This window comes from Uloborus diversus, chromosome 3, assembly GCF_026930045.1.
Source record: "Uloborus diversus isolate 005 chromosome 3, Udiv.v.3.1, whole genome shotgun sequence".
Taxonomy (NCBI): Eukaryota; Metazoa; Arthropoda; class Arachnida; order Araneae; family Uloboridae; genus Uloborus; species Uloborus diversus.
In genome coordinates this window covers 17,720,568-17,842,463 of record NC_072733.1, presented here as the reverse complement: position 1 = coordinate 17,842,463, position 121,896 = coordinate 17,720,568, and the positions used below count along the sequence as shown (strand labels likewise).

General features: G+C 33.2%; 1 protein-coding gene across 1 annotated transcript; it reads left to right on the top strand.

Moving 5' to 3' along the window:
• The first annotated feature begins 475 nt into the window (after positions 1–475).
• LOC129219456 (uncharacterized) lies at positions 476–100,727 on the top strand. Its single transcript, XM_054853852.1, has 2 exons — positions 476–610; positions 97,824–100,727. The coding sequence occupies exons 1-2, from the start codon at positions 584–586 to the stop codon at positions 98,472–98,474; spliced, it is 678 nt and encodes a 225-aa protein (XP_054709827.1). The 5' UTR covers positions 476–583; the 3' UTR covers positions 98,475–100,727.
• Positions 100,728–121,896: the final 21,169 nt, after the last annotated feature.

The window sequence follows — 121,896 nt, the reverse complement described above, 5'->3', positions numbered from 1 at the left end:
GCAATTTAATTCTACAATTTTCTGATGATACTAAAGGAAAAACATTTTCTGTTTAATCAAACACTTTTCTGACACCGAAATTTGACCACCGCCATTTTAATTAATCCCAAGCTTCCACACCACAAATTACAAACTTTAATCACCCATTACGTGTAATGCTGTAGGTTTAACAAATCCACCTTATCTCCTCCCAACGTACTGTACTGGTCAGAACAACTTTCCCCACAACCGCGCTTAGCCCTTGAAAAAAAAAAGAAACATTTGTTTTAATTCTTCCGAAACCGCGTCGCGAAACCGTGCGAGTAAAGAGAGAGTAGTATTTTTTCTATGAAACTGCACAGCCGGAGGCTCGACGTGGAAGAAGGAATTCCGCTGATTCCCCCTCTTCCCGATTGGCAGCGAAAATCCACCACTTGTTGGCAACCCTGTGAGTTTTTCCACATGTGAATCACTTCACTTGCTTGCTGTCAGTGTCGAAGAAAGTCATAACGTGGGAAGTTGTGTGTTGTGTTCCTTGAAGTGAAGTTTTATTGGTGATTTTTCGGTTCTATGTTTTGTTTCGATGTACATGTGACGTGCTTGTATGGAAATTGGATTTTTTGAATTTGACGTAAGTACATTTTGTTTTGTCGTTTTCTTTGTTTTTTTTTCGTAAACTTATCCTAATTGGTTACCTCAAAATTTCTTCAATTTTTGGTAATTTAAATTTGTTTGATCAGGCTAACACCGGGATTGAGCCCTCCTTGTATCTTTTGGTGTTCCTAAGCTTTGCTGATTTGGGAAGTAAGAGGGGCAATGCTGTATAAATTTATTAAGTACTAACATTTCTCACACTTCTACAAGAAATTTTATTCACTCCAAATACCGGCACCCCGAGCTTAAACTTTTTTGGGAGGGCGGAAATTTTCAATTTGTCGAAATTTTGCAGAATGGTAAAATACGGATATGCACACACAAGTACATTTGATGAAAAGGAACATTCAGGCAAATAAAAATTACAGTATTGTCTCCAAATTTGCCAAAAACTGTCAGACAAAATTTTTCGAATGAGGTACTTTTTGGGAGATCACAGTGGCCTTCCATCGGAGCGGTTCGAAAATTTTCGAAAAAAGTACACTACTATCTTTAAATTCACTGAATCAACAAACAGAATTTTCTGAATAAGAAATTTTTGGGCAGGCCACAGTGACCTACTGTGATCGCCCATTGGGGAGGGTGGTGGGAACCCCTGAAGCATGCTCATTTTATTTTGAGGAGGGCAGGAGATAAAAAGCGCCTCGGACTAAAATCCTTGTTATCTTTGAGAATGAATACTCAATCATGATAAGGATCCATGTAGAAAAATTCAAAAAACGAATGTTGTCGAAAAGTAAATAATTTTGCAATGTAGTGAAATGCAGTGTAGTCCTTTGAATTGCTTAATTCTCTAATTTCAATTTAATGTAAGCAATAGGTGTTCAATAAAATTTTCTGTACCTCACTTATATTTTCCGAATTAAAAGGTAAGCTGATTGAGTCCTCTTTCACTGTGCCTGGATAAACTGTGGTATGTTATTAAAAATTATTCTCATAATTTTGTTACATAGTAAAAATTCCATTGTGATTACTATGCAAATAATGCACCACGTGCACGTGCATTCAAGCGGTATTGAAACCAGGTGATGATTATTGTTATCATTTTTTTTTTCTAATGTATCTATTCGATCGTCAGTGGAGAATGTTTAGGTGAAATGAGAACTTTCATGAAGAAAAAATATCAACAGATACAGGTGCTTACTCTAAAGTACTCGAGTGTGAAAAATATAATGACGATTAATGAACATTTTCCACACTGAAGTTCAGTTCCATACTAAAATTATCCGATTCGGGCCCTGCTGGGCCGAAATTCGAAAAAGTTTTGCCCTGGCTGTTATGCAAATACTGCACGTGTATTCACAGAGTATTGAAAATATCGATTGATGATTTCGTTATTTTGTAAGAAATGTATCTTTTCAACTATCATTGAAAACGTTTAAGCGCAACGGAACACCGTTATGGAACAAAACTATAAACATATGCTTATTTAAAAGTACCAAAGCATTAATAAATACAATTACGGTTAGTTTTAAATATCATATCTATTCACCATTTTTCACGTTATTTTCACATTAGTGCATCCGATTAGTACTAAGGTTAGTCTGTCTTAGTTATTTTGTTGCTCAATAAATGAGTCATTTATGTGTTATTTCGGAGTTTTATTGGCGTCTTTCTGTTCATTAATCAGAATATATGATGAGGCAAGACTAGACATTGCCAAAGTTTTGGTTAAGAAGTTGTTTCTAGATTCAAACATATTTATAAACAAGTGTCCTTTCAACGATGTAAATATAGTCCCGATTATCAGAGTCTCCGCTCTTTTCAGCCAGTTTCGGCTTATTTTTTTTTTTATCAAATATTTGAAATTTTTTTTAAGTTTATTATTTTATTTTTAAATCTACTGCAGAAAAAAAATTCTGAATTTTATTTAGCAAACACTCATGAATACGAAATCCAACCTCATTACTCCCTTATCTTTTTCATTGCATATAACCGCACCTCTCTATTCCTCCTCCTCTTTTGCTCCAAAGCAAAATAAAACGAAAATTGATTCAAGACCTTTTTTTAAGTAAAAAACTCTTTAATTCTCACCAAATATGCTCTTTAAGTGTTTTTAAGTTAGCTTTTAAATTATTATATGAATTTATGTGGTGTACGTGTAAAGATTTTGTTTTTGTTAAATATATTATATTTATATCTACTCTTTTTCTTTTATTTTTTATACTCTTTGCTTTAGCCGAGTTTTTCATTTATCCGAGTAATCGAGACGCTACTGTACATGCACATTAAAAAAAAAACAGATGTTCAGTTTTAAAGATGTACGTATATTATAGGTGTGTTTGTGTATTTTAAATATGAAATATTGTTCCCAACAAGGAAGATAATATCAGAGTCTATGACAAGGACGATTCAGCTTCTTTTCCCACCCGCTGGAAAAGGATTCTTTCATGTTACTGCACAATTCTGCCTCTGTTTATTATGCAAGTGAAATTCAATCACTGAAATTTTTTTGTTACAGTTCGTGAAAAATATTTCCGAAGGCAAATAGTAGAACGTTCAATATCTGAAATGTCCAAAATCCTAACGCACTCCCACGAAGTTTTGATAAATTTTCCTTTTTTTTTTCAGTAAATAATATGGGTTAATATTAATTATTTTTCAGTAAAATTTAACTAGTTACATATTGTGGCGTTTACGGACGATATGTTTATTTTGTTCATGCATATTGTATAACCACTATTTATTTGATTAAATGGCCTACTACAGGGGTGCCCACCCCCTAACAACAAGGGCGCACCCCCTAAATGTCGCGAAGATCCCCCCCAAAAGCAAGAGTCCCCCAAAATGAGAAAAATCAAAAATACCCCTCACCCCCCCCCCTAAATTTCAATGGCGCAGTCTGCACTATGACCCCCTCCCTCCCCTAGGTGGCACCCCTGCGTAGTACGTTCCGAAACGATATTTTCTTGGTCATTTTCGAAAATCCGAACGACATATGACCGCAATTATTTCGGATTTTTGACTCTCTACTGCAATAACGAATTAACGAATAAATACCTTTGTGCTGAAAATTCAAAAAATCAGTAATCCAACGTCAGAAAGCACAAATATTGCAAGATATTGCAGACACATGTTTCGGTGTTACAAGGAACACCTTTTTCAATGGAAAGAAATGTGAGCTTCTGGATGAAAAGTCATCCGAGAAAAGCAACACGGTGGAACAGGAGATAGTATAAATATCAAAAACTAGAAATTAAACAAAACAAAAAAGATAAAATGACACCATGGAGGCAAAATTTATTATATAATTCCATCAGGAAAAAACCGTTAAGTAATAAATTTTCCAAGAAAACCCATAAACAATGCAATAAGTCCAAAAATGAAACCACTCTGAATAAATTAGCAATAAATTTACCAGCGGGAAAAACTATGTATGAAAGCAATGTATCAAATGGAGAAATGCATTTAAGAACAAAGTGAAGGATAAACATATTGGAATTAGTTAATTACCAAACGAAATAAGTAAGCAAAAAATGAAAAAAATAAAAGTAAGAAATGTACGACGTTTACATAAAAAATAATATAAAAATTAAACCAATTTTAACAAAGGAGTCCACACAGAAGAAAAATAGGGAATTGCAGTAAGATCATCGACTAAATTAGAACGGTTCCTCAGGATGTGGAAAGATTCCCAAAAATCAAGATCCAACGAATTGGGGCATTTTTGGATAATTTGATAAGAGTTAAAATCAAAAGAATGATTTGATTCCCAACAGTGTTGGGCAATACTGGATTTATTCAGCTGTTGTTTCCTCACATAGTTTTGATGTTCTTTTAACCGAAATTTCAAAGAACGGCGGGTCTGTCCGATGTATCCGAGTCCGCAATTGCAAACAATTTTATAGATCCCACAACAATTAAGAGGATGAATAGGATCTTTAAGAGAAGAGAAAGAAAGTTTATTAATAGGAGAAAATACCACTTGGAATTGGAATCGCTTCAGAATCTTAGCAACCTGAAAACTAATATCAGGGAAGAAAGGCAGAACAACTAAATTCTTAGTGTTAAAAGTTCTATTAAGAGCAATATTTTGAGATTTTTTGCAAAGTTTTTTATAAATGGAATCAACTAAGGTGAGCGGATAGTCTCGATCAACAGCCACAGCTCTTAAATAGTTGAGTTCCGCACAGGCCCGCGCCAAGCCTGATCGGCGCCGTCGTGCAAATGTATTTTGAGCGCCTTTAAGCAGTGGCGTTTGGCGAAAATATAGTCAACACCTGGAATCAGGTTATGTAGACAAATATGACGTAGAAAAATTACGTTTGGCATTTAATTAAAAAAAAATGTAAAAATGTGTATTTAATTTTGGATTACAGTGTACGATTTCACTTCATATCTTGAAGTTATTTGGAGTTCAGTAGGTCCTCTGATATGCTAATGCGCTTTGGAAAAAGAAAATATTTTAAATATCAAAGTTATAATGGGTCGCTCCAAAAAATCTCTCTAATATGTATTTGATGAAAAATTAATCAAACTTTTATGCCAGTTAAAATATGACAACAGGGTACTGTTTCTAAATTGAAGTACAAAGGATATCTCAGCTTAAAAATCTGAAACTGAAATTAATTCCGGTAAAACCAATAATTTTTTAATACGGAATTCATTGAATATGATATCTAAAACAAATACATTGCCCAAAGCTTTTTTTTTTTGACACACAAATAGTGTTACAGAAAATGAGGGGGAAAGGGAGGGGAATCGAGTAATTATGTCAAGTCGTTACTTTTTGGAACTAAAAAGTTAGCCAAAATTGTTGTCTACAATATAGAAATATTACGCACAAGTAAAAAATATGCAAAAGGGCTTACAATATTTTTATGCGTGATAACATGACATAGTCGATATTCCACGAATAATGGGGTAAATTTCTTTATTTCTTCCTTTTTTTGAAAACTTTCACATGAAAAATGTGCAGATTTTTTTCTAAGTGGGGCACCGAATTTTGCAAGGGCCCGGGTATCACTTTGGCTTTATCGGACAAATGGATATAATGATAAATTCATTCTTTTTTTTATTATTAAAGAGATTCCCCCAATTTGGAGCATTTTTGATTGTTAGAGCCCGGCGCCTTTTTGAGTCTGGCGCCGTCGTGCGCCGCACAACCTCACACATAGGGACGGCGCGGCCCTGGTTCCGCATTAAGAAGCTCAGGTGAAGAACAAATATTCATTGCACGATAAACAAATGTGTTGAAAGCTGAATATTTTTGATTAGGAGGGTGAGACGATAATCTATGTGGGGGTAATGAAACAGCAAAAGGTTTGCGATAAACTGTAGTTTCAAAACCGGACTCAGTTCGAGAAACGAGAACATCCAGAAATGGAAGGCAATTATTCTGTTCTTTTTCACAAGAGAATTGAATATGAGGATCAATGGAATTTAAAATAGATAAAGCATCATCAATGCTTAGTTGATCGTGATTCATAAGAACAAAACAGTCATCAACATAGCGAACATAGAATTGAAACTGTAGTTTCTGAAACAACTTGAGCTCAAAGTAATGCATGTAAATATCACATAGGATGGGGCTAAGTGGGTTTCCCATTGTCAAACCATCCGACATTGTATAAAATTTAGCATTAAAAACAAAGGAACATTGCTTTAGACAAGTACGAGTAAGGAAAACTAAATCCTCAATTTCCTTAGAAGTAAAATGAAATTCAGACAGTCTACTCTGAAGGCATAACAATGAACCCTCGACTAGAACGTTCGTGAATAATGAGTTCACATCAAAAGAAGCCATAAAAGAATTATTTGGAACGCAATTCTGAATTTTTTTGACAAAATCGATAGAGTTTTTCACAGTGAATACATTATGACTCATAAGAGGAGAAAACACAGAGACTAAATATTTTGCAAGTTTACAAGAAGCCGTACCAATATTGGAAACAATCGGCCTGAAAGGAATGCCAGCTTTATGTACCTTAGGTAAAGCATAAAATCTAGCGCAATTAGCAATAGAAGGAATAACAGAGCGTTTAACATTTAATGGAATAGACTGAACAGACTTGACAGCAGAAGAAATAGCCTTTAACTCATTTTTACTCGGATCTTTAGAAATCTCTAAGTATGGACCAGAAGAAATCAAATCATTAGTTTTGTCAACATAAGATGATTTGTCAAGAACAACAATTTGACCACCCTTGTCAGCTTTGGTAACAACAATATCTGAATTAGAAATTAAATTCTTTACAGTACGACTAACAGTATTAGTAAAGACTGGATTGGAAATTCTAGAATTAAAGTCCACATTAGAAGCAATAAGATGCCTAACGCAATCTTTTTGATTGGATGATAAGGCACTAAATTTAAAAGCTTTCTCAATAGGAGCAATAAGCTTAGAAAAAGAAGGTTTGCTGGCCAGAGCAAAGTTATCATTGCATTTCAGAGCATTAATTTGAGAACTGTTTAAAGGAACACTTGAAATATTAACGACAACATTTTTATTTATCACTGGTAAATTTTTATTTACCACTCTACTGCAATGTTTAATCACCACTCACCACAACTGATGAGGTCTGACTTTTTGTCGGAAAGTTTTAAAATACGCTGTCACGGTTTTCCCCCACTTGAGATTTGCACTACTTTTCTAGCGTTTACAATTAGATAATGAAACTATCGTTTTTCTTTGAAAAAAAGCTGGAAAGCTTTGCAGATGTTTCCAAAACCGAATGAATGCTTTAGAACTCTTACGTTCAGTAAGGAATTTACCATTTTGTTTACATATTCCTTGAGAAAATTTTACATGCTCTACTTTTACGGTGCATAGCATGTAGTTATTCTATCCGATTGGGAGTGGGTAATTTCGCCTGTAAATTAAAAAGTTTCTTTCTTTATGATTACCGTTACGGTTTTTTTCCTCTTCTGTTTCACTTCCTTTAGTGAACATGAACCCGAACCTTTCCGAATCCGAATTATTCTCTTTCTGCTGATTTTCTATCAAGGGGTAAGTTTCGTAAAAACGAATTCATCGCATAAATGAAAACAATTCGAGCCTATATACTATTGAAATTCTAAAACTCAGTAGAATTGAAAAAAAAAAAAAAGAATCCTATACAAAATTTGAGTAAATAATTAAGAGTACCAACAAAAAAGTAGTGAAGAAAAAAATGGAATAACTCTGCAAAGGAAAAATTTATTTGTTTTGAGTCCAAAACTGTTTTTCGAACTTTTTCAGTTTAATAATTACTGTTTCAAGCTTTAATTTTTTTTTTTTCAAATTCAAGTTTCACTTGCTGCTTGCTAATTATCTACAAGGAAAACAAGATTGTTTTATTCCCTTATTATTTTTTATTAGCAGCATTTAATAAAAAGAAATTGCTTTAAAAACGGTAAATTATTCACCATAATGATTTTCCCAGTTGCAGTAGGATATATCTCGTATTCTTGGACTCGTATTCAATCTTCACGGTACAGTGTATGTATCTCTACCTCAGAGCCAGAAGGACGTAAGTCATATTATGGTAATTTTACAGGAGAGAGAAAAAACTTCTTCTGGCATGCAAAGGATAGGATGCTCGCTCTTTTAACCCTGATAAAAAAAAAAAAAAAAATAGAAAAGGATTTTTTAAAATAAGAATTACGTTCGCATGTCTCGATTCGGAATAGGCTTCTACATACTATGCACTAATAAACGGAAAATCGCAAGTCATACTTTTTGGACTTCCGTCAGTTTGGTTCTGAGGTACGGGTATTATATGTAATAATTTCTATGCAAACTTCTGTCATGCACCACTATGCTAGCCCCAAGCCTGGAAGAAAGGTAAAACAACCTAAGTAACATTAACCCTTTTTTTACAGCCTTTTATTATACCTCATTTTTAAACATTTTAACTGTCACCAGTGCTGTGCCTGGTATAGTCTCAGGTACAGTCCTTGCGTTCCAAAACGTCACGGAAATTTTGTTTTTGAGTGCATCGCATTGTTATACTGGAATATGTATCGGGAGAAGTTTCTTTCGGCTTCGTCTCTTTGTCAAACCCAAATCTATCTTGGGAAAAGTTAATTTGCGCTCAATTCAAAACATGACTACTTTACTGATCTATCCTCGGAAAAGTTAATTTGCACTCAATTCAAAACATGACAGAACTTTACTGAAGGTTTCAAAAAATAGCATAGCATTTTTCTTTTTATTTATTCTTCTAGAAAATAGTTTTATCATTATTTTTTTTGACTTTTAGAAAAGAATACTCCACTAGTAGCGAAGTTTACCACAGCCCCGCTAAGTTGCAGCTGCCTTAAGCGAAAATAAGTGCTACAAAACCTTGAATTTTTATGTAATTTAATTTGAAATATTAAATTTTAACTACTAAGTATGTTTTATTTTGTACTAAACCTTTGATTTTTACAAAAAAAAAAAAAAAGTATGTACCCAATCAGCTAAATAACTTGACAGTTATACGTTTAAGTTGTTCAATCATTTTGATTTTTCGTTCGCCGGATCTGTCTCAGTCCCGAATGGTTCGGATAATCGACGTCGGACTACATTAGAAACACGACAGAATGAATCTGAGGGGGAGTACAGATTAGGAAATATCCACTTGAAAATCTAAAGCCAACTACAGTAGAACCGCTTTAATCCGAACAAATTGCGACCGTGGGGAATTTGGACTATCAAATCGTTCAGATTACGGAACACATTATGCTATTAGAGCTCAATGATACTAGAATAGTGCCTAGAAAGAGGAGTGTGTTGCCCGCGATTCTTAAAGACAGCTATGGAAATCCGTTAGAGGGCAGTGCGGTTAGGAAGAACGCTATTTTTGTCAGAGTTTACATTAGTTGATGCGGGATTTGGTTACAATTCGGTTGTTTTGCCGCAGAACATTGATGCAAGAGCTTTAAAAGATTTTAAATGGGCACATCAAAGTCGAACAGTAAGGTAAAAGAAGCTACATCTTGTTTAATGCCAGGGTGCAAAAGTAGTTATGGATCCCAGGCGAAGAAAACGTTTCGCTTTTCAAAGTTCCCGAAGATAGGAAAAAAGTTAAGAAATGGAATTCTCTGGTTCCCTCTAAAAATTTCAATGGTGTGGTCAGCGCTATGACACCCCCCCCCCCCTTCGGCACCCCTGCGCAGATATTAGACAAAATTGCTGGAATCGCTAGCTTATCGAGCTGACCGACAGCTTTTTTTCTTGCAGATCTTAAAATGCAGATTTAGCTATGGGTGTGTGCTCCCAAGAGCACCAGAGCTCTTCCCTCTCCCCTAATTTTACGAAGCCCTACCGTACCCCCAAAAAATCCCCAATGAGACTAAAGCAGTTTTAAACACCTCCAAAAATTTTGATGGATTAATCTGCACGCTGACGTATCTAAAATGGATTAAAAGTGTTACAGAAAAGAGAGAAATGCTTTGCAATGTAAAATATTGTTTGATGAATAAATAGTAAACATAGAATATAAGTGTTACAGTAGAAAATTAGTTTTAAAAAATAATTTTACTTCCAGTGCATATATCTCATCTCTGCGGCATTCGAATTGGTGGACGTTCAGATTAAAGAGGGTCTACTGAAAAAATAAAATAAAAGGGGTTATGGGTTTCGACAAATCGATGGCTTTGTAAAAACATCTGAAAAGGAGTCATGACTGCGTAAATTTTAAATTCTAGAAAATGATTTATATTTAAAAAAATACCTTTTTTACTATACATTAACTAATGTAAAAAGTTACTTGTAACTTGTTATGACTTACATCGCTGTCATTCTCACCTGAGCAGCAATGTCTGTTAGTGGACAATTTCCGTGAGCTCTTATTGGCTATATTATTATTATTATTATTATTCGCAATTGGTACACTTAATAGAGGAACTAAAGTACAAACCCACAAATGCATGCTTGACTTGAGTTGTAAGAAGTTGAACATAACAACGGTATCATTATAATATACGTCCAAATTATGATGTGTTTAATTGAAAATAAACTTGAAATTTGTGTTCTTAGATTTCTGTCAAAAGGGGATTAAGATTAAGAACTTAGATTTCTGTTCAAGAGCAAAGATAGTATAAGCTCTCAGCGTTTTAATCCTCTCGATCACATTTTGGTTCATACTATAACTTTTGGGCAATTCCTTTTTATGTAATCAAATGTTGCACAAAACACCTAATAAAAACTCTAAGTATGTTAGAACTTTGTTTCATTGCACGAAGAAAATGCGTTCCATTAATGTACAATGAATGCCATTTGAAACAATATTTAAACATTATTTTTGGCTTAGGAACGGACGTATTTTATGAAATACGTCCGTTACTGAACCAAAAAAAAAAAAAAAAAAAAAAAATCGTTTCTGAAAAATTTAATAAGAGTAGAGTACATGCATGCAATGAAGGAAGCTGACATATTTGGAGTTTTTATTAGTTCTTTTGTGCAACAATTGATACAATGATGAGATGCGGCCAGAAAATGATTATACAAATGGCATTAAATCCTTTACGCCAAGGTACGTTAATGGTAAAATTTAGTTGACCGAAAAGCAACTAAATATAAAGGATCCCCCCCCTCTCAAAATGTTAAATATTAAATTATTTTCCTTAATTTTACTTATTTATGGCTGTTAGATTAACGCCTCAACACGAACTAAGTCATTAATTTTTGGCATTTCGTATTAACCGAGTTCAACTGTATCTTTGAAAATAATAACATTTCATAGAACGTTCAGCAAAAAACTTGTTTATGTAAGCAGTGATGCAAATAAAGACAGAGAATGACTGAATTTAAAGTAATAAAGAGAGAGAGAGAGAAAGTCGAAAATACGGAGAGATAAAATAACTCGCTACAGTTGATTCTAATTTGTCGCCAAATTCATTGCAACATTTTGAAAGAAAATGACGGTTGTCGCTCTTTTATTTTATTTTATTTTCTGCAATGCACGAGGAATTAGTTAGGTTATTATTTTTATTGTTTAATTTCCTTGCTAAGCATAGATTTCTAAGTCGAGAGACTTGCTCGCGCTGAAATATCGAGACTCGGACTGGAAATATAATAAAATTAATAAGAATAAATCTCGTAGACTGAAGTTTAACCAGTAATACTTTAAGAAAGTACACTTACTTTCGGGTGCGGCATTTTTACGTATATAAAGTGAAATTCCTTTACAACGAAAACCAATACAACGAAATATCCGTTTCAACGAAATAAACTTTCAGTCCCGATTTAATTTTACATTGCTTGAGCTCCATTACAACGAAATTCCCGTTGCAACGAACAAAATTTGCAGTCTTCCACTTATTCCCTAAAATTTAAACTTTAGCTTTTAACTACTATATTGTCGCATCAAAGCAACAGTAAGATATATAATCCCAGGAATAACACTAAGATATCCAACTGTTGCTGTGAGGTGGCGATATATTTGAACATAAGGAAACATTACGTATCATAAATAATATGAAGCACTTTCTAAGAAAATTATTGAACTTGTCAAATTAATGATTTGGAAGTGTTGTAGATGTGACCACACGATCACACCCGCAACACGTACAAATTTTAATACAAGGTTGTTCTTTCTTTTTTAAATACACAAAAAACCTGGTTCCTTATTCCTCACTTGGTTCCTGATTATTACACGGTGCTTAATGTTCGAATTTATTAAAATTAAATGTTAAAGTTTAAATTCCGGAAACAAAGTGCAAAATTTTGCTTAAGAAAGTTTTATTTGTGCAAAGGGATTCAGCAAAGATAAGTAATTTATTGCAAAATATACTTTAGCTATCACAAATATTTTTGTAAGGAATCTTTTTCAACTTATGCAAATATTCAAGAATAAGTTTCTTCTCATAAGTCGGCGTTTATTTTAAAAGTACATCCTTAATATTTTATTGCTATTGAATACCTCGGTGCGCGAAAATTGGTGCCTCGTCGCGGGAGAGCTCCAATCCGTTACAATTACTTATATGTACATATATAACATACAGAGCTGGATATAAGAATTTAAATCTAGGGTCCATGTCTGTGCCTAGAATAAGTTTCTAGGCATCAAAAGGAATAATATAGGTGCCTTTTTTGATGAATCAAGTATATGTATTCAATTTTTTTATTATTATTATTAAACATACTGCCAGTGTACACTGCTGTATGATACACACTGCCGATAGCATATTTGTAAAATATGCCAAAGAAAATGATTCTTTTAAAGACAAAATTGATTGAGTTCGAAAATTATTTTCACAAATTTATCCTTCTTGTCAGTCATAAGTCTTAATCACAATGTGATCCAAAACGTCGGACGTCGAATTCGCTTCTAGGGCTGGAAATTTAGGAGTCGAATCAAAAATTTTGGTCGCAGAAGCTTATTTCTAACATTGGTAATATACTACTTTGTTAAAAACGTCGTTGGTTTCATGAAGACAAATTCGAATATATTGAAAAAAAACTTTCAAATTAATTAAAAAATATTTTCCCCTCTTTGATTCCTTAAAGTTTTTAAAAAAGGAACTGGCCTCTTCTTACATCGAGTTCTTTTTTTAACTGCATATGTTGAGTTTGCTCAAATGTAAAATTTATTTGATTTCTTGGCGTAAGAAACTTGAAACAATTATAGCGGGCTGACATAAGCAAACAAACAAAAAAAAAAAAAAAAAAAAAAGTCAAATTATTGCTGTAACGGAGTGTAATTATTGCAGTAACGCACATATCCTTAGTTGAATTCGTAGCCAACATGCTTTTTTTCTTCCCGTTTTCAGCACTTGGTGATTCGATTGGGTAAAAATTACAGTTACATTTTAATCGAAAACTTTTTAACGTAAAATTAAATGCAATGTTGATTGAAAAGATTGGAAGTTTTATTGCTCGAAAAATAAATGAAAAAATATTTGGTTACAAAGCAGGTCAAACTTAGTAAGTTTCTCTTATGCGACGTCTTAAAAACAATCCTATTTAAAGTAAGTCGAAAGCAAACGATCAATCTAAAAGAGGATGAAAATGACGTAAGTTTTGTATCAGTTATATGTTGAAATACATTGTTTATTATAATCATTATTTAAAATAAAAAAAAATGGCAGGATTGTATTAGTACTTGCAATGCCTCGCACATTTTCGTTTTATCAAGTGTGACGGGTTACCAGTTGACATCCATCAATTTTGAAAAAAAGGAAGAAAACTCTGATTAAAACAAAAATGAAAGGTTTGATTCACCGAAATAAAGTAGTAGATGTGGAAGAAAATGCCTTCCTGTAATATGAAAAAAAATTGGGACGACAATATTAATTCACGCAGAAAAAGCAGGCGTTTCAAGTAGCGTAAATAATATACAAATGCGAAACTAACTGCACTTTAACCACAAATATTCTAAGATTTTATAAACAGCGGTTAGTTGATTTAATATGTTTGTATGCTTTTAAAGGATTTTTTATCCATGCTCCATTGCTTCTGCTGTTTAGATTTTTTATAGTTCGTACTTTATTTTTCAACGCATTTTCTGTAAAATATTTATTCATCCCCAGACCTGTCATCCATTAAAAAGAATGTTTTGATTTTCCCTCAATAGAATTTGTAGCTAGTAAAAGAACTAGGAATTGTGTCATTGTAGATGATTCAGAAAACACATTTTAACGTCTGAAATCTCGGAGTGACATTTTATTTATTTACGGCATGGTTCAGTGCTTGAGAATCTCGAATTTAAAGCTCCTGTGTTTTCTTTTTTTATTCTTGTCATTATTTCATCGCCTCGGAGAAACAGTAGGATATCTTACTGGATTCTGAGGCCTAGATATCTTACTGTTGCTCTAAAGCGAGAATTTTTCAATGTTTCTTTAAGATATTTATTGCACTTTGACCTCTTGTCCTGTGAAATCAAAGAAAAAATAAACTAAAAACCATAATATTTGTTGTGTGAATAAACGTTTTCTTCAAAATACCAATTAAAATGGATGTTGGGTGTATACTTATGGATAGTTTTTTTTAGAATGAGTCTGTGAATTCTTAAGATATACTTTTAAAGTTAAATGTTCTGATTACTATATAATTTTCTTTCTTTTCTTTTTTTTTTTCCTTCTCACGAATGTTTCTAGAGTATAATTTGAAGGGGAAGGGTATTATCTGCAGAAAAGAGATATTTGAAGAAACGCTTTTTGGATTCCATATTACCTGGAGTCAAACGTTAAAATTTTTTTCATACTTTATTATCAGCAGAAATCAAATAAGCGAGCTTGTACAATAAAACGATAAAGTATTAGGATGACCGGAAAAGTAATGTAGTTTTTTTTTCTTCAATTAAATAAATTTGTAAAAGTTTTTATTTTTGGTCAATGTTTGTAACTATCCTCGTTGTCAACAGCTTTTTGCCATTTAGAATGCGAATTTTTAATTCCGGTTACATAAAAATCAATTGATTTTTAGAGCAAAATATCTGGAAATGGCATCTTAGATACAAGCCAAATTTTCCAAGTTTTCGTTTCATAGAAAGTGTTATAGTAATTAGAAGAAAAGGAAATCAGATGCTGCAATTTGTGACGAGAATATTTCCACTATTATCAGCAGAAAAGGAGTGATCCTGAAACATGATAATGAATGACCACATTGCTCAAAGCCGAAACCTCAAAAAATTAACGAGCTATGGTGGGTTGTTTCACCCACCACTGTACTCACCTGACATTGTACTTTGTAAATCCCTTTTGTTCCTATCTGTATGTGTCAATAAAAAAACTTGGCATTTTGGATTTATCCGACAAATTTTCATCTCCAGACATTTTCCCCCAAAACCGATTTATCTCTGCTTATCCGGGATTAAAAATTTAAAAGGCTATTGATAAGAGGGTAATTGCATTATTGATTCAAAATAAAAGCTTTTAAAAAATTTATTTGTTCGGGGGAAAACGGCATTTCTTTTTGGTTTCCCCTATACAATAGATTACAAAAATGCAAAAAAATTAAAAATGAAAAAAATTTGCATATGCACCCCTATAACTACCCACGGCATTATTAAGTATTAGACATATTCAGGGCCGGACAAATCCCGGGAGTCAGTTCGCCCGGGCTACTAAAAAATTACTTCGGTGACTAGTTTTTTTTTTTCAGAATGATAATAATAAATAAATAAAATAAATAAACTGAGATATAATTTGGCTAATTTTTTATCCGGGTGCCTAAAATCTTAGTTTTTATCGGACTCTGGACACATTATTCAGTGTTTTATTTCTGACGATGATTGACAATTTAGAAGCGTTAGCGCTCCGTAACTGATGAGTTTAGATGTCTTGCACCCCAGAAGAATTGCATTCAAACGTTTTGTAATGTTAATATAGAAGTCTTGAGGGCCGTAACCAGACTTTTGTGTCGGGGAGGGTTTTACAACAGACATTTCTCGTGAAATCTGTATGATTAATAAAACTTTATTTAATTTGTATATTCTATTGATTTTTGTTGCAATAGGTTTTTAAATGAGTGGGTGCTGCATTAAAGGTATTAATATGAGCAAATGTAAGAGATGACGTGAAAATTAAAGGAAGGACAAGGTCTGGTGCGTACACTACATACATTCCCTCTTGGTAAATATTTGATGCCTTCTAAACAACTCAAAAGAATAGATGCGTGTACTCGTATAATCGCATTTGAAGTAACGCTTCTTAAATTCATGTTTTTTGACACGTAAAGATGTTAAATATGGAAATAGGCACTTTCAATTTTAAAGAACTTTGAAGTTTTCGTTAGCGTCTAGTGATGAAAATTTGAAGGAAAACGCCGTATTATTTTATAAGAAATTATTTTCGCAATAACTATAATAAAAATACTACAACTCTTTAATGATAATAATTTCACTTTTCGTATGACATAACGCAGAGGGATTCCGCTCCACGTTCCTGCAAATGTTAATATCTCCGATTCTCTAAAACTCCGCAAAACATCTACGGGAATATGGCGCAGGATTCACCTGTGTCACGACTTGGATGGAGTTCTGACGATTTTTATAAGTCTTAAATTTTCAAAGTAATTATATAGCAAACATTCAGCCACAACTAACATACGCCCTTGATCGAATTAAGGGAATCAAGCCATTTTTTTTACAAAATCACCTTTATTTACATTATTTAATTATAAAATCAAAATAACCACTTAGTATGCCCCCCCCCCCCCCTTTTTTTGTCTAGCATCATTTTTACTCTACTGGGCATAGAGTCAACTAGAGTTTTGCACTTTTCTTTGAATTCTTGATCTCTAAAACATGTTTTTAGCAAAGCACGAATCGTTCTCATTTGTTGTGCAATAAGATTCTCACTCAATGTCACAATGGCCTGCCTCTTCCGTGGGGAAATATCTATGGCTAATAAAAAGATAAAAAGTGACCGTATTGAGAAAAACAGCAAAAATATGTATAAATTTATAACTTTTAAACAAAATACATTATTTTTGACAAAAAAACGTGAGGTTATATCTCCTAATCAACTGGTAGGCTAAACAGTAGGACTCGACCGATGCATCGGCCTGGCCGATGCATCGGCGCCGATGGTTCAACAATTTAGCCATCGGCATCGGCATCGGCGGCCGATGCTAAATTGCAAGAAACATCGGCCCATCGGCCTTAAAAACTTCGAAAAGCCGATGGAATTGGCCGATGGTTTTGAAAAAAAAAAAAAAAGACCTTTGATGTTTTACCTTTTAATACAAAGTAAATATTGTTTTCATATAAAATTGTTTACTAAATTTCAGTATGAATTTTTATTTGAGTCGCCCCTGAAAGAGTTTTTAATACTGCATTCAGGTACCAAACAAGTTAATTATTGCGTTGTTTCTTGCTGTTGGATGTACGTAGTATCTCTCATAAGTCATAACTCCAAAATGGTAAACTGTAGAAGGATAAGTTTTCGCGTGTGGGGTGTGCGTACGTTCCAGTTGTGCACTTCCCTTTTTGTTTTCGATCGTGTGTTCTGAAAAGCCTGTTTACTCATTTTTTGTGGCTATTAATTACTTATTTCAATGCAAAACTAAGATAGCGTCTCAGACTGACGGTCATTTGGTGATATATTGCCGAATTGGAGACTATGGAAACAAATATGAGATGGCAAAACCCCGCTATTCATTTTAAAACACTCTGTATTTTAAATCCGCCACTGCAAGTCAATACAAACTCGGGTGCAAGTTTCGGAAGGGTTTTTTTGCTCAATGTTTATGATTATTTTGAACTCTATTTTTTACGACTATTTTGAATTTCCGAGAACACTTGTGTGCCCCTCCTCCCACTCCCTCAATTTCTGAAATTAAACTCTAGTTATACTCCTGAGTTGTTTAAAACTAACACCATTCATAAAATTAGAGATTTTTTTTTTCAAACTTTATCTATTGTTTAGAAAGAATTTAGAGCATTAATTTAAGAAATTGATTAAAGAAAGACGTTTTGAATGGTGACACAATTCGGAAATCGAAGGGACTTTTGAATTTTTTCTTCGGAAGTGCTGAAATTGATTCAGAAACTCTTCCGAGGTGTTGGTTTTAGCGGTTCTGTACTATAAATATTAGGCCGAGGTTGGGGCCGAAGTGTGAGTTACTGCAAAATCAGAGGGTGACACCCCCCCCCCCTCCATTTCGTAATGCGCCATCTTTTTTGTATCATTAATAGCGATCGATTTTTTTTTCTATTGTAAGTAACTATTTTTATGTATTTATATAAAATCAATGAATAAGTTATTTTCGTTTTTTATAGAAAAGTTTCAAGGATTTTCTATTATGCAATTTTTTAAATTTCAGAAAATTACTGTTAAATTGAACAATTTAATTTGAACTTGTTTGTAAAGCTTCATAAAAGATTAAACAATCAAATTGTTCAGTATTATGTATGCAAACATCAGATCAAGTAGTCATATGTATTCAGTTATTAACTTTGTGTAAATATTGATTTTGTTTATAGCTGCGTTTTAAGAACCTCGCTCTTTTCATGGCAATTTTTTTTCCAGCAAAATTTATGTCACTGTTTTAGTTTTTTGAAAAATGCAAAATTTTCTATTCATAAATTTTAAATAAGAAAAAATATTTCTTTTATGATTTAGTATTGTAATTTATCTGTTATCTTTTTTTTTTAATTTGATGACTAAAAAATGTCTACGTGCAATCTTTCCAATTTAATTGTGTAATTTGTTGACGGTTTCATAGTTTTATTCTTAATTTTTTTTGAATGATTTAACAACATAATTTAATGTTTTTTAACTATGTTTAGTGAACTTAAATCCATACATCATTACAATATTACTGAAATCTTAGTTATATGTTGAATTTAAAAAAAAATCAATTGTTTATTAAACAGTCTTTTTGTTTTTCTTCCTTTTTTCTTTCTTTCTTTCTTTCTTTTTTTTTTTTTTTTTTTTGGCTGTTGTTCTTTATCTTTCATTGTACAGCAGTCAAAAAAGGAGAAGCATAACTACACCCTATATAGATTGTACGTAGTACGATCCAAAAGTTCGGGACAAGCTGTATAAAACCTTACCCAGAATAGTTCACATTACAGAAGCACATCCACCTTCAAAAGTTTACCTTGAAGGACTATGTACTTCTTCCAGTGTTCATATAACCTTTTGGAAACACTTCTGAAAGCCATTTTTCGCTACCTTCTATGATGCAGCTTTATCTTCTCCTGACGGAGGAAAGCATCGTCCATGCAAATGTTTTTTTGCTGGGAACAGGTAAAAGTCACACGGAGCTAAGTTCGACGAAACGTTATGTTATTTGTTTGTCATATCAGAGTATTGACCAATCGAACCGTGCATCCTCAACATGAAAGTCGCCTTCTTCCCTACGATGAAGTTAAAGCAGCAGCGCAAGAGGCCTTACAGAAGGTTGCAAAAATGTCTTCCAGGAGCGCTTCTAAAAGCTATACGAACATTGGCAGAAGTGCATAGTCGTTCAAGGTGACTATTTTGTAGATAGGTTTGCTTCGGTAATGTGAACTATTCAGGGTAAGGTTTTATACAACTTGTCCTCTAACCTTTAGATCATACTACGTACTTATGAGTTTTCAACTTACTATTTCATAACGTTTTTGAGTGACGTAAGTTTACGTGCATGAAGACATCACAAGAGAATTTGCGATAATTAACTGAGGAAGCGTTCAAAATTGATATTTCGGTCATCTACATGTTCTTAGGTACATATGCATGTACAGATGTGCCGAAAAAAACTTGTGAAGTTTAAATTGGGTGATCGTAAAATAAAAAATTAGGTGAAAATCTGATTTTTTTTTATTTTTTGTGATTGCAATTCCTTATTCGTAGAAAGGAAGTAAAGTGAAATGAATCAATCATCCTTTAAATCTCTGACAATTTTATCAATTTATTTCAGTTTGATTTTTTTTTCCATCGGCCAACAGCATCGGCCATCGGCCATCGGCAATCGGCCATTTGGAGGAAAACAATCGGCCATCGGCCATCTTTGAACAATCGGCCAACAATCGGTATCGGCCCATCGGCCAAAAAATGCCATCGGTCGAGCCCTACTAAACAGCTGTTATAAACAAAGATTGAACAACCTAAAAAAAAAAAATCTAAAATTAAAAACTCCCGACTTGATTCCAGTAATTCGCACAGGATTGTAATGTTGAAAATAAAAGGGGGAACACCCACTTTGGACCCTTCTGCCGTTAATTTAACCTTAAGTAATCAAAAAGTGGATCATGACTGCAAATGTTTCTTTTTTGATTAATATTTTTTTTCTAGTTGCGAACCACAGAAGAAAGTATCACCCTTAATTAATTAAAAAAAAAAAAAAAAAACTACGACTCTTTGGGTCTGGCATCATTTTTAACCGAAGTGACGATATAAACATCACTTATATCTTTCTTGTAAATAAGAAAGAAAAAAATGATCCACGCCCTCTTTCTCATTTCCCCCCAAGGTCACAACCTTTTTGTGATCCTTTTGAAGGAATTCTTTGTTCTTCCGGGGAAAAGCGAAATCGGTTTATATTCTCCACTTGTGAGGTAATTGGCCATTTTCTCATGAAAGCTCCTTCCCGCAATAAATTTTTCCGCTCAGATGCGTTCTAGCTACTGTCCAATGAAAGTATTCTTCAGCGACTGAAACACTGAACTTGCTGAAAATAGAGACTTTTCATTCTTTGTGGATCTTTCTCATGAGAATTTCAACGTTTTTTTAAGTCAGTTGTAAGTTTTTAGGGTTTTTCATGGAATGAACAAATGTTCATCTTTGAACGCTACGTTTTTACATTTAGCAATGTACCTTTAAGAAAGAAAAAAGCCCGATTCAGGCTTTTAAAATACTGTGAGAACAGAATTGAAGCTACATCAAACCGCCTGTGCAAGCAGTTTAAGGGCAGTTCATAAGTGATATCAGGCAAATATATTTGACTCCTACCCCTGACCCCCCCCCCCCTTTGTCGCAGAGTGTCACACTTTACTATACCCCTTCCCCCCTCTTGTCTTTCGTGACTCTATATATTTTTAAAAATTATTGTGAGAAAAGTTTTTTATTTTATTTCAATCAAAATGTGATTTCACACTTCATGTCACGCCCTTCATCCACCTTGTCCCAAGCTGTTGCAATTTCATGTACGCGGTCCCCTCTCAAAGCGTGACATCATTTATAGAAAACCCCTTATCAGATAGGACAGATTTACGTCTCTCCAAAGTATAACGTTCTACAAAAGATGTTCGAAAACTGAGAAATCAAAAGAAGCGCTCCAAATGAATGTAAGTGCACACGTTTGGAAACTGTCAGGAAACGAATTGACAATTTTATATTGCAGAAGCCTTACGTAAATGAGACAAGTTATCAAGGTAAAAATGGTTAATATATATATATTTTTTTTTTTTGGGGGGGGGGGGTTGTACTAAAAAAATGCAAGTCGGGATAAATTTTGATAAGGTTTCTTTATATCACTATACTTCACGCGTTTGTGCATGAAGTATATAAAACAGAATAGAAAATGAAAGACATTCAAGATAGTTTGTATACAAAAGGAAAACCCCTGAAAGTTTAGTAGTGATAGGTATAAAAGTAAAAGAGGAGAGAAAGAGTTTTAACTCAAAAGTTTGACAAATTACTGCAATCGCAAAAAATAATTGGTTTTCTTGAAGAATCGTATCAGTTAAAAACCAACAAAGTGTTTTTTGTGCGAAACTGCAATATCTGTACTATTAAAAAAAAAAAGCAAAAAACGTGTAGTAAAAGGGAAAAACAGATACATAAGTAGCACAGCTGTTATTCTTCTTGTTTGCGCTGATACAACACCGCAAGCTGATAGTTAATACAGACATTAAATCTCTTCCATCACGCTTCTTATAATTGTTTCATTTCATAAAGTGGTTTTTGGATGCTGCGCAAGTTAAATAAAGTTACTATTTTTAAAATTTGGGTCCACAATATCATTCTACATAAAATACATAGTACACTAAATAATTATAAGCAATTATAATGCAATGAATTAAACCTAAGAGTTGGTTCTGATGATTTTGCGTTGTGATTGTGCGGCGTTTGAACCATCAATTGTTAGCAAATTGGCATCGATGGTTCTGTTCTAACGCAGCTTCTGTCGCACATTGGAGCTGCGTTGAAATCTAAACCTCGTCAGCATCAGAGCTTTAGTCATAAAAGGCAGCGTAAGGTATAATATACATAAATTAAAAGATAAAACTGTATATGCTGAAACAAGACGAAGTGTGATTTTGAAGAAAACGTAGATAACAGATAATAAAATTTTCATTTTTTTTTTGAAAATACATCCCGTACAGGAAAGCAAGATGCATATTCATCTGTAAACTATGATGAGTTTCTATTTTTTTAAAAAAACCTTGAAATAAAATATGAAATATCGAATTCATTAAACAGCAGAGGACATACGCTATTTTTTGTAAGATAAACTAGAAGATATGCTCGGTACATCGACGTATGCCCTCCAATACATTACTAGTCAGCGTGTGAAATGGCTTAAAGTTTGAATTATATGATAAAGGCATGACACAAAAAAATTGTTCATATGTTAAGTAGCATACACATGATGGACATTAGTTTTTCTTAAATGCAATTTGTATACAATTGGGAAACTAATTACGTTGTAAATAAAATGCTTCTAAAATTCTTTGTTATTCCAAAAGTAAGAGATTTTCCTGTTAGCTTCTCAGTGTCGACTACGTGAGAAGCAACTAAAGTGATGAGTCATAGTAGATGATGAATCACAGTAGTTATTGATAGACTGGCGCAACTTAAGGGCTGCTCTGCACATTTTTATTTCCCTACTTTCGCGTTTCCGTACTCTCAAAAATCTCTTATCAGGATAATCAACTTCATTTTGAAACAATGTTAACAAGTTAACGCCCGATACCGACATCATTTTTTCCTGTTGATATCATCTTGTGTTGAGCATTCAAAAATTCGCTTGCAGGTAGTGATTGCTTTCTGCGTTATTTCCCACATGAATATGTATGTTTAAGTTTTTATTATGTTAATTTTTTGAGAGTTATTCTATTAAGGGAGAGACTGGAACTTCGAAATCTTTTTATTCTAGACGACTTAAATTAATGCAAAGAGCAATATCATTGTTAAAGAATCCTGAGATATTCTTAACACCTCAACAAGCAACTGAAAATCTGCAATGCGCCTCAAAATATGGCCCAATTCACGTTTTCTATTTTTAATAGAAATTTAGCATCGTGGAAAAAAATAATAAAAAAACGCTTAAAATGTTTTATTTGATTTGTTTGGTATTTTTTAAATACAGAATGTGAACCATTCAAAATGTTAAAAATCGGAACATGTCTTCTTTCCGCCGAGTCTTTTATTTAACCTTTAAGAATTTTTATGATATCGATCACTATTTCGGTCTTCACTATTTACGTTTATTTCATTCCTGCTAAATGAATTTCATTTCGATAAAAAAAAAGTGTGAAAGATTATTTTGACTCCTCGAAAAAAAACTCCTAGCATATTTCTGCTTGCAGCACTTTGTTAAACTTTAAACCTTAAAAGATGGGAAACAAATCGTCATCTCAGAGCAGCAGTAAAGGATCTAACCAGGAAACCGTACGATAGTGTAATAATGGAAGAAATCTAATCGTGCCAATCAAAGAGCATAGTAAAACATGTTTTTGGACGCAATAATTTTTTGCCCTTATGTCCCCACAATCGAAATATGAGGCATTAAAGTCTGCCGAACTTTTAAGAAAAGTCGCCAAATTTAGAGAGTTTTTTGAGTAAGTAATGAAAGATATCTTTCACGCACTTTGCAGAAGGATGTCCTTCCACACGCAGATGGTGATATCGCGTGGTAGCTTCAATTTATCTCCAAGTCTTTCAATTTAGAGCTTTTCATAAAATTTCGTCAGACTTTAAAACCATATCTCGAAAACGGGGGAAGAGGGCACATAATTTTTGCGTCAAAAAATGTCTCAATTTCTTTTGATTGCTGCCTATTTAAATTTTCCAGGTAATTACACTATTCTTGTGGTTCACTGGTAAGTCTCGGAAAAATAGTACAAGATATTGTACTGTTGCTCTGAGGCTGCGGAATTGTGTCTCAAAGCCTCAAAATTCATTTTATAAATTATCGGATGCAAATAATTTATGTGTTGTATTTCTTTCGACGTTACTAAAACATCGGAATGTTAATATTAGCAAATTAAAAAAAAAAAAGTTTATTTACAAAATATACTGTAATTTTGATTTTGGAAACATCGCCTATGAAATAAGTCTACATTCCCTGTTCTACATTTACTCCAGATTACTTTGAGGATTGAATGTTCGTTGTGTCGTTAATTATCCAAATATTTCTGAGTTGAATAATACATTCATCAAATTTTGGAAAAATAGTCATAGCTTTGCCTCTTGACATGGTTATGGACAATCTAGATTCGTACATCCATCCATTTACAGAAAATCTACTGTACCAATTTTCACAAAACTTGACATACATGCTATTTGCGTCACCAATCCGTGGTGGCTTTATCGGTTAGCTGTCGGACCCGTAACCGAAGAGTTCCAGGTTCGATGCCACCCGTAAAAAAAATCCGTAAAATTTACAGAAAAAAACTGTCAGCCAGGACGCCAGTTTTCTTCCGTTTATTTTACAGAAATCTTCCGTATTTTTATTATTTATTCAAACTGATTTATTATTTTATGAAGATTAAAAAATGAAACTATACTTTCATAAATCCATTTCAATATTTACTATACTACTACGAAATACATGTATACATAGGTAAATTTCCGAATATGCCTCTGTAACAGATGACAAAAAAAACATAACAATAAAATATTGATTAGGATGCAATGAAATGGAAGTTGCAAAGGATTTAAGACTTACTCGCGTTAAATAAATATAAGATCAAAAACTCGAGCACGAGAACCAAAATCCAAACACGCGGGCGAAATTTCGAAGATTCGAAGAAAAACAAAGTATAACCGGTTACAGATTCAAAAAAACAGAGAAATCCTGTATTTTATTACGAACAGTTTTTTTCTGTAAAAAATACGGATAACTTCTTCAAAATTTACAGTTTTTTTTACTGGTGACTGGGACACGTTAAATATGCCGTTTTCACTAAGTCTTCCAAATAAATCAATTCATTTGGGTTTGCTGGACCAAGGATTGATCTGTATCTGGTCTGGAAAAAAAAAAAAAAAAAAAAAAAACACACACACCCAACAGAGCTGTCTTCAGAGCCCCATTTAACCGATTAAACCACAAATATTGGTAGGTGCGGGGGACTGGAGTGCGTTATGGCATGATATTTGCGTCACCAGATAATTGTTTCATATATTTAAAAAACAATTCCTCTACCCCAAAGCTTATGGTCTTTAAAGGGTGAAATGCGCGATTTTAAAAATTGACCCAGCTAATCGTTTCTTAGAATATCATTTTATGGAATTGCTCGAACTTAACGTACAATGTATAACTATAACAGTGGCGTACCTAGCATGGATGGCACCCGGGGCGGTAATTTGTGGTATCACCGTCCCCCCCCCCTCCTATAAACGCAAGAAGAAGAAAAAAACTATAGAAACATAAAAACATGTTATTTATGCAATTTTCAGAAACAACTACATTTGTGTAATAACGAAATTTTAAGTAGGCTAAATTTTATTTGTACAAAAAACAAATAAAAGTGGGCGTCCGGGGGTTTTCCCCCGTAAAATTTTCAAATTTGTAGTCTTAAAAATGTATTTTAGGTTCATATTTTTCAAAAACTTGCAATTCCACTTGTGATGTCCCCCCCCCCCCCCACCGCCATCCCGTGGTGACGCGACTGATTACTATTCTTCAGCTGTTATCGCATGCAAAATACCTCACTTCTGAACACGAATAGAAAAATCGTTTGTGTTTAGAGAAGAAAAAACTAATAAGATTATATTACAGTGGGATTGTTTGCAATAACCATCTCAAGCCTCTTTGAAGTACAAGATTTCTTCGTAATTCTCTCATCGCCGAGTTTTCGTCACTGTAGTAACGATTTAGAGGAAACAAAGGCGGCTCTGTATATGAAGAAGAAACTTGCTGAAATATTTTTTTGTAGAACATCGTCACATCTTGATCACTAAGACCGATGCTCTTTATCTTATCATGCATCGTTTTTTACTCTGTCGGTATTTTAAAGTCCTTAAAGGCTATCATGTTTTAGGCTTTAAGGTCGAGGCTCTTTGAGATTCGTTTTCAATAAAAACAAATAAATTTTATATAAATGAGATGTAATATTTAGGGCCCTCTTGAAGTTTTTAGATTGTGTTTGGAGATATCCAGCTACTGCACACACATTTCATTTGAGGGTTTTTTTTTTTTTGGTGCTGATGAAGGAAATTGTATTGGAAGAAACTTTACCAAAAGCAATTTCCTTAATCAGCATCCAAAAAAAAAAAAAAAAAAATCCAGGTTTTTAGTTTTCCAACGATAATGGATACTTATTTTGTTTTTGGGATTATTTTTTAAAAATTTGGTTGTCAGCGTATTGTATGTCTGATGCCAGCCGATCGAAGATCCTCCGTGTTGGTTAATGGTGAATGGGGCACGTTGAGTATGTCTTGGTCACAAAGTTAATCAATATCGCTGAGGGTGTTGGACCAGGGATTGCTCGGCTTCTGTTCTGGATCAAAAAATAGAGCTCTCTTCTGGGCGCCCATCCAACCGCTTAAACCACAAATAGTGGTAGATACAGGGGACCCTGGAGTGTGATAAGTGTCTTATATCCTTAACTAACACTGGAGGAAAATGTTTTCATATTCAAAGACTTAGAATTTAGCTATTTCAAGTTGAATTAACACATCAACTGATGTTACTCCTTTCCTCGAGGGATGGGGGGGGGGGGGGTACAGTCAGTGGCGGATCTAGAACTTGGACAAGGGGGGGGGGGGCTAACTTAGGTCTGTTAAAAAAAAAATCCAGTATAATATCGTTCAGCATCCTTTTCACGAGAATGTTACGACATTTGTTATTTAAAATAAGCATATGTTTATTTTTAACTTGTAAAACATGAAATACACTAAAAAATTGTCAAAAGAGTCTATTTTTTAAAATGATTATGAAACAATTTTTCAAAAACACAGTCGGCACATTAGTTGTAAGAAAATAAAATGATTTAATTTGTTACTCTAGTTAAAAAAAAAAAAAATACTTTAAACATTATTTGACATGTTCCCAGTTTTCCAAGCACATTCTCCTCTTCTTACTTTTGCAGAAGAGTTCAATTATTTTGTCGACAGATACATCTCTACACTCTTAATTCAAAAGAGCGAAAATATAACTCTTAAAAAGAGTGAAATCTATTGCGGGTGCATTCATTCTTTCTGAGTGCTAGCTTTATCGAAAAAAGACGCTTTACGAAAAAACCAAGACTAAAACTTTTCTTTATTCGCGTGAAATTCGAAAACACTCCGTTGATGAGCGAAATATAAAAACATTCTTTAAAAGAAGGACTGAAAAACATTTTCATTGGTTCGATTCTGTCACGTGATTTTGTTTAGGGAGAATCTTCTATCCCTTCACGTTAGGCTTACCCAACGTTGGTCGCGAGTAACAAGTGGATGTCGCATTCTAAATGTCTTCGTTTAATGAATTTAAACAATATTTGTTGCCGAATGAGGTTTCTGAAGGAAGTGCACAAAAACTGCATGGTAAGTGCGAAGAATTTTCTTTTTTATTAAAACTTGTAACTGTTAATATTTCTTGAACTGCTCGTATATCATTACAAATCATCCACGTGCAATGTTACGGCGAACTTTTTGTAACTTTTTCTTCGAAATGAATGAAACTTTCATCAACAATTTTATTTCGATCATCGAATCAAAAATATGACATTTGAAACAGTCGTTACCATCTTTGGTGAGTGTGTACTGTATATATATTTTAGGCAGGTGTTACAGACCCGACCATGCGCAAATCTATAGGTCGGATACCGAATCCGCTCCCGATGGTCGGAGCTCCAACCACTGCGTATATTTTAAATTAATCAAACATTGTTTTTGTGTATATTAAACTTTAAAGAGTATCATAAACTTTGTATAATACACTCATTCATATGTGTAACGGGCCATTCATTAATTCAGGGTCCTGAGGGGGAGGGGGTGGAAAATTCTCTACATACCCTTGCTTGGAGAGGGGGAGGAGTGGGGGTAGATCCATTCTTACGTAATATTTTCCAAGCCGACATTTTATATTAGAATTCCGCGGTCAAGTGGTTTGGCAAATATTATATTTCATTTGCTTCAGGAAGGTAAAAGTATGTATTATAGGATGAGCTGTTTTTTACTTTTGTTTCCAAGAATGAAACGTGTAAAATATAATAAAAGAATCGCACTGTGTTTTGCATGTCTTATTTTTAATTATTATCGCATCATATACAAAAATTATTTGTCAAAAAACATTCGGTCTAGATTCCTTAAAAAAAATTTAAAAAAAAAAGATAGTTAATTTAAGAACGATCCCAGTGATGTAATATTTGTTATTTTATTATTGTGAAGAAAAAAAGAATCTTACCTAAGATGGGGGGGGGGGAGTCTTACATACCCTTACATAGGGGGAAGGGAAGGTCAAAAATTGACAAAATTGTCCTTACGTAATTAATGAATGGCCTCGAAGAAACAAAATTGAATTCAAACGTATCTTGTCACAATTTATGAGTGACTTTTTAAATTAATTTGAACTGATGTAACTTTTAAAACATTATTAATGTTAAAAGGCACATTGAGAATATCAATATAGAGTTTCAAAATTTTAAATCTATTTATTTGGAACTGGGTGGGTTTTTTAGTTTTATTTCAATCTTTAGATTCGGAAATGTACGTAATATTGTACGTGGGTGATTTGTAACGATGTACCAGTAGTTCAAGAAATATTACCAGTTAAAGTTTTAATAAAAAAGAAAATTCTTCGTATTTGCCATACAGTTCTTGTGCATCCTCTTCGGAAACACTAAAAACATTTTTTTTTTCATTTTTAATTTAAAAAACTAATTTTTTTTTTTCAAATGAAATAAGTTTTAAAAAGTTTTAAATTCAAATACACAGCATAGGCACATGAAAACACGTTTAAAAAACAATTTCACCAAAGGAGAGTGAAATGATTTTACCTATTTTATTCTAAAAAAGAGTGAAATAGCGGCTTTCCAAGACAGAAAGCAACCACTCATTTAGGATATTAATTTAGTCTTAAAAAGAGTGAAAAACACTTATCAAAAGGGAGTGAAATAAGCTTATCCAAAAGGAGTGAAAATAACCGCTCCGCAAAAAGAATGAAATTCACTCCTATAAGGAAAGTGCGTTTTCGACACTGGAAAGGAGTGAAAATTTACTCAGTCTGAGTTAAAATCGCTGGAATTTTTTAAGAGAGTATCTCTTGCCACATTTGCTAGAGCAAGTCCATTTAACCGTACTTCTCCCATTGTGCTTCTTAAATAGGTTTTTATCCTTTTTAAGGTAGAAAAACTACGTTCAGCTGTTGAAGTCGTTACTAGGATTTTTGCGAAAATTTGGAGAAGAACAGCAATAGATGGGAAAAACGAAGGGTCTAGCTCTTTCAGTGCCCCGATAGCTGTTGTAGGAGGACCGCATATCGGCAGCCATTTATTCCTCCACATCTTGATTTCTGCTAATAGCAAGCTCAAACTTCCTAGTTCATCTGTAAAATTCCTGTATATGTCTGCAGCAGTTATAATATTTTTGTCAGTATACCTCGACAAGTTCGATGGAATTAGACCTTCGAGGGGAAGCACTCCAAGAAAATCTCTGCTAAATCTGTAATCAATCTCGGAAATGAAGTGATCTATCAGAGGAAGAAAGACTGTTCGTCTGAAATAAACTTCTGGATTTTCTTTAGGTGTACAGTCTCGAGCACTTTTACGCTTTCCTGATCTGGGTATTTCTAACTCCAGATCCAATTCTTCAGCAATTTCAAGGCAGTTTTTGTAAATAGTTTGAAATTCGAGTTCTGCGTTTTGTCTTACACTCCGAAAAGTGTCCAAAACTTGAGACACATTAGCTAATGCAGAAGACAAATCCTGCTTCGGGCTTTGCAACTGCTGACTTAGCCTCAGTGTCAAACTGAGACAGTACACGGATATTTCGACGCCAACAATAAATTCACTCCTTTTTATTGAAGCATTTAACATATATGCTTTTGTTGACGCTTCGGAAGAGGCAGTTGTATGTAAACTTTCCAGCACAGTCACAACAGGAACAAGTAGTTCCTTAAATGTTATTAGGCTGTCATGCCTTTCTACCCACCGTGTAGGGCAAAGTGCTTTCAATCTCTTTTTTTTAGTTTCCGAAAAGTCTTGCTTTTCTACAACATCGATTAATGCATTTGTTCTGTGCGCAGAAGCCGAGAGAAACACAAAGACAGTCTCAACTGCTCCCATTACGTTTCTTATAACAGGAATTTGGCAGCTTTTTGTGATGCACAAATTCAGGGAATGGCTGAAACAATGAGTATAAATGGCGAGGGGTTGCTGCTCGGAAATTAGAGATTGAACGCCCTTAAATGGCCCAGACATGTTGCTTGCTCCATCGTAGCCTTGTCCACAGAGGTATTTGTAAGACAAATTCAGTTTTGTCAGTTCTTCGTCTATTGCGGATTTAATCGATAAACCAGTTGTCGCTTTGAGTTCCACGAATCCAAGGAAATCTTCCCTGGTTGTGAAACTGTCTATGTCGACATATCGCACACAAAACGTAAGCTGCTCCTTCTTACTTTCATCTGTGGTTTCATCACATATTATTGAGAAGTATTTGGCTTTTTGTATACTACTCGTAATCTCCGACCGAATATAATCGCCAATGCATTCGATTATGTCGTTTTGGATTGTTTTACTGATATGTGTACTGTTTTTTCTGCAAGTGGTAAGGTGCGTTTTCAAATCTTCATCACCAGCATCAATTCTAAAAGCCAATAGACTTTTGAAAACACCCTGGTTTTCTCTTAATGCATTTTCTTGCTCTTCCCTGCTGTTCAAATTGCCATCATCCCTATGACCTCTCAAAGGCAGATTGTTATGGGCACAAAACAGTACGGTTTTTACTATAGGCTTCAAGCGTTTTAAATTTTGCTCTATTATAGAGGCTTTTCTAGCGTCTATCAGGAGGCCAACATGACTTACTGAACTTCCAGGAATAGGCTCCATGGATTGTTTAAAATGCAGGGCTTTTTCCACAGAAAATTGATGGTATTGGGTAGTTTGGTGATATTTTAGTTCTTCTGTAGCTTTCTTAAACTTAATCAACGGCTCCTTAACGAATGTTTTAAGCACCTGAAAATAAATAAACATCTTATTAAACTGCAATGTAAAAAAAAGTTTGACGCTCAATTAATATCCCAATTTAGGTGTTAAGAACCGGGTGGAACATTAGAAGCAAAAGTCTTTCGAAATTATTCAAACTAATTTATGTTGATATTCGTGGTTTTATCTTTTAACAGTATGCATGAGTTGCTTATTCCTTTGTATTACTTGATTTCGAATTGAGGTAATTTCAATAATTCATTAAAATTACCATTCTTCCTATTTTTATGGACTTTGCTTAGACAATTAAAAAAATTTGTTATAAATAAATACAGCTTATGAATTTACTTGTCTAATATGATAACTTTTAGTTTACAAGCCTTAAACATATGTAAAAAATATGATGTATCGATGCCATCGACGTTAAAACTGTTAACATAGATATTTTGTCATTGATGTTTCAAAAATAATTAAAAATTAATTTAAATGAACTGTTTTAATAATAATTTTTCTATCTACGAGGTTGTTTTGGTCTATTTCTTCCTTTGGCTTGTGAATGATAGAAGCTTGATCGATATTGACATCGTGAAATGTATTCAGTGGGTCATGAGATTTGCGTAAAACCTAAAGCTGAGTTCGCACTAAGGCGCGGGGTTGCGCGATTCCCGTTTTTTAAAAGATCGCGGTCTTTCTTATCTTGAATTTTTCTATTTTTCAAATGTATTTAATAACGACAGTCAGTATAAATGAAATAGCCGAAAAGAACTTTTGACCACCACTTTATGGAAGAATCTAAGAAATAAAGCAAAAAAAAAAAACAGAAAAAAAAATATCGAGAAGAGCGCTTAAACTATTATTTTGCCTATAAAGAATATTGACACTATTAAAAAAAAAAAAAAAAAATCCAATTCTGAAAAATGCCACTTATGAACTGATGGAATTTCTCACCTGATTTCCAATTCCAGCTCCAGTTGGTGCAAACAGAACGCACATTTTACAAAATCCACCAGACGAAAGCTCACTGTAAGCAAGCCAATTGTACTGCTCCAACCATTCTCGTCTAAATTTACGGTTCTGCTTTCCTTCAGCTCTTGTTGGAAAGCTATAACTCACCGGAGGCTTCTATGTTTCATTTAAATATTTCAGCTTTTTATCGTCATCTAAAATCTTTCCAACAGCTAATCCAATATCATATAATTGATAATTTGTTAAAGATGTTATATCAGTAGGATTCTAAAAAAAAAATACATTTATAAGTTAAGTAATTTAATATATTCCCTACAAATTATAATACATATTCCTATCTTAAAAATACATTCAAATAGAAATAATTTACCTGATACAAAAAATCTTGAATGTGCAAAACGGTTTAAATGCATTTAAAATGCAGTTGACACTCAATTTTACGAAACTCTATTTACGAACACTCACGATTTAAAGAATTATTCTCTAGAAAAAAAATTTAAAAATCTTAAATTTAAGCACTATAATTTTTCATTATTTTTTATGGTTAAACCAATTTTCTGAAAACGAAACTATCTTTCTCATGCAAAAAGATAGTTATTTAATAATATATGAACAAAAAAGATTCCTTTTCAAAGTTTTAGTAAATTTCAAAAAATTTGTCTAATTCATTAGCAAACATTCTAAATTCACACCTTTATTTTTTCAACTTATGAGAGTACCAATGTAGAAGAGAGAAAAAACTATAGTAGTATTGCAAAAAAAAAAAAAAAACCCTCAGTATAAAATGTTGAAACTTAATATGTGAAAAATGAATTAATAATTGAACAAAGGCACCTGATTTTTATCAGATTGCTTTGAAATCACCTCATCTTTTGCCCATGTTTTGGGGTAAAAAAAAAAAAAAAAAAAAAAAAAAGATTTTTCAATGCAAAGAAAAAAAAAAGTGCAAGCTTATGGATGCAGAAATTCATTAAACGTCTTAGACTCCATAATCTCACACCTTTTTTTACATTGAAAAAGGGGGTTCCTGCTAACATGACCCTCCCCCATGTACCAGCAATCATGATTACTATTTTACTTATTTATGCTTTAAACGATAATTTTAATTTTATTTTTGTATATCAATATACAGTTGGTATGTTATAACATATTTAAAATATAGCTGAATTTTAAAGAAAATATATTTACTTGTTCTTTAGAAGTCTCACATCCAGCTGTACAGTTGTTCACATTCTCAACGTTAGATGTAGTCGGCATGCGTTGTAGTAGTCCATTATTAGAATACGGCTGTTTGGAATCTGATGGTATTTTATCGATACTAACTCCATCGTGTCCTTGGAAATCATCAGTTATATGCGTACTAGCTGCGTGCCCGGCGTTGCACGGGCTACCTAAAAAATAAAGAGATGTCCAGTTGATTTTTTTGTATTACTACATCAGTTTCCAAAGCGTTAAGGAATAAATAAATCCGCGTAATGCAAGATTTGTAAAACACCAGTAGAGCATATTTTTGGCAAAAATCTCATTAACGTTAATCATAGTTATCAATGATACAAGTTATGAGTATTTTCAATTTGCACAAACGATGAAAATATATGCATTATGCAACTATAATCAATGCAACAATAATCTGTGCTAAACTGAATTACACCTGATAGACTATATCTGAAATATTTATGTACAGTTACAATGAGCTTTTTACATAGAATGATACATACTGTTTCGTTGAATACGTGAAACTAAAGCACCAAGACTTAATAAATACCAATAAGCATTAATTTAATACCAAAAAAGTCATCAGATTCCAATTAAGCTTTAGTTAAAATCCTTAAAAACAACTTTTTTTGTTCAACTCTGTTTCACTTAAAAAATCCAAACAATCTTGATTTAACGTGTTCTTTTAACGGTACAAAGTATATTTCAAAAGTAAAAACAGGAAGGAAAAAGAGAGTTATTACAATTCGAAAACTCACCCATGTGACAGAAAAAAGTTCAGCAAAATAAACATAATTAGTCGCACATCCTAAATTTACCAAAATATGAGGCCGGTCAATGATAAACTTACACTACAATAGATAAACATAGTTACAGAAACAACTTTCATATGCTGAAAAGAGTTAAGAACGTTGGCTGTAAAAAATAGAAGGACAGACGATAAAATAAAAGCTACGTCTGAATAGGAGCAACCAATTTTAAACTAATTTGAAATAAAATTCTAAATGGAGACGTTGTTTTAAGATTTGGACAGCAGCCAAAAAAATCTCTTTTAAAACAATTATTAGAATTTTATTTGCTCACCCAGATTCAAAATGGCAACAGGAAAGAAATAAATATTCCTGAATAACGTAATGTTAATTAACGTTTTAATTAATATCTCCGCTAATTAAAGTCGTACAATTACGAGATTGGTCCTATTGTTTTCTTTGGAAAATTTTGAATTGATCGGTATCTCGTTCGACTCTAGATTCGCAGCGGTTCTCGAGAAGATAGATCTTCAGACAGACAGACAGACAGACGCGAACAGATTTTAATATTATAGTGGATGGATTGCTTTTACTAAAATAATCTGTAAGTCGACGCTTCATATTCACTCGACAATACTTATATTTAAAATATCAAAACAATTGCGAAATAAATCAAGTCAAACTCCAATTTAGCGCCCGCCCTTTAAAGCGCCAGTCCAACAAAATCGCCACATTTGTTTCTTAACAAAACTTCCAAGTGTGAAAAAACCAAGAATCCAAGTATGAATTTTAATACAAGCAATTCGTTAAAACAACAGTTCAATACTGCGACAACCGATGCCGCGTCCCAGAAAAACTTTTCCACAATTTTCCACCTTTTATTATTTTAACTAAATTTTCGCTCTTGGTGTTTCCTTATCAGTAACCTTAGCATATTATGAGCATTACTACTTCGTTGTGCTATTGCTGGTTGTTCAAAAGAGGAGTACTCAATGTTGTCTCTGGGCAAAAACAGCCTATTAAGAGTTCATTTACAACAAACATAAGTCCTAACGAGACACATGGTCAGCAATTCAACATTACAGAAAGGAACTATTGCTTTTTTTCTAGTCCGACTGCATATTCCTAATTCAGTGGGAGGGACTCTATTATCGGTTTCCGCGGAAATAGGGATGCACCATACCTGCTCCTGATGATACCTGTCAGTAGCCATTATGTATCGTCCTCTCCGGCTTGCTTAGTACACTTGCCTAATTTACTGCCTAAACGTTTTGAAAAGGATTAGTGAACGACAGGTTTTCATTCTGGATGTCGCGGGCTTCAAAGAAAGAACAGTGGTGTCCGTTGACAGGAAGAGAATTTAGTAAACATAATCCTAGCTTAAGTTTACAAAAGTGGTGCAGTAATGAAAATCGCTGAAATTTCATTTTCTATGAATGTAATTTTTAACCAAATGGTAAGGGTTGCTATAGTATCCTTAGCACCTCCCCCTCCTCCCCACTGCTCTACAGATCCACCATTGAAGCTGTATAAATTTTATGAAATATTACAAACTTAGTAAAAATATTGCAGTATTAAAAATATCTAAAACTGAAATTTTATCGAGTGTAAGTTCTGACCTCAAGGGGATACTATAGACCCCCTTAGCCCCCCCCCCCGCATAGATCCGCCAGTGAAATGTATAAATTTAATTTAATATAATACAAACATAAAATATCCATAAGTAGTGCAGTATTAAAAAATATAAAATTTCAGTTTTATCTAGTATAAGTTTTGACCTCATGGAGGTAGGGGGGGGGCATTACTCCCTTGCCCCCCCCCTCATAGATTCGCCACTGACGGCGTTAATTGGAAAGTAATAACTTCAGATTAAAAACCTCGATAGCAGAAAAAAGTTATTGTCTCGAAGACTTTCCATGAAATTACAAATCGCATTGTAATCTGTTGTAAGTTTTAGCCAAATGGGAGAAGGGGTCACAGTCCCCTTACTACCCCCCCTCCCACCCCAAACTCGCCATTAATAAACCACCGTATATAGTGTACATATTTAATAAAATATAATGCATGTTTGTAATTCGCAGAAGTATTGACGTATTTAAAATCTTCGAAATTTCGGTTTTATCTAGTGTAAATTTTGACCTTATGGGAGAGGAGGGGGGGGGGGGCTATAGCTCCCTTAGCCTTGGAATGATGTGAAATATATTACGGCTAACTTTCAGATTAAAAAATACCTCGATCGCAGAATGAAATTATTCCCTCTGAGCCGTTCCGTGCCATTGCAGATCACAATTTAATCTGTCGTAAGTTTTGACGAAATGAGAGAAGCTACAGTCCCTTATGCCCTCTCCCCTCCCCCATGTATACGCCGTTCTATATAGTGCTTCTATATTTATTTAAATATAATACAAACTTAAACATGTAACAATATTGCAGTATTAAAAATCTCTGAAATTTCGATTTTATCTAGTGTAAGTTCAGACCTCATGGGGGGGGGGCTATAGCCCCCTTAGCCCCCCCCCCCCCGTGGATCCGCCACTGGGTACAGTATATTACATACTGTACGGTGTACGGAATTGTAGACTAATAAATTTTCAACATTTGTCCAATAAAAAAAATCGCAATGATTTTTTAACAATACGTGTAGCAATATCAAATTTAATTTTGTTGAAATAAAGTGAAAGGTTTTGTTAATAGACACCTATTGGAAGATCTCAAACTGTGTTTTTTAAGGGGGGATCTTAATGGCGCATTCCAGTTCCAGGGACCGTGTGCTAGTATATCGCTACCAACAGACATCAGTCGTTCATTTTCGCAGATTGCTCAGACAAAACAATGAACAATTCGGGGAAAAGAAGGATTCGTATTGATTGGTCTATTGGTAAAGATACCAGCAACGGCCATACAGGTGCTGTTGCTGGCTAAGTGCTTTAAACGGAAAAGCAAGCACACTTGGCTCGCGGACTAGAAATTATTTCTGAATAAGTTCTGTCATAGGTTCATACATCTTATGAGCAGTGGAAAAACTTGCGGCGCTGCTTAAAATTTTAGTACCAGGGGATGAACCTTATTTTCTAATTTCACTTTTTTCCAGATCTGCCAAGAAAAGGAAAAAAATGCAGTTTCAACCTCACATTTTCCATTGCAAATCTAAAGAATTTGAAAGCAGTTTTTATAACCTAACTATTCTAGATCGGAGTAATACAGAAAGAGAAAGAATGTTATTCAGCTGTAAAGGCGGACGCGAGTGGTAACCTTGACCCCAAATTTATTATAGATCCCGCGTTAAGCGTAAACGTTTAAACAATAAATCCATCAAAAAGTTCGTTTAGTAAAACGTATTTTCAGTAAATTACCGCCAAACGTATCTGTCGAAAAATGGAAATGTTATCCAATAAATTAGCAGTTTTGCGTGGGAAAAAAAACAGCAAAGGAATATTTGAAAACCAGACATAAAAAATAATGTAACGGATCTTTTTATTGCAAAAGTGTCGATTAAAAATCTGGAGATAGCAATTTTTAGCTCAATAGACTTCCGCTCAATCGGCATTGAAGATTTATTCACCCAATTTTTTCGCAAAATGTTTGTGATATTGTGTTTACACGTTGATTTTTGTGAAAAATTAATAGTGTATATTAGTTCAAGTTTGAAATATTTTCTTCGAATTTGTAAAATTTTGACAATGTGCCACCATTGATTATATCGTTTATACGCCTCCATCGGTTACATGAACTAAATTTGTGTTCACATTTTGGCAAGTAAGAGGATTTTAAATCAATAATTAGGTATTGGACCATTCCACGGAAAACGATTTTTATCCCGCACGGTGACGTCTTATAAATTTCATTAAAAATAATACTTTAAAATACTTATGAACAAATTTTTTCTACTTAACAAATTACAAACCTCTGTGTGATTTCTTAAGCAAAAAATTTCATCATTACCCTTGAAAATGATAAATTTTTAATGCAATATATGAACCGTCACGTGCGACGCAAATAATTGAAATTTTCGTGGAATGCCCCTATTATGCTTTTTGAAATTTTCGAAATTAGCCACTATTTTCATCGGTAATAAGCGATATATAGGGTAATGTGGGGCAAATTGAAATAGCGGGTTAAAGTGAAACGGTAAAATATTTGTTCCGTTTTCAGCATTACTTTCTGTAGTATTTTGATATGAAGTAACATATGCAGTCTAATTCCAGTCAGAAAAGTTACCTATGAAGATCAAAACAATGTAAGCAGTTTTCAAAATTTGATACTCCTATTGTAATATTTTCTTGCTATTCAAAAATTACTTTTGTTCTTATGATAAATTTCTTGTTTCTAACATTTTATTTATTAAATGAGACCTACTAACATGTGATGCCGTATTTATTTAATATTAAGCTTATTTTATTTCAAATGTTTTGTAAAATTAATCAAGTGCATGTGGGACAAAGTAAAATAGTTCATTTCGTTTACTTATTCGATAATTTATTAAATCACTTGCGAAGCTATTCATTTATAGCCCTTTATCAAAAAAAAAAAAAAAAACCTTATTTATATTCAATCATTCACGTATTGTTTTATTCATTCACGATTTTATTCATTCATTTTCTTCGTATACTAGTTAATTAATTTATTGTTTCACATTATCAATTCTTTTATTTACTTATTCATTTAATCAAAAATATTTTGAATAAGCAAAAAGAGAATATTTCATAAAAAGAGTAGGGTCAGACGGGGGAAATATGGGTCAAAAAACCATAACATCTAAATACTTTCTTAAGTATAAAAGATAAAATGTTTTAATTTGGCATGGAGTAAGCTTAAATAATTTAGAAATTATTCAAATAATCCCTTTACCTAAAATTGCATTATTATTTATTTTGTTTAAATTAAATGAGTGATCAAGAATTACCCCGGATAGGGGCAATTATGGGTCACATATGGGGTAAATATGGGTCACCTCCTTTTTCTTAAAGTGTCAAAAGTAATTAACCATTCTAAATTATTGTTTCTTAGCCCATAAAGAGATTTTTTAAAGATAAAAAATTCTATATTAAAGAAATAACACATTTGAATTGAAATAATTTGATGTTACTCTTACTAGCCGACTACAATTAGTTATTGCTCTTTTCTCTAAGCCCACAATTCCGTGAAAAAATTTCTTTAATATTTGTATGTTACCTTCAACAATCATGTTTCCGTCAACTGCAAGGTTTTTTCTTTACAATCTCAATTAACTAGACTGAAAAAATGCACTTATTTCAAATTACTTCTACAAATGTCTCGCTTGGACAAATAAAATTTCCGAGACTTTGTTCCAAAAAATTCATTTCTACTTTTTCCTTGTCCAAATTTTAAGTTAGTTTCCCATTGTAGAATATGTAGCTATCATCATTCGTTACAAAGTCTATCTGATGTACTAGTACAGATTGAATTCGGTTGTTGCACCATCTTTTAACATTTTAAAAGAAAGAATGAATATTTTTGCAATTGAGTTGTTGCAGATTCTTCCCGCTTTTTCTCGTTGTCATAAACACTTCCAAAATAAACTCATTTGTCATTTAGGGCTTGTTAAGGTATTATAATTTTTTTTTTTTTTTGCAAGCAGAGTTTTTCTTGATGACTACATCTGTGCTTTGCATTTGATTTCTCTTCTGCTTCTTTTTCTCTTGCAGTTCCAAGATTTGTTATAACTATTGAATTTATCCCCTTTTTTGGTACTCTAGGGATTCATATTAATTTGTTTCTTATTTTGGCACTTGATGTGTGCGATTACTGCATGCTGAAATAGTTTATTTTCAAAACTGGAATTGATTTGCTAGCCAAAAGGGCATATCCAGCAGCAATTGAATATGATATATCATCCAATGTTGCACTTGGAGCATTAAAATTTCTTTTTGAGAGAAAGTTTGGCAAAGAAAAGGATAAGTTGAAGTTAGCACTGATATTATGCACATAGAAATAAATAAGGAAAACATTTAAAATATCAGAAAATACACTGACCAAGAATTACCCCAGTGACCCAAAATTACCCCACTAAACTGGGGTATAAATCGGTATACTTTTAATACTCATTATTTTTAAAAAGAAGAAAAAATGTATGTTGGTATGAAAAGCTTAGACTATTCGCTATTATAAAACAGCACCAACAAAATTGTTTCTTCGAAAGTGTTTCACCTAGACACGAATCTTGAAAAAAATCACGGTTTTCCGAGACAATCTTTTTTGAAGATGTTTTTATAGAAGTGTAAAAGCTATTTTTTTTTCTGCTATTTACTTCATTGTTGCATTGTTTTTGACTTTGATATAGGAAAATTGAATGCACAAGGATAACTTAGCATAATTTAGTTTTTTTGTAAGAACATTTTTTAACAGTAAAAAATTGGTGACCATTATTGACCCCGGAAAGAGAGTGACCCATATTTCCCCCGGGTGACCCTATTTCACAAGAATAATATTTCATTTTTCACATTTCCCCATGAAAAAAAAGAGTGAAAAAAAAAATTTAGAAGGTACAAACTGACGACCAGAAATAAAAAATAATGATGTTTCAATTCAAGTTTTATTTTAAAATGTTCTTTCTTTATGTACTGCAATTTTTCAAACGAAATTCCAATTTGTTCATTTTGAAAAAAGTAAGTAATCTTAACTATTTCACTTTGCCCCACATATCTCTACATGTTGTAAAAGTTTGGAAGTGTTATTTTCTTTTTTAAATGCATTGCACTTTCCATCAAAAGTGTCCTTATCTCATTGAAATCATTAAATGCATTTAAGGAAATATTCTGTTTCTAACCGAGCTCCAACGTCATGTTGATTTTCCGGCTCGGCGTTAGGTCATTAAAAGCTGTTATGACAGCTTTTCATTTTAGCATGGAGGATGTTACAAGCTCCTGCTTAATTATATACTTCCTTGCTTAGTATTTCTTCTTCATTCCAACATTTGATCATAATTTAATCTATATTACGAGTAGTAATAAAATATTTTATGTTTTAACTTCTCTGTTGAGAATCAAAAATAGCAAATGCTTTCATTAATAACTAAATTGTTCTATGCATAGTGTTGCCTTTAAATAGTTTTTACTTCCACGTACAGTTTGAAAAACAGTTACAGTAAACCTGTGAAGTTGACCGCCTGTCTAAGTTAACCGCTTTTTTTCAAGCACAGAATTAACCTTTTATTATATAAATCAACCTCTGTAAGTTGACCACCTGTTTAAGTTGACCACTAAAGTAGTGCACCGCGAGTGGTCAACTTACACAGGTTTCACTGTACTTGTATTTAAATAATTTAGATGATTAGCTAATTTCAAATAATGCTTTTAGAAAATGAGATACTACTGCATGTTCAGCAACAATAGCGATTCAAAGTTTTATTTACCTGGGTTTTCTCAGATCATCTACTTTCACATCCAGGGCCGACATGAGGCCATGTCAGCCTTGTCGGAAATTAAGGCCCGTTTTGAAATCCGATTAGTATAAATTTTATAACCTTTATGGGTGGAGGGGGGGAGGGGGGTTGGCGAGCAAACTGACAAGGGGCTCTCCTTGGCTCTCGGTGGCCCTGTTCACATCTTTTCTTTCGAATTCACCAATCGTTTAAATCCTTTTATTGTGGGATCAATTATATTTCAGTCTTCAGGTTCAAAAAACAGGATATGGGTACAATCTTGAACAATAATGCAATTTAACCCTTAAACGCCACCTGCATGTTTTCATTTGGTAACGTGCACAACTTAGTCTTCGAAAATACTATGAGAGTAATTGAAACTCTGATGTTGCTAATAATCAAAAAGATACTAAGAACTAAGAGCTTTGCAGGTATTTGAACACGATTTTACATAAAACTATAAAATGGCGAAGTAAATAACAGGTATATTAAGTTTTGTAAAAATTGATTCAGTAAATACTGTGCAAATGGACCTAAGCATATGGTCAGTTAGAGATCGAAAAATATACGTTTTCCAAAATTTGAATATTTTATTATTTATTCAACTCGGAAATATTTTGATAATTAAAAACGCTACTTACATTTAAACTTCTAATTAAAAAGCAACCTTGAATAAGCGTAAGAATATGAATGCAATGTTTTCAATCGATGTACACAAATACGATCCATTTTCGAGTTTTCAAAATAAGATTATAGTATATTTTTAAATGAATTAACTTTTGTTAATCTCTTGAACAAGGAAAATATAATTTATAGATTACTTGTATCTGATAATGTATAAAACTTTAAACCTCACGTACACATATATGTCCCATGATCTTCAGAGTGTAAAAACTAAATGTTGCAAAATAATTTTTAGCCTTAAACCATACTTAAAATATGATTTTAAAGACTTTTCCCATGTATTAAATAACCATTTGGCAACATTTGGTGAAATGTTTTCAAACATAAAAACCAAAGAACATTTCAATAAACGTTAAAACCGATCATTTAATGGTTAATATTTTGTCTTCTATAGGGATGTGTCGTTCATGAACAAACAAGTCTAAAAGACCGGCTTCTCAAAATGAATGGTACCGGTCGATCACCTAAAAATTGAACAGCCGTTCTTTTGAACGGTGAGCGTTTTGGAATTTGGAACATTTTACTGATGCTTCATAAATCTATCGAAATTAAATATTTTTTGGTTATTTATATTGGCATATTTTCTTACTTTTAGGTAATTTTTGTTGCTTTTCTTTAAAAGTACAGTCGATCTCGATTATAACGAGCCCTGATTTAACGAAAACCCGAATTTAACGAGAAAATCAAAAATACTTGATTGGTACAATGTTAAGTCTTTGGGAGCATAACTCGTTTTTAACGAGCAAACCCCGCTTAAAGCGAGCATATTTTTGTTATTCATAAAATTTCTATTGACTTCTAGCTCAGCTTAGTACCCTTCTCTGATAACATTCCAAAGTCAACCACAATTAGCGACAAATCCTAAATCCTGAGAAAAAAGAGATGACAGCATTTTTTTTTTAATTATGAAGTACAGAAACATTTAAAAATTATACATGTGTTATGCGAATATGTGTATTCTCAAAAACAATAACACAAGAGTCATTCATTGTTGACTTGAGTAACTCACGCAGAGTTATCACCTGTAACTTTTTAAATGAACGAAGTCGTTCAAATGAATGAGTTCAATACGCGCGAGAAAATGAATGATTCTCTGATGAAAGACTCATTAAAAAGAACGACATTGCTCATGCCTAGTCTTCATTAGTTTCCATAATTTTCACTTCTAGCTTTTTTCATCATCAATTCCCTAACTATAAGTTACCTACGTTTTACGCAATATAATCTTTTACTTTTTTTTTTAATGCATTAAAAAAAAAGGTTAACATTTTCATTTGTGAGAATACCCTTATGGTTCCAGGGGCAGACTGGGTCCCGCAAGAGGATGCCAAACTTGGTCTTCAAAGGGCGCAGAAAAAAGTGCAATAAGGGAAAAAAAAAGTTGTAAAAAAAGAAAAGAAAAAAAGCGAAGAAAAGTCGCACAAATTTGTGAATGCAAAAAAAAAAGAAAAGGAAAAAAAAAGGGGAAAAAATAAAAAATAAGGACGTTGCACCAAAAAATTTAAAAAATATATAAATTTAAAAAAATTAATAAAAATGGTGTTTAGGCTTGAGGGCTCAATGGCGCATAGGCGGGAGGGAGCATAGGCGGTGGGCAGGCGGGCCAGTCCACCCCTATATGGTTCCTGCGGCACTTCTGCTGCTTGAGCCGCTTGTTCATCCAAGGTTTCGGAAAGTTCTTAGATGACTCCTGAAAAATCTGCAACTATGTTATCGCACAGGATATGATGTCAACTGTTCGGAAATATCTGGCCTAATTTAGATTCGCTTGCTACATTTCTTGATGAAAAATTGAGAACACATCAATTGTTCTCCGTAAATATCCCAGTGTGGTTAAAAATGCACAAATGCTATCACGAGAAAAATACTTATAACTTTCACTGTCACCTTCTTCCCTGTGTAGTATCGGATGATACTTCTGGGAAGGAAAAAAAATTCATGCTTCACAATGCCAAAATAATAGAAAAAAAAATTGAGTTTTAATTGCTGAGTTACTTTTATTTGTTGAGTAATATTTTATTGTTGGAGTAAGTGAGTAATTTGTTGAGTAATTATTTATTTTTTAGTTGTTTATTGCATGTGAATATTATGTTTTATTTATTATAACTAAATATAAAATTTTATTTGTAATCAGAAATGTAACTAAATAATAATAAAAAATAGTAAGAAAGAAAGAGCCCAACCTCATCGTGGTATCTCCTTCCTAAGTAATGCTAATAGGCTCCAATAACTTCTAAAACAAGCTATTTTAAATCAACAATGAAATTATACCAATAAAACTTGTCTAACGTGTCTTGGGGTTTAGAAGGAACAAAAACATACAATCGCAGTTGTTGCGTGCATGCTTTTGAGGAGGATACTCTGGGCGCGATTGATGTATTAGGGACGAAGCTCTGAGCTCAATTGAGTAGTACCTCCCCTTCTCGAGCGCAATTCAATAGCCCCCGCAATGTAATAGAAATTTTTACCACCATATGGCCTTCATGTCAATTGATTGGAAGGATAAAGGAAGATTTTTGAGGAGTTTTTGGAATTTCTTACTCGTTATTCTCTATTTTTATTTTTTATTCTACTACTTTATTTTTTCCAACACTTTAAAATTTATTTTAGGAGAGTCCCCCCCCCCTAAGTTTTCAACTCATTTTCGATATTAGGTAGCTTCGTCTATGAGTTTTGCTACTGAATGCAAATAGTTATTTGGGGTAACTTTGAACCATGTGAGTTAACACTTGAACAGCGGAACTTTTGATATACCTAAAACTTTTGACCCTAGATTGTTAACGAATAATAAAATAGCATGCATAAGCGCTTTATTTTGTTCACTGAAACATTTTTGAAAAATAAAAATATTTTTCAGCATTCACGTTTAAGAGGTCACAGTACCTTACGAACAGTTTTTTTTTTTTTTTTAAATTTAAGTATATTTCATATTTCTTTGAAACCATAACATGCATACTTATTTCTTAATCAATAATTTATTTTCAAAATTTAAAAATAATGCCTACTTTTTTAAAAATTTAAAAAATTGAAGAAAAATTCAATTTTTTGAAATCAATAAGATTTTTTTATTTTTGCACTAATTAAAATTTTTTTTTTTACTAAACGATCACTATAATCATCTCTAAAAATCTGTGCATTCATTTGCTTATGAGTTTATTAGAAAATTTTCTGTGATTAATTATGTAATAAATCAAAGTTTTTTTTTTTTTTAAATTGGTTTTTAAAGGTTTAACCTGCTCTAAACATTTGAGTAATTTATAAAATGCTTATCCAATGCACTGTTTTTGCAATTGGGATAACATATTTGACAAAAGTATTACTTTAAAGCTGTATCTTTAATAGAAAAAAATCCTTAGGGATTCTAATGACATGAAAACGCAAAAATACCATCATCGAGAAAAAGCAGTTTAAAGTTTTTCTTTTGCATAAGAACACATAGCGAGCATGGCATAAAACCACTCATAACTTTTTAAATATTTGAACTAAAGCAATGAAACTTTTTGCCTGTGTTCAGAATAGTTTTTAGTTTTGAAATAAGCAATAAAATGTTTTTTGATCATTCATCATTTTTGAGGTACTGTAACCTCTTAATAATTTGAATAAAACGAAAAACTCAACTTAATCCTCGTTCAATATGTTTAGACATATTTTGAAGAAAAAAAAAGTTAGTTACTAATTTTAAAAATTATATAATTAAATTTACTGTACTTAAATCTCTGTAGTACTAAGTTACGTACATTTTGCACAAACGATTGCTTTATATTTATTGTTTTCACGTTTCGAACTGTGGTAACGGACTCATTTACGTTCAATTTGTAATTGTCCGTCGTCTTCGTTTGTTGCATCTTACTCTTTGGCAACTTTTTTTTTGTCTCGAGCGAACACACTTTTCGCACAATAGGGAAGTTGCAACCTATTAAATGTTCATATTTTGGCTATTGGATATTGTTAATTGACCCTCAAAACTAAAAAATTCACCATCGCCGAATTTTAAAACACCGTGGTTGATTTTTAATGAATTTTTAAAAATCCACGCGCAAAAGTGCGCTCTTCTGAAACGTCACGAGCCTACGTCACAGGGCGCGAATGGGCAGCCTTCCGCCGAAGATCCCTTGTTTTCGCTAGGGACATTGTGAGCGCGCTGATATTTATATTTTGTGGAAATTCAATAATCCTTTTGAACACACTATGGAGACCGGATTCGTTAAAGCACAATCTAAATAATCTTCTTCATGTATCACCAATGATGATATTCGAATATTTCCGAGAGGATGAGAGGTTTAATGTTCCAGAAACGCGAGGAGATAAGCCTTTTACGTTTCGTCTTCGAAGTCGAATGCGTGACCTTCGGCTTCTCCCCTATCGGAAGAGCGCATGACGTCACTTCCTATGCCATTTGACGTCACAAGCGCTTGAACTTAATAAATTAATTTAAAAAAAAAACTACTTATCGTATCGCAAAAATTTTTTCACCTATGATGTTCATACATGTTACTCTATCATATAAAAATAAAATTGAAAAATCGAAAACTTCCCTATTCTTCAACCAAGTGCCGCCTACAAACAGATTTTCTAGTAGCAGTTTTACATAAAACTCAAGCACTGATTATCCACAAAGTCCAAACTACTAAATAAAACCAACGTCGATTTCACACCAAAGCGTAAAAATCTCATTATTTCACGAACTTCGCCTTTCTGTATTGTATTTTGGAAAAGCGATGGTCCCCATCAGTCCTTGACTATACAAGCTATGCGGTTTAAATAATTACATGCACATGAAACTGATATAAAAGCAAAGCGACTGTCAAAGCATTATCATTAATGTTTACTTTCAACTGCTCAAAATCCAAACACTTTCATCATTATCATCTCCTTCTGAATCGTTTTCAAATAATTGGTTTGAATATTCAAGAGCTTCTTGGAAAGTAAATTACGGGGTCGTAAAGACTTTCTTTTCATACACAGAATAAAATAGTCTTCAAACTATTTGATGTTGGTTTTTACTGCATTCAATTGTAGTTTTGCATTCCAAACCAATCATTATGTCCTTGACCGAAAACGTTGACTTCTTTTCTCTTCTGAGGCAGCTTATTTCAGGAATTCGAGAGTGAAAAAGAAGTATTCCATAATTACTTCTGAGAAAATGCATGATTTTCGCCTAGTGGTTTGAAACTTTCTTACATGTCAAATTGACCCGCACCGCGGTTTTAAGTGCTAATAGTTGGAAAATTATTATATTACGAGATTTTAAATCTGTTTAATGGTTCAAAAAATTCAGTAATCCAACGTTATAAAGCACAAAAATTGCAAAATATTGGCAATACTTTGCAATTTTTGTGCTTTATAACGTTGGATTACTGAATTTTTTGAATTTTCAGCACAAAGGTATTTATTCGTTATTTATTCGTTATTGTACTGTTTAATGGTTGTTCACCTTAGATAATTTAAAGTGATAAAAGGAACTTTTTCTTCTATCCATACCTTTCGCGTGTGGATAAATTCGTTTTGGGGCAAATACACCCGGTCCGCGGTTTTAGTGTTAACTTTGCACCACTTGATATATTTTTGTACATTTCACTTCAAAAGCAATTTTAGAAGGCGCAATGCTGCTTTCTGACAGTAAGAATAATATTTATGCGTTTTTACTTCCTTTTACAAAAAAGGTAGTATTGTATTCGCTAAAAAAATTTCACTCAAAAATCGACCTTAATTTCTATTTTACTCACCCCTGAATGAATACTGATTTTTTTTTCCGACTCGACCGCACGTGGATACATGCCTAAGAACGTATAGACACGCGAAATATCCATAATGACGATTCCCGAGTTAATTACAACGAATTTTCTCGTAACGTCTGTATGCACGTATGTATGTATGTGCGGATATGCGTATGTATGTCGCATAACTCAAGAACGGTAAGTCCTAGAAAGTTGAAATTCGGTACGTAGACTCCTAGTGAGGTCTAGTTGTGCATCTCCCGTTTTGGTTGCATTCGAGTGTTTCTAAAGGGATCTTTTGCCACTTTTTGGGGGGAAATCATTGTTAATTTCGATGTAAACTCAAGTGGTGTTATGATTTGGCCGACACTTGGCGATATATCGCCAGTCTTTTGGTCGCCAAGTTTTGTCGCCAAACTGCAGACTTGGATAAAATGAAAAGCTTTCTGCGAACACAAATCCTAACTGGAAAAATTTCTGCAAATAATTATTTTGCCTAACTCACCCTTGAATAAAAAATTAAATTTATATTCAAATATAAAAGAGACAAAAAAAAGTGCTTTAAATCATTTATTTTTTTTTTACAATAACATATAATTTGCTTATTTTTTACCAACTGAAGAAAACTGCCAAAACCATTATTTTTTTACACGTGTTTTAAAAGGCTTTTGGAGAAAGGCTTTAACAGAAATAAACTCTGGGATTTTCTTAAATTCCCTTAATTTTTTTTTTTTTTTTTAATCATTGTTAGCAGTTTAAAAAAAATTCTGCAGAGCCTAAAATTTTCTGCAAACGCCGTTCGCGCGTTCGTCTATATTATGCAAGACTGCCAAACTGGCGAGAAATTTGACGTTTTTTTTAAAAATCCTCTTTCAATTTGGCCACTGTTGGTGATATTTAGAGAGTAAACTATTGAATCCCATTAAAATTGCCAGTAATGGGGAAATGACATTAAATTGGAGTAAAAGGAAGTCATGTGATGCACACATCAGCTCGTTTACTTAATAAAATATGTGCGCAATCCAATAGTGTCAAGTACATTAACTCTGAAGTTATTTTTTGGAAGCTATTCTTGAATGCTGATTTTAAAGTTCATCCCTCTTTTCTACATTCTAATATATAGTCTGTGCAATAAGAATAGAAAGTTTTTGAAAATTTAGAAATTTTATTTCTTGGCTGGGTAGCTTTGGTGGGCTTTGAACCAAGCTAATAGTTCATTTTAAATGATTGTAATAATTATTTCTTATTTCGGATAACAATTAATACTTTAGTATTTCTTCGGTTTCACGCAGGGGGTCTAACCAGAATGTTTTTCGCTCCGGCTTTTGTCCTGGTTCAAATAAAAACAATGATATCGGACTGTTCCGGTTTTAGTTCCGCCAAAAATAACTGTTTTCGGTTTAGTTTCCAATGAGTAATTTCATTTTATGTATGTTCTTATTTGTACTAAAAATGCAATTTTATCATAAATGTAGCAATGCATATGTAATGATGATATTTATTAATTGAAGCTAAATTAGCAAAGTAACAAAATGACTTAATATCTATCGAACTGAAATAAATCGACATTTCTTTCGGTTCAGTTCCTGTTTTCATTTAGACCAAAATAATGTGTGTGTGGGGGGGGGGGTTCTGGTTTTCGGTTTAGTTCCAGTTCGAAGCCCTGGTTTTACGCCAGTACATACAATAATACAATAACACCTTTAAAAATATGAGACTGGTAGTTAAAAAGTAGAGAAACTGTGGACTATAATTACCTTGAAATGGCTTTAGTGCTCCTGTTTTCTTAAGGTTTGTAAATATTCTATAGTTACGGATTTTTTTTGGGGGGGATATTTTCAATGTTTTTCGAAGGGTTTCTACAATTGTCTCAAATTTTACCCTTTATGCATTTTTACTTTTTATGTAAGTCATATCCTTGAAGGCCAGGTAAGTGCAGTCGGGGAATGTGAGGCAAAGTGAAATAGCGAGGCGAAGTGAAAAGGTGAAATATTTACTGTTTTTAGTGCTACCTACCTGTAATATTTTAACTACGTAATAACATATGTGTCTATTCTAGTTGGCGAAAAGTTATCTCCGCGGAGATTAAAACATATGATAAATACAAAATTTTTCAAAAATTGGTACTCATTGAAAAATTTAAGTTGAAACTTATTTTTATTATTACGAAACGATAAATTTCTTATTAACATTTCAAGTATTAACTAAGACCTACTAATATTCAGTGCAGTATGTATTTATTGAATTTTAAGCTTATATTTAATTTTTATGTTTTATACAATTTGTTAAGTGCATGCAGGGCATAGTGAAATACTGCAATTTGCTTGCTTACTCAATAATTTATTAAATCACTTACGTATTCATTTATTAATTCATTTACATTCGTTCGTTTAAAAATTTATTCATTCATTCCCTTTTTTTCTTATTCATTCACTATTATGTTCGCTTTTTTTTTTCATTAGTTCGTTGCTTCATTTTTTTCCCATTATTTTTTTCTTTAATTTGCCTATTCTTTTGATTTAAAATCTTTTTAATAAACAAATCGAATATTTCAAAAATACTTTTCTTTTCACTTTTCTCCATGAATTTTTTTTTTTTTTTTTTTTGAAGGTACAAATTTACTGCTAAAAATAAAAAAATTTTCAATGATATTTTCGTCATAAAATATATGTTTCTTTGTGTTCATTAATTTTCAAAAGAAATTTCCTATTTGTTCATTTTGAAACAAGTAAGTTATCTTAACTATTTCACTTTGCCCCACATTCCCTTACACTTTAATTTTCATTCTGTGTTCAGAACGACTTCTAAATTGATTATTATCTCCCCCCCCCCCTTTTGGACTAAACACAAAGTTAGGAGCCTATTTTTAGTCTTATTTATTGTGATTGAAGCAGTATGTATATATTTTTTAACATCACATTTTCTGCTTAATATTTCTTTGTGTTTTGAGGCACTTTTTTTAAAAAGTTGTTTTAGTTCATATTTCAGTCATAACGCTGCATGTCCTATCCTTCAAGTAAGTACATTAGTAGTAATCAAGTAGCACGAGTGAGTGCGTAAAAAAATGAAAAAATAAATAAATAAATAAAAAATACTAAAATAACGAAAAAACTCAAATTTTACGACGGAGACCTTCCAAATCTTAGGAGTCAGGATAGCATTTTAGACGCCAGATAAATTATCTGTCAGAGTTTATTGGAAAATTCAGTGTAACACACCTTCTGAAAAATTCTTGTTCTGAAAGAACTAGTCGCCAAGGTGCTTTTTCAGGCGTCCAGGTGACACGACGTTGCACCGATATTTGTAAGACTTTGGTCTTGAGAAAATATACTGCCACTTTGAGATAAATTGGTGAACACAGTAATCTTAAATGCATTACTATTTAAGTTAGATAAGAAAAAAACGAGCTGATGTGTGCATCACATGACTTCCTTTTACTCCAATTTAATGTCATTTTCTCATTATTGGCAGTTTTAATGTGATTCAATAGTTTACTCTCTAAATATCACCAACAGTGGCCAAATTGAAACCAGATTAATTTATTTTTTTTTTAAATCGCCACATTTGTCGCCAAGTTGGCGACAAAACTTGGCGACCATAAGACTGGCGATATATCGCCAAGTGTCCGCCAAATTATAATACCACTTCAGCATCCATCGAAATTAACAACGATTTCCCCCCACAAAGAGGCAAAAGACCCCTTTAGAAACACCTGAATGCAACTAAAAGGGGAGGTGCACAACAAGACCCCACTAGGAGTCGTAAGTATCAAATTTCAAGTTTCTAAGACATTCCGTTCTTAAGTTATGAGACATACATACGCACCATACATAGAGACGTCACGAGAAAACTCGTTGTAATTAACTCGGGGATCGTTAAAATGGATATTTCGGGTGCCTGTACGTTCCTAGGCATATATTCACGTGTGGTCGGATTGAAAAATAAACTCAACATTCATTGGGGATGGTGAGCAAAATGGAAATTAAGGCCAAATTTTGAGTGAAAATTTTTTCGCGAATACAATACTTAAAGGAAGTAAAAGGAAGTAAAAATCGCAATATGCAAGCTTTTGCTAAGGCACTTTTTGGCCAGTTTTAAATCTATGCCATATCAATTTTTGGTCCTTCTTTGGCGGAGTTAACAATAAGCCTTTCTTTTCTCACCTTTGTTTTTCCTTGAGGGTTACATTCAAATAATTTAACATAAAATATATTCCTCTTAAGTTTACAGATGGAAAACAAATTTGTTTCAAGTAAGACTTGTTTATAAAACGTTGGAAAATTTCCTAGAAAGAACTTATAATCATGGGCTCAGTCAGAAAAAATGTTTCACAGTAGAAAATGACAGTTGTTGAAATGCGTTTAATATCTTAAAATTAAAACAACACTTATCGGCTTTATCAGTATTATTTTCGACATTTGTGGTACATATAGAGAATATAAAACACACCAAACTGCATTTACCAAAAACAAATGTCGCGACGAAGCGGCAGCGGTAAAATACCGTGAAAGCTGGCACGGAAATAAATACTTGTTAATGTTTGAAACAACTGAGAAGACTGAGAATAGCTACGCCTTGTACAAATTTTAAAATCTTATGCTCCAGCAAAAAGTTTTAGGCGCCCTACATGACAATTTATTTTGCAGAGTTAATCGCTTTTAGAGGAAAATTCAGTCTGACATGGTTGGTGCACGCACCATTCACCGATAAATGGCTTTTTAATTAAAAAAAAAAAAAAAAAAGAAAACAGCTGTTTAATAAAACGAGAGAGAAAGATGTAAGATTAAAAACTAAAGCAAAAAAAATCTTGCCTCGATAAAAATTCGAAAAATGAATTTTTCCTAAATAAGTTAAAATAAAAAATATATATACATTTAATCATCTAAGATTTGATTTTGTTCCGTACTACGCTTTGAAAGATATTCGATTTACTACAACTTCATACAGATAGACACCATTCTGTTTTCTTGTAAAATGACCACTTTCTGAACTGAGTTGAATTGATAGCTAAATCGCGAAATGTTTCGGTTTAAAATTACAATTTAAGATGTTCAACTTATTGAATTATTTTAAATTAGTTCACACAGATTTCGGAAGTTTGTAATGCCGTTCGGAAGAAAATTAGAAAATGTTGATGATTGAAACATATAAATTATTTTAAGTGTAATGATTACTTAGCTTGTAAAATATCATTTTACTTGGAATTTTTGAAACAAAAATAGGAATGAAAAAACTGAATTATATTCGCACCCCCGTTTTTCAGGGCTTCAAATGGCTAAAACTGTTTGAGTCAATGGCTAAAATTGTAAGGTTTGACTGCAGGCGGGGGGGGGGGGGGAGTGTTTGGCCTAAGGCCTCCTGATACCTCAATCGAGCCGAAAGTAAACAGTGATCTCCCTTTTCTATTTTATAATGAAGCATTCCACATCATTTACTCTTCAGCTTATCTTCGCCATCTTGTTAACGACGGTAAGTTTACGAATTAATTTCTTGGTTTCTTTAAGCATTTTAGTTAATTAATTTACAATTCTTAACTTATGTATAATGATTTTTATGAACTTTTTTGAATTTAAATAATTTTTCTAAATGAACGAAGTCATTCAAATGCACAAGTTCATTGCACAGTTAAAAAAATGAACAACCCTCTGATGTACGGGATCATTAAAAAGAAACGACATAGCCCCATGGCTAAATTCAGCTCTTTCAGTTACATATAGTAATTCGGAATTAAATGGGAATATCCTGAAGCAAATTTATGTTCAGAATCATTGTAAGTGATTGTTTATCATCGTAAGATTTGTTTGCTTACTGTCTTACTGTCGTTTCGTGGTAAATACAGAAAAATAGATTGCAACAGGAAACGGCCGTTGCTGGGGTTCTGATAACAGAAACGGGGAGACATGTCACTTGTATTGTACTGGGAAACCTATTTCCCTCCCCCCTGCGGTTTACAAGAACTTCCGGAAATTCTTGTTTAATATACAGCCCAGACTTATTTATGGATTAGAGAGGGCATAACTTTTCTAATCACTTTACATTTGGGCAGACGGCACAAGTGCCTGCACAGTGGTATGCATTTTCGGTTGCAAGCAAGGAGTAAATTTGTTTTTTGGGATACTATTTTTATTAAGTTTTAAAACGCCTCAGTATTGATATGCAATTGTTGCAAAATATCAATTAGTATTTTATCTACGTGGCGGAAATTATTTGCTAATCTTATTCTACGTTTTGATAGCAAATGAGTATTTTTTCCATTTAATTGAACATAGATACTGGAAAATAATCTTTTTAAGTATTAAAATTATCTGCTATTATACAGAGGGATAAAATACTCCTTGAAGTCACCTCCCTCAAGCAAGGTGTAAATTTTTTTTTTTTTTTTTTTGGGGGGGGGGGGGGGGATTTTTATTAAGTTGTAAAACGCCTCAATATTGATATGCAACTGTCGAAAAATATCAATTAGTATTTTCTCTACGTGGCAGAATATTACTTGTTTATCTTACTTTTTGTTCTGGTTGCAAATAGGTAATTTTTCAATTCAATTTTACATAAATATTTGAAAATAATCTTGCTATATTTTTTAAGTGTAAAAATTGCCTGCATACAGAAATATATATATATTTAGGGATTTTTTCAAGGTGTGAAAATACTCCTTGACATTTTCGAGAGACGTGTAATTTATTTTGTAGTTGTCAATTCATGCGAAAATATCACTTCCATAAAAAAAATCAAAGGATGAAATGGAAGATTAATCTGAGTTGGTTATTTATCTGACTTTACATTTAGCAGGTCACTTCTCTCTTTTGTCTAAACGGTTATTTTAATTCCTAAATTATAAGACTTAAAAAAAAATAAGTTTTTAAACAGCCGTATTAATTTTAATAACTATGTCAGCTTTTTAAAAATTACAATTATCGTTGTAACATAACTTAAAACTGAATACATAATGTAAAATCTGCTCAAAAGATTGTGTACAGTTTAACTTGTTTCGTTTTCGCTTTAAGTTAAAACTCATCAAAACGAAAAATGACTCAAATCATGTACGCATGACAAGCTAAAATACTGTGATTACCAGGGGCGTAGCTAGAACCGACTTTCGGGGGGGGGGGGTTTCTTCTTTTATATATATATATATATATATATATATATATATATATATATATATATATATATATATATATATATATATACATTTTTTTAGTATTAAAGAAATGAGAGGGAGGTGTATCTTACATACTTTGGAAAGGGGTGACCCTATTCCGATACTTGTGTCAAACAAAACAAAAGCAAGGAATTTTTTATTTTTTTAATGTTTTGGAAAATTCAACTTTTTTTTCTTTTTCCTTTAATTTAAAGTGAAATTTTCTAGCATTCTCTTGTCAAAACCAGTCTTTCCAAATCAAGGGGAAATCAAATATCTGATGAGCGTGTTCCGTTCATTTCAGTGTGACTGCTTAATTTAGAGGCTAACACACATCTACAAAAGCTGGCATCCCTGAAAGCTAATAGATACTTCCATTTCTGCCTGTAAATTGGATGTTTGACTTTCAATCTCATCGGTGGTCAGACTATAACGACTATTTTTACTAACTTGGTTTGCACTAAAAGTATGAAATAAAATAAAAAAATAAAAAAAGACTTCTTGAATTATAACCCACAAAAAATAAAATTGCTTTTCATATCGTTATATTTATATGTTGCTTTTTATGTATTTACATTTATGCTAAATCTAAAGCAGTTAATAAAATTTGAGTAAAAAAAGTTAGGGAAGAAATATAGGCGGTAGAAAGTTATTCGCTCAAATGCATACCATCTGTTCTCCTCTCAAGTCTTTATTTTTAATTTTATTAGCCGCTTTAAAATTTACATAAATATCTATTTGAGAGTGCAACAGCAATTTTCGGGTATTATAAACAGAAGTCTTTTTTTTTTCTACTTTTTAATCCGAACCAAGCTAATAGAAATAATCTAGATTCATCTCGTTTTTAAACATTTTATTCATGTAATGCTGTGCAGTTTTTCTTTTGAATTAAAATAAAATTACCTTCAGAAGAGTCCGATGGGACTGATGTTGCTTTGCAGACTGTACTTCGTTTTCTTCAGACGACGTTAACTTTCTCTTTTTAGAGCAATCCTTTTCGTCATTTTAATTTTTTTTTTGGTTGAAAAAAGCTTGTTATCGGTCTTGCTCGCTTCATTATGCAACAACTTTCACTTAGAATGTACTATTTTAAACAGACTGTACGTTTCCAAAAGAATATGCAGTAAATACTGGATGAAAAATCAATGTGATTGCAATGGATACTTTGGTTAGCAAAGGTCGTTTTGACTATGACCTATGACACACACGAGATCAGACCAACAAAAACCTCTATCGTCTCGAATTCCGGTTATGCTATCATTTTCGGATTCAAAGCCCAATGATCTTTAAAGCAGCAAACAAAAACATTTTCTTCAACTCAGAAACAGAGGAATTGTCTTCAAGAGCTGAGGAGGCAGTGGAAAAAAGGGAGAAATGCGTTCCACGAATAGGCTTTCCAGGAAGATTAACCAAAGGACAGTCGTTTCGCGCACTTTCTTGGAAGAAGAGTAAAGGGGTGAAATTCACAGGTTTGAAATGTTAAGATGAACATTTCAATTTCATGTTTAAAGATCATTCAAGTTAAAAACCATTTCGCTCTGTTATCCGGATTAGTACTGTTCTTTGGTAGCTCTCTTTCTTAAAATTGTGATTCCTTAGAAAACCGAAATGATAGGAGTGAAAAGAAAGTATAAGTTTTTTTCAAGTGATGAAAAAAGGAAAATTGTAGAATACTGACCAAGTTAGATTTGCTGCAATTGCTAACCTCAAGAGCATAAATAATGAATCCAAAAAAAAAAAAAAAAAAAATCAGGGACCAAAAAGCAATAAAAGACTTCTTCTTGAAAAAGATATGCTTAAAGTTTCTTTTACTGTCAAAATGATTCCTTAAACTCTCAATAAAGCACTAAATAATGTAATAATAGAATAAATACCTAACAAAACTAATAAAGAGGAATTTTAATCAAGAGCCCACTTTGTCTTTAGTATCGAATTCAAATTTTCACCATCATATTTCAAATTTCTATAAAAAGTCTCTTAAAGCCCCCGTATTTCAAAACGTCTTTATCTCGATTTTTTTCTTTAATGTGAAATTCGAAATATACAGATTCGACTGTATGCAATATTCCCACTGCGCGGCTCATAAAATTAAACATATTTAACAATTTGCAGAATGAATGTCAAACAAAGGCTGCATATACGTGGATTTAACAAATCAATCTCATTTCTAAAGCGAAGTGTCAACTTTCACTCAATTATCAAAAAATTGTCGCAGCAGAGGAAGGCGTCTTTATGCTCGAGGGTCACACATGGAGCAGATTTTCAATGGCATTGGGGGGGGGGGGGGGAGCGAAATGAATTTTTGACCTTTGTTACTCAGGAAAAAGTCGTTTTGATTTTTTTTCTTTTTCTTCTTTTTTTCCTTTCTCTTCCCTCTTTTTCTCTCTTTTTTTTTTGAGACTAACGTTTCGGGGGGGTTTTGTCCCCAAAACTCCCCCTTAGCTACGCCCCTGGTGATTACAGTACATAAAATATGTGTATTTTGCATGCAAGCTAAGGTATAAGATATTCTGTGTTTTTCGTGTATGCCAAGATTAAAGATGTGTATTCACAAACTTTAAATAATTCCACAAGTAAAAAAGTTTGCCGATTACCATGTGTATTAGATGATTTTATTTGTACAAGTAACATACTTGATTAGATTTTCTTTTGATAAACTGCAGCTGACTTATGGATTTCCTATGGTATTGCAACAGGATATAATCAAGATAATTACACAGTAAGAAAGTTAGACAATGATTTTATTTACAGTATCTTTTATTTGTAAAAATAATATCCGTACTTGATTGGATTATCCGTGGACAAACTGCTGCTCATTTGTGGATTTCATAGTATTGCAACAGGATACATCCTTTTACTTCTTATCTCGATTTTCGCAAACAATATAATTTACAAAAGGCAAAACAGGTGAAGACACTGAAATTGTAGAAAAGGTAATTCTCAATTTGATATTTAAAGCATATCGTCTATAGCGAGAGGTTGGTTTCGTAAAACGAAATTTACACTGAAGTTTTTATCGTTTCACAATTTATATGAACATTATTGGCAATACATAGTTTTTGTGCATTTAATTCCAGAAACCCATGAAGATTCCTTATTTTCAATTCAATATTTTTTTCTGTTTTGGACTCTGCAAATAATAAGCCATCTAATTATCTGATAATCTGCCATCTATAGATTCAAGTTGATTCTTGTACGCTTAGTGTAAATTGAAACCAAGTTTCCAGTGACCGATTTCTCACGATACAGGTTACTTCTACTTACTGAAGGCATCATTTAAATTAGTTCACAAAATTTAATTATGCGGTTTTAAAAAATTGCTGACGCAGGTATAACTGGTTGACGCTGCTTCCTTATTGTGCAGCTGAGTGAAAATATCACGTCTAGGGAAGAGCTTCCTAGAAAAACAGCCTTGCTCTGAAGAAGTCCGTATGGAAGATAGTTGCTGTAAAAATTAGAAACTTAGTGTCATAAATTAGTGGATCTGCATTGGACAGACGTTTGCTTAAATACTATATTGTATATCTAAATTCTATGCCGCTGCATCATTTTGGTCTAGGGAGCTCTGTCCCCTCCTCGGTCCGCTCGCCAACCCCGTTCGCCACCAACGGTTGCTTAATGCCGCCTGCGGCGAGTGTCAATTGATGATTTTGATGCTTTTACACCTGGATATCTGGCACTTAAGGTTAGAGGGGTAAGACAGGGCGGAATGTCGTCCTCTGGATGTCTTGTACCCAACGGTACCACAATTGATCTGGTTGACATTCATAGGTCGGAGGATATAGGGTTACACACACAAACACAGAGAGAGACGCGCACAGGTTTTAATAATATAGGATGCTTTGCCGAGAGAGAAAAAACTATTTCACGGACAGTTTTCTATAATTAAATTTGGTCAAAATCTGACATTGTTTATTGATGTTCCAAGGTGAAGATATATATTGCTCTTGCAAAACTTGGATAATGACTAACGTGACCAGAATCCCCCCCCCCCCTCGAAATGGAACGCTTTAGAATTTTAGGCAACAGTAAGCTCAGTATAAAAAAGAAAAAAAAAACAATATTTTAAAAAATGGTTTGTGCTTATGACAAAAAACAGAAATGAACAGTTTAAAAAGAATGGTACATACCTTCAGATTTCAATAGTTACACACATATTACTACACTTAGTCAACCACAATCAATAATTAAACATAATCTGAGAACTTAAACTCTTTGTGTTTTTTATTTCCGTCTCTCAGATCAGGGTGGTTAGATGAAAAGTTTTGAAAGTGGCCAAGACACTACTTAAAATTAAGCTAAATACTGCTGACGTGTGAGAACTGCACCACCTTTCAATAATTTTAAAAACTTCAATTGTATAATCTCACTTGAATATTTACTACGCAAAATTTTTAAGGTGAATGATTGCTGCATTGATGTTCTTTTACTTTTCCAAGTGTGTTTTATGTAAAAAATAAAAAAAAGCGAATTGGCTAATATTTGCTAAAACCATTTTTTACACACTGGTTGACTATTCGCGTGATTATACTTACTTTGCGCTTGATTGATAACTGTTCTTTTTCCCCGAATGCGACTCACTTGATCACCGTTCTACATTTTATTATCTGTGCTGAAGTTTCTAACTTTTTTTTTTTTTTCAATTCGCTTGAGTAAGTTGCTAACTTTCAGAAAACGAGAAATTTTTGTGTTCCGACCCAATGTGTGGGGTCAACGGGACAGACTGCTTGAAAATGAGACTTTCCCGTTCAAAAAGGGACGTATGGTCACCTTAATAATGACTATTGTCCGTTTTCCACGAGAAGGCACTTGACTCCGCCTTCGTCACGTAGTATGCGATGATTCTATTTCACTGTTTTCGGCAGAAGGCATATTTGGATGATGCGTTTTGTTGCAAAAGCAGCAGTTTTTAAAATGTTAGAATAATGAAGGTAGCAACAGACAAGTGAAGCAAGTGATGTAAAGGACACTAAGACTTATTTTGAGCATTAAAATGAACGCCAAGGTTAAGGTTGTCCGGTTGTCTTATTTACAAGCATGGGATTATGTTTACCGATCACCCCCGTTTAAAATTGAACTATGCGTTCGAGAAGGCGGGGTGAAGTGCCTTCTCGTGGAAAACATGAGTTATTAAGTCAGATGCACGCTTTAGTTATCTGCCTAGGTTACAAACATTAATCTTTGCTACTTTTCTCTTTTTTTTCTTCCATTATAATATAAAAATTCTGTTACGATAATTTATTTAAACCAAGAAAAAGTGTGTGAATATACTTGTTTTAATTTGAAGCCTGTAATTAATATAATTTTTGACGGAATACCACGGAATTAAGTTCAGTCATGTGGGATTAAATTATTTTTTTTTACGTACAGTTAAATTTTGTGTGTGTGTTCTTTCTGTCAAAATACGACCCCTGTGGAAAGTCATTGTGGAATCTGTTCGACTTTAAGTAAACTACAATTCAGAATCGCACAAAAAATTGATGAATTGCAATTAAATGACTCATTTCTAACATAAATCCAATTCTTTTAATTTTGTAAAATAAACAAAATTTTGACTTAAAATACGGTTTTTTTAAAATACACTTTGTGTGATACAAATTAAAACGTACTTGTAATTTAACGGATAATGTATTTGGCTTTCTCTTTCACAGAGCTCTAGTAATAACAATCTCTTCGAATATTAGAGATCTTATTTGCGTTTCTATGACGATTGTGCACCTTTACGTAATGGTAACCGGGAAACAAATTTTAGTACATTACCAAATCGTACATCAATTTTTAATTTTATGGCGATATTGCAGTGATAACATGTTAAAATACAATTAAACTTCAAAAATATATTTAGATATTAAACTGAAACAAGTTTAAATGTATTTCACGATGTAATCAAAAGAAACATCATTACATTTTAATAATATAGAGAAAAAATCAACCAGTAAATATAACATTGTAAATATTTTGCTTGGTTTAAACATTTTGTTCATTTTTGTGTGTTTGGTTTTGTTTCGGCTTAACATTTGAGAATAAATCAGTTATAAGAAGTATTGCGTAAAACCCTGATTTTCTGCAAGTTTTTTTTTTTTTTTGAGTTGGTCACTTCTGATGCAGCGGTGCGATACGTTTTGTTTTTCTTTCAAAAAGTTAATTTTTCTTAGAGCGCCAAGAAGTAGCGTACGAGCCAAATAAGACAACTTTTCTGTGTGATTCGTGTGTGAACGAAATCTTAGTTTATTCTTTCCGAGTCTCAGTTTTTCTACCTCAGTTGTATCATGTTTAAAGCCACGTGCAGGGATTTAAAGGAGAACTGAAGCAAAAATAAAAGTTGAGATAGAGAGAAAATGACGAGGACCAAAATTTGTCCTTGAACTTGGATTTATCCGTTATGAATCTTAATGGTGTTTCCTTGCGTTTTTTGGTGGAATAAATTCTCTTAAAATTTTGCGACTTAGTAAGGCACCCGAAACTCTCTATTTACTTTGTTTCTTCTCTTGACATTTACGGTCTGCGCCATTAGTTATAGAATCATAACTTGACATGTGATAAAGTTTTTTAATCTCTATAAATGTCAGTTTTAAGTCTCGAAAAATATCACTATAACATCGAATCGTGACGTGTCACTTAATCTTCACAAATGGCGCGCATAACTTTAGAGCTTCACAACTACGAGCAAGGCCCGAGTAAGATATCGGAAAGCCCTACGCCAAACACGTTTTCGGGCCCTGTAGTCAAACCTTGCAATTTTTACTCTTGGCAATTTTTTTTTCGCCATTTGGGGTCCTCTACAAATTTTAGGCCGCGGCCTAGTTGGCCTATTTATTAATCAGGCCTTGATTACGAGTACCGTTGAAAATTTTTAATCCGGACTAATTGGGGATTCAGGTCGTCCTAATTAATGAAAGTACGGTGAAACAAAATAACTTTTAAATTGAGCTTTGTACCATAAACGAATTACTGTGCACAGTATACAGTAAAAATTGTATTTTGAAATCAAACAAATGAAATATGAAACCGAACAATTTTTTTTTTCAGAAATACAAAAATACGGCCAACTAAAATTCTCTATTGCGCTAACTCGCCTTTTATTAAAACAGCATGTACATCTAAATATCTGTCCGGATTAAGTGAGGTCCGGTTTGATAGGGTCCGGAATTTAAAGGTTTAATATAATAATGTTTTTTGAATCTTCGTTTTTTGAATCTATTGTTTTTTGAATGGATCGTTTACTTTTAAAAGATAATCTTTTTTTCCCCCAAAAAATCAGCTTAGCTTAATATTTCTTGGAAAAATTCCTTCAATGCTTTAAAGACAAACGAAAGTCGGATTTTTAAAAAAAAATTTGGAACAGAGGCGCAGAGAAGCATTAAGAAATTCTACATTTGTTGACGCCAATTATTTTCACTTTTGAAGAACACTTTCGTGAATATTACAGTCGAAAAAAAAAAATCCTCGAACAAAATAGCTTAAGGGGCAATAAAGCAGTTCATTGCAAATTAACGGAAATAACAACAGCAATAATAAAAATTAAAAAAAAAAAAAAAAGTGGTAATAATCAAGTATGAACTTTTATGATTTTTTTCCGTAAACTCGTTTTTTACAAGCACTCTGTTAGAACGAGCAAGTATCGCGGTCCCTTTGCACTCGTTATAAACGAGTTCAACTGTAGCTTATCAAATTTTCGAGATAAGGTTGCACAAAAACTGCATGCAGCTCCAATCAATCACCAGGGGTCTGTCCAGAATTTTTCACAGGGTCCGTTTTTTGTGAAAAATCAAATAATTTTGTGAAAAATGAATGAATTTTGTAAAAAATCAAATAATTTCGCAAAAAAAAAAAAAAAAAAAAAAAAAAAAAAAAAAAAAAATTTGTTAAAACGAAATTTTAGAATTTAGAGATGGCACAAACTGCATCTTTTCAACTTAACTTGAGTGTTTTCCTCTTCTATGTCGAAAATATCATTCTGGAGTGTTTTTCTACTATTTGCCGGAGGGGGGGGGGGCGGCATTGCTCTCTCAAGTATCAATATTTATCTACCATTGGTGAATTCCGTTGTAACGGACGTTACATTCACACACAAAATCAATTATAAAAAGATTATGAGATGCATATAAATGCTTCCAAATAGGAACAAGTTATTTTTTCTTGATAAAACCAACACTGAAGATTACTTTGACCAGGTTTCAAAATTTATTTTTGTATTTAAGCTGCAAAAAATAAATAATATTTTACTGTAACAGACGTTACATAAAGTGGAACATCATTTGTGCTATGGCATGATCAGATTAAAAAGTCTGTGAATCTATTATGTAAATTTGTTCAAATCTTTTTGATTTAACATCACAAAACATGCCCCTAATTTATCAGAACCTTGGTATTAAAATTCAGTTATTCTCTTTTGTGATAAAAATTTTTTAAATCTCTGTAACAGACGTTACGGGTTGTAACGGATGTTACACTGTATGACATGGACATGTTATATGCATGTACTCAATGGTAAATTAATAGTTGAAAGATGATACCTTAACTTCTTATAGACCATATAATAAAATCACACAGTCATAGTCAATCATTTCATACAATAATTGTAAAAAGTTAAACCTATAACTTAATTATGATATTAAAAAAATACCTTCGACAAACACTTTTGCGCACAATATTTTTGTGACATTTACTTCACTAAAAAGAATGTTAACATTTCATGAATTCAAAAACATATTTGCATTTTATTCACATTAAATGAAAATAACCCTTGAGCTGAAACTAGCTTTACTGGTGCGCTGATTTTTCCGGAAAACTTGATTTACCTTGTACTATTCTGCAACTGTTTTTTTTTTTTTTTTCTGCTCATTTGAAGCTCTTTTCAGACCAGTGTAGAAAAGTTCCCGGTCTATACCCTCAATTATTTCTTGGACTTGGCCAGGATATATCTCACCATTCAAAACAACTGTTATTAATATAATTCTTATAATATAAATGTTTCCGATGTTTGGCAGATAGTGGCGTATAGGCAGATTGTGGCAGATAGTGACATTTGGGGGAGCAGCATTCTCAAATTAGCTCAATTCTCACAGGTGTCTATCCTCCCAAGAAAGCCCAAACCAAAAATAGATAATTAATACCCTTCCCCCAAAAAAATCAATGGCACAATCTGAACCATTAATCTACCCCCTATGCATGGCCCGAGTTACTACATCCGGTCAGAAGTTGAGTTGAATGAGCCTCTAAATTGATATCATGAAAAAATGTCTGAACATTTTAAAAATAAAGATAAATTTTTCTGTTTCAAGGGAAAGGAAATAATTTTGCCCTGACTAGGAGATAAATTTATTTAAAGTAAAATACATCTAATAAGATTCACTATTTTTTTAGTTTTCGTCATTTTTTTGAACATATTTTTTCCTTTCCGAAAAAAATTCCAAAGCTCATAAGGTTTGGAGGGAGGGGGACATGGACCCCTCTTAATCTGTCCTTGCTGGTCAGTAGTTTTGAGTTTCTCCATCTTGGAAGGGACAGAACAATCTCCTAACCTTCAGACTTGAGTCAATGTGATTAGATTCATGGATGGTACTAAGTTTCACTACTCTTCAAGCCTTGTCACCGGAGTTTTTAAGCATTGACAACCAACATTACAAAGAAATAGTCTAAAATTGGGTCAGAATTTCAATGTAAAAACATTTCCAGGGAGAGAGAATTTTGAACGTTGTCCTTTTCCTACCTCAAAGATGGTCCCTACAATTACGCTTTTAAAGCTTCAATTCTAAAGATGTGATTGGGGAGAGCTCTCACACCTCCCTTTCCAAGGCATCATATTTAAAATTGTCTAAAATCTTGTTTTTGGTGTTTCAATATTAAGAAGTGCTTGAGGAAGACATCACGAATTTGTCTCCTTGACACTACCAAAGATATCCAACCATCATGAATCATGATTTAAAAGACTTCAGTTTAAAAAAAATTCCGGATAAGAACCTCCGAAATTCTCTTCCCCTGCCTAATATCATCAAAGATCATCGCAAGCTGTTTTCAGAAATAAAATTTTGCAAAATTTAGCTAAGGCTTAGAGCCCCTTAGCACCCTATTTATGAAAGAAAATTAAACCACTAATCAAATATTGAGTATGTCACTATTTTTCTTCAAATAGTATTTACAATTTTAATCTTTCTTATGATCTTTCTCTCTGCTTATTTCATCACATTTGATACGAAAACTGGTAAAAAGAGATGCCATCTTGATATTGCATATTTTTTTACAAGAAAAAAAGTACCATTGAGGATCTAAATGATTGTTAGAAATAGATCGAGTTTCCAAATGAATCAATCGGTGAACAATTTGAGTAGAATCAAAACACTGGTAAAAATTCTTTTTTTCCATTCTTTTTACTTGTAACACTTCTAATTACAACCCCTTTAATCAGGATTTAAAAAATTAGGCGTACCTCAAATCTATATATACATATTTCGTTTTATGTTAATTTATCATTAGCCATTCGCTCCCGAAAAATGATTGCCTATACCCCCCCACCCCATTGGCATATGCCTTTTTCAGGACCCAGTCCAACCCTGGCTACATGTTGGCAACCATGGACTTTATGCATTGTCTGATGTGTTGAATACATTTTTATAATTGCATTTAAAATTGTGTAACGGATGTTACATTCAAGTTGTAATGTCCGTTACAAACTTATGTAACGTCCGTTACATGCCTGTTTTTGCATGGTTTTTATTATAATCATATAAATTTTGGGAATTATAGTTTCTTCAACCTAAAAATAAAGAAAATAATTAAGAACAAAACTTTTTAAAAAATGTTTCACAATGTGAGGAGAATTTATTTACCTTTTTGTAACGGACGTTACATATAATGCATGATGTTATAATTATGCCCCTAATTAGACAATTTATGTTCAAAACAAGCCCAAACATGGTTTTATTTTACTTTTATAGTTTTTATATCAATATTAAATTTTCTCCATTTAAATTTAGAATCATAATTTGCATTACTAATAAGGTACAAAAATGATAATTTTACTTGCTAAAAAACACAGAAAATAGACATTTTACCATCTCTTCCTCCACTAAATAAACCTAATATAAGAAAAAAGCGACACTAGATTCTTGTTCTAGGGGTTATAAGCTTTCCAATGATATTTAACTCTTAGGGATTTGTTTAAGTTGATTTTCTGACCTCTTGGTTTCATGTTAGCTGGAATTCACCCATTCTATATTATGTTAAATTATACTAGGAATATTTCTGTACAGTACTTAAAATAATTGTAACAAAAAAATAATAAAATTCAGACATGGTTCAGCATTTAACTTTTTGACCCAAGACACTCTTAAAAAGCACAGAATTTCGTTTAAAACTTATAAATTCCGTGATTTTAACAAAAATAAAAAGAGATTTTTTTTGTTTACCTCTTAACAAAGCGTACTAAACATCAAAAATTCGAAAAATTGGATTCCCATAGCGGATGCAAAGAGATCGCAATTCTCAAAGTGAAGGCATCAAAAGTATAAAAACGGCTTGTAAAAGAAATAATTTTGATAAAATTATTTTAAAATTGAATTTTAGAGTCCTATGTTAAACATTTCATTAATATCAGTGGACACAGTTGAAGCAAAAAAAAAAAAAAAAAATAAATAAATAAATAAATAAAAAATAATAATAATAATAAATAAAATAAACCATCAATTCAGCATTTTAATTTTTGACTCATAAAAGAAAATGGAATTTCGCTTTAAAAACTTGAAATGAGAGTTCTAACAAAAGTAAAGAGATTTTTCATTTATTTGCATCCTAATACAGCGAAGTTAGCTTGAAAAAAGAACAAAATGTGATTCTCATATCGGATGTTAAAAGATTGCATTTTTCAAAATGTAGACATCTAAAAAAAAAGTAATTAAAAGTTTATTTAAAGTTAATCATCCTTGTTAGCATCGAAAAATCAGACCCATGTAATTCTCTTCCAAAATAACAGTTAAACATAGCACCGCACCATAAAAACGCAAATATTGAGAAGCTGGTAAAATGATGAGAAGCTAAGTGTTGATAATTTTGAAGTTGGTTACCCTATCTGAAGCGATCATATTTTCCCCCCACCTTACTATCCCTTTGCAGTTCTAAGTTCATTTCGCTGATATATATTATTATTATCATTGTTTATTAAATCATGAGCGGGGAGAAAAGTGCTTACAAATGCCTTTTCAGAAAAGTTTACAACAACACCGCTGCTAATTAGCTGTGATAAAACGAATTATTTAAAACCAAACATATTTTCAGCTGTTAATTTCTTTCCAAGAAACAAACAAGCATTATATTTTATTTGGCAGCAGCAATTACTTATCGTTTGCAGGAGCATCGCAAGAGTGCCTTTTTTTTTTTTTTTTTTTTTTTTGCAAAATTAGCAGATTTTGTATAAGCTGATCCCGCTAATTTGACTTCAGAAAAGGTTATACACTGGAATATGCGTTATTTCGCTTTCAGTTTTGCTCTTTCAATAAACAATTTGTAAAAGATCCAATCTTGTTTATCAGAATTTTGTGAAGGATCCGTTTTGGTTGATCGGGATTTTGTGAAAGGTCCGTTTTGGTTGATCGGATTTTTGTGAAGGGTCCGTTTTGGTTGATCGGATTTTTGTGAAGGGTCCGTTTTGGTTGATCGGATTTTTGTGAAGGGTCCGTTTTGGTTGATCGGATTTTTGTGAAGGGTCCGTTTTGGTTGATCGGATTTTTGTGAAGGGTCCGTTAACGGACCCAAATATCCTCTGGCCAGACCCCTGATCACAGACCAAATATTTCTTCATAATCTTGTGTGGTCTTCTTTTTTGTTTCCCCGTGGAGTCTTAGTATCGATTCCCAAACGTTTCATTGAGCTTTGAAACATTTGACAATCGATGCACGACCTCAAATATATTTTTTCTTTCACCCAGCTTAGTGCTAAAACTGCCAAATCGTCCATCTATTTAGAAAGCTAGCTCAGTTCCCGCGTTTCTGGCTAACGTAATGACTGACATCACAGACCCTATGGTTTGCACAGCTGGCCTTTATTTTTTTTTCCTATGAAATAACCTCGATGATGTCACACACTGACATCTGACGGTCACCCCACAAAGATGTGTAGGCCTACTTCATCCGCCTACGGATTTTCAGAAGAAAACATTCCCTTTGCGGCAAGCGGCAGAAAAATAATTGGATTTCTTGGTTGTCTGTGAGCGTGCATTCTGTGATTTAATTCTCTGTTTATCAACTTTCCCGGTGTTCCTACGCTAGTTACTGCTCTCGAGTGGAAAGTTTCTTTTTCTTTTTTTTTTCTGGCACGCAAATTGGAGTCGAAGTTTGTTTGCCATTAACAAGATTGCTGGTCTTCGATGTGTTATTTTATCCACCTTATATTTGCGGGGTGTTTTGAAAATTGGATTTTCGTTGGTCATATTTCGTGGCGGTTTTCTTTCTTTTTCGCGAGTAACGTTCCAAACTAATATTATATTTGATCAAAATTATTTTTCACTTTCGTTTTACAAAAAAAAAAAGTTTTCTGCATTTAAGCTTCAAACAGAAAAATGCAACCATTAAATGTTAAGATGAGGGCAATATCTCTTGAGATAATTTGCATATTTATTTCACTTTTGAGTTTCTAAGTGCTAAGTAATAAGATACATCAGACTGTAATACCGTAGACCCTCGTTTTACGCGGGGGTTACGTTCTACGGAAATGCCGCGTAAATCGAAACCGTGTAAATAGAGATCTAATACTAGTGTTAAAATAGGAGTTTGGTTCCGTAGATAACAAAATACTTCATTCTAGTGATGACTAATTTTATAATAAGTTTGATGCATAAAGAAAACATAAATTAATTTCGTGTCCTGTTTATAAAGAGGAGCTGGCTATGATAGTCTTTTGGCAGTCATTAAGAATTTTTCTCTGTAAATCATTGCAGAGCATTAACGCATCCACGATCACTTGCGTCATTTCCATGATAGAATCTTCCTTCACTAACAAATCAGAAAGATCATTTCCATTGTCTAGGAATGACTGAACATTTTCAATGTGAACATTTTTGTTGTGCGTCACCGATGTCAGTATCCTCGTTGGTTTTGTCCTCCTTAGTCACTCCTAAAAGCTCTTCTTTCCGTGAGTTCTGAACTGTGTGAGTTTAAAAACTTGACTCCTGGGAAGAGCTCTGGAACCAATCGCATAAAATGTCTCCAGTGGCCCAAGCTCGATTATTAGCGCCAAAATGCAGTTGATTACGCGTAATCTACAATCTTTAGGAGTTTGGATTTTGAAAGAGGGGGCAGTTTTATCCGATTGCATTGCCGCATCCGCGTAAAACCGAAACTCATCCGCGTAAAAAAAAATAAATAAAGGTTAAACCCTCGTAAAACGAGGGTCTACTGTATAAGTAAATTTTTTTTAACCGTTTGAGGCATAGTGGCTTCGTTTGAGGCCACATAGTCTGTCATTTTATTCTTTTCTTTTTCAAGCTAGAGCCAGATGTTGAAGCCACATTCATTGTTGACTGAATGAAGAGAGAGGGAGCTCAAAATTTAAGTTTAAGTCCCAGCATTAGAAAACATTGAATGAGATTCAAAATAGCAGTAAAAATAGTTGTTCGTTACTCCAAAGTCTAAAGCGTCTTCTATCGGCATTTTTTAAACTACATCTTCAAAATTTATCTTGAAGAAAATATTGATAAAAAAAATATTTTTAGCAAAAACCGCAAACGAATCAAATTTTTCCGTTTTTTATGATCATTTGAAATTTTGAACTCTAAACTTTAGTGGCGCTTATCTCCTTCGGAAGACGTTTGGGACCCTTATTTTTGCCATTATATTGTTTGTCCAGATGTGTGCTATCCCCCCCCCCCTTAAAGTTTTGCCCAAGAGTTCGGAAACACCCTGTATACTAGAATTCCTTTAAATGAAAGATTTTATAATCTTATAAAGAACACTTCTGTTTAGAACGCTAGGCTTAAATAGATGAAAGCATACTGTAAGCGGTCTTTCTTGACTGTCTACATTTGTTTAGACAACCCCCCTAAATCCCCCCCCCCTAAGTGGGCATCCTAGACCTCTGGGACGGAATCGGCATCGAAAATGACATTACTGGAGGGGGGGGGGGGAGTTCTTTCACTGTGACAAATTTACGTGTTAGGGATATTAAATTGACAATCATTTCGAAAGCGGTACTGGGGTTGTTTCCTTCAGTCAAAAGTACTAGTTTTAGTCACTATGAAATCGATAGAATAAGCAAAAAAAAGAAAAAAACATGGAGCGAGAAAAAACTTTCATTTTCCCAACGCTTAATTTTTTAATTAATTTTCTTCAAGTGTCCGATTTTGAAAATCAGGCGTGGTCTTTATGACGTCACAAATGATGTACGTAGGCGCATTTGTCTACCGCGTTTTCACGTTATGATAATCAAAAAGCGAATTAAATATTGCGCTCTACGCTTGCTATCATCCATATCGTTTCTAACACATGTGAGTAAAGAAAGATGCGAATTAAATATTGCACTCTGTGAATGGCATCAGTGAATGGCATTTCATCATTTGTGATGTCATCGGCAGAAGCGTAAAACAATGAAAGCGCACCGATTAAAATAATTTATAAAAATTTTTTTAACTTAACTTTGAAATGCACGTATGCTAACTCAGCATGAATGAAACTCTAAACTTAGTAAAATTTATTAACTTGTTTCTCAGCCTTACATACACTAATAAAATCCATAGTATAACAAATGCAAATGTCTTCCACAAGTCATTCTGATTGCGGAAAAGGCAAAAAATCTCTCCGGTGTACAAATTAGGAACCAATCCTAATTGCTACCTACCATCAAAAAATTAATCAAGACCTGAAGGAAGTTGAGGTCTGAAGCTATTTATTCATAATCGCATTCAAAGAACGTGACTGGAATTGATTTTCTCATGGGAAAAGTGACTTAATTTCCACCAACCTTGAATTCGATATCTTCAAGGTACTACGCTCAAGTGTCTTTAGTTTTTGTTCACTGTTAACTACATAAAATTTTGATCGCCTTTAAATTACCGGGGTAGGTTGGCTTCGGTCAGGATTTTTTTGTTTTTTACCGAAGTAGATTCATTTTATCTGTCAATCGTCTTGTGATGTCTCGATTTTTAACTTTTTATTTAGAATAAGCTACTTTACAGCTGCTGGTCTAGTCAGACTGATTTAACCAGGTACAGTGAAACCTGTGTAAGTTGACCACTTGCGGTGCACTACTTTAGTGGTCAACTTACAGAGGTTGATATATTTTATCTGTCAATCGTCTTGTGATGTCTCGATTTTTAACTTTTTATTTAGAATAAGCTACTTTACAGCTGCTGGTCTAGTCAGACTGATTTAACCAGGTACAGTGAAACCTGTGTAAGTTGACCACTTGCGGTGCACTACTTTAGTGGTCAACTTACAGAGGTTGATATATTTTATCTGTCAATCGTCTTGTGATGTCTCGATTTTTAACTTTTTATTTAGAATAAGCTACTTTACAGCTGCTGGTCTAGTCAGACTGATTTAACCAGGTACAGTGAAACCTGTGTAAGTTGACCACTTGCGGTGCACTACTTTAGTGGTCAACTTACAGATATATATTATTAGGGCTCGTTCCGTGCCTGAAAACAGCGGTTAACTTAGACAGGTGGTCAACTTACAAGGGTGGTCAACTTTACAGGTTTTACTGTATCTCAATGATTAGTCGGTTTATTTATTCTGTTTGCCATAACTCGTGACTTTTTCCAATTTGCTTTGATATTTATTTATACTCATTATTCCGTCATTTTTGAAGAAAAGATGCCCTGATATCAGGCCCGCGCCAAGCCTGATCGGCGCCGTCGTGAAAATGTCTTTTGAGCGCCATTATGCAGTAACGTTCGAATAAAATATAGTCAACATCTGCGGTGAGGTTTTGTAGACAAATCTAATACGGAAAAAAATACATTTGGCATTTATCAAAAGAAGAACAATGTAAATTTTTATTTTGGAACACAGTGTACGTTTTTACTTCATATCTCGAATTTATTTCAAGTAAGGGCGGATGTAATAGAGGGGCGATCGAAATTGAATTTTGAAATCTGACTTTTTCTCTTGGAAACCTTGCGTTAAGCTGCTGTAAAAAAAAAAAAAAGACATATCCAGTTTCAGTTAATCAAAGCATTTTGCCCCAATAATTTAAGAAAAAAAAATTTGGTATTTGATTGTAATAATTATTGCTTGTTTTAGCCTTATAGTACTTTAAAAAAAGGAGGTGGGGGGAAACGGCTATTATGCAGCTTAAATTACTAATATTTGATACGCTGTCTAGAAAGCAAGATGTCTGTTTCTGGACTTCGCATTGATCAAGATTTACTTTGTTTCTGAAGTAAATGTTTCAAAATGTAGAAAATTGTGAAAAACCCATTACCGAGATAGTGGGTTTTTTTCAAGTATGCCTGCCCGAAAAAAACTCGGGCGGTTTTTTTTTTTTTTTTTTTTTTTCGGAGCAAGTCTCGGTTTCATTAACTCTGCTTTTGATATGCTATTGCATTTTTGGAGAAAAAAAATCAAATATCTCCCTAATCTCTAATTGATAAATTATTCAAAGTTATACATGTATTCCTGTCAAAACATGACAACAGAGTACTGAATAGATTTCTAAATTGAAGTAGTGAATATCCCCCTTAAAATAAAATTGAAATCCATTTCCGGTAAAATCAAAAATTCTAAAATACGGAACCGTTATAAAAGGCATTGAATTTAATATTTGAAATAAATACATAGTCTATCCAAAGCTTTTTTAAAAATTAAATACACAAGTAGCTAAATAAATAAGGCAGGGGAGGAGAATCGAGTAAGTATGGTCAAATCGTTACTTTTCGGAACTAAAAAGTTAACCTAATTTATTTTCTACAATATATAAATGTTACTCACATCTAAATAAAATGCAAATGTGCTTACTGTATTTTTTTTATGTATGATAACACGAAGCAGTGGACTTATCACGAATTAAAAACCACAAAAAGACTATAATTGCGCAAATTATAATACAAGACATTCACCGGAAGAACCAAAATGGGGAATAGCAAATTTCTTGCGCCTCGTAGGAGGAAGGGAAATGTTAGTGTATGCATGAAATAAAGTCACTTGTTTTCAGTGTGAAAGATTGCACTTTTGAATAACATGTTTAGAATGGCACAACACAACAAGGCAATAATTTTTCCTGTCCGATGCGCAGCGAGGCGGGTTAATTGTTTCAATGAGCATGTTTCACCGCCGCCATTAGATATTGTATTGAGGAATTTATTTTTGCTTATTTGGTTTGAATTTTTTCCCCCTTCATTTAGAGCATTTTTGATCGGTAGAGCTCTGCGCCTTTTTGACTCGAGCGCCGTCGTGTTTCGCACGACCTTGCACATAGGGACGGCGCGGCCCTGCATTATATAGTTAGGGTCAAAAAAAAAAAAAAAAAGTCTCGGGTGGTTGAAAAAATACCTTAGCTACTAGTTCTTTCAGAACAAGGAATCCATAACACATTGAATATTCCTATAAATTCTGAGAAATAATTTGCTTGGTGCCTAAAAGTTTTTCTGACAAGCAAAGTCACGCTCTTTAGTTTTTGTATTATTTGTCGATTTTTTTATTTATTAATTTTATTTATTTTTTTATGTCTTGAAAACACTCTTTGTCACTCTTCGAAGGAGTGAAATGTACATAATAGTGATTATTTCCAAAGAGTTTGAATAAATTACTATTCTGGCCTTCACTGAACGTTTCACTTGATAAGAAGGTAATGAATTATGGCAGGGACAGAAGCAGAGGAGGTAATGGGGGTGACCTCCTAATGGACTCCTCCTAAATCGACGACAATATCATCCATTCACGCTGAGTTCAAAAACTTTGTGAATAAAATGTGAACAATTGCAGTAATAGTAAGAAAAAACAACGTTTAAAAAAGCACAAATTTGCCAATTACAACAGACACGTGTTTCGGTGTAACATGGGAACGTCTTTTTCAATGTAAAAAGTAATGAGCTTACGGATGAAAAGACATCCGACAAAAGCCAAGAGCAGATAAGCATGCAGCTTAAAAGATAAATATAGCGGATTAGCCAAACACCAATGAGAAAATTATAAACCGATCAGGAACCAATAGGAATGCAAGCAAAGGCCAAGAGCTTTCTCTTAGGTACAGAAACCCAGAAAGAATTCAATTGGACAAAGATTAAGCCGAAGCTTAAACAAAAGGAAAATAAATGTCGGTAACCGTGAACCGCAAGAAAGGAAAAGATGAATGGAAGAAAAAAACACCACGAAATAAAATAAACAGAAACAAAAATATAATTGCAGTAATATTTTCAATTCATTAATTATATTTGAAATATTAAATTATTAATATTGTTTATGCCCTATAAAGTGTTTTATTCTTGACTGATTTGGTGCTTTTTATTGGCACCCAAGCAATTCCAGAAAAATTTCGTACTCAAAACCCTATATATTCTTCAGCGTGCCCTCATAAAATGATAGTTTGCATCCTCCAATGGAAAGAGGAGATGTGCATTTTGATTTTTAACACATAGAAGGTTTGACATTTTGTATTTAAAAAACTACCAAAAAATACAAATGTTATGGCTTTAAAATTTCAATAGCTTTCTTTTCACATTTTTAAGATACTAAATTTTTATTTAAAATACAAAGCATGAATATAACCTTGACAAGTTTTTGTGGCGCATTTCCGATTTTCAATGCATGGGAAATGCTTGTAGAGGCTGTACCCTGATAATTTTTCATTTTGTGTTTTCATTTATAATTGCAATAATTTAGTGAATGTTTTTCGCAACAATTTCTAATTATTGAAAGAGTATTAAGAGTGTACGGAAGAAAGGCGAAATGTCTTTTTTTTTTGCTGAGCTCAATATGAAAACACTGAGTGTTTGTGTAGAGTATAATTTGTTACTCTATTTAAACAGGTCAGAAAAATCAAGGTAAGAAAAGGATCAAGGAACAAAATCACCCAAAAGTTTACTGTACAATGTAGAACGGCCTAGATTTTGTACTTTCAAACGTGATTTTTCGGAACACTAGAAATACGGACAATTTGCCTCTCTTCCCTACGTTCTTAATATAAAACGTGACAATTTTACGAATTTCACTTGATTATGAATCCCTCTCAGTTCCTACTGCTTATCCGGGGCCTCCGCATTCCCTCTTTGAAACATAGCGGAGGACCCGGCTTATCCCGCGATTTCCACGAGCACGAAGCAAACTTTGCTCATACGGCGATTTCTACGTGTGTGAGTTTTTACTCTTATGCAAGTTATGTTGTTTGCCTAAAAGTTGAAACTGGAAAAAAAAAAAAAAAATCAAGGAAACTCGAGCTTAGAGTGAATAACTTGAAGTAGAGCTTTGCCTTGAACTTTGTTTTGAGATTTATCAAGACTAATTTGAAACTATGCCAGTCATCGAGGATTTTTACTGGGAAAAGGTATAGAATCAATGCAAATTAGTATATCGAAAAAAAAACAAAAACAAAAACACGAGGCGGTTAATGTAGCCGTCCTGGTGGCTAGTTATTAGTTAAAATCCAAATTTTATGTTCTTTCTTGCCACAGTACTGGTCCAGTGTTAGTTTACATAACTGGTGCGGTGGTACGTGGTGATAAACGATGTAAATAGATTGGGATGTTATTAAAATTTCCCAATTCAGAAGAAAATAAAATTAACTCGTTTAGTTTTGACTGAAAATACAAACGAATAAGCACAACAATAAGTCAGTTGAGTTTCGGCCTCACCCGGCTGTAGAAAGGAAAAAAAAAAACACGCGGAGCACTCATTCCCGATAACCCGGCATTTTTCAAACTTGGACACTTTTTGGTCCACATTAAGCCTAGTTTTCAGGACACTGCTGTATTGCGTAAAACCGAAGGTGAAACGTCCCGTTTTGAACAGGGCTGTGGAGTCGGAGTCGAAGAGTCGGAGTCGGACTGATTTTGGGATAAAAGAGTCGGAGTTGTTGTAAAACATGCCGACTCCGGACTTCTTTTTTTCTTTCCTTTTCACTGACTCTCCTTGCATTTTTTAAAAACTGACTAACGATTTGTTCGATTACATGTATAAAAAGATACTAATAAGAGAATAACTGCCATTATGGGAATCAGCTAGCATGAGTGCTTACCGAACTTTCTGTAGCCGTCCACTAGTTTGCTTGCTTTTTAACTTAACTAATAGCAACTGTCAGCAAACGGTTTTGTTGCCTAACATTTTCAAGTAATCACTTTCAAATAAAAATAGAAATACGTATAGTGTTTTGTTCGATCTCAGTTATAAAATAGTAAAAGAAACGTAACAAATTAGTAAGTCGAGGCCCGTAGCTAAGGTTGAAACGTTTAAGGGTGATCGGCAAATTCAAAGAAGTTCTGCCGCGAAAGTACGAATCCAAAAGATCCGATGAAATAATCTAATGTTCTTTTCTTTTTTAAGACTATTTCTATAAGCTTGGTTCTCACTAAAAAGTATGGAACAAAATAAGTGTAAATGTTTTCTTGATTACAACACTCAATAATTGCAGTTAATCTTAAAAACTTCATATTAAAGTTAATTCTAAAGCAGCCAATAAAATTTAAATTAAAAATTTAGCAAAGAAGAAATATAGGTATAGTAAAAGCTATTCGTACAAATTTGTATACCGCAGCATTTTGTGTAAAATTAGCTCCTGACGTATATACGCCCTGTTTTCGTTGAAATTTTATTGACGAAATATAATTTAAAATATATTCGCGAAAATTTTCAGAATTAAAGTATTTATATTTTTATAATCTCTGAAATTAACTTTGGGTGTCATCTACCTGATGGGTGTCACCCGGGGCAAACCACACCCTCTCAATAACTTGGATTTAGAAAAAAAGCTTTTTTTCTCTTAAGTTACCAGCTTTCAAAAATTGAAAAAACACGATTTGATCAATATCTATTGTTAAACATTAAAAGGGGACAAATTACAGATAATCCTTTTAAAATTTTTTAAAAATGGATTTTTAAGTCATCTCACTTTTTAACTCGTAACTATTGGAAAATTTGATTTTTAAATTGAATTCCTAACGTTAAATGCGTCTTGTGTTTTTACAATAAAAAAACAAAATGTGAAATTGTCATAAGAAAGAATTAATATTTCAATCTCTGTTTAGAGGTTTTCCCCCTTCCCCTGAAGGGAGAGAGGGAGTTGAAAAAATACATTAAAAAATAATTAAAAAAAATCCGGAGTCGGAGTTGGAGTCAAGCGTTTCAAAATCCCGGGGTCGGAGTCGGCCATTTTCCTTCCGACTCCGCAGCCCTGGTTTTGAACAGCATTAATTCCTCATTCAGATAGTCGATCACGGTGTGTCCGTTCATGTGCCTGAAGTGACAGAATGGAACACAGGGAATTGCTTCGGATAAAAGTCGTTCCGTGTGTTTTCATTTCTCCCACTTTCATGCCAATGTGATTAATGTAAAATTTTCCATAATTCTTCATTCTAATGTATCTGTAGAAAGCGTGTTTTTGCGTATGAATAATTTAGACTTTCGAAACAGACAGTTGCAGTTTTCGTAATTCTTAAAGCAATGCTAATTGTAAAAGTATGAAATTCAACCAAGAATTTTATTCTTATTCAAAATCAACGGCAAATGTACACAAGCTAGTTTGTGTCATTAATTACAATGCTACATATATATATTTTTTAAATCTTTCATTTCTGTTCTTTTCTGCAATCAGAGGCGCCCCAATAGGAGGTTACTCTGACCTCCCAAAAGTTTATTTATTACATTTAGTTTGATGCGACAAAATTTGGAGTTCCCTTTGGGAAAATCGTCATCATTCGGCAAAATTTGGCGATCTATTCTTAAAAAGTATCATCATTCGGCAAAGTTTGGAGTTCCCTCCGGAAAAATGATCACCATTCTGCGAAAATTGGAGTTCCATTCGGCAAATTGAGAATTTCCGCCCTCCCAAAAATTCAATTTCGGGGCACCCCCGTCTGCAGTAAACAAACTGTAAAACATATGATTTTTCAAAAAATGTACATACATGCAATTGCTGGAAATTATTAAATGTCTCGGTTTTGAGGAAGAAAATGATGATCACCTTAGTGAAACCTTGATTTTCTCCAATGCAAGAGATGTGCCATTATCGTCGCCGGTAAAAGCGACATTTTCTCGTCGCGGTAATTGATAGTTTCCACTTTCACCTAGAAAGAAAAACTTGTTGCGATTTAGGCTTTGGTGTCATTTGTTCTATCCAAAGACACATGTTTTTTTACCCCGCTCAACGTCACGTGTATTTCGAAACAGTGACATTTAACCGTTAGAAAGTTTTTAGCCTGGAGTCCTTTCTTACCTTTTCCTATTTTTTCTGAATTTGCTCATTCCGATGCGTTGTTTTACAATCCAAGTCAAAGGTGACGTCCCCCCCCCCGACGTGTTAAAAGCGTTATGTTACAGCTTCAAGTGTTCCAAATTATTTCTTCCAACTCGCTGAAGTAAAATATGCCGTCGTGACTTGTGGCTTAGCCGTAACCAATCGGATAATGCTTAGTTTTCACGTGTGTGAATTGCCCTTCTTTTTCAGAAGTGTTAAATGATGCTGTTTTAATTTCCATTGTTTGAATTTGCTTTCTTTTTCTAATGGTGTTGCTTGTATCGATAGCGAAACAATTCGGAAAAATTTGTAACACGTAAATGCATTCACCATCCGTGACGGGTTAAATTGTTATGAAAAATAAAAAGATAAATGTTACTTACAATCCGAAATATGATAATGTTTTGTTTCTATGTTAATGGGGACGGTTTCGGTTTCTTTATTGCATTAAATGGAAGTTAGTAAATGTATACTGTAGGGGAATATGGGGCAAAGTAAAATAATAAAATATCATACACAGTTTGCAGAGCCACCTCCTATCTGGCACTATTTTACACTTAGAAAAATGAAGTTTTCAAAAATGGAGCACTTTTAGTTTTAAACTTTGTTGAAACCTTGTGCTTTAAATGTGTGTGCTGAATTATTTCATACTCAAAACTGAGTACATTATTCGGTTAATATTAAATTTTAAAATTATTACATACTCAAAAATGAGCACATGTTGTTTCATTCCTGAGTAAGTGCAAAATTTCAAAAATAAGTATTTGATTGCCTCAAATTTGAAAACCACATCGTCGGAGTCATATAGACTCGGTGATATGCTCAACTTTGAACATTTTCCGTTGTTTTTGAAATTGTTGTGTTTAATCGTGCTAACGATATAGTTCATTCCAGTTAAAATATAGATATCTCTAAAGATCAAGGTACTGTATAAATTATTTTCAAATAAAAAAAGAACAGACTTCAAAAAACAAAAAGGAACTAAAAAGTAAAAATTAATTAGTCATACTTACATACGATTTAATGCACAATCATATAAATCAAATTTATTTTACAATTCCATTACAAAAATCAACTAAACACCCAATTATAACATAAACACTGATTTAATTACTATACGATGAATTATTTTAATACCTAACTAATCATATACGATCTCTTAATTTTTAATAACCATTTGAAGTCGGGCCTCCTATGAACTGTTACCTCGTAACTCAGTAGGCTTAGTTTTAAAGACTTTCGCGTTTTGTAAAATTAGTGTTTAATATTTTTATTTATTTGTATTATTAGTTGGTTAACATGGAAGCCGATGTTGGATTCAGTTTTAATAAATACAAATAATAGTTTAAATATTCTTACTGTATATTCCTTATGGCATTTCAAGAAAACGTAACAAGGCTTTCCCGCCAATAGATTTCTGAATGGCTTGAATGTCACAAACTTTAAGATTATGTGGCAAACTGTATATTCATCTGGTGAATCCCTACAGTGACAGGAACAGGGCACCCTCGGAGGTGATGTATTAAAATATTCTTAAAAGAATGATATGGTATTAGGATTAAGATGTCTGCATCATCCGCAACTACCGTCACGCGTTTTACCTGGGCAATTTTTAGCGCTTCTTTCACTATCACCGTGTCTGCGTCAAATTCCGCTTGAATCACAGAATGACCTCTCCTTTGACAACAACTCGCCAGTATTTTGATAAAACGTTTGTTTACATAATTGGAAAGAAAATTGTTTTTCGGAATAATTATAGCTGAATTTTCATCAAATATTACTTCAACTAGCACCTGTTTTATGTGCAACATGTGCTCCATGTCTTTTATATTGAGTTTCTTATACCCATTGATTATTATGGTCTCTTTTCCACATCTTTTGCTTTTATGTGTTTCGTAGCTCCAAATATTTTAGACGTGGATCATGGTATCTGATGAACCAATGCGCCACCATCAAGAAAGTAGGAAGTACTCTGGTGATATTGTATTAACATTTAAGGTATCTAATGACTATGGCAATGAAGATTTATCTGTTTTTCTCATTGGCCGAGTATTATGGTCAAATAGTGCAGTTGGCATAGTAGATAACTCGTGATTTAAAACCCACTAGCATCTTGAGCGTTATTGTCTAAGAAGATACATGCAAGCATCCTCTATGGTGAAAGACGTGAATTTACGTAGTGAATCTCACCAGCAATGACAGTCCTATTTTCAGTACTCGCGTTACTCATCGTTACTACTTGGTCTAATTTCAGTAGTTTCATCGTTAATAAAGCCCTTGCCGGTGAGTTTATCTTGGTTATTTCTTCCAATGACATCAGAAAATTTTCTGCAGTAACTTTGTTTTTGCTGTCCTCCATTCCGTTAAAAAAATATTCCAAAAACCACTTGAAAGAATAGCAAATGGGTTATGGTCTACGAAGAATTGCATTAGCACTTGCGGTGCGAACACAAGTTCACGTAAGCATGTTGTAATTGTTTTACCATTTCCTACCTAATTCCTCTTAAAAAACACTTTGCTTCAAAAATCTGATTAATATCCTTTTTCAGTGTGAAATTTACTTTTATTTGACAGCATCCATGATTTTTTTTTTTTTTTAACAATTTTGGAAATGTTTCATGATTTTTCAAGATGGCGGCCAAAAAAAATCACTTTTTCGTCGTAGCATAGGTGTATATTTTTACTATGTTCACTTCACTGTAAATATCTCATTCTAAATTCCTTTTCAGCTTGAAATTTCTTTTCATTTGATACAACACATGATTGTTTTTTATTTTTAAATTTCTATCATGACTTATCAAGATGGCGGCTAAAAAACACCCTTTTTTGCGATAGTACGGTTGAATATTTTTAGCATGTTCACTTCTCTTTAAATATCTCATATTTTATCCTTTTTCGCTGAAAATTTTCTTTCATTTGATACCACAAATGATATTTTTTAATTTGAAAATTTTTTTGATTTTTCAAAATGGCGACCAAAAAACGTATTTGTCCCAACAGTACGGATGTATATTTTTAGTATGTTTATAAGGAGCATGTTACCTACCATTTCAAACAAGAATCATTTCTGTTGCAATTTGTTTGACCCCTAACGCTATTTCTACTGGATTATTTTCTCATTAACAAGCTATTTTATTCACGAATTTATTTACTCATTAATTTATTTACCCGTTTGTTTCATAATTTATTAATTTATGCACTCAATCATTTAAAGAAATTTTTTTTCAAATAATTTAATCGACATTTGTTGTCACATTTATTTGTCGGTACAAATGTACTACCTTATGAGAAAAATTACATGTCAATGCAAGTTTTGTTATTAAATACATTGTGTACTATAGTTTTTAAAACTAGTTTTCAATTTCTTCATCTTGAAAAATGTGATTTTTTTTTTTAACTGTGTCACTTTGCCACACATTCCTCTACATAAAAAATAAATAAATAAAAGTGCGCTCAAATACTTGAAAAGAAAAAAAAAGCCACTAAGAAAATGAAACATTTTTTCTTCTTTAATTTGAATACAAAATACAACTCACTATAGTGCGTTATTTTATGCAAGTTTTCACGTCATTACTTCTCTCTCCAGTTCTTTTGAATGATTTAGTAAAATATTAAGTTAAAAATAATATTCCCAGTACATCTTCATTTTATCTGCGTGAAAAGTTTTCGAATCTAAGTTCCTTTGCGACAATGTGCGGGTTCATTCGTAGTCCGCTATAAAAAAAAAGGGAGGAGGGAGGAATATCTTCTGTATCTGTAAAAATGGATGTATGTGGGTGGGCATGTATGTTCCTTATACAAATCTACAGTATACGTTGGATCTTGCCAAATTTGGCGCAGAGGTTCTTTGATGCTCAGGAATTTACATAGGGTTTTTCTTTTGGAAAACAATCCAAAGATATTTAAATTTTGAGTCATACTGCACATGATGCCATATATATATATATATATATATATATATATATATATATATATATATATATATATAATCGATGTCTGTGGCTGTGTGATGTTTCTTATACAAATCCGCCGTTTACTTTTAGCAGGCCTTTCAGTTTACTTCCGATCTTGACCAAATTTGGGGCAGTGGCTCTTTAATGTTCAGAAATTCACATAGTGGGGGTTTTTTTTTCTTTGGAATTTTCAAGCAAATCAGAGGGGTCTTTATTTAAATTTTGAGTCACAAGATTTTTATTTTTTTACACGTTGAAAGGAAATTTTACCCTATTTGTTTTTCTTTTATTTAAGCCTGATTGTTGAACAAGTTTCACTTGACACAACTTTTATTTTCGAAGTTGACCGTGCAACGTCGTTTTACAACTGTTAAATACGTTTTTGAGTTAAAATTCGTCTTGAATATCCAGAACTGCATAACACACTAACACACTGGAGCATTTATGTTTAATGACTAACGGTCAAAAGAAAGGAGAGAAATCGCATATTGGAACATAGATTGTAGAACTAACCAACATGACTGACGAAAATAAAATAAACATGTTTTCAGTCGAAAGTTCAACAACTCTTCTATAAATATTTTATTAAATTAAAAGTTAGTATTTGCAAGAATATGCATTAAAATACTTGTTTTTTCACTATTATAAAAAGTTTTCAGTAAAAATTTTCTTTATGATGCTTAAAAGAGAGAGATAGTTTGAAAAACATTGATAGCATTCATACATTAAACCTTTAAAAATATTATTTGCTTTAACATAATGAACTGCGTTTCGAGCAAAAAATAATTCTTTTGCTTTGAAATTTCTTAATTTGGTGAAAACAGGTTTAATTCCGGCTTCAAAGCTGCCTCTTGACTTTGAAGACCGGTTTCTTGGAGTGTTTTTAGGCAGTGCAACCTGAAACCTACAATTTAAAGCAGTAATCTAACAGAAATATTCACTCTGCTTTAAAAGTCGAAGAAAAACAAATGCTTTTGCGAGCTTTATACGTTTAGATTAAGATTTTTTTTTGGAATCAATTGAGAGATCACTGGCCGAATTTTCGATAGCAATATTTTTTTTCTTATGGAATTGTGGGACTTAAAATATGGGGTCTGAGCGAAAATAGTACAAAATATGTATACATTTTCGACAGTATTAATATGCCCTTTTGATTCAAAAAGAATTACAAACTGAAAGCAGTTCGAAAAAACATACGTTTTCGTATAAAAGCAAGCAGTTATTTCAAAACTTAGGAAGCCTTTTCTTCATTACTGAACTTGGACAGGTAGAAAGTAAAGAGAACTTCTATTTCGGTACCATTGGTCGTAAATTATACTTAAAAACGGCAAAAACCGTGCCCACTTACATGCAAATACATTATTTTCCCAAAGTCTAAGGGCATCCCCCCTCTTAGCCCCCTTAAATGACGGGCCTGCCACATGTTTGTTTTGCTCTTTTTATTCAAATAACTGTGCCACTTGAATGAAAAGTATTCTAGTATATTTTCAAATGAAAACTTTCATTTTTAAAACGCGATTTTGCTGCTTATATAACGGAGGGGAAAAGGGGGCACATGTAAGCACGGGGCACATATGAACATGGTTTGTTTTAATGTTTTACTAGGATAACGTCAAGCCAAAAATCTTGAAAAATTCTCAAGTAATGACAGTACTAGTCCTACGTCTTTGTTTAATTAAGTGTTTTATACATTTTTATCGCTCCCTTCTTCACGTGAAAACATATTTTAAACTAACTAATAAGCGAAACCTAATTATTACAAGCCATTATATGAACATTCAAGTAAGTTTCTGACAATGTTTAAATTTTTTAATTTAATTATGAATTCTTTATTTTTGAAAAGTAGTTCAAAGTTAGATGACGGGGCACTTGTGAACACAACGTGTAGGGGCACATGCGAACAGTTCCCATATCCTCTCCGTAATATGAATGTTAGTGTAGGGTTATTATAAGTGTTTAAAAAAGTGCAAAATTTATAATTATTATTAATTTGCTACAATTTGTAAATTTATTGTTAATTATTAATTTTTTTTCATTTATTTTCTATTTCTTAAATTCTTTTGTTACTAAATGGTTGGCCAGCAAGTTGTGTTGTATAATATTTACAAGAAAAAAGTAATACAAAATCAAAAAAATGAAGTTTAAATTAATTTTAAAATTCACCATCATATTCTGTAGGATGCTTAGACGCACTAAATAGCAAGAATAAATTTTAAATAATAAAATATTCTTTGTACTTGAAATACACCGCCAGCTCAGTCATTTCCAGCCGAGGACTGCAATTTCGTGCTTATTAGCACTCATCAGCCCGGCATAGGAAAGTGACTGAGCTGGAGATGGAAAACCTCTGAAGGAAGTCAAGAGTGCGAAACATACTGGTAGCTAATATAGAATTAGCAGACCAGACGAGTGACCGAAGCAATGGTTCGGTTCAACTCGAAGATTGAACGCGAGGCAAGGTATATTCAGTAAATTACCGCCCATTAGCCAGGGCTAAAGCAAAAATACGTGAAATACACCGCCAGCTCAGTCATTTCCAGCCGAGGACTGCAGTTTCGTGCTTATTAGCACTCATCAGCCCGGCATAGGAAAGTGACTGAGCTGGAGATGGAAAACCTCTTAAGGAAGCCAAGAGTGCGAAACATACTGGTAGCTAATATAGAATTAGCAGACCAGACGAGTGACCGAAGTAATGGATCGGTTCAACTCGAAGATTGAACGCGAGGCAAGGTATATTCATTGTCTGGTCTGCTAATTCTATATTAGCTACCAGTATGTTTCGCACTCTTGGCTTCCTTAAGAGGTTTTCCATCTCCAGCTCAGTCACTTTCCTATGCCGGGCTGATGAGTGCTAATAAGCACGAAACTGCAGTCCTCGGCTGGAAATGACTGAGCTGGCGGTGTATTTCACGCATTTCTGCTTTAGCCCTGGCTAATGGGCGGTAATTTACTGAATATTCTTTGTACTGTTTAGTCCTATAAGTTTTTTTAATCGATGCAGTGATTAGAACGTGCTCGAAACTTTGAAATTTGACAGTGAGCAGAGTTATATAGTTCGGAAAAAACATTTTCTTATTAACAGTTACTGTATACGTACTTTAAACTGACACGGTATATGTTGCAAACCGTTCAATGCAATTGTCATCTACGTAAATGTTTTATATCAAAGGGTTTTTTGTTGAAATACGATGCTTGTCCTGCATTTTTCAATCGCGCTCATATGTGCCCCAGGCTTGTTCACATGTTTCCCCCTATAGGGGCACATATGAACAATTGAAGGCATTTTTTAAAAATTTCATAAAATAAAGAAATAATTTCTTAAAAATTTTAAAAAGTTCCAGGGTACAAAGAAAAGATTACTTAATCATGGGGACACTTTTGCTCATAGAAATAGATAATATTTTTTGAGAAATTAAGAAATCAAAGAAAATGTTCACATTGTGCCCTCCTTTCCCCTACTTCTCTGTATCGATGCTTGTTCCTGACGCAATTATTTCAAATCTTATGACATACAATAATTTAATTCTTCTTAACTGCGATACTTTTGAGGGAATGTGGCGCAAAATGAAATAGTTAAGATAACCAGGGCCGCACCGTCCCTATGTGCGAGGTCTTGCGGCGCACGACGGTGCCAGAGCCAAAAAGGCGCCGAACACTGCCAACCAAAAATGCTCCAAATGGAGGGAATCTGTCCAACCAAAGAAATAAAATTGAACTTTTCAATATATCCAGGGTCCGGTCATTTTTCATGTGGAAGTTTTCAAAAAAGGAAAGAAATGAAGAAAGACATTTATCCAATTTTGGTGCCCCAAAAATTGTAATGTCCATGAGCCTGTCGGACCGTGCGTTCATCAGGGCATGATTATATCCAACAGTGGCAGTGAAATTACACTGCTCATTAAAAGAAGCAATCTTCTCTTAGCCTATCTGAAGCAAAAATTATTGCCTTTTTGTGTCTAAACATGCTAGTCAAAAGTGAAATCTTTCACACTGAAAGCACACATGATGCTGATTAAAGAGTACATTAGCATTTTTCTTCCTAATGTGGAGCCATAAATGCTGTTTCGGTATGTCTATAATATACAAGTCTGAGCACGTCAGGCGCAAGAAATTTTCTTGCGCCTCATTTAGATCTTAAAGTGAATATGTTGTATTGTACTTAGTGCAATACAGTCGAATCCCGACTTACGCGAGGGATGCGTTCCAAGTCCCCTCGCGTAAGTCGAAATTTCGCGTTGTGGAAAAGGGAATGTGTAAAATTTTTATAAACATACCTAATTACGTTAAACACTTGTTAACACCACCTCAAACTATTTTAAACAATTTCTTAATTATACATTACCGTTTCTTACATAAAGAACTAAATTTTCATTTGTATTTCTAAAAAAAACCGTTTTAATCGACATAAAATACTGTTATGATGCACAAAATCAGTGATCAACGGGAAAGAGAGACATAAAATAAGCCACTACTGTACGTACAGTATGTTTTACTAATAAAATGATGTGCTATAATAATAAAGTACAGTAGATCCAGTAATAATATTTGTAATTTTAAAAAATGGAGATGTTGATTATTTATGTTGCTTGATCAAATCGTTATTCTACTAGATTTTCAAATACAGTTGCTCCGCTAGTTCTTTTATACCGTTTCCATCTATATGACAACACTCCTCTTCCTGATTTCTTTTATTCCCAATACAAGAACAGCTTCCATTTTCATAAATTTTGCGTTCTGCTTTGACACTACTGAGCGAACTTCTACGAATTTCCTTTTCTTGACTTTTAATTGTATATATGGAAGATTCATTCATACGTAATTGTCGTGCTACCTTCGACGCATTTTTTAGTTGTTCAAGCATATCGAGAGAACCTTTAGCTTTTGTTTAATTGTCAGAAACTTTCTCTATTTCTTCAAACTTTAGATGGAAAAGTGCTCTTAAGTGTCATTATATTTTATCAAATTTCGCATTTAGAATGAAAAAAATATGGTAAATGCGGAGTAGTTATTTGTATACACAAATAAAGCTATGTTCAGACGAGTACGGTATGGGAACTTAAGCTGCCAGTGATGCTAAAGGAATGAAGATCCATTCGCGAAAAAATTTTTTTAGTAACCAATAACGAAGCCGATACTTTCATACCGCGATACCCTTCTTCAAATTTTCGTGTTGCGGGCGAGGAATTCGCGTTAGGTGACTTAAAAATATTTGGTGGTGAAAAAATCGTGTTGTAGCCATATCGCATAAGTTGAATCGCGTTGTAGCGGGGCTCGACTGTATAAGTTATGTTTTTTTGGGATTTGTAATTATTGTTCGTGGTAATTCGACTATTTCATGTAATTATACTTGAAAAATACGAAAGTCCATTTGCATAATGTATTATCCCGCAGAATCCGGCATGGCGCAAAATTCGGGGGTCACCAGATTTTCAATAACACTTGCGTGGTCCTTTCCGGCATGCCGGAAAAATCGAGGTTAGGGGAAAAAATACTATAAAAATATATGTTCAGCTTAAAAATGAATATAAGTTCTATATCTTATTAGTATTAATAAAAAGTTTAATTTTGTAAAAATATTTATTAACAATATAATTTGTTATTTTAACAAGAAAATATTGTTAAATAACGGAATAATTTTATAAAATTAAATTAAAACTAAGTAAACACGGGGCGGCACTAAGTTACCGCCCCTTAACTGTGCTAAAGAATTTATCATAGCTATTCAATAAATAAGAATTAAACTTGCCGCTCTAAAAGGAACCTAAAATAATTTATTCAAAAAATTATGAACAGATCACAGCAACGATTGCTTCTGAATTGGTTACTTTAATGACATATAATTAAATCCGTTAATAATGACGCACCATAAATAACAAGCACATATCTATGCAATACAGTTTTTTTAAAAGAAAGTTACTTTCGGGATTTATTTATTTTTTTCCTTCAGTGGTTTGCTTTCTGATTGGAACTGAATAGGGAAATTAACTTTTGTTTTGTTGCAAAATAGAACTCGAATTATCCGGCGTGCCGGAAAACTCGAATTTCCCTGCATGTTGGTCAACCTCGTTTTTTTCCGGCATGCCTGCTAATGCGGGGGTAATACGGTATGTTTTACTTGTGCGTAATGTTTGTGTATTGTAGACAACAATTTTGCTTAACTTTTTTTTCCAAAAAGTAACGACTTGACCATAATTTCTCGAGTCTCCTCCTTTGTCTTTAACTATTTGTATGTCATAAAAAGAGCTTTAGCTTTGGACAATGTATTTGTTTTTGATATCATATTCAATGCTTCCATATTTTAGAACTGTTGGTTTTACCGGAAGGGATTTCAGTTTCAGATTTTAAGGTGGGATATCTTCTGTACGTCAAATAAGAGTTATAACGAGTACCCTGTTGTCACGTTTTAACAGGCTTAAAAGTTTGATTTATTATTCATCAATTAGTGATTAGACAGATATTTACAGCGACGTTGAGTATGATTTAAAATATTTTCTTTTTCCAAAACACTTTAGCATGTCAGAGGAGCTACTGAAATCGAAATAAATTAAGACATGAAGTAAAAACTTACACTGTAATTCACAATTAAATACACAGTTTTACCCACTGTTTTTTAATAAATTAAATGCCAAACGCATTAATTTTTACGTCATATTTGTCTACAAAACTTCAGTCCAGGTGTTAACAATATTTTTGTCGAAAGCCACTGTATAAAGGCGCTCAAAAGACATTCGCATGACGGCGCCGATTTGGCTTGGCGCGGCCTGAAGATAACCTTTTCAAAATGAATAAATTAAAAGTTAGTTTGATAATTACAAAGCATAAAGAAAGACTAATGTATTTTATCATAAAATTTGCTGTGAAGTACTAATTTTCATTTTTGGCAGTAAATTTGTACCTTCAAAAAAGAAAAAAAGTGAAAAACAAAATATTTTTCTAAGGTAATATAGTCTGTTTAATAATTTAAAATATTTTTTTATCGATTGAATGAGTTAATGTATAAATATTGAAACAATAAACGAATAAATAACTGAATGAATTAATTAATATAATGAGAGAAAAAAATAAATGATTGAATAAAATAGTGAATGAACAAACAAGAAAACAAGTGAACGAATGAATAAAGAACGAAATGTTAATGAATAATAAAATTAAAAAATAAGTCATTTAATGAAACATGCGTAATACTAATTAACAAAGTACTGTACAATGAGTTAGATCTCAATTAATATTTGAAAGGTTAGTTGCACTTGCTTTATTCATTAATGAAGAACTGGTCTTAAGAATACAAATAATTAAGGACATGCTGTGTTAAAGGACCGTCAGAGATTTACAACTTGTACGAAAAAGGGTTTTCAAGTTTAGTGTACCTCAAGAATAGGTATAGAAGAAAGCTCAATGCCCAGGATGTATTTAGTCAAATTGGAATCACATAATAAACTCTGTTTACGAAAACAAACCCAGCGGTCCTGCCAATTGTTTTGTAAAACATTTTAAATACTATGTCTGATTTATAAAAACATTTGAATAAAATGTTTATAAAAATAAATCTTGATTTATTTTTAATTCAAATTTCCTCTTTTTAACTTTAGTTTTAACAGTTTGATTGTAAAGCCTCAAACTAATTTAATACATCTTAATACCAGGGGTACCCATCCCGCCCACCCAAAAGCGAGAGCACCCCCCAACAGAGGAAAATACTCCTCAAAACACACACTCCCTAAAAATTTCAATGTCGCAGTATGTGCCATGACCTCCCCCCCCCCTAGGTGGGCACCCCTGTTAATACAACTAAAGTTTCTGTCGGGATACGCAAAATGGGTACGATGAGTGTGAAAAAGTTGAGAACCACTGCTTTGCGTCAAAAAATTGTGATCGAAATTATGCGTTCAACGCTTGTTATTTCATGATCGAAATATCAACGGTATTGCGTAAACTGAAACGATGATTCAACAAGTCAAAGGGTTCTACCGTAGGATAACTGTTTGTTTATCGTACTTCCCCTTTATCGAACTTCAATGTTTGCAATTTCATCCAATTAACCGGACGTTGAAGTTTTTAGGGCCCAATAGTTTAATCATTGTTAATGAGCAGTCGAAAACACTGATCTCCCGAGAGATTATTCGGGCTAGGAAAAATCGAAAGACGCGGATAATCGAAAAATGAACATAGCAGACCGAAGAAATTGAAGAAAAATATACTTTTTCGCCGCAATATTTACTATCAGGGGAGTCCAAAATTTAATTTTTTTAGGCCGGGAAATCTCAATTTTGCCTAATGGAACTCAAAACTCGCCGAGTAATAATAATTTTGCCGAATGGAACTTCAAATGTTGCCAAATAGAACTCCAAATTTTGTCGAATGATGATAATTTTGCCGCATAGTTTACAGAATTGTCAAAATTTGCCAAGTAAGAAAATTTTTGAGAGGTCACAGTGACCTTCCATCGGGGCGCCCGCTTGCAATTGTCCATTTCCTCGAAGTCTAGAGACGGCTCAGTCGGTGAAGCAGTCTGCTATTCGAACACCTCTCTATATCCTCTACTCATGCCCAAGGGATGCATATATTTTCTTTTCAAGAGATAGATTAAAGTATTTTATTCTGATCCAATCACTATGTCGTTATAAAAAATAAAAAAATATTCATAGTTTGTCTTCAAGGATAGCAATATATTTATTATAGTGAAACCTGTGTATTACGATACTGTCTGTAATACTAAACCTGCCTATAATGATGTTTTCCTCGGTCCCAGCAAAATGTCAGCATGAATAATCCAACTGTCTCTAACTATAAACTGTCAAAAACAATATTTGTTTAGACCCCAACAGTATCATTGTAGACAGGTTTTGCTGTATATACATATTAAAAAGTTAAACTTGTTACCCTACTATATTTATGCTGCCAACTGTGCCTCATTTAAAAATTTGGCATGTCTTAGTTAATGATAACCCTGAGTTTGTATGGTATTTTCACTCCCGTTGAAGTGACATCGCTATTTTTTAATCACAATCGGGCGAAAGTTACCGGCAAATTTGTGCATGCCAGTGCCCCACAAGGGCATTTTGTATCGCACATTATTTTATTTGTAATGCCCGTCTGAGAATCGTGCTTGTAAAAATAGAGTAGATTATGTAAAACTATTTACCATAAATGGTACTACTAATGCGGCATTTTTCTTATGTTAACCGCGTCGTGAATTCTTTATTATAAAGCAGTTATTGGGTGTGCAAAGGTTATGTATTTATTTTCATTGAATTTTTATCCGTTCATAAGCTTGTAATGGTTTAATTTGATTTCAATACGTATTTTGAAATAAACCTATAATCAAATAGTTTACACTTTGTTTGTATATCATTTTCTTAAAAAGTAACTAAAGCTAAACCCCCGTTCCCTAGTCCTCCTTATCTTCACGAGACTGAAATTGTAAAAAAAAAAATAACTTGAACCTTTATATGTACTCATTTTCTGTCAATAAATAAATAAATTTAAAAAAAATAAAATCATTTTGCTTGGACTTTCAATCTCTGCTTTTAAACGTGGTCGTGGTTCAAACGTTTCAATATGTCCGATAAGTTGAAAAATCGCTCTTTAATTGAACGAAATGCAACACGTGTTCATTGTGAACTTTGTATTTTTCTGATTAATATTTCAATGAATTTTTTTTTCAGCTTTCTACAGATTCTGTTTTAAAAAAGGTGTCTTGTAAAAAAGCGGTTCTATCTTCAATGATAAAAAGCTGTTTCACTTTGCCTAGTATTGTGATAAACATGCTGTTCAAGTCAACAGACAGAAGTATTTAAGAGTTATAACCAGGGCGGCGAAGTCAGAGGGAAAATGACTGGCTCCGACTCCAGGATTTTTACAGCCTTCGACTCTGACTCATTTACCCCATAATCAGTTCGACTCTGACTCCGGCAGAGTTGTAGTCTGGAGGGGGGAGTGACCAACTCCGACTCCGCAGCCTTGGTTATAATCGGACCAGCGATTCAATATATTTCTTGGAGGGGGCGTAATTATAAAGCGGTATAATTTTGATTTTTAAGGAGAAGGGTTTATTAAGGTGTTATTCTAATTAATCTACAGTGTGAAAATATATTTCAATAAAGATTATTTAAAATAACAGCATAACAATACACCCTAGGGTGGTTCAAAAATACATGTAAAAAAAGAAGTTTCTCCTAGATAACGGGACACCCCTCAGTATTTTTAGACTTGTGGATAATAATATACTGGAAGAATTTAGCTTTCTATTTCAACTGAAAGATGGTGCTCAACCCCCTCCCCCAAACTTCATAACTAAGGAGAGGGGGGGGTTAAGAAAATACATTGAATTGAAAAAAAAAACAAAGCTACATATTATAATATACTCTAGTAATATGTATACACATTGCAAAAATATAATTATTTACAAACTAGCTATACCCGATGCGTGTTGCTACGCCAACAAAAAAATACATCATTATACTGATTTTCATGACAATCGGTTGAACGGGGCAGAAGTTGCTACTCTGCAGTGCCACCTGGTGGTCAGTGGCTTCAATGAGCATATTATGCACCTTCTCCGTGGAAAAATACATATATATAGCAATTTTCATAATAATCGGTCCAGGTATCAAGTGAAGCCGTGACTATACTCAAATTTTGTACTCACGCAGTTTGCAAGATCAATCAATCGCTAAAAATATCAAATAGAAAAAGTTTTAAATCCCCCCGTTGCATGAAAAGCCATAAAACAATAAAGAAAGAATTTATTTGTTCAAACTCAAGAGAAATGCAACAGCTAACTTCTTATCAATGAGATCTTTCACGCGAATTAATTTCTGCAGCCGATAATTTTATTCGTATTTATTCAATGGATTGTGACTTAAATTGGAATAAAAAAGGAACTATCGATCGGATTTTTTTTCGAACTGGTCTATAAACATTCCCAGTACCAAAAATAACAAACGGTGAAAGTTTCAGCCAAATCTGCCGGGTAGTTTTTGAGTTCATGGATGACATACAGACAAACATTCATTTTTATATATATAGATGTTTCTAAATTTGTAGCATTTTCTATGCTACGGCTAATATTAAATTAAGGGATCATTGAGCACCGTCTTAAAATTTGAGTACGAAGCTAAAACTTTTACAGCATAATACTATTAGTAAGTCTAAAAAAAAAAAAAAAAAAAAAGGGGGTGTCCTGGACTCTAACTGAAAAAGGTTTTTTGAACCACCCTAATACACCCTTTCATATAAATACATGATATTTAATAAAGCCTTGAAGATGGGGATGATAGAAATCGCTTCTCTCCCTCTCTAAATAACAGGCCTCGTTTAACGAGTTGAAAAATATTTGTAGAAAATCGAACTCTGAAACCACTAATCTTTTAGAAAGAAAAAGAGAGTTCAACAAGATTAATCAAGTGTTACAAGGATTTTTTTTTCGTTTGCTGAAAATGTCATTGTTGTTTTTTTACTTTTATTTAAAAAAAAAACTTTTTAATCATGATATAAAAAACGGATCGATGGATTAGTGGACTTTCAAATTGCTCAACCCGTTGTTACGGGCGTCTCATTTGTATATACATTGTACTTTAATGCATTAATTTTAAACTTTAGATTTTCTGTATTATGTATTTGAATGTCAGTAATCATTATGTATCTTTCTTTTGTATCAACTTTGTTTTTATTTTGTTTAAAGAATGATTTGTACAGGATGTGACTTTTTTTCATCCCACCCGCAAAATGTACTAATTGTTATGGTTACTTACATCAAGTATGTAAAAGTTAAAAACCAAATTCCTGGATTGAAGTGCAAATATGTACGTACAAACCTCACACCCGCAACAATCGATTGTGCAAATTACAAAACTCCGAAGAAATGAGGTTCTACTGTATCTATTCACTATTATGCTATAATTAGTATTTTACAAAAAGTTTCTGCTTTACAAAAAGTATAGCTAAGCATTAAAAAATATCTCCGGTATAAAGCTCTGAATTAGTGGGCGAAAGTCGTCAACGGGTGACCATTTAATTGAAAATGGCTACTAAAACATCAAATTTTTGTCGCCAAAAGTGGCGACCATGTGTTTCTTCATTTGTTAGTGACTCCTATTCAGAATTCCTAGTCTAGAGCATTACAGTCGAATCCCGACTTACGCGAGGGATGCGTTCCAAGACCCTTCGCGTAGGTTGAAATTTCGCATTGTGGAAAAGGGTATGTGTAAAACTTTTATAAACATACTCATACGATTAAAGACACTTGTAAACACCACCTCAAACTGTTAAAAACCATTTCTTAACTATACATTACTATTTCTTAAATAAAAAACTGAATTTTTATTTATTGTATTTTTTAAAAGAATCCGTTTTATTTAACATAAACTGCTACGATGCACAAAATCAATGATCAATGGGAAAAGAAGACGTAAAATAAACCACTACGGTACGTATATTATGTAGTAAGAAAAACAAATGCACTATAGTTGTTGAAACTTTCTCTTTTTCCTTATATCTTCACAAACTTTAAATGAAACAGCGCTCTTAGGTGTCATTATATTTCATTAATTTCCCCATATAGAATGAAAAAAATAAATGGAAAATGAGGAGTAGTTATTTGTATAAGCGATGTTTAGACTAGTACGGTGTGGTAACTTCCGCTCTCAGTGATGCCAAAGGGATGAAGGTCCATTCACGAAAAAACCGCGATTCCCTTCGGAAAAGTTTCATGTTGCGGATGAAGAATTCGCGTTAGGAATAAAAATTCTTTATCGGGGGAGAAAATTGCGTTATAGCCATTTCGCGTAAGTCGGATCGCGTTGTAGCGGGAGGCGACTGTACTCCGATAGCAAAGCTCGATTGCATCCAGGGACGGACTGGGTCCCGCAAGAGGGCGCCAACCTTGGCCTTCAAAGGGCACAAAAAAAAAAAAAAAAAAAAAAAAATGACGATGATGCACAGGTTTACGGGTTTAAAGAAAAGATTTAAAAAAAAGCGAAGTGTGAAGTTGCACGAGTTTGCTAGCGCAAAAAAAAGAAAAAAAAATAAATAAAATAAAATAAAAAATAAATAAATAAATAAATAAAAATAATTATTATAACAAGGAAGTTGCACCAAAAAATAAATGTAGATCAAAAAAAAAAAAAAGTTTAATAAAAACAGGTGTTCTGACTTGAGGGAGCAAGGGCGCATAGACGGGAGGGCGCATCGGGATTGTCCGCCCCTGATTGTATCATATACGTTTGATGGGAATCCTAAATCGAAACTCATTCAGTCAGACTTTTTTTATGAACTTCTTCCGTCGGATTTTGAAATCAAACTGCACGAAAGAATATATTTCCTAATAGGAAACATTCAGTCACGTTTCAGTAAAAACATGAACTTTTATCCTTAGTTATTTTTACCGAAAAAAGTGCTGTTAAAATTGTTGGTAAGGAAGCAAGTTTTGTGTTCCTTGCCTAAGGACTTAACGCTTCAATGAAGAAAAATGTAGTAATGCGTGCGATTGCCGTTGGTTTCCAGAAAAGTCTTCAGATTGCGAAATTGAATATTTGATACTATGTTTTCTATATATATATATATATATATATATATATATATATATATATATATATATATATATATATATATATATATATATATATATATATATATATATATATATATATATATATATATATAATATGTGTGTGTGTGTGTGTTTTCACGTTTCATCCTGTCTTCTTCCTACTGAAAAGAAAAAGTTTTCATTTTTGCCTCAATTTGAAACCTTTTAATGATTCTCTCTTTTGAGTTGATTCATCTAGATTAGGAGCGAACAACAAGTTGGTTGGTTGACCTTAATTTGATCTGTTTAAGTTTTGAGTTATAGGAAACTTATCTTACCACAGCGGCTTTCTTTACTTTTCAAATTAGGAACTCGTACACAAAAGGTGTAAGATAGAACATTTTCCATTAAAACTTTTTGCAGAGTATAATTCCGCCCTGATGATTGTTCGATTGGTTTTATTTTCCTTGTTATTTAATAAGGATTTGATAAACCATCATTTAAATAAACGTATTGATTATTTTTATATTCATCGAAAAATTTCCAGTATAGATCACTATGTGCAGTTATAAACGTACAAAGTTGAAGTGGCCACCCTGATCTGGATATTTTTGAACACATTTCAGTGATGGATATTTATAGCGTTGGAAATGTAAGAAGCTTATAAAATTAAATCGCCAAGCAGATACTTGGGTAAAATGGTGACAATAGTAGTACTTGAAATTTTTTCCTAAATGTCGGGATTATAAATGTAAAATGCGGTCAAAAATGTATTTTTTTGAACAACGTCCAGGTGTTCGAAAAGTCCTTGACACATTTTAAAAATTCGTGGAAAAGCAACAAATTGTCGTAGCAAAATGCGGTTTGCGCTGTAATACTTCACAGGTTTACGATTTTTTCTATGACATCGTAAAAAAAGTTTAAAGGTAACCGTGACAGTAAGAAAAACGTAATGTGAAGTGTTTAATCATTTTATTAAACAGAAAGCAATACCTTTAAATACCAGAGTTCAATGTGCGCACCGTTTGCTGCTCGAACCACATCTAAACTGTACTCAAATTCATATCCACAAGACTGTTTCACAAATTGTGTAGGAACGAATAACCCAAGTAGCACAATTTCTTGCGCGTTGATGCTGGCTGTGACAGTTACTTTAAGCATTTTTTTTTTTACGATGTCATAAATTTGTGAGCCTGTGAAGTATTATGTGACTACCCGCATATTCATACGACAATTTGGTACTTTTCTATGAATTTTTAAATTGTGGCAAGGACTTTTCGGAAACCCTGTATATTGATAAAAAGCTTGCGCTTCTCCCTTCTACGGAATTAACTGATTGGATAACGCATTTGCAATCGTATTCAATTTTTGCCCTCCAAACTAGAAGAGCCCTCTTCACAAGTTCATTACATTTTTTATTTTATCGAATTATTGAAATAGACTCCGGAGGAAAATGTAATGTTATGAAAACGCGTATTTTTTTCATAGCGCTATGATGTGAAAAAGGGTTGAACCATTTTTTTTTTTTTTTGTCTACTCCCTCCGCTCCAAACCGATAGTCTTGAGCAATGCTCGTATGCATTTTCTTTGTATATTTATTTATTTACTTATTTACAATCTCATTTGATTGATGCTCTTCTAGTGGTGGTTTAAGGAGGTTGTGCAGAGGAATTTAACGTGCAATTTTAATGCTATTGTGGGAGTTTCATTCATTCCTTGATTTAAATATTCGTTTTTGATAATGAAGAATTCAAACATAAAATATTTCAAGTAGTTACGTTACATAAAAACTATCCTGTTTTAAAATACATATATATATATATATATATATAAATTTCTTATTTTTTCCAGATCCTGGCATCACCGGAGAGTAACGGAAAAGTTGCATTTATTGGTTCCACCATGAAACAGCCCCGACTGCCTGGAGCAGAAAAGTTCAGGTTCTCTACCTGCGAAAGAATTCCATCGTCAACAAACCTTACTGTTACCAATCCTAGACGACTGTCATCAATATCACAAACATCAGAAACAGATTCATCTTCTCATTTTATTTATCAGTCTCGATCATCACCAAATGGTAGTCAAGGAGAGATAAGCTCAATCACTTCTTTCCCAACATTGATTCGCACTGAATCTAAAAGACGAGCTGTTCTTCCAATTACTTGTAAGAAGACTTCACGTATGTTGAATAATACCAACCTCGAACTCAATGTTAACCATGCTGATTTGGTGTCTGAAGACTCTGTGAAACTCAAAAGATTGGATTCCATTCGAGTCCCGTCCTGCCCAAACTTAGAAACATCCAATCGTAGTTTGAATTCATCGAAAAGTTCGTTAGACACTTATTTTCGCAAGATGTCCTTGCAGAATTCGACAATCCGTGAAACTCCTTGCAACTTTGACTGGAAGAATATAAGAGCCTCACCATCTAGACTTTCAGCATCATGTTCCAGTTCTTGTTCCAGTGAGGAAAACGTTTGGGTTTTAAGGGAGGATTCATAACTTTCATATTGCTGAATTCCTACATTGAAATTCTTCAGCTATGCCTACACTCATGCGCTTTCCATGTCTTCATCAGCATGATGAAAGGGTGATGAAAACATGTGCGCTATATCATGTCTTGTGCAAGTTTGGGTATAGTGTGGCTCTGATAAGTTGATCCATGACCCTGACAATGTGAACTACTTTTTGGCGAGTTCAGTGAAAAGGGGGAATGTTATTGGCACAGATTTGAGTTTTGCAGAACTAATACGAACGTAATCACACTCAACTCAGTGCCAATTACCCTTCGCTGTTATCCTAAGAAGCAATAAACATTGTCAAGAACCTGGCTAAACTAAACAGAGCCACATTATAATTTAACTTGTAAAACACATGAAGAAGCACATACATTTTGTCAATCTCTTTCATCATGTTGAAGAAGAAAAGAAGAGGTAAATATCGTGGGGTGAACACTGCAACTAGGTAACTTCAATCCTGCTGTTTGTTGGAGAAAAAATTTTTTCACGATTTTTGCCAATTGTGAAGATTTATAGCTCTAAAATTAGATACGTTGTGTTGCCCACTTGTTGCTTCAATATTGCAATCTTGATATGTTGAACAACTACTAGCTTAGTTATAGAAGGGATACTTTTTTTTTCCTGATAATCAACGTAAATAGTTATAAAAATTATAGGTATCATCTGTGAAGTTTCCACAACAGGCTACATAGTTCTAGTATGCTGTGGACCTGACTTAATGGAATATTTCTTTGCAATTACATATATTTTGCCAATTTCGTAGTTACCTAGTTGTTGTACTCACCCAAGATATGACTTTCGTCATTTGAGGGGGAGATGCAATCTAGTCTAAATCAAGCCTGTAACTCAGTGGTTCCTATCCTGGAAGTGATCGCCCTCAAAGTGGACAATTTGGATCCTCAAGTGGCGATAACTTTTTTGAGGGGCGGTAGGAGACGATGAATTTTTAAAACAGAATAATATTAAAAAGCCAGCAAATATCGAAACTGAAAACGCATACGAAACCGATTTTTCGAACTAGGAATCACAAGTTAAAACAGAAACAAATTAAAATTCAAGAACTTCCTCCTCATATCCCGGTTGAACGTTGAGGAATTATTTCATCATTTATCGCCAAGTTTGAGAATGTTCAATTAATTTTTCTTTAATTTAAATTTTTAAAAGATAATTAAAATTTGTAGTGTTTTCAATTAAACATATTCCATTTTTTTAATAATTTTAATTTTTTTTTTATTCTTGAAAAGTACGGCAATGATCTTAGTCGGATATTTTCCATCAAATTGCTATTAGTTCGTTCTGTAAAGAGAAAAAAAATGTAAAAATAGGTACTTTTATTTATTTATTTTTAGTTTAAGAGTGATTGGATAAAATTGCTTGATTATATAGATTTTATTTCAAATTAATAGTAGACAATTTATTTTTTCAATAATACCAATCGCCAACTAATGGTCTTATTACATGGTGCAACCATTTGCAACTGTTTCCTGCAACTCTATGTATTTCTACAGGGAAATATTGCTCGATGTCGCTGACAATTGCATACAATAGTTGCACCTAGTTGCAGGTTTTATCCAATGAGAATTCTCCAGACTGCGTAACGTCAGTGATCTCACCTATGTATACTCAGTTACATCTGCCAATACTTGTTGTAAATCTGTTAGTGTGCTGAGAAAGTTGCTACAACTAAAGTTGTACCGTGTATTAAGACCATTAGTGTTGTTACAAAGAAAGGGGGGGGGGTGATAGGTGTCAGTCAACTTATAAAGAGGGACGATGGGCTCAAAAAGGTTGGGAACTACTGCGTGTAACTTGTTGAATTCGAATTTCCTATGGAGCATTGTCCATCAAGCATTGATTTAAACATCTGCGAAATGTATATCTCTTCAACTTTTATATCGAGATTTTTTACAAGTTTTCAATGTACTATTAGTGTTTGTATTTCAAACATGAATTTATTATATTTAAAAAGTGTAATATTACATTTATGTCCATGTGTTTATAGTTCTTCCAGCCTATCAACAGCAATGATAGCTGTAAATGAAGATGTCTAGAATTTTGCAGAAATAGATGATATATTGAATGGATGGTATACATACGCTATATCATTCAATTCAAAATCATTTATGAAATTGCATAATCTATATTGTTGAAACTACGGCTGGCGTTTGTTAAACTTTTCACTAAAGTGGAATTATTTTAACTTTCTACAAGTTGACGCTTTTTTGTGCTTCTGTCTACGCAATAAATATTTTTTGTAATCATATTGAGTTTCATTTCTTTTTTAAAATTTCATTTAACGTCACTAGAAGTAAACTTTGGTTGATTTTTTGTTACTTTCATGACTATTATTCATTTGTTTTTACCCGTTAATATATTTTTGAAAATTTTCATCATTGAATCGTATTTATAGACATCGAATACGAGTGCCGATTTTTCTTCTCAGTTTTTAATACAAAAGTTCAACTACTACAAACATATGAGGAAATATTTTGGTATATACAAACTATTGTAAAATTTGGCAACTTACCTATTGATTAGCAAATTATTTGCTTTGTAAAAAAAGATCTCTCTCTCTCTCTTATTCGAAGCAAAATAGAAAGGGGTGAGGGATTTATGCGGAAAATTATTACAATATTAAAGTAAGACAAAACAACGTTAGAAGAAGCACAAATTTGTAAATTACAGCAGACACGTGTTTCGGCGTTACAGGGACCGCCTTTTTCAATGCAAAATCATCCATAAGCTCATTTTTTTGCATTGAAAAAGGCGTTCCCTGTAACGCCGAAACACGTGTCTGCTGTAATTTACAAATTTGTGCTTCTTCTAACGTTGTTTTGTCTTACTTTACTGTTCAGCACAAAGGTATTTATTTATCTTATTACAATATTGTTTAGGAACGCTTTAAATAAATAAATAACTCTTAAAATAAAAATTGTTAAAAAAATAATTGAAAATTCGCTTATAAGTTTACCTTCTACATTCAGGGGGGGGGGACACGTCTGGAGCGTTTTACCGCATTTTTTTTAAAATAAGCATTTTTAAAAAGTCGGATAATGAAGTTTAATAAGCATATTTACGATCAGAAATGTGTGATGCTTGTATTTTGTTCGAAAAGTTTCGTTTCTGCAATCGTGATTTTTGCAAAAGGTTGGCTTTTGCGATCACGATTTTTGAAAAAGGTTCGTTTCCGCTACTTTTTTCATGAACTGTTGGTTTATTCTTCCGAAGGGATGCCAGTAAAATTTTGCTTTTTATTTCCTTGCAGCCTCAATTACTCTATTTTTATTTTTTTGAAAATCAGCGCTAATTTTCATGCAATCAGAAATATCGCGAACGCGGCCTTTCTATTTCTTTTTATGAAGTCAGTCTTTTACTGTTGTTTTTAATCAACAGACATTGAGGAATTATGCCAGAAAGGTGTCTGTACTTGTTTTTTAGTGTTCCTTTAAAAGGGTTGGAAACCCTTTTAAAATAATTTTAAGGGTCTATTAAATGCTTTTTAAAGTTTTTTTTTCAAAAGGTTGGAAAATTTACCCCGCGTTGCCAAGATACGCCTAGTAGCATTGCATTATTCTGACATAAATGCTAATTTCATTTAAAAAAAATATATAAAAAAAAGGAGACTCCTTTAGATACTTTTCTGTATTTTGGAGACAATTTTTCATATTACAGGCTACTAAAGCAGCTATTCTTGAATACAATAGCTGCTCTGTTTTATGTTTTAAACACGTATTAATTACGCTTATGTACGCCATCGATTGGACAACTTTATAAAACTCGGTATGTTTCGACATTATTAAGATCCTCTTTTCAAAGCGAAAAATTTTGTCTTCACGATTTGTTTCAGCTCATAGCTTACAACGCTTTACTCTGTGAATAGTCATACTGTAGCGCAAAGAATTGACAGGGGTGCCCCCCCCCCTAAGAGCAAGGACGCACCCCCTAATTACCACGAAGACCCCTCCAAAACAAGAGCTGCCCCTCAATGAGAGAAATACCTCTCAAAACGCCCCCTAAAAATTTCAATAGCGCAGTCTGAGCCATGATCCTCCCCCAAAATTGGAATCGAAGACTGATTTTCGTTGAAATATTCAATTGTATTATTTATTTATTTATTTATTTTTTTTTTTTTTCAATCGTATATTTAACTTTTCGAAAAATAAATGAGCTGTTTAAAACTTACGTAAAGCTATATTACTCACTATTAAAATTTTCAAACTATTCTCAACATAATAGCCCAGCTCACGATTATTATTACCACTAAACGTTTCGCTCTCACGCTCTGTTAATCAACCCATCTCTTGCTATCACTCACCACAGGACCACATCTTCTGCAAGCAAAACGTTCTGCTGAGCTATGCTATAAGCCTGCAATGATGAGCGCTGAGACACAGTATGTTAGCGGAACTTCCTACCGGTTGTCCTTGTGAAATTGAAATTTCCCATTACCCAAATGACACGTACGTGTGGGTTCCTTTCTAGAAATGGATGCTTCCTGTCGAAGAAGGGATGACTCAGACCATCCAGAGAGAGACGAAAAGAAAGCGAGACGTTTTATACAGCGGAGAAAGTAAATCAGCCGACTTCTAAAAACCGAGATGATATCGCCGGCCTTGAACTTGTACATTCTTTTATAAGAGCAACTTGCCGGACTCTTTGTTTGGGATTACCTCGGTGGTTAACCTGAAAGACGGGCAAACACAAGAAAGCATTTTAAATGAGTATTTTAATGAGTGAAAAATAAATTTCAAGTTTCGTTGAACTGGTGTTTTAATTAACTCAAATCCCCGAAAATGCGCATTAGAGTTTAAACACAACCCTACCTGCGTGTGTGGTCAGTTGCAATGACCGCACACAGTGGTGATTCTTTCTGCAATTTTTAGATTAAATCGATTTCAATTATACAGAATATATATTCTTATTTTGCCATTAGTTTTCCTTTTATTTTTGCAACTTTTATTTCATTTATTATTGTTATCATTATTTACAATTTGCGTGCGTCTCTGCTGAATTATTAGAGCTGAAGTCGATAATCGAATGTCTTGAAACAGGAATAATTGAAGTGTTAGCTATTTTACAAACCTGGATAACTAGAGACGCAAGGGATATTAATCGCCTTACCGATTATTCTAGATTCAGTATGAGAAACGGCCTCAGAAGAGAATTCAGCCACGGGTGCTTCAGATGTTACGTAAGTGTGAATTTGGATATTTTCACGGTCTTGTCAACCAAAAAAGAAAGATTTTAAAACACTTCCGTTTATGAGTACATAATATTGATGAATATATTTTGATAAAAAGCAAAAAAAAAAAAAAAAAAGAAGAAACTTTATCCTGTCAAATTTACAAAATTATTATTCCATCTTTATTTTATTACAATACAAATATCAAATAAAATTGTAAATGGCAAGGGGAGCTAATGTTTTTAAATATATTCTTTAAATCAAAAACTAAAGCCGCAGTAGTTAAACATTTTACAAATTAATGAAAATCCATAAAGTATTTATTTACAAACTACAAAAGCTACAAAAGTGTTTGTAAATTTTAAAATTTTTCAGTAAAACCAAAATAAACGCCAAACTAAATTTGAATATGAAGTCAAATATTTTTTTCACATCACCTCTATATCATTCTAAAGAAAACCCAGTAGTTGTTACAAATTATTGACTGATTTTCTTTTTGAAACAGGTCAAAAAACGAAGAGACGGAAATAACACACCACAAAAGTCATCGTATACTGAAATGTTTTCGAATAAATTCATCATTAAAGTTATCATATTATGACGTTTTTTAAAAATTGTTTTTGCATTGTGTTGACACTTTAAAATCATTTGGGTTTAACTTTTTGTCTATTTACTCTGTAATATTCTGCTTATTATTTTTAAACTAGAAATTCTCCCGTCAAGGTATGACGGGGGAAAATTACTTCTACATTTGAACGAAGCAATAGGGAAGTTTTCGATTTTTCAATTTTATTTTTATATGATAGAGTAACATGTATGAACATCATAGAGGAAAAAACTTTTGCGATACGATAAGTAGTTTTTTTTTTCAAATTGATTTTTAAAGTTCAAGCGCTTGTGACGTCAAATGGCATAGGAAGTGACGTCATGCGCTCTTCCGATAGGGGAGAAACCGAAGGACGTGCATTCGACTTCGAAGACGAAACGTGAAAGGCTTACCTCCTTGCATTTAACTCCTCGCGTTTCTGGAACATTAAACCTCTCATCCTCTCGGAAATATTCGAATATCATCATTGATGTTACTTGAGGAAGATTATTTAGATTAGGCTTTAACGAATCCGGCCTCCATAGTGTGTTCAAAAAGATTATTGAATTTCTAAAAAATAAAAATATCAGCGCGCTCAAAATGTCCCTAGCGAAGACAAGGGATCTTCGGCGGAAGGCTGCCCATTAGTGCCCTGTGACGTGAGCTCGTGACGTTTCAGAAGAGCGCACTTCTGCGCGTGGATTTTTAAAAATTCATTAAAAATCAATCACGGTGTTTTAAAATTCGGCAATTTTTTAGTTTTGAGGGTCAATCAACAATATCCAATAGCCAAAATATGAGTATTTAATAGGTTGCAACTTCCCTATTGCCTGTTTAGTGATATTTTGACAGTTGCAATTTTAACCGTAACTCCAGTGGATTAACCCTAAACTCCATTAGATAGCGTTATTTGTTGACCCCTTTTTAGTTTCTTTATTTCCCTGAAATGACAGTCTTACCAGTAAAACAGTTAAATTTCCGGGTCCAGTTCAGCCTTGTCACAATGAAGCCTTTCCATGCATTTTAAACATTACCGAAATATATTTATCAAATTATCATGCAGTGGTGCGAGTTTCATTATTGGTGACGTCCGAATCGTGTCAAAAGCGTTACTCGATCAGTGAATTCGCTATTATATAGATGAAGATGGCTGGTGAAAAACAACAAGCAAATTTCGAAATTGGATTTTTTTTTTTAAATCATTGTAGCGGTAAATCGGTTCGAAATATCACTAAATTAGTTGATTTATTACAAGATAAACTGGCAAAGTTAACAAAACGTGATCAAAGATTTACAATTAGATAATTTATGAAAAATTCACGTTTTAATAATGTAAAAGTTTCTGTACAATTTAATGAAAAAATGTTGCTTTTTAATTTCACCTGAAACTGTTCGCAGATTTCGCTGAAGAACTGAATTAATTGAAAGCTCTTTCCGGCTCTCTCTTCCCGTTTTTGTTCGTGCGAAAAATAGAAAGCTTGGGCTTCCCGTGGCAAAATCAATGATAAATAAGCTCGAAATATTTTGGAATAACGTCTTAATTTCAGGTGAAAAGAAATTCAACATTTTTATTTCCGATGATGTTTAATTGTAAAGAGAAGAAAAAATGAGGAATTTAATCTTAAGAACTTTGCTGGATCAGTTAATCAGGGCGGTGAAGGTGTTTTTGTGTGAGGGTGCATATCAGCATCAGGACTTGGTAATGTGGAATTTATTGCTGAAATAATGAATCATGAAGTTAATTTAAATATTTTAAAGGGCAATTTAAAACAGAACGCCCAAAATTTGGTTATTGGAAACAACTTGATTTTTTTTTTTTTTTTTGTTTCTTTTATCAAGATAATGATAAGAAGCTCGTGGCTTACAACTTTTGCATCTGGAGACTCAAAAATTGTCTACAAGTTTTGAAAGCATCTTCTCTTTCCCCAGATTTCAACCCAGTGCAACATATTTGGAGATATACGGAGGTTAGATTCAGAAAATACGACATTGAAACAAAAAGAAAACTAGAAGCAGTAAGGCTTGAAGTGTAGTTGAACTCAGTAGCGTAACTATGGTGTCTAGCGCCCCTGGCGAGCTAAAGAAATTGCGCCCGTCGCCCACATGGGAAATCGCCGGAGGTCATTGTGACCTCGCAAAAAACATCTTTTTTTTTTTTTTGAAACCTTTTGATTAATTAATTTGACAACTCGAAAACAGCATTGTAATTTTTTTTCTTATTTTCTTTTTTAGAATTGTTTTCAATGATGCCCAATGTTCCTTCTCAGTAGGTGTTATGTATGTGTGTATATAAATGTACTCCCTCTAGCTCTTTTTCTTGCGAGTTTTAAAAAAAAATATAAATTTTTTTTCAAATTCTATGATTAAAGAAAAAAAAACTCTTAAAAAAATTGTTTTTTAATCAGTCGAAATGCCGCCCCCCCCCCCCCCCCAGCTGCTGCGCCCTTGCTGAGAGCCATTCCTGCCAACCCCTAGTTACGCTATTGGTTGAACTTTCACTCAAAAATTACACAAAAAAAAAAGTGAAATCTATTTCCAGACGTTTAAACGCTATCGTGGATGTTAAATGATATTCTACTAAATATTAACTTAATGAAAAATTAGATTCGCTAATAGATAGATTTCTTTAAAGTGTACGAAAACTTGTGAGGAAAAGTTTCTGTTACTTTTGATTATTGATATTTTAAAAATCAAGTTTTATCATACTATTAAAATTTTTCTTGTAGTTTTGTTAAAAATAGATGATACTTAATATAATTAAATACTTATTCTAGAATAGTAATTTTAATTAATGGATAGTGACCTATTTCCTTGAAATCGGTAAGTGTGCGAACACTTTTTGGAGCCACTGTGTACTTGATTTTACAAGCAAACCACATTCAAGTGTTCGATCTCTTATAAAAATTTAAATTTTACTAAAATTTTGACTCTTTAATTATTCAAATAGGGTTCTACGAAACCCAGTTTGAGGATCTTTGGATTACATCAACGTGTTTATAAGAAATGTAAGGACTATAAAGTTACCAGTGTTGCAAATAAGTGGGAAAATGCATAAATAACAACACAGTGCTGTAGCAAGATCCCCGATTTCCTCATGAGCGAGAGGGGGTGTCCACCAGGGTAAGAAAATGGAAATCTCACGCTTGGAACTGTGAATAGAAACAATCAGAATTTGGTCATTTGGTTTTAATTTTACATAGACTCTAGGCTGTCAAACCTGTATAAAATGGATTAAATAATTAAAAACATTTCTAAACAAAAATGATTTTAATTTTCTTTATAGAAGTTGAGTTTTTAGTTTTAAAGCTGGGATCAGGACCCGAGGACCACCTCCTAAGCCGCAATAACAACAACAACCGATCGAAGTCTAGCTTAGGAGACGCTCGACAGTAAATGAAGTGATACAGTAGTGCAGTTTTTCACGAATAGCACTTTGAAACGCGAAAACCAAATTTGGCGTTTAACTGTCTAAAATACCACCCTGGACAAGGCCAGAAGAAACTCTAGTGGAGGTCTGCGGTGGGGCGCCTATCCTCACTCAGAGCGATGGCTCACCCCCGTCAAATACTAAGGTGAAACTCCCCCACAAACGCAAATATAAAAAAAAAGAAAAAAAATACTCCAAGGAACTAACTCCAGAAAATCGCCGATGGCGCAGTGTGATACGCGCCTTCAGCAAGGAAGGGCAGTCGCCCGCCATTTTACGGGGTCGGGAGAGGGGAATTGACTCCCCCTGACTCTGAGAAATTATTGCATTTACATACAAGCGGGTTTTGGTTGTTTTTTTTTTTTTTGTGTGATTTGCATTGAGTGCCCCCCTCCCCCGGAAAACTTCGAAATGACGGGCCACCTTGTAGTTTCTTTAAACGGAAAACTTACAGAAAGTGGCAAAATGAAAAAAAAAAAAAAAATGAAGGTACAGAATTAATGTGACCAGAATTTTCAAACTAAAAATCAGAACACGTCACTGAGGAGAGGGGGGGGGGTTTCCCCCCATAGGTTTAATACGTCCTCGAATTGAAGACTTTCATTACACATGAAGAATAATTTTGAACCGAGTACCTTGCAATTTACATATTTTATGAAATCACGGCAATTGCTCATAAAATTTAAAATAAGAGCGTAACTAATAAGTTAGAAAGAATTCAGTTGCACCTATAAAAAGCTTATACAGAAAAGTAACTCAATATGGCGTTAATAGCAGAAGCTTACAACAGATTTATACCTACAAAGAAGAAGTCAGTTTGACTGCTGGAAGCGGAAGTAATTCTGTAGCAAACTTTTATCACCTCTCAAAAAACTTAAATTCTCTTGAATTAATACCAAAAGCTTCTTTTGGTTGTAAGAAGATATTGAAAAGTTAACAATGAATGTCCACAAAATTATTGAAAAAAAAAAAAAACTAGTTTATATATATATATATATATATATATATATATATATATATATATATATATATATATATATATATATATATATATATATATATATATATATATATATATATATATATATATATATATACATATACACCCCATTTGGTGAAATTTCAGTGAAAAAGCGGAACTTCGGCGGCACTTATGAGAAAAGCGAGAAATGTAAGCAGGATATTCGGCCAGTGGGAATGTAAGGCCAAAATCGAGTTACTCTATACTGTAGTAAAATGCATTATTATGATTAACTGCTCGTCAAATTAATTAAGACATGAAATGGCCATTTTAAAAAAATCATCGACTTTGAGGCTGTTAAACTACTAAAGCCAAGAGAAACGAAAGTTATTTTATATTTTTCTTAGTACTATACTGTGGTGAGTAGTTAATCATATACTTATTTCCTAGAGTTACTCACGGCTTTAGCAGATATCCGGTTCCAAACAAGGCAAAAAAGTTTTAAAAATTGCATTTTCAATTGACTTTTGCCCTCAAAGCCATGAGTGAGTCACCAAAATATTTATATTAGAATGTACCTAGTATCAAGTAGTATCCTTATTTAAAAGATTTAGCTCGGTTCACTCATTGCTTTTGAAGCAGAGCAATCATATATTTAACTCTTTTCTCTCTCGACCCTAAACTTTGACCCCTACTCAAGGACAAACAAATCAGTTTTTTATAAAAGAAACTTCACTTTTTCTTATCATAGTACCATTAACACATCCTGAAATTTTTACGAAAATTGAAGACATCAAATATCAAGAGTGTCCAGCTTAAAAAAAAAAAAAAAAAAAAAAAAGACTCTTAAACGCGTTTTACTCAAAACTTGAAAATGTCCACTTACATCCCTTTTTGCTTCTCATTGCCTCATAAGAAAAATCCATTTTTATAATCAATTTCTCGAATGCTGAACCTTGAATGCAAAAAGGCAAGGGTTCCCAAAGTTGGTGCCGCAGGGAAAGGCGAGGGGTGCTGCGGAAACAAGGGTGTCCCGATGGGAGGTCACGAGAGGATACGTGACCTCCCGAAAATTTCCTTATTCCAGTCGGCAAATTGAGAATTTCCGCCCTTCCAAAAATTTTAGCTCGGGGTGTCCCCTCGCGGAGCACCCAAAGTATCATTATCCATGTAATGTAGCACCCTAGTCTAACTCTATTACATATGTCCCCATATGTAATAGAGTTAGACTAGGGTGCTAGGGTTTCCACAAGGTGGGATTATAATTTTTTTTTTTTGGGGGGGGGGATTTAATTTAAAAAAAAAATTATGTTTGTTTATTGAATTATTTTTAGTTTGAATTTATTTTTATTTTATTTTATTCTGTTCATATTTTATTTCATTTATTTATATAGTTTGTGTGTGTGTGTCATTGGCGTAGCACAGAACTTTACTACTGAAGTAATAATAATAAAAATAATTAAAAATATATAAAACAAAATAAAAGAAAATATTAAAAAAAAATTAATAAAATAAAACGAGGGCTACAAATAAAAAAGGAAAAGGGAATGAGAATTTTTTTTTTTGGGGGGGGGAGAGATTGCGCCATTGAACTTGGGGGGGGGGGGAAGGGTTGGGCACCCCCTGCTAGGGTGCCGTGAGAAAATTCTAATTTTTCAAATCGTATTTGATTTTTATAGCAACAATAACAAAGGTACGTCAATGCCACTGTTTTAAACAGAGTTTTCTGCTGGAGACTCGTGTTTTTCTTAATGATGCACGTGAAATTAATGCTTTATATATATATATATATATATATATATATATATATATATATATATATATATATATATATATATATTAGTTTACTTGATCATCATTTTAGAAAATGTAAGATAAAATGGACAAATACAATTTCAAAACTTTCTTTGAGTTTTCCATAAGATGTCTAAAGAGAAATATGGAAAATAAAAATGTTATGGTAGAAATTTTAAACTTACCTTCAAATAAGCTCTGATTGGTATTTGATTGTTTCTGTTTTTAGACTTTTTTGAACAATAGCGATGATGCTTTTTGTATTAGTTTTTTTTTAAAAATAATAATGAACAAATATAAAGAATAAAATAAGAACAGACTCTATAACGAAACTGAAACTGAAATATTTTATTTATTGCAAATGAAAAAAAAAAAAAAAACTTTATTGAAGAAGTTGATAGACGTTCAGGTGAAACATTGGTATAAGTATTTAAAAACTATTTAATTTTCAATTTTTGCTAAAAAAAAAGGAAACATTTTTTTATTGCAAAAAGAAAAGCATCAAGATGAAAAAAATTGCTTGAAAACTTCCAGTGAAACAGTAATTTTTGTTTCGTTAGGTTAAAAATTCGAAATGCTGTTTTCGGTTCATGGAATAACTCCTGGATATTTCCTGGAGAGTTTCTTCAGGGGTGTAATAGCGTGTATTGCAAGTTGCTGCCATCTAGCGATGAAAATAATGATTAAAAGTTTTAGTGGACATTTTTTTTTCTGTCCTACTTCATCATTTGTGTTTACACACACACACACACACACAATTTTAATGTAGTAGTTTAAAATCAAAGTAGATATTTCACAACATTTGGGGACAACCTTCTTTTATTTTTTTAAACTTATTTGAGGGCCATTCCACGGAAAACGGTCTTTTTGACCCGCACGTGACGCGTGATACATTTTATTAAAAATAATAGTTTAATAAAAGGGTAATGATTAATGAACAACATTTTGTTGCCTTAGAAATCACAAACGTACGTGTAATTTCTTAGGCAAAAAAAATTATTATTACTTTAAAATTATTTATTTTTAATGAAATATAGGAGCGTCACTTGCGAGACAAAATGACCGTATTCAGGAGAATAGCCAGACATTTTTTTTTTTTTTTACAACGGTTTAAATTATTATTTCTCAACAAATGAGAGATGTTTCCTGTGCGTTAGAACCTTAGATTTTAAAACATATAGTTTGTTTCGTCATTGCTATAGGGTTGGTTGGGGGAAGAGCGAAGTGTGGGTCACTGGGGGCAATTGGGTCAACCCCCTAAAACTGAAATACGCATATGGTTTTAATATTTTTTTACACTAATCACGTCACATTCAATAACACAATAACAGTGGTTGGTCTTGCATATATTTGGGTTTCGTGGAGTTTTTTTCTGGGTCATAGAACTTAGCCAAAAAAAAAAAACTGGTTTTAAGTAGACGCAGCCATTTAAAACTCCAATTTCTTTTTCAACTTATAGTTTTTACTTATTCACTAAAATTGATTTTAATCAACTGAATTATGTTTATTCAACACACCTTTATATGTAAAAGTAAAATATGTACCTATAGGCTTTTAATAAATTTCACAAATGTAATTGTTTTGTTTTTTGTTTTGAAATTTTTTGTCATTCAGATTTAACAGATAGAAAATATCTCATAAATGGATGTATTTACAAAAAATAATTCATACTAAAAACTTACATATTTTATCATGTAAGACTCCCTTAGGCATTTTTTAGATATGCTTCATTTAAATTTAAATAAAAGGGTGGTGACCCACTTGCCCCTTATTATGAGTTAAGTGGAACACCCATCTGATTTTTGAAAAAAAAAATGTAATCGTTAAGCAATTTAAAACATTTATTTTAGAAAAAAAATGATGAACTTTTGTTTATTAATTATGTCCAAGATACAATAAAACAATAAGTTTAAATTTTTTTTGCTTCAAAACTTTTGTATAAGGTCTCAAAAACGAACTTTTCTCAAAAGGGGTCCCACTTACCTAAACCAACCTTATTTAAAAAACATTAAATGGAAAAATATTCGGTAATGCAAACAAGAGGTTGATTTTGGATGTCCCGCACGTGATGCATGCAAATAAAATAAACTTTAAGTAACAAAGTTATTTACAAAAAATAATAAAGTGACAGGACTAGCTTTGTATCAAATATAAAGATTAAAAAATATGCTTACTCCTGTTTAATTAAAATATTAAGGTCTATAGCAAAATGTTGAAGAAATTATAGAGTCGGATTGCACCGCAATGTTACGGTGGAATCTGGAATGGACCTTAAACGCAGGGGTGCCCCCCCCCTAAGAGCAAGGGCGCACCCCCATAAGTATCGCAACCCCCTCCAAAAAATCATGAGCCCCCCCCCCCCCCCGAAAAAAAGTGAAAAATATCCCTTAACCCCCCCTTCTAAAAATTTCAATTGCGCAGTCTGCGCCATGATCCCCCCTAGGTGGGCACCTCTGCTTGACTGTTTATACGATGTCTGTTTAGAAATTAAAATCTAGTTTAACTTCTTTGGAAGTGTTTAAAATCAGGGGCGGATACGGAAATAATTTTTAGAGGGTGCCCGGAAATTACAAAGCACCCCACCTCCCTTATGCAACGTTACATATCAAAGTTTTTATAACTTTATTTTTCAATGTTTTTAGTATCCCTTTTGTGCAATTAGTCTACTATTAAGTCTTTAATATTATGCACTACTATACACTGGTGTAAGAAATTAAGAGAATTTTCAGATTTAGTCAATTATTTCCAGAACCACTGGACCGATTTCAATGAAATATGGTATGTACATACATTGAAACAATACAAACCAAATAGCCATCTCAAATTTAAAATACACACGCATGGTCATAAAAATCTCGTTACAATCGGATGATATAAAACAGCGGTTGCAAAATTGAACAGAAAAAAAAAAAGGGTTAATAGGGGATATGATTCCCTGTAATAGACATATAGGCCTCGTAGTGTGACTCCTTACTTGAAATGAAGCAGTTTATGGGATCCTGAGGTAATTTTTTCTACTCGTTCAACAACGCTATACTCAGGCTGTAGAGGGTCCCCGGAGGGTTATTGTGAGTTGCTATTGCTCTCCCGAGAGCGTCCCAGACATGCTTTATAGAATTGGAGGTCTGAGGTCTGCTTGGCCAATCTATCCTATTTAAATCCACTGCTGTTTATAATGTCAGTCAGTTAATAAGCCCTGATCAGAAGATTAAAAAAAAAAAAAAAAATCAGTCCCCCCGAATAGATTTATTTATTTATTTATATTTTTAGAATGTAAACGACGATATGAGGGGTAGGTGCTCATGTAGATAATGTAAGGAAATCGTCCAGAAAGTTAGCGAAGAATTTTAACGGAGCCATAAACTTACTATTTAATGAAAAATGACGGGTCTGTCAAAATACTACTATGTTGACTCGATTTCAGAGTTCGAAATTCGGGACGCTGTGTTTACACTTTTTGCTATTTTTCACAAATAATTATTAAAACACTTTTTTTTTTTTTTTACTTTTAATACTTATATACATATATAGGCTTAATTTTCAGATTTCCGAATGTTCAAACCGTGACACCTGAATGCCCCCCCCCCTCCCCCCTCCATCGCTGTTTTCCAAAACGGTACACACATACAAATTTGTAAGTTATTACTTCGCTGGCTTTTTGAGTGCTTTAGAGGGTAGTTAATTCTCAATGCTGTGAATAAATGGTTTCTAATCATGAACCTAAAGCAAGGGTAATAATAAATGACACAAGCAGAAAAATGTAAGCCTTTTAATTCTTAAGCTATTTAAGTAAGAAGAAACACTTTAAATAAGGAATTAAAATGTGGACAATATTTACATGTTAAGCAGTTAGTTACCACTTCTAAGCCAAGGCTAAGGAGAAAAAAAAAAAAAAAAGAACTAGGTATATGTAATATACCAACAATCCGATTATCCCACTCAGAGACTGCAGCTTCGTCCTTGTTATGGACTCGTTAGTCGGAAATAGGGGATAACCGAGCTGAAGGCAGATGTCATCTCATGCTTCTAAAGATGACATCTGCCTTTAGCTCGGATTATTCACTATTGCAGGCTAATGAGTCCATAACAAAGACGAAACCGCAACGGGATTTTGTCTGAAAATCGGAAATGTCCCGGTCAAACCGGGACGTCTGGCAAGCGAATAAATTGAAAATAAGTAAAGAAAAAAATCAAAATGAAATAGTATAGGGCAGTAGCAGACGACGTCATCCTGGTGGACAAACAAACTCCAAGTGCTGCGGACAACTAAACGTGCTGTTCGCTCGGCTGTCAAAGCATCTCTTTCGCTTCCATGCTTTTACATCGTAATGCTGCATGTGATCTAATTTTTGTTGAATTAGGCACTGTTCAACTAATTTCTTGGCATTGATGAGCATTTATTTTAATACTAGATAAGTTGAAGTGACTAATACAACAAATATTTTGTTAATTTTATGTACAGATTCCTTTTTAGAGTGAGATTAAATTTTTGTTTACTTCACTCACCCATCCACGATGTTTACGTTATGTTGCTATTATTGTTGTTACGTTTGCGTTGCATCAAAAATTATTTGCATTCTCGACGAGTCAAAGTCACAACTTCGTTTGTCTGTAGTGTGGGTGTTATTTCTGCTTTTTTTTCCCATCCCTTCATCATATAACTTTTTTGCCTTGTCATAAATTTTGTCATTACATTTCGTGTTACGTTTAACCATAATACGCAATGTTTAGATTCTAAAATTTTTTTTATAATCACTGAACCGACTTGCTCCGCGTTGTGTTGCTATTCAATTTCATGCTAAACGAACTTCGTTGCACTTTTTCCTCTCAGTAAAACTCATCACATTGAGATTAGATAAGTCAAAGTCACAAAATAAACAGTTTTCCACAAATTTCATGAACTCTCTCCCCCTCCTCCCTTTGTTTTTGGGAATTGTTTGTTTGACATTTGTTGCCTTCTATACTATTTCTTTTGCTGTGCAGTGTAGGTGTTATTTTTTGCTGCTATTAAGATTTGCATAGTGTTTCTTAAGCAATAAATTTTGATCAGGACTATGGAGCCGGAGTGGGACTGATTTTGGGGTAAAGGAGTCGGAGTCAAAGGCTCTAAATTGTCGGACTCTTTTATTTCCCCTCCAACTCTACAGACCATGTTGTCAAAAATTTCCCCTTGGATTTATACTTAAATGTACTTTATTAAAAATTTATTGTTCTTGAACGTTTGTATAGTTATGACAATTCCCAAAAGAGGCAAAGGATATGTGCTTAATACATGTTCTATCAAAAAAGAATGTAATCCCGGGAGAGTCTCGCAAATGTTTCGCCCCTGTAGCGCTTAAAAAATGCGGCTTTTAATATAAAATTTAAGCAATCGTTTATAGGGGGCTTTGGTCCTCTTTAATGTTCAGGCACTTAATACTTTCAGTGTAACTCCCCTACTGATATTTTAGTGTCACTCAGATATGAGTACTGAGAATAGATGAATAAATTTCCTTAATTGAAATGTTTTATCTATTTCTAAATTTAATAGTTTTTTATTATGTTGATCAGAACAGCTTTCCTGTTTAATTACATTGATGTTAGTCTTTTTATGTGTTCCCCGTTTTTATTTTTTTCATTACGATGGTAATTTTTTTCGTAAACGATTGCAAACACTACCGCGAGCTTATTAAGCTTTTTATGATTCTCTACGGATGGGAAGTGCCAAAAAGTTGTATCAGAAACACAAGGAAAATTTTCACTAGCTGGATCATTTGTTCAGAGACAGAGTTAGTCTTTAAAATTCTGCCCTGCGAATGATCTTGTTGGTATGAAAATTTGGAAGAACTATTTGCACTTCATAAGGATGCATTGAATTTGACAACAGAAATATGGACTCTTTTCTGCTACCAAAGACGGAACAACATAGTAGTATATTCTAAATATAAAGTTTCTCACTAAATTAGACCATACGATTACCACATAATGTATTTTTACCACATGGACAGAAATAAAGTCAAACTTAATAGTTCATGGTTCGTGTTAAAAGTTTAAGTTCATTTTGCTTTATCTGTGTCAAATTTTTTAACTGGCTTAAAATTTAATTTGATTTAAAATGTGAATTCCATTAATGAATGTGCCACTTATTTTAATTTTGATCCCATGTGCTGACATATAAGTCAGAGATAACCAGGGTTGCCAGACGTCCCGGATTTCAAGGGACAGTCCCGTATTTTGAAAAATTGTCCCGCGTCCCGGGGAACTTCCATACGGGGGGGGGGGGGCTGAAGTCCCGTATTCTAGCTGATAACAATATTTTACAGAACGAGACATTATTTTAATGGAACAAAATAAAGTAAAACAAAAAATGAAATAATGAGCAATAAGAAAATCATGTGGCAACAAACGCAAAAATTGTTTTCGCTTTGATTTGGTTTGTATGTTTTTGTTTTGGCGACAGACCATGTGGAGCCACAGGGGTGTTCACCTAGGGAGGGGGGGGTCATGGTGCAGACTGCGCCATTGAAAGCTTTCGGGGGGCTGAGGGGTATTTTTTCTCATTTTGGGGGGGTCTTGCTTTTTTTTGGGACCGGGGATATCTTTACGATATTGAGGGAGTGCACCATTGCAGTTTGGGGGGGGGGCACCCCTGAGGAGCCGAATGGTTGCTTCTTCTTTCCTCATTGACCAACATTGGAAATATACCTGCGCATCTTCGTCATTCGCAATGAAAACGATTTTTTACACTTTGTTAGGCGACATTTTGTGAGGTTTAATGCTTTGTTGAGATTGAATTTGCAGTGACGTCGCAAAAATATCTCCCCCCCCCCTTTTCACACCTAGCAGCATGTCCCGTATTTACTGTTCTTAAATCTGGCAACCCTGGAGATAACTGTATTAAGTTTTCAGAATGAATAGAAAATTATGGTTTAGTGAAAACTTGATTTTACGCTTTCTGTAGAACCAGTGATGAAAAATGTACCAAGCGGGAAAACTAAAAATCAGGGCCTTGTTCAAAATCTGAGCACATTGTTTAAAAATCGACTCTTATCCAATGAAGTAGGGGGGAAATGTGTAACTTTTTTACTTGTTTTTTGATACAATTTCATTTATAGCACGATTCGTTACCATTTTTTTTACAAATTCACTTCTTGGTTGGCATTTACAAATGTAAGTAGCTTTAGAGTTTTTGTACTTAAAATTGCTTAATCATCTGTGGGGACATTCTCGATTATATCTTCTTTGTTTTCGTTATTATCATCAAAGGCGTTCAGTTAATCTGATCTTGAAGGAATTCGTTATTTAATGAGACGACACGTGTCACCAACGGCTGGAAAAATTTCAAGAAGGGTACCAGCAGCTCGAGTCCTCAACTGCCCTGAAGGAATATTGGACGGTCAGAGGAAATCCTTCTCACAGACAAAGAAAAATTAGACAGTGCAAAAAGGATGCCAGAGCGGCTTCAAACAGCTATAAAACATTTATCTTTAAAAAAATTCTGTGTCTTGTAGCTGAAAAATTATTTTGATCTGTTTGTAGAAAAACAATCATGTGGACTTTCTGAAAAAGGGTAAAGTAAATCCGGAATATTTTAACGTATCAGTACAGTCTTTTTCAGAGACCAGCAGAATGGAGTTCCACTGTATCTGCAATTATCTGCCCATTGTGGGAGAAAAACTTTTTGATGCTTTATCATTCAAAAATCATCGAAATCAATTTAATAATTTTGAATGGAAGGCACAAAAATAACACATTCAAATAAAAACTTTTATTTCCAATAAAATGTCTATTGCTCCTTTTTACATACATACCTATTTATACTTACACACAATGTTGTAGTATATATATATATATATATATATATATATATATATATATATATATATATTACTGTAATAAATGCAAATGTGATGTCAATTGGTTTGAAACCACCTTTTCTTTTAATGAGTCCCCTCAAACATTTTTTCTTAATTGCAGCACTGCTGACTTGTATATGTTATAAGTGAAAATCACCCCTCATATGAAAAATTTATGATTATGTCGAATTTTATGGGTTGTAAGCCCATAGCTATGATAACCTAAAAATTATCAAACAGTTGTTGGGGTAGGTAAAAAAGAATGAGTTAGCACAGAAACCACCTCTTCTCCTTAGAACAGAGTACCTTCCTTTATAACTCTAATGGGTTTGATGACAGTCCGGCAATTGAGAGAGAGGACTTAACAGAATAAATTAACATCTGCTACCGGGCTTCTGCCATTTGCATTTTTATCTATAAACTTTCTTCGTTATAACCCCCCCCCCCGAAATAAAATCCTGGCTACGGCCTTGCAATAATCTACCCCACCTTTATGTGTCCGGCCTAGGCCCGGATCTATAATTCCTTCCCTCCCATAATCGCTATCGAATATTTGTCTTTAGTCCTAACATCATTGTTTTGTGAAATCCTTAGGTTTTTTTTTTAATGAAAAAAGGAGGAACAAGTTTGTTTTTAAATTCGATCGATCCTTGCATTACATAAGTAAAAGAAATACAGTGAAATCCCATTACAACAAACTCCAAGGGACTGATAAAATATTTCATTGTAACGGAATCGTCTAAAAACTTATTTTTTATAAAAGTGTCAATTTTACAAACCTACACCCTAATATACGTAAATATGCAACTTTTACAGTTACAAAAAAATCTAAAATATAATTAACACATTAATTGTTCTGAAAAAAAAATTAAAATATCGAACACTGAACTTTTATTCACTGGTCGTCATCACAAAAAGGGTTGCTATTTTCTTTTATGCGAGATATTTGGTCCCAGTAGACATTATAAAAGATTCTAATTGATAATCGTTATTATACTGACCACAAGAACCCTTTCCGAATTCGCAAGGTGCCTTGCGTTTGGTGTGCAGAAATCAACAGCGCTTGGATAGACACTAGCTTTTGTTATCACACATAAACCCATGTTCCAGTATGAGTGCATTTCCACCTTGAATGGCTGTTTTGAAAGTACAAATAGAGTTTTCACATAGCGACTTGTGAAAGTTGTTTTTTAGTTTCTGAAAACAGCATTAAGTACAAAATATTCGAACTGACGTTGAAAAAAATATTTCGTGGAACAAATTTTGAAAAAAATGTCTTCGTTAAAATGAGATGTTTTATACATCATCTTAATAAGTTTTAAAATGGGACCACACATTTTGTTCGTTGTAACGAAAATTTCGTTGTAATGGGATTTCACTGTATATGGAATTCTACGCACTCCAATTAGTTTTTTTTTTTTTTTTTGTGCTATGTAAGAAAACTACGTGTAAAAAATGGACATTTTCCATTTTTGAAGTTTCTTTCTCATTTCGGAGAGGGTTCTAACTCCCTGGGTCTACCTTTGGCTGTGCCATTGCTTGTGGTGAATATGTTGTATTATTATCTGTGCAATACGTATTTTTCAGATTTTTAGCTATCATTTGTGGCAAGTTCGCTGCTTCATGTTATCATACATAAAAATATGGTAAGCACATTACATATTATTTACTTGCGTGTAATATATATATATTGTAATACTGTAGACAATAATTTGGTTAACCTTTTAGTTCCATAAAGTGACCACTTGACCAAAAATTTAAAACCTCGATTCTCCCTCTCCCCCACCATTTTCTTCAACTATTTGGATATCGCATTTTAAAAAAATAGAGCTTTGCACAATGCATTTGTTTTAGATATTAAATTCAACGCCTTTTTAACGATTCCGTACCTAAGAAGTATTTTGCAGGAAAAAAATTAAATTTCAGTTTTTGAGGTGAAATATCCTCTATATTATTATGCTTTAATTTTGAAATATAGTCAGTACCCTGTTATGTTTTGATATTCATTAAAATTTGATTAATTATTCATCAGTTAAAGATTAGAGAGAAATTTAGAGTGGCGTTAACTTCAGTATTAGAATACAGTAAAGCACCTGTTATGTTTTGACAGTCATGAAAGTTTGATTAATTATTCATCAGTTAAAGATTAGAGAGAAATTTAGAGTGGTGTTAACTTCAATATTAGAATACAGTAAAGCATGGTTTATACGCTTTTAAAGGGACTGTATGAAGAAAGCAAACAAATGAAAAAAATGTATTATAAGTATAGGTTAATGTGTATTAGACTCTGCAGGGACCAATTTAAAAAACGTATAATTGATAAGTACATATAAAAAAGGTAAGTATAAATGGCGCACTGTATTTTATTTTCCGTAAACGCATTAGCATTTCAGGTGAGCTACTGAACTCGAGAGAACTTCGAGCTATGAACCAAAACATACACCTAAATTTAACCGTATTTTTTCCTCGCTATATTTGTCGAAAAAACCTCACTACAGGCGTTAACTAGATTTTCCTGAACGTCACAGCATAAAGGTGCCTAAAAGACACTTGCACAAGGGCACCGATCAGGCTTGGCACGAACCTACCCGCCTTGTTAAAACCAAGTATTTAAGAGATCAAAAACGAATTTTCTACAATAACTACAAAAAAGAATCCCGCTCAAAATGGAATCACATATTGCTTTACGAATTGGAATTAATTTACCACAATAAATAACAGTTTATTTAGGACTGTTGTAAAGATTCAAAAAACAAGCCTGTCGTTTTGAATTTTTCGGGGAGGGGGCAAAGGGCTATATTTAATGCAAGTTTTTATTGGAAAACAACAAAACCTGCGCTCTTTTATAAAAAAAAACATTAATTTTTCAAAGCTGGCCATTGAAAAATTAATGTTTTTACATGTAAATGGTTTTGCATTGCTTGCTCCTCCCTGGAAAACTTGAAATGACAAGCCTGAGGGGAGGGGGGGGGGGGACAGTTGATCCTTAAATGACAGGTCTGTCTAAAAACTTCCATGACTGAAAACTTACTATGCAAATTAGCAGATATACTCCACAATTCATGTTATAAATCTGAGTTGTACAAGAAGGATAACTTTTATCAATATTCAGAGGATTGAAAAGTTGGCAAAGGAAGTTTTTCTCAATATTTCAAAATCAGAATAATCATTTATCTTTGCAAATAATATACATACTCAATATCCAGCATGTATTTTAAACAGTAAAAACACTAATTATTTTATTATTTATGCTTTGTACTACTTTTATGTCAAGGCATGTTTAGTTTTTGAGAGCCAAAAATTTCTTCTATTCTTCCATTTATTTAAAATGTTCACCAATAATTCAGTTTTATTAGCAAGTGTGAAAACTGAATCTGTCTCTGGTGTGTTGTCTTTTTTTGCTCATGAAGTTCTAACAATTCAACAATTAATCTGCTCTTGAAAAACTGCACTAAAAATTTTGTATTTCTTAGGAGACCAAGTTTAGCATAAATTCTGGGATCAATTTCATAGAAAATATGATATTCGAAACAAAAATCAATCCTTTAGAAAATGAATCGAATTTTATATTTATGTAATTAAACGCGCACAAAACAAGGTCATTGCAAAAATATTTGGAC

Excerpts from the sequence above, each read along its gene's own strand:
- LOC129219456 (XM_054853852.1), top strand. The coding sequence starts at position 584 with ATGGAAATTGGATTTTTTGAATTTGAC. Across the intron at positions 611-97,823 it reads TTGGATTTTTTGAATTTGAC|ATCCTGGCATCACCGGAGAG; the intron begins GTAAGTACATTT and ends TATTTTTTCCAG.